This window comes from Rhineura floridana, chromosome 16 (genome assembly GCF_030035675.1).
Source record: "Rhineura floridana isolate rRhiFlo1 chromosome 16, rRhiFlo1.hap2, whole genome shotgun sequence".
NCBI lineage: Eukaryota > Metazoa > Chordata > Lepidosauria > Squamata > Rhineuridae > Rhineura > Rhineura floridana.
This window is the reverse complement of record NC_084495.1, coordinates 28,313,811-28,457,313: the sequence shown is the minus strand read 5'-3', so window position 1 is coordinate 28,457,313 and position 143,503 is coordinate 28,313,811. Positions and strand designations below refer to the sequence as shown.

The 143,503-nt window shown below is 43.5% G+C and overlaps 5 protein-coding genes and 1 non-coding gene across 7 annotated transcripts in view; 3 read left to right on the top strand and 3 right to left on the bottom strand.

The window, feature by feature from the left end:
• The window catches only part of ATP1B4 (ATPase Na+/K+ transporting family member beta 4), a 21,575-nt gene extending 6,235 nt beyond the window's left edge, over window positions 1-15,340 (top strand). The window contains exons 3-9 of the mRNA XM_061598698.1: window positions 1,674-1,839; window positions 5,969-6,097; window positions 7,581-7,688; window positions 8,765-8,961; window positions 9,945-10,001; window positions 10,634-10,726; window positions 14,018-15,340. Coding sequence (XP_061454682.1) covers window positions 1,674-1,839; window positions 5,969-6,097; window positions 7,581-7,688; window positions 8,765-8,961; window positions 9,945-10,001; window positions 10,634-10,726; window positions 14,018-14,179 — 912 coding nt within the window. The 3' untranslated portion in view covers window positions 14,180-15,340. The remainder of the gene's footprint in view (window positions 1-1,673; window positions 1,840-5,968; window positions 6,098-7,580; window positions 7,689-8,764; window positions 8,962-9,944; window positions 10,002-10,633; window positions 10,727-14,017) is intronic.
• Window positions 15,341-20,223: 4,883 nt separating this feature from the next.
• Window positions 20,224-45,875, bottom strand: LAMP2 (lysosomal associated membrane protein 2). 2 transcript variants are annotated; one of them, XM_061599041.1, is made up of 9 exons: window positions 45,578-45,875; window positions 41,178-41,296; window positions 38,795-39,005; window positions 31,894-32,055; window positions 30,638-30,876; window positions 29,839-29,958; window positions 29,002-29,068; window positions 28,179-28,346; window positions 20,224-21,905 (listed from the first exon to the last, which is right to left on the bottom strand). In XM_061599041.1, the coding sequence occupies exons 1-9, from the start codon at window positions 45,666-45,668 to the stop codon at window positions 21,763-21,765; spliced, it is 1,320 nt and encodes a 439-aa protein (XP_061455025.1). In that variant the 5' UTR covers window positions 45,669-45,875; the 3' UTR covers window positions 20,224-21,762. The 2 variants fall into 2 exon arrangements, with proteins under 2 accessions (XP_061455025.1, XP_061455023.1); XM_061599039.1 differs by lacking the exon at window positions 20,224-21,905 and adding an exon at window positions 24,325-26,258 and having other exon boundaries at window positions 45,578-45,755.
• A 7,074-nt stretch (window positions 45,876-52,949) lies between these two features.
• On the bottom strand, window positions 52,950-89,253 carry CUL4B (cullin 4B). Its single transcript, XM_061598985.1, has 21 exons — window positions 88,755-89,253; window positions 87,378-87,902; window positions 84,221-84,336; window positions 77,621-77,724; window positions 76,168-76,237; window positions 75,231-75,304; window positions 73,917-74,079; window positions 73,731-73,820; window positions 73,444-73,526; window positions 72,466-72,533; window positions 70,257-70,375; window positions 69,200-69,392; window positions 67,606-67,710; window positions 66,949-67,059; window positions 65,505-65,590; window positions 64,997-65,104; window positions 64,293-64,406; window positions 63,198-63,303; window positions 62,952-63,124; window positions 61,527-61,679; window positions 52,950-56,399 (listed from the first exon to the last, which is right to left on the bottom strand). Exons 1-21 carry the CDS (start codon window positions 88,825-88,827, stop codon window positions 56,304-56,306), a joined length of 2,730 nt encoding a protein of 909 aa, XP_061454969.1. The 5' UTR covers window positions 88,828-89,253; the 3' UTR covers window positions 52,950-56,303.
• Window positions 89,254-92,607: 3,354 nt separating this feature from the next.
• MCTS1 (MCTS1 re-initiation and release factor) lies at window positions 92,608-99,752 on the top strand. Its single transcript, XM_061598986.1, has 6 exons — window positions 92,608-92,878; window positions 93,386-93,538; window positions 93,931-94,028; window positions 95,619-95,752; window positions 96,950-97,017; window positions 99,523-99,752. The coding sequence occupies exons 1-6, from the start codon at window positions 92,868-92,870 to the stop codon at window positions 99,602-99,604; spliced, it is 546 nt and encodes a 181-aa protein (XP_061454970.1). The 5' UTR covers window positions 92,608-92,867; the 3' UTR covers window positions 99,605-99,752.
• A 2,577-nt stretch (window positions 99,753-102,329) lies between these two features.
• On the bottom strand, window positions 102,330-107,988 carry C1GALT1C1 (C1GALT1 specific chaperone 1). Its single transcript, XM_061598386.1, has 3 exons — window positions 107,843-107,988; window positions 104,809-104,894; window positions 102,330-103,306 (listed from the first exon to the last, which is right to left on the bottom strand). Exon 3 carries the CDS (start codon window positions 103,288-103,290, stop codon window positions 102,340-102,342), a length of 951 nt encoding a protein of 316 aa, XP_061454370.1. The 5' UTR covers window positions 103,291-103,306; window positions 104,809-104,894; window positions 107,843-107,988; the 3' UTR covers window positions 102,330-102,339.
• Window positions 106,844-106,912, top strand: TRNAV-CAC (transfer RNA valine (anticodon CAC)). The gene has a single exon. It is a non-coding gene; the product is annotated as a tRNA-Val (tRNA).
• Window positions 107,989-143,503: the final 35,515 nt, after the last annotated feature.

The window sequence follows — 143,503 nt, the reverse complement described above, 5'->3', positions numbered from 1 at the left end:
CAAGGTTTTGTCAAACTACAACTCCCATCAACCCAGCCAGCTTAGCCAATGGTCAAGGTTGACAGGAGTTGTAGTCCAATGACATTTGGGGACCCAAGGTTGAAGAACAGTGGTCTACAGCTACCAGCAGCAGCTCTCCAGGATTTCACACAGGGGCCTTTCCCAACCCAACCAGGAGATGCCAGGGATCTAGCCTGGGGCCTTCTGAATGCAAGGCATGTTGTTCTGCCTTTGAGCTATGGCCCTTCCTCAAAGAATAGCAATAAGGGTCACAGCCTCCGCATGGCACAAAATGCGATGCTAAGTGTGCACTTAGTGTCACACTTGGAGTTGTCTTGGGGCCTGGAATCCTTCGCCCACCAAGAAATATCATTGCTGAAAGTTCTGGTGAGAGAAGGCAAACCAACAAGCTGTTGTGATTGAAAGCCTGCTCTTCTTTAGGGTGAATGTTTGAAACTTGAATGGTTTTTGTTCCTCAGCTGAGAGATGAGGGAAGTGTCATTGCATGTTGGAAAAAGTGGTTTCTATACCCCCCAGGGTAAGAGCCTGGTGGCCATAGTTTCTGCCCCCTTGAGTGAGAGACAAAGGGGAGTGTTTGGTATGAATGTTGTACTTAGAATATGTGTGTGCATTATTTGACTGTATGTAGATTTTAGTGGTTGTCATAGTGATTCTTATGGTATGTACATGTGAGTATGCTGCTTTTAGGATGCGAGATTGAATTATGTGAGTGCTTGTAGAGTGTGATTGGAAGCAAGTGTGTGTTGGTTTAGAATGTTGATATGGTTAAATACGAATGTGCTGATCTTGTAAGGATGTGTTTGAGTAAACTAAAGGATATCTTTCTTTCAACTGTAGTTAGACGAAATTCTGTTATAAAGGGGGCCAGCTGCTTTAACTGTTTTGCTTTTTATTATACTGTGATTAAGAAATGAGCTGATTTGTTTAATCTATTATGTTTAAAAATAAGCTTGTTTTAACTCGTTTTTTTTCCTTGAAACTTAGGGAATATTCTGTTTAGTCTATTATGTATATTAATTTTTCCTTGTATTTTTTGTACTTAATTTTATATGCAATGCTTATATGATATTGATACCAAAGGGGAAGTTTTCTTCAGTTAATTGTATTTTATTGATTGTTTTTTGTAGCTGCTGTTTTAAGATGTTTTGATTTGTTGTACACCGCTTAGAGTTTTATTTAAACATAAGCGGTATATAAATGGTCTAAATAAGTAAATAAATCCGCATCATACATTTAAAGCTGTCTTATATCACTTCGATAAACATGGAAAATCTTGGGAATTGTAGTTTGTTAAGGGTGCTGAGAACTGTAGCATTGTGAGGTCAGCACCCTTAACAGACTATAGTTCCCAGGTTTAAGCCATGGCTGTCAAAGTGGTATAAGACTGCTTTAAATGTTATGGTGTGGATGTGACCAAGGACAACCAATCGCAAATTTTTCTTTCAGAGAGAGAGAGGAGAGAGAGAGAACAAACAGTGCCTTTTTGTAACATAAGGAGCAATGATGAGAAAATGGAAACATCTCCAGCTAGTAAACTCACAGGCATTTATTTCTGGCCAATGGAATATTCTCCTGGAGGGGAAAGCAAACCAAACAAAAGCAATGTGCGCCCGGGGGGTGTCAGAGTGAGATTTGCTTTGTCATCATTCCAGGAAAATAAGGATGAAGAGAGAGCTCAGCAGCACGAAGGCGACGAGGAGGGAAAGAAAGGGGAAGAAATGGCCAAGAAAACCTGGGGTGATTTAGCCAAGGAGCTGAAAATCTTCCTTTGGAATCCAGAGACAAGGCAGTGCATGGGCAGGACGGCTCAGAGCTGGGGTAAGTCCAAAGGTTCTCCCATCCTTGGGAGGGGTTCATTTGCATTCATCCAAGTCTGGCTACATCTGCACGATACATTTAACCACTGTCACAGCTTCCCCCAAAGAATCCTGGGAACTGTAGTTTGATATTGGTGCTGAGAATAGTTAGAATGCCCCCATTCCTCTTGCGGAACTATAATTCCCAAAGTTCCCTGAGAAGGAGTGAGTCTTAAACCACTCTGGGAACTGTAGCTCTGGGAGGGGAACAGGGGTCCCCTACGCACTCTCAGCAACCTTCACAAACAAGTCCCCAGGATTCTTTGGGGGAAGCTATGACTGTTAAAGTGGTATCATGGTGCTTTAAATGTCTGATCTGGAACAAGCGAATCTGTCAATTTCACTTCCTCTCAGCTTCTCATCCCCCCCATCGCTTCTCTACATTTCCACATCAGTTTGCAAATCATTATTATTTTATTTTCCCCCACATCAGTCTGCAACCTGTTTTTCCTCATGAAAATTCTTCTGTGTTTTAGTGTGAATTTCTCCTAATATACATGGGTTTTTCTGTATGTGATTTTGTCCTAATATACACATTTGGGCAAAGCTGATTTACCCTAATGTAATGTATTTTTGTAAGTGATTTTCACTAATATTCACACACATTACTTGGCTGGAGAACTGCATTGCAAAGTTTGGAGAAAAATGAATTGCGAAGGATGGCTGTCTGTCTTTCCACATTTAAATGTGAACTGAATTGAATTTCGATAAGAGGGTGCCAGGATGGTTATGGCAATTATTATGCCACTCACTGTGCTTAGCGCCTTGTGATTACCAGGGCCCTGGTACCCATTTGGGTGGATTATCAGGTTGCTGGAAATGGGTGATGGAGTTCATCTATATCATATTTATTTCCTGCTGTCCCCCAGCCTTTCCCAACCAGTGTGCCTCCAGATGTTGCTGGACCACAACTCCCATCAGCCTCAGCCAGCATTGCCAATGGTCAGGAAAGATGGGAATTGTGGTCCAACAACATCTGGAGGCACACTGGTTGGGAAAGGATGCTAGTCCAAGCCATTCAAGGTAATTAACTCACCCCACCCCCATCAGATGGTTCACATCCACACCACACATTTAAAGCATTCTTATGCCACTTTAATCATCATGGCTTTCCTGCAAAGAATCCTGGAAACTGTAGTTGGCTAAAGGTTCTGGGAACTGTTGCTCTGTGAGGGGTCTAGCAACTTTTAGTACCCTCAACAAATTAAGGTTCCCAGGATTCTTTGGGGGGGAGCCATGAGAGATGTAAGAGTGCTTTATAAATGTGGTGTGGATTGACCATAGATAGAGCAAGAAATAGAGAATAAGTCAGTGGTCACCTAGTGAGATTAGTGAATGACTAGTGATTTGAACCCAGGACTCCCAGGTTTCATTTTAACACTCTATCCACCATGCTGCACTGGGTTTCAGGCCAAATCCCTGAACGAGGGGAGGTGGTGCATGGTCCAGATCAGAAGGAATGGCAGAATTAGCACCAATGAGCTTGGCCTCATGAACAATGAAAAACATTTGAAATACATGAAATAAAATAATGATAAAAAAAGCCCTCCCCAGTTGCATTGATGCTTTGCTGTGCTCGGAGAGGGGCTTCCACACTCCCTTCCTGGCCCTTCATCAAAGCAACTTACAGGTCCAAATTTAGTTCGCTTCTCCCTCCCTGCCTCCCTGTTTGTTTGCAGACCTAAAAACTCCTCCAAGAACTTGGAGGTGAAAGGGCACATCTGCGTTCTCAAAGATTGTCCTGAAACTGGATATGGGCTCTCCCTGGGAAATAAACACACACAAATTGGGTGGGTTTGGAAAGTTTGCTTTAGTATCATTATTATTTCAAAAGCCCTGGGACTGATTCTCCTGAGACAATCCAGCCATCATCATAGGCCTCTAGTCAGGACAGAGCCCAAAGGGAAATATATTTTCCTGTGCTGCATTAATACGTGGCTTGGGATGGAAGGCAGCCCCTGAGTCTTTTGTGGTGGGCCCCCACATCTCTTACTCCTTCTCCCCTTTTTTCAAAAATTGCTTACATGCTGCAAAGTGCAGTGGCAGTGAGACCCTGGCCACTGCCGTCTTAATATGCCCAGAGATACTCTATACATTTATGCAGATTTGTGTCCTGTGCCCTGAGTCCTTTAAGTTCCTAGGAATGCCCCTGGTGACATCAGGGAAGAGCATTCCATAGTGTGCCCAAAAAGTCTTTTCTTCCAGTTAAGATTTGCTGTGTGAGTGTGCTCTGACTGCTACTTGATTCAAGATGATGGTGATGATGGTGATGATGATGCTGGTAATAGTAATACTAAAGATGACTATTCGGAAAAATTATCCTCTAATTTGCAATCTACATCCATGCAGGGATGGGGGAGAAATTTGATTGGGTTTGCACATATGGACAAACCTACCTAACTGGCATTTTCTGAAACAATATGGGAATCGAAACGCAGCTATCCTTTGGAATTTGCCCTTCTCTGAATTTCCCATTGCAGTTCTCCAGTCAAGCAATGCGTACAAAAGAAAATCATGTACTAGTGAAAATACCATACAAAAATGCATTATTTTAAGGGAAATTGCTTGGGGAAAAAGTGTGTATGAGGAGAAATTGCACTAAAATGCTGATGAATTTTCATCAGGACTTTTTTTTTTTTTAAAAGGAATTCACAAACTGATTTGGAAATGTGGAGAACTGAATTTAAGAGTGGAAAAAATGAGAACCATGAGAGAAACCAAAATTGACAAATCATCCCTAACGGTGAGGAAACATGATTTTATAATTTATTCCATTTTTAGGCTTCCCTTCATCAGGGCAGCATACATGGTTCCCCCCCTCCCATTTTCTTCTCACAACAACCCTATGAGGTAGGTTAGGCCAAGAAGTAGAAACTTAACCAAGGCCACCCAGTGAGCTTCATGGCTGAGTTTGGGATTTGAACCTTGGTCTCCCTGGTCCTAGCCCAACACTCTAACCACACCGCTTCTCGATACAGGACATACAGCACTCTCACTCCCTCAAATATATGATTTTAAAATCTTCTAGGATGTCTGTAATGCTGCTCTTTAATGTGTGATTTACTTGCTTAGTTTTTGTTTTTCTAGATTTGGCATTGCTTTTATTGATTGCGCTTGGTTTAATGTAAGTTAGCTGCACTGGGAGGGAAGCCTTGTTGGCTGAAGCTGAGCCAGGATAAAAATACCTAAAATACAGTGTGATATCCAGTGAAGTCATTCTCAGAATAATCCCATGGAAATAAATGAACAAAAGTCCATTGATTTAAATGGTTCTATCCTGAGTATGACTAACATTGGGCATCACCCAATAAAATTAACACTCTTCCCAATCTCACCATCTGCATCTTAGTGCAGGAGTTAATAGGAATACAGGAAGCTGTCTTATACCACAACGGATCATTGGTTCATCTAGCTCAGTATTACTTACATGGACTGGCAGCAGCTCTCCAGGGTTTCACTCAGAGGTATCTCCCAGGCCTACCTGGAGATGCCGGGGATTGAACCTGGGACCTGCTGCATGCCCAGCAGATGCTCTACTCTTGAGCTACGTCCCCTTTTCAAAATGCCACAGGTGGCAACTAGGGTTGCCAGGTTCAAGACCTGAGACTGATCCTGTATCTTTAGGGGAAGACAAAGTCAGCCAAGTGCAGGTGTTCTTGCAACATTATAATGGGAAAAACCACAAGGTGGAATTCTCCCTTCCTTCTGCACAACTTTTAAAGATACAAAAGACCTCTTGGAGGCTGGGCCTGGTAACCAAGAGATCTTTTGTATCTTTAAAAGTTGTGCAGGTGGAAGGGAGAATTCCACCATGTGGTTTTTCCCATTACAATGTTGCAAGAACACCTGCACTTGGCTGACTTTCTCTTCTCCTAAAGATACAGGATCAGCCTCAGGCCCTGAACCTGGCAGCCCTAGTGGCAACAGTCAAGTCCAGCATCCTTTTCTATGTGCCTGAATATCTCTCCATGGAGCCTCATTACTTTCAGTCTGAAACTTGTGGGAACAACATGGTATTGTTGCTCTTTGGCATAAAACAGCTCTTGCTTTCCCAAGTGATCAATTGCATATCATCTTCTCTTGTCTTGCAGGCCTGATACTATTATTTTACCTCGTTTTGTACATTTTCCTGGCTGGCATGTTTGTATTTTGTATGTATATAATGTTGCTGACCCTGAGCCCCTACACACCGACGTACAGGGACAGAGTGGCTCCACCAGGTAAATATACCTGAGCTCATCTCAATCCAGCTTGATTTGCTTTTAATTAGAGAGGTTCACTCCGAGCAGATGCCTTTTAGGCTCATGGAATTTGTATCAATCCTACATATTATGATGGTGATGATAACACCATCTATATATCCCAGGGTATGATCTAAGGCCCGTGAGGTGAGCACCTTGCTAAAGCTAAGAGGTGTGCATCCGATCAGTGCTTGGATGGAAGCTGCTTTGGATTCTGTTATGGAAGAAAGGTGGGATATCAATACAAGAAATTAAATAAATACATATACCTGTTGCTTTACAAAGAATGAGAGAGACACAGGCAGCATCTAAAGCTACAATAACACCACACACGTAAAGCCTTCTTATACCACTTTAAACAGTCCTGGCTTCCCCCAAAGAATCCTGGGAAGGGTAGTTGGTGAAAGGTGCTGAGAGTTGTGAGGAGAGTCCTGTTCCCCTCACAGAGCTACAGTTCCCAGAGTTCCCTGGGAAAACGGACTGGCAGTTAAACCACTCTGAGAATGGCAGTGCTGTGGGGGAATACGGATCTTCTAACAACTCTCAGCAGCACACTACAGTTCCCAGAATGCTTTGGGGAAAACCATGCTGTTTAAAGTGGAATAATAGTGCTTCAAATATATGGTGTGAATGTGGCTTAGTTCACAACAGAGGGATTTTTCTTTTTTTCTCCCCCTTTCAGGGACCATCGGCCCACAGGAGAAAAAACAAAACACCAATCTCTGTCTTCAAAGGTGAAAGTGCAGATCAGGTCAGCTGTCAGCTAGTCTGATATGCACTTTCAAAGCTCTCCTCTAGTAGGAGGCTGCCTGATGCTGGACTCCCACCACTTTGAAGGTGTTGATCTGGCCGGCTGACAGCTGGCCTGATGTGTGCTTTCGGCTTTGCGAGGGAGGAGGGTTTGGAGAATGCAGACTGGGCCCAGCTCTCAGTGAGCCCAATCTGTGCTTTCAAAAGTAAAAGTCTCTGGCCAGATGATATGAAGCAATGGGTGGAATCAAGCTCCCAGGCCACGGTTAGCCAACGTGGTGCCCTCTGGATGTCGTTGGACTCCCAGCTCCTCATCAGCCCAGCCAGCATGGTCAATGGTCAGGATTGATGGGAACAGGAGTCCAAGAGCATCTGGAGGGCACCATGTTGGTTACCCTTGTCCCAGGCAATAGCTTCCCCTTCTCTGATTTTTTTTAAAAAATAGACCTTTGGCCTTCCAGATATTGCCCAACGATGACTTCCTTCATCCCTGATCATTGGGCATTCTTGCTGAGGCTGATGGGAGTTGCTTCAGCAACATCTGGAGGGCGAAAGGAGAGGAATCACCAGCACTACAGAAAACAGCATCACAGAGGGGGTCATCAAAGGGTAGAGGAAGCCCACAAGGGGGTTCTTGCTGACCCCCCAAAAAACCCCTGGATCCAGCCCCATTCTGGATCTTCATCTCAGTTTTCTGATTTTTCTGTTGCAGGACTTATGATTAGACCATACATTAGACACACTTTCAGCATTGCCTTCAACATCACAGAGCCCAGTTCCTGGATACCTTATGTCGACAACATGAATGAGTTGTTACAAGGTAGCTTTCTTTTCTTAGATCTTACTCCCCATTGAAATCTGCTTTGCACATTAAAAAAATCATCCACACGCCTCCTTCAACTCTCTATATCAGCCTTTCCCAACCAGTGTGCCTCCAGATGTTGTTGGACCACAACTCCCATCAGCCTCAGCCAGCATTGCCAATGGTCAGGAAAGATGGGAATTGTGGTCCAACAACATCTGGAGGCACACTGGTTGGGAAAGGCTGCTCTATATTATTAGCCAGTGTGAAGAAGTCAAACTAGGAGGAAGAGTCAAGCGCTCTAGTTAGAAAGTATATCACCGGAATGGAAATCCTGCATACTCACCATGCATTTCAAGCACATCCCCTCCCACCAAGAATCAACACCATTTTAAAGCCAACAGAATTGCAAGGAGCCATAATAAAACCCAAATCATTAGATGGGAGATACGGTTACAGATCTCCCGAATCATGTCTCCTTTGACCCAAAGAGAGGGATAAGATGGAATGATGTTGGGAAACACACCTTGTAGTTAAGTACTAGCCTAACCACTTGGTAACACGGAACGCCACGTAGGTGACTTTGGGGTGGGCTTTTTTACAAGGCTGGTTTAATTCTTGCTAATATCCTAACGATGCAATAACACAGGGATGAGAAACTTCAGGCTGGAGGAGCCAAATGCGGCCCTCCAAACCTCTGTGTTTGGCTCCTGGGATTCACCCCAGGGCACACCTCTCCCCAGCTCTATGCCATGCCTTTTGCCTGGCTGGAATGTGGCTTTGAACGGCAATAATGGCTCTTCCTTGCCTGGTTGGAGGATGGATACGGGTGTGTGGCAGTGGCTGTGTAGAAAGCCTCTAGCTTTTGTTGGGCTGGGATGTAGCCCATTGTACAATGGTCAGAGTCAACATTCATTGGTCTGTCCATATTTACCTCTGGCCCTGCCTGCCATTAGCATGTGGCCCCTCAAAGACTACCCATAAAGGAATGTGGCACTCAGACTGAAAAAACTTGTCCCCAAGCCCCCAGAAGTAACAGAAAACATTGTGGTGAAAGATGGGTGGAGTGATAACTGTTTCTGTATTCCCTTTAGCTTACAATGACAAAGTTCAAGAATCCAGCAATGTTCCATGCAACGCAGGCCAGTATTATATTCAAGAGGGTGAAGAAAGTGGCATAAAAAAAGCTTGCCAATTCAAGCGATCCACGTTAAAGGCTTGCTCCGGGATAGACGATAAAACATTTGGCTATTCTTCAGGACAACCTTGCATCTTGCTAAAGATGAACCGAGTATATCCCCTTGCCGACTTTTATTACCTTGTTTGCTGGGGCTTCCGTTTTATTGTTATAACAATGAATTAATTTAAATGAATGCTATGTTGTGTGATCTGGGTACAGAGCAGTGGCTAAAGTTGCAATCCTAAACCTCCCTGCTGTGGGACTTCTATTGAAATCCATGGGATTTACTTCCCTGTAAATGTATTCTAGAGGTAGGACATTAGGCTGTAATCAAAACTAGGGTGGGTGGGGGAAATCCCAGGGCTGTGCCCTTTCCAAACATGGTTCTATATCACAATCCATTGTAATTATTTTTTTAAAAAAGAAATTCCTGCTTGAGAATTTTGTCACACATTTTTCATAACAATTTTTTTAAAAACAGACATCAGTTGCTGAAAAAGTTGTTATACTGGTGCTGTTACTTTATTGAATGCACATTAGGATTCTCAGGCTGTAATCCAAAGATTGTGTGTTGTTTTAACAACTCAACAGCTAAAGTCGATAATTGGATTGGTTCACACATAACACACATTGTTAAACTATGGTTTATTATACCATGACTTAGTGTTATCTGCCTAGCAACAAGTATGGCTTGTTTTTTGCCAACACACCATAATTGGAAGCTGTGGTTTGTTGTTGGTTTACAAACCTTGGTTTGTTTTAACTATGGCTTGGTTTTATGATTGAGCCCAGCACCCTTCCTTAACCATGGTTTGACCACCCCACTTGATACTCACCACACTCCAAAGACATGAGGCAAGCACAACTGGAAAACAATCCAAACTCTGGAGAAACAAGCCATGCTTTGTTTGATTATCTGTCAGGCAATTTGTGGCTTGTTGAACAAACCATGGCTTAGTGTTATGTGCAAATCAGATCAATGTACAGGATTCTCCTGTCTTCCCCTGACCTAGAAAAATAGGACTTCTTCTGAATCATAGGATACCTCTCTGTTTTTAAACCACAGGCAATTAAACTACTCTCAATTTTCACAGATTATAGGTTACCGGCCTGGGTATGGGACTCCAGTGACTGTGAGCTGCAAAGTGCAGGTAAATTCCTTTCTGCTTGGTTACATTATGTACTGCAAGGCTGGCATCTGCACCAGATGTCATAGAATACTAGAGTTGGAAGGGTCCTATAAGGCCATCCAGTCCAACCCCCTGTGCAGTGCAGGAATATAACTTAAAGCATGGAATCTACAAGAGCTGCTAGAGCCCTAGCAGGGCCCATCCCTGATGCCTGCCCTGAGTGTCCCTCTAAAAAAAGAATTCTGGCCTGATACTCTGTGTAGCACTGAGTGGCTGGGTCTAGCCCCCAATGTAGCAATCCTCTGGGGCACTGTAGGGAATGTAATTGGTGGCCCCCAAACACAGCTGCTCAGGATGCTGTCAAAGAGGCCCACCAGGGCCCTGTCAAGCATGCAGCTGCCTGTGATGTATTAGGGGCCCCCCAATCCCTCTAAAACAAGTCCCTTGAAAATAAGAGTATGCAAACCTAAGGGCGAGCGGAGAGGAGCTCTCTTGGGGAGGCTGGTGAAGGGTGGCAGGCTGCACGTGATTCACATCACAAGTCTTGAGTATACTTGCTACAGCTGAATTCTTTCAGAGGACAGCACACTGCTAGGAGGTCTGTTGCCTACTATGTATGTCTTGTCAAATGCCCCTATTTGTTTAAATTGCAGAAAGGTGATGCAACAGCTCTCCACACAGTGGATTTCTATCCAACCTCAACATTTGATCCCATGTACTTCCCTTACTATGGAAAGCACACGCACGTAAGTAGAAATGCAGCTCTCGGGTGAATGTCCCTTTGATTCACCTGGCTTGAGCAGTTGGATGGGCAGCCGAGAATAAGAACAGACATTTTTAAACAGAACAGGAGCAAGTGGTTTAAAGTGGGCGGCAATAGCTGTGGGTAACTTTGGAGATGGGAAGAGAATGCCACTGTATTCTCCTCCTTTATTTTCCAATGAAAATATTTCAACATCAGTTTGCAATTTAAAAAGCATTTTAGTGCAAATTTCTCCTGGTTTACACATTTTTGCAAAACATTTTCCCTAATACAGTGCATGTTATTTTCACAAACAGATACATTTTAATGCACACTTTATGCACTTTTGGACATAGCATTGCTTTGCTGGGGATGAGCATTGCAAAATTCAGAGAAGTGCACATTTTGAAGGATGGCCAAGTTGAATTTTTGCATGTTGTTTCAGAAAGTGCGAATTTGGTAGGTGTGCCTTTATACGGGTACTGAATTGAATTTCTCCTCTATCCCAATCTGGAACTGCCTTTGAAAACTGTTTGGAAATTGCAGTTAGTTCAAGACACCGCTGCTAGGCTGTTGACTAGGACTGATGGTGGAAACTGGGATGGAAAGCTTTGTCAATTTTGGTTCTCTCAGTTTGTTTTTCCAGTCTTAAATTTGTTTTTCCACATTTCTGCAGCAATCTGCAAAATCCTCATGAAAATTCTCCAGCATTTTAGTGAGAATTTCTCCTAATTCATTGAGAGCAAATGTACACATTTTTGCAAGCAATTTATCCTAATATAATGCATTTTTGTAATTTCTACCAATATATTCATTTTGTGAGAGAGCCAGTGTGGTGTAGTGGTTAAGGTGCTGGACTACGACCTGGGAGACCAGGGTTCGAATCCCCACACATCCATGAAACTCACTGGGTGACCTTGGGCCAGTCACTGCCTCTCAGCCTCAGAGGAAGGCAATGGTAATCCACCTCTGAATACTGCTTACCATGAAAACCCTATTCATAGGGTCACCATAAGTCGGGACCGACTTGAAGGCAGTCTATTCATTATGTGCCAATGGCACTAGTGGCTCCATGTCAGCGAGACAGTAGAATCCTCTCTGAGTCTTAGTCCAAACTTTCAAGGAGCTGTCCCAGGTGCTGACGCTTATTCCACCAACAGGCTCAGCACCTTGAAAGTTCAGACTAAATTCTGGAGTGTATTCCACTGCCCCACTGACATGCAGCCACCAGCCACCACTGTTTTGTGCGCACTTGCCCCTAATATTTACATTTTTGTAAACATTGTTTGGTTGGAGAATTGCATTGCTAAATTCAGATAAGTGTGAATTTCGAAGGATGGCTGTGTTTTGATTCTCATATTGTTTCAGAAAGTGCGGCTTTGATAAATTCAGCTTTAAATGCAAACTGAATCAAATTTCTCATCCATCCCTAGTAGAAGCAGATCTTGATGGTATTGAAAGAACTTTGCTGATTTCTGGTCTGCTGCTGAGCACAATTCCTGGTGCTAACTTTCACAACTCTGTATCGCAGAGATGGGGAAACTGTTGGCCTTCAGATGCTGTTAAACTTGTTCCCATCAGCCCCAGCCAGCATGGCCAATGATCAGGGATGATGAATTGTAGTCCAGCAATATTTGGAGGGTTGCAGGTTGTCCACCCTTGCCCTATAGCTTAAGACCCAAGTAGCTTAACACAGCAGTGGGCAGAGTGAAGACTGGGATTTACTGGTAGGTCTCTAGAAAATTTGAAGTTGTTTAGGAAGGATTTATTACACCCAAGTGTTTAACAAGGAAAATAGCAAAATGATTCCCCAGCCCCAAATTATATTGTGGAAACGAAGAAAGTTGGCGGGCTGGTGATGGTAATCAGGAGTGGATTTTTTGTTTTGCTGTGTGTGTGTGTGTGTGTGTGTGTGTGTGTAAGGACAGTTTTGATACTCAGCTATGTCCTTGATTCAGATTGTTTTCTTCTAAGCAGTGGCAGCTGCTGGCTGCCTATCAGAGGGGCATTGGTTTTAGTCCAAACAACCAAGGAGCAGTTCAAGGTGTGGAACCTATAATGGAAATAGGCTTTAGCACCTCGGACAGTTCCTTGAAAGTTTGGAATAAAACCCTGAGCAGATTCCACCGCCCCACTGACATGGAACCACCAGCCACCACTGCTTCTAAGTGAATGTCTTTTGCACATGACACGCTTGATGAATCACTGGGTTCTAGTAAAAAAGACAAAGTTGATCCTGCAAATCTGACGTCTGCCCACTCCTGCTTTCAGGAATGCCTGCTTGTGTGCCAACCTACCTAGGTGTGGAGGTCATTTTTGGAGGTTCTCCTCTGCTTGACCCCACTGTCCAAGTAAGGCAGCTGGTGACCAGAGACAGCTTTCTCTGTGCAGACCCTTCATCAGTAGAATCTCCTCTGTAGGCAGGCAAGCCCGGTGCCAACCACATTATCCAGTGCCAGGCAAAGACCTTAAAAAAAAATCTCCCAGGCTTCGAAATGTATTTTTATTCTCTCTTTCAACATGTTGTAATTAATTATTTAGCTTTTACTTATATTCTTTTTGTAAATATCTTGGAAAGTCTGCTGAAAGGTGGCATATAAATCATTCAAGCAAGCAAACATGGGTGGGACTGTAGTTTGTTAAGACTGATGAGCATTATTAGAACACCCCATTCTCCTTTCCAGAGCTATGGTTCCCAGAGTTCCCTGGGGAACAAGAACTGACTGTTAAACCACTCTGGGAATAGGGGTCTCCTAACAGCTCTCAGCACCCTTAACAAACGACAATTCCCAGAATTGTTTGGGGGAATCCATGACTGCTTAAAGTGGTATAGTAGTGATTTAAATGATAGTGTGGATGTGGCCATGCTTACAGTACACAGTGTCCTCTACCACATCCGAGAGAAGCAGGCTAGCTTAGGGGGCGCAGGGCTGGCCACATGACACCCCCAGCTTTGTTCTCCAGCACCTCACTGCTGCTTGCTATCCTCCAGCATGTGTTGCTTAAGCCAGATGCATCACTCTGCCTAATGGTAGGGCCTCCCCTGCCAGCTTTTACAGCAAGGGTAGGGAACCTTTGGTCCTTCCGTCGCTGAACTACAAGCACGTCCAATGGGCAGGAGCGATGATAGCTGTAGTTCAGCAACACTGGGAGGACTCAAGGTTCCCCACACTTGACATGCAGAGTGCTTAAGCTGACTTGCACCCCGTTTTAGAGTTTAGCCCGTTCAGGGCGCTAGTTTGAACCGGCACTGTATGTTCTTATTACTCTTACCTGCTTCTATATATATTTCCAGGTCAACTATACCCAACCGCTGGTGGCTGTACATTTTTTGAATGTGATAAAGAACCAAGCCATACCCATTCAGTGCCAACTGAACGGCAAGGGCATCATCAATGACTACAACAATGACCGGTTTCTGGGGCGAATTGTTTTCATGCTGAACATAGGAGAATAGTCCAGAGAAACATTTGCTATCACTCCTCCTAGGGCACGCAAATCTTTTTCACCATGGGAGGGAGAAAAGGGCCATTCACATCACACACCAGGAAAATTTAAACCTGTTTTGGGGTACTATGTTGGTCAAACAAAAAGAAAGGAAGGTAGCTCAGATAGAAATATAGACATATGTGACTGCATCAGCAAAACGTAAAATGTTTTAAAATGTTCATCCTACAAGCTAACCACCACACAAGTCATGTAAGGTAACTTTCTTCTTCTTTTTTAAGTGTAAACACACAAGGTATTTCTATTAGATTTTTCACTGGCGCATCAACAAGAATGGCATTTGGTAGCAAGCTGGCAGTTTCGGCCACTGAATCCAAGGTCAGGAGGAACCATTTATATTTTTTCTCCACCCACCCCCGGCAGATGGGAACCAGCTGCTCATCAACAAACAGCCCAACGTAATGTGTTGTGTATACACTTGGGAAAAGGATGGCGATGCCATAAAAGCTAGGAAATCTCTCTGCAATGTTATTGTCTTTGAGATTATTTTAAAAGCACCTGACCCAAGACTCGCTGCTCTAAAAAATGTTCCACGCCCACACCTTGTCAGGGCAGGCAGTTCACAGAGACACCACTTCAGAAGTTATGAAGCCCTTGCTAGCCATAAACATCGACATCAATGACATTAACAAGGCCATTGGTTTATCTGTTGAGACCCACCGGCTTTGATCTCGAAGAGTGCAAATATGACATGCTGGTTCCCTATTGCTTTCCAAGCTCCATTTCAAAGTGGTGGCAATGACCTCTAAACAGACCTGGCCCCACCAGTTCCAAGAGATCATTTCCACCTCCAATGTTTCCCTAAAGAGGGAGTGTTCTCTTTTCGGTTACCACCTATGTACACGGTGTGCACAGGGATGTATACATAGAGAGGCATTCTCTCCGTCTGCCCCCACCCTGGTGGCCGTTTTGTAGCCCATGCCAGGATACCTTCTGGAAATGTTGCAATTTTTATTCACGTTGGCAGTGGGCAGCCAGGGCGAGGGCAAGACAGAAGTTTAATCAGTGTAACTGGGAGTTTTGTTATGAATGTATTTTCACTTGACCCCATGCTCTTTGGACAGGGTGGATGATAAATCAAAATGAATTAGTAAAAAATCTTCACAATGTGCACTGAATCTCATTCCTTTCTCTTTCTTGGTGCAGCTTCTCAGGCTGGGAGGCTTGGGGGAAAAGGGCTTGTTGCGGTCAGTGTTGAGGGTTGGTGCCTGACGGAGTAATACGTAACGTTCCTGCGTCCAAGGAGGGTACAGTCTAAAACTGTGAAAAAGGGCATACCAATGGGATAAACCAAGTTGGCAGAGAAGTTGTGCTTACATGCTGCCCTGGACTCCTACTGGGAGGAAGGTCGGGATATAAATTTAATAAATAATAATAATAATTTGAAGGGGACTGTCCACAGTAGGCGCACCAGATAGCATTTTTCTCCACTTCCCATTGGCTTGAGCCACTAAAACCAATGGGCAAGATGTTGGGAGTTGTAGTCCAACACTACCTGGTTGGCCACGGATTCCTCAGCCTCCGCATAGGTAAAACCTGCAGAAATAACCATCTGTGATGGGATCTCTTTAGCCATGCAACAGACTCTATAGGCATACACATTTGATGACGACCCCCATGTTTGATGGGTTTTTCACCATAAAGACACAAACCTTCACAGGCTTACTAATGAGTAGCTCCCGTTGACCTCGAGACTTACCTGCTCAGTGCCGTCTGCTTGAGAGCAAGAGGTGCTGCGATCTTGCATTCATCTTCTACCTGTATTAGGTATGCTGGTAGCAGCAAATATCTTGAACCTACCCAAACCCAAGCTCCTACACTGTAAGTGATAGTGGGGGGGGGAATCCCACCTGTCCAGTGAGATGGACTCCCGCCCCATTTGAACATACACTTCTTCCATGCGAGATTAAAACTCTATGCCGTTTCAGAAGCATTTTGACTTATGGGGTGAAAGGAGGGTGGACAGTGCTTTTGGGTCCTGGCTAAAGTGCTTAATCACAGCTGGGGAACTTGCAGTCCTCTAGACCTCACGACTTCAACTTCTTTCCTATTAGCCACTTGTTGGGAGTCCAACAGCATCTGGATGGCCAAAGTTTCCCTGCCCATGTACTCAATGGCCACAGAAATGAGAGTTACAATTGACCTTTAACTAGAGCTGCAATCCCCCCAGATGTTTTAAACCTTTATGGGGAAGGGCCGTAGCTCAGTGGCAGAGTATCTACCTTGCATGCAGGAGGTCCCAGGTTCAATCCCTGCAATCTCCAGGATGGGCTACTGACCCCAGGCCTAAAATCCTGGAATGCTGCTGCCAGTCAGTGTAGACAATACTGAGCAAGATGGGCCAATGGTCTGGCTTGGTATAGAGGAGGTTTCCTATAACCCTGCAAGGCTCACTCCTGCCCCCTGGAGGTCCCCCCACTTCCCTGAAGCCATGTTATTTGCTCCAATACCATCACAATAGTTAAGAGTCAAGACACATTTAGCCGTTTCAAAGGCAGCCAGACCGTTTTTCCCTGGCTGGGGTTTACAATGTGTTTAACACGCGTTTGCTCACGGCTGAACACATCTCCTTTTCCCGCTGCTGATATCCCTCCCTCCCTCCCTCCCTCCCTATAGCCGAAGCTCTCTGGGTGGTTTACAGTAACTCAAGACCTTTTGGGACCGCCCACAGCAAAGCGTGGGGCCCATCACTGTCTCTGCTCAACCTACAGCAAAAGCGTTTTAATGGGACACACCTCGGAGTGGCAACGATTCACCAACCAGCTTTGAATTCTGTACGAAGCCAATTTCATGCACTGGAGCTGCATTTCCCCACGTTTTCAAGTAAAAAAGGGAGCAGAGTTTGACTAGCGTCATGTGTCTCCAGCTTCAGAAAACAGGACTGGACACGCACTGAAGCCAGCACAACCGCACGTGCATCTCTGCCATAGGAGATGCAAACTGGAAGGAACGGCAAGAGGAGGCTTCTTCCTTCTGAAAACAATCCAGCTTCTCAAGGGTGGCTCGAGTCCCCCCCCCCTCCCCCAAAGAAGCCTGAAGCAAACTGCAGCCTCGGTCAGCGATGACTTCCCCCGCTGGTATGCAGAAATACATCTACCCTCATTCCGTTTTTTTTTTTTTTACTGTAAGAAAACCATGAGCTCAAATGTCTGTTAAGTGTCAGCGGGGGGGGGGGGGGAACAAAACCAAGAAAGAAAGGAAGGAAAAAAGAGCAGCAGAGGCAGCACAGAAACGGGTTATACAGATTTGTAGCCGCTGTGACTTTTCCGTCTTCCGATCATATAAAAGATAAAGATGACGACAGCGACGAGGCCAAGCAGAACACCCACCACGATGGGGATGACAAAGAGGAGGTCAGAACTGTTGCATTCTTCAGCTGCAGGAAGACAGGTTAAGAAGAGGGAGGAGGAGAGCAAGGGAGACAGCAAGTTAGTGAAGAGAGCAAGCACCCCAGGGCAAAGACCGCATTGGAGGCCGCACCTGCGCGATGCACTTAGAACAGTATCACAGTAGGGCAGTGGCAAATTCAGAAGTGCAGGGTCCCTTCATGATAGTCACAGCCACGCCCCCTCCCCTCTTTTTTTGTGGCAGGATTGAGAATGAGGTACTTATTAATTCTTCTCCAAGAACAGACATCCCTAGGAGCTAATCAGCATGAACAAGGAGAGTGTAAGCTACTGAGAAGAGTCTTCTCAGTGGCTGATCACCTCCTTTCACTCCGATTGGCTCCAATCAGCATGAAAGGACAAGGAAGCATGTTAGAAGACTCTCCTTGGTGCCTAAGACACTCCCCTTTCATGCTGATTGGCTTGTAGGATGCTGGAGACATAGGGACCCTGCTCCCAAAGAAGTAATCATCTTGGCTACGAGGCCGCAATTCTAACCTCATTTACCTGGGAGTAAACCCTATTGTTCTGAGTAGACCTATTTGGGATTGCACTGTTAATTATTACACCTGGGAATTAGGATTAAGTTTTAGACTGTATCCTCCTGGGAGGCAGGAGCCTATCTACATATTACTCTGCCAGGCACCAAGCACATTGATGACACTTTAAAAATAGTAATACAAAAATGCAATCCATGTTACATTGTTCTAGAGCTTTATGTACAAATCTGGCATGTGGCTGTTGTTTTTTAAACAGAGGGCATTCACAAACCTTGCAAGGGTAAACAAAAGATCATGTGGTGGTTTCTCAGCTCTCATCAATGGGGCGCCATTAATCTCAGAGCTCCAACAATTGCCCCCATTTTGCTATCCTCTGCGGGCAGCTGTTCAGGAAGAGGCAGAGGGAATAATCTGCCAGCCTAGTTTATGTTAAAACAGTCTTGCAAATAGCTACTCGCCCATGATGAGTCATAGTTTCCTCCTGGTGACAAGGCAGCAAAGTTCAATGGAAAGTCTTTTCAGGTAATTAATGTAGCAGATATAATTAACACAGGAAGATAGCAAGTCAGTTCGGGGCTAGCGACCTTTGCAGGCTTTATTTGCAAGGCTAAACTGTTTTTTAAATATGACATTTTTGTAATTTGTCCAATTCTCAAAACTCCAGCATTAGCCAGGGCTAGAAAAATATTAGTACCTAGAAAGTCTGGGGCTACTGCCCTGAAATTGAGAACTGTTCTCTTGCCCTAGCCAGATACTCTTCTCCTATTGCTACACAAACAAGACAGGGAAAATATGGAAACTTAAATTTCATATGTGTGTAAAACTGCCAGACTCTTGTCTATCATGCTGACAGCAGCTCCAAGGCCAGGAAAAAAAAAAAGCAAGACAGGCTCACTTCTCCATTTGCAAATTTGATGGGAAGGCTAAACTATTATTACTTTAGTTGGGTTTTTTTCTTTTACAGAAAATAACCCAAAGCAACTTACAGAGTGAAATAAACATTAAAGCCAAGTACAAAAACCTAAAAAGCACATTTACAATATAATTAAAAAGGGCTGATCTAACCCACCCCACCCCACCCCACTAAAAATATGAGCACGAGGATCCTACAAGTATATCAAACACCCTCCAGATTAACCTTCATCATGACTGTTTAAAAAAAGAAGTCAGACTTGCTAGACTTGGAGGTATATTTAGACACCCAATGAGATTTCCAGTGGAAGGATTGGGTCACTTTGTACCCAGAGGGAATCACCCAAGTCTGCTTGACACTACCAAAGCACATTGAGCCTAAAAACACTTAGTGGGAGAAGACAGAATTTTTCTGAGCCAGATACGTTGGCTCCTTGTCCATGCCTATTGAGTAAACTGGGATATTTTTGGGACCCCAGTGGGTTTTTTTTCTTCCACAAGAATAGTAAATGGTAACTGGCAGACAGTTTGCACCAATGCCCTACAAGGACAAGGTCTATTTATGTGTAAATTATGCAATGAAACGTGCACCTTGGGGGTCCAAATGGATTCTAGAAGTCAGCATGAAGGTTAAGGGCCCAAAGCTCGGTGCCTATAAACAGATAGTGATGAGCCCAGGTGTGTCTCCCTGGGGAGAGCATTCCACAAGCAGGGAGCTAGCACTGAAAAGGCCCTCTCCTGTTTTACTAATTATTAATTATCTCCTATAATCATCTCAAGACAATGCACAACAGAATGTATGATCATATGTCCTCATCCTCCGCACCTCCCTCAGAGGGGACACACAAAGAAGGGCCTCAGATGAGCCACGCAGAGTCCAGGTTGCTTCATACGAGAAGAGGTTGCCCTCGAGGCATTGAGGTCCTGAGTCACACAAAGCTTTCTGCACTTTGAATCTAACCTGGAAATTAACCGGTAGTCACTGCAGTTGTGCCAGAATTGGTTTTATATGCTCAGACCGTCTTACCCCGGTCAGCAATTTGTCCAGCTGTAGTTTCCGAACAGTCTTCAAAGGCAGCCCCCTGTATAATGCATTGCAGGAGGCTATGGGAGTGCAGACAACAGAATGTCAACAACTCAAACAGGAGAAGCCTCTATGAGCTGAGTCACATAATCACAAGGCATCACCCAGCATCCAAGCTGGTAATAAGGCAAGTCAGTTTATTATCAACATTTTCAACTTCTAGAATATTACAACATCCTCATAAACTTTTTTCTTGTTACAGAAAGTCATACAAAAGTTAGGGATCCAAACATTTTTTCTTCTAATGTACTGTACTGAAACATTGTCTGGTGTGATGGCCCAAAGACCCATTTAACTTGCACCAGGAACAAACAACTTGTGGTCCTCCAGATGTTGTTATACTCCAACCCCCATCAGCCCGAGCCAGCATGGACAACGGTCAGGGATGATGGGAGCCATAGTTCAGCATCACCTGGAGGGGCATAGGCTCCTCATCTCTGCTTTACAGAATTGAGGGTCTCATTCAGTAACAGTATTAGAAAATGATATTTTCATTTTTATTTGAACGCACACACATTCTGCCCTTCTCGCCCCAGAAGGGATCTCAAGGCTGCTATTTTAGTAAACTGTACACAAGGTGCAAAGTCAACTTTATCAAAATACATGTCAATATATTACATATGCAACAACTGTAGACATACATTGTTATACCACAAAATACTGGTGGCTGTTCACAAACATTAGATCAAAGCTACAACCCCTTAATGCCAGCTGGTACAGTGAGAGTTAGGGCCACTTTGGATATTTGTACTATTTTTTTTTTTTAAAAGGCTGAAGTTGAAACTCTGAGTGCTCAACAGGGCAGGAGGAAAGTGCTCCCGACTCCACATTTAAATGACGTCTCCTCCCCCCAACCAATAATACACAGTGTTCACTTCACAAGATCAGGGGGTAAATGATTTTGGGTCCTTTTAATACACAGTACTCAAGAAGCCCCCAAATGAGTCCACAACATTTCACCTATCAGATTCACATCTGGAGTTTCAAACACAATCAAGACCTGCTTGCTTATTTGTGTTTTAAGCTGGTATAGATTTAACTCTGGTTCCCTGCAAACTGTGGTTTGCAGTTCAGAAGCTAGCCATGGGAATAAGTGGACTTTCTGCCTTCTTTCTGTAGATATATTTCCCCCCTCCCTTTCCTAGTTTCAAGTTACAGATGCATCAGCACAAACCAGGTTGTCTTGTCACAGTGGTTCCCATCCTTTTTTGCCAGCGTAAGGTAAATCAAAACCATAGTTAACATTGTGAAGAAAACCGTGGGAGCTAGAAGCATGTGCTTGCAAACTGACAGCCAGCCTTATAAACTATGGTTTGTAGAAGCCGGCATTCATTCTCCATCAGGTCTTAGAGAACAGGACATCTGAGGTGGCTTGTACCATCACGGTATTTTGGCACTGTCAACGACCGCTTTTTGGGGAAAGTTCATGTGGCTTAAAGCTAAGCACAATTCAAAGCAAGCCACTTTGTGCTTATTCTAATGAGCAGCCAATTCAACATGCAGTGACCTTGTCTCTTGGAACCATCACAAGTAGTTCTTTAAACAATTTCTTTTTAAAAAAATGTGTGAGACAACAGACAACTCTTCTGATGCAAATCACTCTTCAGGGGGTTGAAAGTGGAAGGCGCTCAGCCCAATCTGCACCCCGCTTTTAGAGCTGCTCATAGCCAGCATTACGACGAGCTTGGCGGCCAACAAATAAAGCCATAAGAACCAGAGCAACTAATCCTGCCAGAGCTGCTCCCACCATAATGGGCACAAAGAAGTTGTCCACATCTTGGCTGCAATCTTCAGCTGGATGGAGAAAGGGTAACAGGAATGTTAAGCAGGTGAGCTACCCTGTTTGGATGATAAAATAATATTGCATCCTTCCAATGTGTGGCCCATATACCTAGGGGCCTTCCGTGCAGCCGTGTGGGTACCCAAGCCGCCCTCCCCGTTGCCACTCCTCCAATTGCGTTATCACCAGCCTGCCCAATAGTCTTTTGGTGGGCTGGAGGAAGGGGCACACAACTGTGATGGGGCAAAGGAAGAGACTGCGATGGGGAGGAAGGATGGTGTGCTGGGATAGAATTCAACTTGTTAACACTATAAAAACACCATGCAAGAAATCTCTCCATGAATCATGATTAAGCTTCTTACTTTAGCTTCTAGTTAGCTTTGCTGCTAATCCTCTCCACTCCTTTCAAGTGCCTCCCTCCGTCCCCGCTCACATCCAGTCCAACCTGTTCACCTTCTGGGCTGGGGATGCCAGATTCTATGAATGAGAGCAGCTCCCACCCTTCTTCACAGGCACACTGCAGACGACCTGAATGAAACTCATGGACCACCGTTTGGAAGCCCCGGCCATGGGGCATTCCAGCAGTACTAGTACATTCCCTTTCCTTCAGCACCTCCATTTACTAGCCCGCAGCGGCTGAGCTCTGACTCCTACTGGTGCATTGGCAAATTGCTCCAAATAAATTATCTGCTGACAGGGCAACAGACTGTCACCTATCACTTAAGACTTCCCTTTAGTCCACTGCATTTGTAAGACATTAAGGGGAACATGTCCAGCACAGTCTGTTACGTGGCAGAACAGAACAAGCTGTCGTAAACCGAGTCAGACCCTTGGTCTATCTAGCTCAGTACTGTCTGCATTGATTGGGAGTGGCTGCCCAGGGTTCCAAACAGGGGACATTCCTATCTCTAAGCAGAGATGCCAGGGGCTGAACCCGAGACCTTTTGCATGCAAAGCATGTGCTTGGCCACTGAACTATGCTCTTCCACCAAAGTATAGAACACAGCCTGGCCTAGAGATAGGCCCCCTATTTGTTGTAAGTTGGGGGGGGGAGAAAATCAATTCTGTTCATATTTAAAGGCAAACTTACCAAATTTATGTTTTCCAAAACAATATGCAAATCAACACTCAGCTATCCTTCGAAATTTGCATTTATCTGAATTCTGCAATGCAGTTTTCCAGCCAAGTCCCATGTACAAAAATGTATATGGTACAGTGTACATATGAATGTATATACTCGTGAAAACGATGTACAAAAATGCAGGCAGATTCGCCCAGCCCTACTCTCAAGTGACGCATTTCACTGTTACAAAACATTGGAAAGAGGGTAGGCATACTGCTAGGCAAAACGCAATAACCTGGACTTAGCAGCTTCTATCCTGCCCTATATTAAACAACTTGTTTTATAGTACAGGAGCTGACCAGCTCCCCTTTTTGGAGCAGGGAGAGTGCATAGCTTACATATTTAAGAAAAACCAAGTTCCACGGCTAGTATTTTTAAACCTGTACAAGCAATAATGAAGGACTGCAAAAGCCACCTGCGAAGTGCCTTGCTGGATTAGATCAAGGTCTAGCTAGCCATAATTTACAATCATTCCAGCTCTGTTGGTCCCTAGGCTACCTTTCAGCCACCTCTGCTTTAGGGCCAAAGTAGATTTGATGCCAACCGTGGGGCTTGCAATCATATCAGTTAAAAATATTAAGGAAGGATTTGCCAGGACCATGGAACATGGGAGGTTTAACCTTTTCCTCCCTTACAATGGTTCCAACACCCCCATCCTGTTATTTGTAACAGATATATTAGCTCTGGTAGGGAATCCTGCATTGGTGCCAATAGAGTTTTCTCTGCCAGGACCAAGAACAACTTTTGAGAGTTTTAAAGTTTGTCAGGACTGTAGCAGGGAGGAAAAGGGTTAAACTCCCCGCCCCATGTTCTGTGATACCGATATCCTTGCCCCCATCCTTAAGGCCAGCTCTTGCTATTTTTAATTGCAAGTGATGAGTTTATCATGTCTGGTTTAGCTCTTAGAGCAGTAGTTTTCAAACTGCGTTCCAGGAAACTGGAGAGAGGAGTGACCAACACAGGAACCAGCCAGGGGACGAAACGTTCCTGAGTTACCCTTTGCCCACCTCTAAAGATCATTCCCTGCCCTGCCATCCAGAAATACAGGTTGTATTATAGGGTGCACCCAAAGAGTGTACTAATCTGTGTGCATGCTACAAGCTGCCCCCCTGACACTACAACAAGTAGGTTTTCTGTGACAGATGCATAATAGTTCATTCAGCACTAAGTCAGTGCAAAGAAGGTTCCCTGGAAAGCGAATGTTTGAAAACCACTGCTTTGGAGTAATGCAGCATCTACTGTCCAAGGGCATAAATAGCGGCAGAAGAGTCTCCACGGAAAAGCTTTTCAATGAAGCAGAGTGACCAAGCTTCCTTAGGAATAGAAAAGTCTTTATTCAGGCATTTTGTGCACAGACAATCACACCCTTACATAGAAATACAATGATAGAAAAAGATAGCACGGCTTCCACAGGTTAAAGCAGACATTAAAGTTCAAGTGTTTCAACACAAGCCAGTTACTCTGAAGCTAAACAGATTTTAAATTGAAAAGATCATGTGCTTCTCAGAAACCTTTCCATACCTTCAAAATGAAGGTGTACACTTTGCCTTGGTCTTCAAAGAACACATTTTGCCATCATTTTTGAGCAGCTATAGCTGGCCTAAATATCTACCATGGCTCATGCGCAAAGACAGTTGCTGTGACAATTGCAGTTAAGCCAACACATGTTAACACAAACACACATGCATGATCATCAAATCAACAGGCCAAGGAAAAGAGAGCCTACAAGGGTGATTTAACAAGCCAATTTAGGTTTTGAGCAGGAAACACAAGTAAATGCAATAGCAAGCTCCATGCTGCAATTTAAGAATAAGGAAAACAAAATAAGCTACAAAGGCACAGTGAATTAATCCTTGTTGAAGTGGAAGTCTAACCTAGGCTAGAGGATTCAAGCCTTAGAAGAAATGGTTCACTTTTGTAAGCTATTCCACACATTTGGAGCGCCAGCCATTGCAGGGTTGCATACTGCAGAGCATACTTCCGTGCTCTTTCATGCAAGTGGATCCCTTACTGGAATACAATGGAAACTGAGCAGTAGTACTTGTACTGTACAGTTCTTTGCAGTCAACATGTACAGCAGGGAATTTATCCTTGGTCACGTTTTCTGTCCTTGCTACCTGAAGCATATTGCTATGTGCATCTCACCTCAAGCGTATGGTGAACCAACAATCCTATTTTTAAAATGCGTGGCTGTATATCCAAGTATGGAAGTCAATTGTTCGCCAACAGACATTCTTTAAACCCATTTTTCATTTTAACACACGAATCAGGATAAACAGATTTTAACAGCTTCAAACCAAATCAATGGCTGTAACAGAACCAAAAGCCTTTAATAGCAAGCCCAGCCGTTTGGTGTACAAGTTAAGGGCACTTGAACAGTGAGTGGGGTTTTTTTTGCGAGAGAAATCAAGATGAACAGTTCCTGCGGAAGGCAAGATGGCAAAACTACACTCCCAGATGAGGATGGTTTTCCATCTGATCAGGCAGAATCAGACAGTATTTAGGATTCACAGCTATCAGAAGCTACTGTTGCAATGGTACCAGTCAATAAAAGCTTTAACACCCTTGCTTATGTATTATTTGGGCTTGCTAGGCCTGAGATGGCTATGAAGAGATGTCTATTGTTGAATGCTATGAGCTGGAAGATTGCTGGTTAAGCCCTGTGCGGCTCCCCTGGCAGATGTTCTAGGATTCCAGGCTACAGTTGCTAAGGCAGCCAGGTTACACTTCCAGGGTAGGATGTACAAGGCAGCAAGTACAGACCCCAGATTTCCCATATTGCTCTGTCAAAGTAAGTGTCATTCCCTTTTGGACTATTGTCTGTCTACAGGTACATTTCCAACACAAAGTCCACATACAAAAACATATTTGCAAGGTAAACTTTTCGCAGCTTGCGTTTGCCACGCCCATTGGTCAGTCCCAATACATTTTATGATGTATTTGTGCAGAAGAGGAACATTCTTGGTCATGTTTTTATTTTGGGGTCATCTCCACGGTTTTAAGGAGGAGAGAAATCGTGGATTTTTTTGCTGCCTGGTTTCCATTCGGGAGCTTCCCTTTTTTAAAAACCACAACCAAAGCCGAAAACAAGTCGCAACAAAACTTTACAAGGTTTGATATCCAGCATGGCTTTTTCTTCTGCCAATTACATAAGCAATCACTATAATTACAATCAAGCCTGCCAGAGCAGCACCAACTACAACTGGGATTAGAATGGTGTCATCGTCCAGCAAGCACTCTTGCGCTGTAAAGGTAGTGACAAAAGAAAAATATATATGATGTTTGCCATGAGCAACGCTACAGGCTTTATGCAAGCATTACAGCCCTAAATGCCAGAATCTGGTCTTTGATTTGACAAATAGCTGACATTTCACAACTCCCTGTAGATGAGAAAAATGGCTGATCTATTACACAACTAAAATAATTAAAAGCTTCGGATATATGCCTGCAGTTCCTAACCTTACAAGAAAATAAACCAAACATTTGTCATAAGAACAAAAGAGCCTGCTGGATTAGGCCAATGGTCCATCTAATCCAACGTCCTCACAGTGGCCAACAAGATGCCTATAGGAAGCCCACAAGCAGGATCCGAGCGCTATAGCACACTCCATTCCTGTGGTTTCCAGCAACTGGTATTTGGAAGCATACTGCCTCCAACTGGGGAGGTAAAACATAGCCATCAAGTTTAGTGACAGCCTTACCCTCCATGGATTTGTCTAATCTCTCTTTTAAAGTAATCTATTGCCATGTTAGATGATTGATGCAAGTGCCAAAAGTTTAAATGGGGTGGCGAACCTTTTGCAGCCCGAAGGTCACATGCCATGGTGGGTGGAGCTAGAACCAAAAGCGGGTGGAACAATATAATACTTACCTTTGTAACCCAGATCACGTTCCAGCTATGCAGAGGTTTCTGCACCCCCACCTTCCTCCTCCAGCCAGGCAAGCAAGTGGCATTATCCCGGTTCAAGGATGCATTCCAGTCAGGCAAAAGCACTCAAAGAGGGGGTAGCCTTGGGAAAGTTCTGGGGGGCCACATTTGCCCCCAGGGCAAAAGGTTCCCCACCCGTAGTTTAGATCAAGGGTCCACATCAGATATGAGGACACCGGTTCATCTACTTAAACTAAAACCTTCTGGCTACAGCATGAATTTTGAGGGGTACAGAAAATGAACCGAGTTTGCAGTTAATTCTTGGAGACCTCACTGGTAGCATGTCAAGAAGATCTTAGGCAAGTCCAACACTGCGGCTCAAAAAGCTTTCATTCCGTAACTAGCTTGCAGAAAGCTTTGAGTTCAGTAATCAGTATGTCAGCTTCAAAAATAAACAGAGCAGAAGCCTCTTTTGGAGTCACCTGCTAGCATTTACAGCAGAACATGAAGCTATTGAAGGAGCTTTGTTCTTCATAATCCATTTTCCCCCCTTCAGGAAGGTTGTTTTTCAAAACGCATTCAGCCTATCCTTAAACCACACTAACAGTATGCAAACATGAGCCCAGCTTACATTAACCCTGGAAAGTACCTGCTGAAATAAAAGGGGGATGCCATTTAATTGCAAGGCTCAGTTTTGCCAGGAATGCCCACAACAGGAACGCTGCAAATGGAAGAGGGCCTTACCCTGCTCTCATAGATCCCAGGTACAACAGCAGCAACTCAGGCTGCAATCCAATACATGTCTACTCGGAAACAAGCTCCATTATCTTCAATGGGACTTAATCCCAGGTAAAGGTGTATTGGATTGCAGCCTTAGTCAAGATTCACTGGCACAGACTACTTGCTCCTATTCCTGGTACTTAGGACAGCTTCTGCAACTCCAGTAATTTTTAGCTCAGTTAAAAGTTCACCCACTGTACAGCATCCAATTAGCACCAGAGATCCAAATGAGATATTGATATTCTTCATTGTTTTAATGTTTTCTACATTTAATTGTATTACCTATATTTTAAGTCACTTTGTGAGTTTAGCATAAAGCGATATACACATTTAATAAAATCCAAATCAAACTTTGCCCTCTTGTTGGGCTTACCAAATCAGTTTTGATCGGGCAAAACAATGAATTCTCAATGTGGTTTTATACCCGTTTAAAACCTTTGATTAATTTAAAGGCTCCTGAAGTCTGCTTTTTTGGGGGGAGAGGGTGTGTGTGAAAGGAAGGGGTTTCATTCTTACCTGTGGAGTACTGGCCTTCTTTTACAGCAAATGGCTGGATCTTTAAGTCGAAGACGTTTACTTTATAGGAAGGAGCCACTACGAGAGTTTCCTCTTTTCGGCACATGTACGAATTGCCCAGGGAGGTGTCCCAATAACTGAGATTGTCATTTCCAGAAAACTGTGTACCTGTAGAGGAACAAAGAAGCTTCACGCAAAGCCTTGCAGGGGAGAGTTCATAAGCACCAGTTTCTAAAAGCATGACCAGAAGCCAATTCTGCTTTATTAATGAGGAAGGCTCATCTTCAAGCAACTGCTATGAAATGTGTGCAAAAGAAGGCAATCCAAGGTGAATTTATAAGAGGCCAATTATCAGTTTACAATCCAGTGGTGAGGGTGAAATGCCACCCTCAAATTTGCCACTCCATTTGTGGGCGACAAAACAAAGGGCCCTTTTTTTTTCCTGTGGGTGCCTTTATTAAGTGACCCATTTCAGAGGACACTTACCTCACTCTACTTTTTTGCTGCTGCTTTGTCAGAGAGAGAATCTCATAGTGGCTGGATGTCACAAGGAGATCTCTTATTGACGCTGCCACCATAGGTGGTTGGGAAGGTAACTGCCCTCCAAAATGGTTCATTGCGTTTTACAATCCCCTGAAGTCTTACCTTCCAATTTCAGGCATCTGGACCTTTGATTCAGAGAAGTGTGGCCTGAATGTTTAGATTGGCTGGATGTACCCTGCCAGGTTGGTACAACCAGTGTGAACTTGGCATGCTAAACGTTGTGCTTAAATATACAGGGACCAAAGAAAATGATCTTGGTTGCTTACAGCTAGAATCTTACCATTTGTAGAATCAAACACAGTGATGTTCATCTCTTTCAGGTAAAACCTTTCAGAGCTTGTATTCCTCTGTTTTAAGAAAGCAATTCATCAAGTTATACATGCAACTGAAATAGCTTTGCAAAAGCTTTCAAGTTAAGTCTTAAACACCATTTCAGAGCTCTGGATGCCCAAGACTCATCAGTAAGCCACCACTAGCGTTTGTGAATGTAGGATCTGGCACGAGAACTACAATAATTGCTTCTTCTCCCATTAGTCATCTTGACAAAAGGCGTTCTTCGTCTGTTTGTCATCAAGCTGCTGAACCTGTTCTTAAAAAGCTAAGAGCTGAGGGCAGAAAAGAAAAACTTAAGTGCAACGTGAAGAAGGGCTGTAGCTCAGTGGTGGAACATCTGCTTGGCATGCAGAAGGTCCCAGGTTCAACCCCTGTCATCTCTAGGTAGGGCTGGGAGAGACTCCCATCTGAAATCCTGGGGAGCAGCTGCCAGTCAGTGTAGACAATACTGGGCTAGATGGACCACTGGCTTGACTCAGTATAAGGCAGATTCCTACGTCTACTGTTCCCAACAGTACCGCTTTGACTATGTCAGCAAGAGGCAGAAGCATTAAAAAAATGAAGTTTGACTTGAGATTATGTTCCCATACCTTTACAAGCAGCGGAGACCATACTCCTCCTACCACCACCACCCATACAACTGCACAGTGCTGTCGCAGGAACAACTAAGTGCATTGCAGCAGTAAAAGGGTGATGCAACTTTCATGGAGAAAAGTCGCAAGAACCTGTGATAAAGTTGAAACCCTCCGACACATACATGCACACAGAACAGGGGGCTACTTACGACAGCAAAGAGGAAGTCTATCTCGCAGTTGGTATCTTTCAGATTGAGGACAGCAGTTGTACTGCCACAGTGACCAGATGCAGTAGTCGTGTTGGGATCAATATTCATGAGCAGAGAATACTGGAAATTAAGCAGCAAGAATTAGAGATCATGCAGTTTTTTTAAACCCAGTGCTCACACCACTCCTTTTGCAAGTTTTACCATGCCCAAACCAAGCTCCAAGGATTTCTTCATAAACACTGAATAATTCACTCAGCTGCAGAACTAGCTTGACTAACTTAAGCAGATCAGTATCGCCAGATACCATTGGCGTAAAAAGGGACAGCCTTTTCCTCCCTCTTACAGTTCCAAGGAGCGTTAACTGATCTAAACAGGTACCTTAACAATATCAACATTGCAGCCTTAGAAGCTTGGGGTCCCTCTGCAGGTGAACTATGCACTTACAACTTGCACATGGACAACAGAATGCCATCTTCAAAGATTTTGGGGGCCTGATTTCAAGGCAGTTTTACCTGCCAAGCTCTCATGGCAAACTCCACTCTATTCCTTTTACCAACCACATATAAAACTATAAAAGCCAGCAGTAAAAGTGCTTGGGATGGAGAGGACACCACCTTTCAATTTATGCAATGTAAGTTAAGAAGTCGTTGCACCTTACATGGTTTTAATCTGGCTTTTTGCTTTTCTCTCTGCTCCTAACGTCTTTTTAAAAAATTAGCCATTTATGTTTAATTGTGTTAACTGCTCTGAAACCAGAGCTTAGATGTCTAATAGATAAAACAAAGACTTGCATATAAACCTTTCCTGTGATGTTCAGTTGCAGGCCCATGCTTGCCAGAAGACAGTCTGTGGTACCATTTTTAACAGAATAAATTCCTGTGGCAGGTTTCTCCCCTGGCTCAGGGGTGGGAAGCGGTGGGAAGGTTCTTATGGCATTAGACTCTGTGGTGGAGTTGGTGGAATCGGCATCGGTTGTGATGGCGGCAGTTACAGGAGCAGCCGGCACACTGGGTGCCATGTCTTTATCACACTGAGTCACTGCAGAAGAGAAACACATACACTAGCAGCACACAACTAAGTTCAAACACACATTACATCAGGTGGTTCTGAAACTGTGGTGCGCGGACCAGCAGTGGTCTGCAAGCTTCATTCAGATGGTCCATGGCATATTGGCACAAAATACTCATATTAATCTTTAATTGCAATTTTATTGCTCCTTTTATTTCTTAGATTGTATTCCAGTTTAAAAGTACACAGAAAGCAAGTTATAATACAATACACGAAATAAAAGAAGCAATAAAAATGACATTAAAAATCATACGGCATCTAGCATTTGCCGCTCTGGGCTCCTTCTGGGAGGAAGGGTGGGATATAAATTTAATAATAATAACAGCAGCACAGTGCATTACTATTGCTACAACCAGCAGAAAACTTATTAAGTGGTCTACCAAGTCCACCAGCAATTTTCACGTGATCCGTGGGTTAAAAAAAAAGGCTGGGAACTGCTCCGTTATACATTATTCTGCCAGACATTCATATTCTTCACCTATTTCCTCCATGAAGACTATAGTTTATGAAGACTATAGCCTGCAAGACTATAGCTTATGCACTGAACAGGAAACAACTGGTAAGGGCCAGCTACTAATTTTTTAGCAAGAGAAGTGCAGCTTTCACAGTGTCAAAGATTAACAATCCTATAACCATAGCAGTAAGAAAATTCATTCTGGAAGAAGAAAAAAAAAAGACTGTGTTCCTAAAAGCAAAACTCAATGCATCTTAGTGGTTTCCAAGTCAGATCTTTAAACTCGGATATGGCAGCTAAAGCTATCAAGTGCATATGATGCCCACATAAACTAGCAGAGGTAATTCAAAGCTTTGTAAAACTGCCAGAGTAGGAGCCTTTCAAACACAGTTGGACTACAACTCCCATTATTGCACCCCTTGGCCATACTGACTGGGGCTGATGGGAGTTGTGGTACAACATCTGGACAGCCATATGTTCCCCACTCCTGTGGTAAAGGGAGAAAAGTTTGCACAAGCCTATGAGATACTAACTCATGTTACTTAAGGAGCCCTCGTTAAGAAAAGCCTGCAGAGTAACATTCCAGAGGTCTTGTGTAACATTGTCGGCTTCAACAGAGTCCACGTTATGACAAATGAAAACTGTATCTAGTTCAATTGGACGCGACGGATAGTTCGCAAAGGTGGTAATTTGTCCTGTAAAGAAAAGAACAGATGCTTTTAAAACTGCCAACTGATGCTTATGAACATTAAAGCCAAGCAAGTTATCTTTGAGCATCTCAGGTCCAAAGCAGTAATTCTCATAGCCTCCTCCCCTTGCAGTATTTGGTAATTTTTTTTCAATGGTGACTGCCAAGGACCACCTCCTGTTAGGATTAATTTTAAACAAAAACTGGATATAAAGCAGGAGAAGGAATAGGATTCTTTACTGTTCTATGCAGAGAATGACATTTGTGCAGGGTATTTCATGCAAAATAAAGAGATTGCCATTTTCAGGTTCTTGCAAAGAGCACCACTAATTCCAGGGTAGTAGCCATGCTATAATTCTTACAGCAAAAAGCTCTGTGGTTAAATTAAAGATTAATATGGCATAAGCTGTGGTAGGCTACAGCCTAGCTGACAACAATCATGGTTTGAACTATAAAAAATGTGATTTATAGTGTACCAGACCCCAAACTGTCACCAAAAGGTATGCAGAAGGTTGACCATAATCCTCACATAGGCTATGACTGGCCCCACCACCATATTAAAACATTAAACTGATCAAGCTCTAGCCCAATCTATATTTTATTTTCTCCATTTGCAGCCTCTGCTGGGTCCCAAGATTGAATTAAGTGGCAGGAGGGTTGTTCCTAGAGAGCTAAAATCCCAAGCCATCTTTGCTAGGCCAGTCTAATTATACTTCTCTTTGAAGGATGATAGAATTGTAGAGTTGGAAGGTGCTTGTAAGGCCATCTAGTCCAACCCCTGCTCAAGGCAGGAATCCAAATTAAAGCACACCCAATAGGTAGCTGTCCAGGTGTCTCTTGAAGGCCTCCAGTGTTGGAGAACCCACCACCTCCCTAGGTCATTGGTTCCATTGTTGTACGGCTCAGTTAAGATCAGTTAATTTTTATTTTATTTTATTTATTTTATTCAATTTTTATACCGCCCACAGCCCGAAGGCTCTCTGGGCGGTGCACAACAGTAAGTAAAATACAATAAAATCACATAATAGACAATAAAAGGTATACATATGAAACAGTTAAACAATCTGGTACATGTTAAAAGCTAATAAAATATATTAAAATGCCTGGGAAAATAAAAAGGTTTTGACCTGGCGCTGAAAAGATAGATGTGTAGGCGCCAGGCGTATCTCATCGGGGAGACTGTTCCATAATTCGGGGGCCACCACTGAAAAGGCCCTGGATCTTGTTACAACCCTCCGAGCCTCTCTATGGGTCGGAACTCGGAGGAGGGCCTTTGATGTTGAACGTAGTGAGCGGGTAGGTTCGTATCGGGAGAGGCGTTCCGCCAGGTATTGTGGTCCCGCGCCGTGTAAGGCTTTATAAGTCAAAACTAGCACTTTGAATCTGGCCCGGAAACAAACAGGTAGCCAGTGCAAACGAGCCAGAACAGGTGTTATATGTGCGGACCGCCTTGTCCTCGTCAACAGTCTGGCTGCTGCGTTTTGCACTAGCTGTAGTTTCTGAACTGTCTTCAAAGGCAGCCCCACGTAGAGCGCATTACAGTAGTCCAATCTAGAGGTTACCAGAGCATGCACAACTGAGGCGAGGTCGTCGCTGTCCAGGTAGGGGCGTAGCTGGGCTACCATCCGAAGGTGGTAGAACGCATTCCGTGCCACCGAGGCTACCTGAGCCTCGAGGGACAGGAATAGATCGAAAAGAACCCCCAGACTACAAACCTGTTCCTTCAGGGGGAGTGTAACCCCATCCAGAACAGGTTGAACATCCACCACCTGGGCCGAGAAGGCACTCACCAACAGCGTCTCAGTCTTGTCAGGATTGAGCCTAAGTTTGTTAGCTCTCATCCAGTCCATTATCGCGGCCAGGCAATGGTTCAGCACATTAACAGCCTCACCTGAAGAAGATGAAAAGGAGAAATAGAGTTGCGTGTCATCAGCATACTGGTGACAATGCACTCCAAAACTCCTGATGACCGCGCCCAGTGGCTTCATGTAGATGTTAAAAAGCATAGGGGACAGAACCGATCCCTGCGGGACTCCACAATGGAGAGTCCAGGGTATCGAGCAGTGCTCCCCAAGCCCTACCTTCTGGAGACGATCCACCAAGTCAGAGCGGAGCCACTGCCAAGCAGTACCTCCAACTCCCAGCTCCATGAGTCTCCCCAGAAGGATACCATGGTCGATGGTATCAAAAGCAGCTGAGAGATCAAGGAGAATCAGCAGAGTTACACTCCCCCTGTCCCTCTCCCGACATAGGTCATCATATAGGGCGACCAAGGCTGTTTCAGTTCCGAAACCGGGCCTAAAACCGGATTGAAATGGATCAAATTAAGAGTATTAGGAGCAAAAACTATATAAAAAGGATTAGCCAGTTAGACACCTAATGCCTTTCAGACACCCTCTCTTTGAAGCAGAGATTCTAGTCTGAATGGGTCCACGAGCAGGGCTGTGGAGTCGGTATGCCAAACCTTCGACTCTGACTCCTTCATAAATGGCAAATGTATATTATTATTATCATCATCATTATCATCAATAATAATAATAATAATAATAATAATAATATTTTATTTTTGAGTCGCCTATCTGTCCGGGTCAACGGACACTCTAGGCGACGTACAATAATATAAACACAAAATAGACACAATATACATATCAAAACAAAGCATAATTAATCTAAAATCAACCTTCAATTAATACAGCATAAAACTAATCCACCCCAATCCTGTAGGCCTGCCTGAAAAGCCAGGTCTTTAGTGCTTGGCGAAAACCTATCAGGGAGGGAGCATGTCGAAGATCAAAAGGAAGGGAATTCCAGAGGGTGGGGGCCACAATCGAAAATGCCCTCTCTCTGGTCCGCACCAGCCTAGCTGTTTTAACCGGTGGAACCGAGAGAAGGTCTTGTGAGGCTGATCTCGTCAGGCGGCATACTTGGTGATTCTGGAGGCGCTCCTTCAGATAAACTGAGCCGAAACCGTATAGGGTTTCAAAGGTCAACACCAACACCTTGAATTGGGCCCGGTAGACAACTGGTAGCCAGTGAAGATCTATTAACACTGGAGTGATATGATCACAGTGACGGCTATGCTTAATCAAGCACGCCGCCGCATTCTGTACCAGCTGTAACTTCCGGACCATTTTCAAGGGTAACCCCACGTAGAGCGCATTGCAGTAGTCTAAGCGGGAGGAGACCAGGGCATGTATCACTCGTGGGAGCAGATGAACAGGAAGGTATGGTCGCAGTCTCTGTATCAGATGTAACTGATACCAAGCTGCCCGGCTCACTGCCAAAACCTGAGCCTCCATGGACAGCTGGGAGTCAAGAATGACCCTGAGGCTGCGGACCTGGTCCTTCAGGGGTAAACTCACCCCATTAAGCACCAGGTCTGTAATTCCCAACCTTCTTTTGTCTCCCACGAGCAGCACCTCGGTCTTGTCGGGGTTTAGCTTCAGCCTATTCTCTCCCATCCATCCACTTATGGATTCCAGGCACTTGGACATGGTATTCACAGCCAACTCTGGTGAGGACTTGAATGAGAGATAGAGCTGAGTGTCATCCGCATATTGGTGACACTGCAGCCCAAAACTCCTGATGATGGCCCCCAGCGGTTTCACATAGATGTAGAACAGCATGGGGGAGAGGATAGAACCCTGTGGCACTCCACAATTAAGAGGCCAAGGGTCTGAAACCTCATCCCCCAACACCACCCGTTGGTGTCTGTCTGATAGGAACGGAACCACTGTAAAACAGTGCCCCCTATTCCCAATCCCTCTAGACGATTTAAAAGGATACCATGGTCAACGATATCGAAAGCCGCTGAGAGATCCAGGAGGACGAGGAAGGTATATTCTCCCCTATCCAACGCCCTCCTCATATCATCCACCAGAGTGACCAAGGCTGCTTCAGTTCCATGACCTGTCCTGAAGCCCGATTGGAATGGATCTAAATAATCCGCTTCATCCAAGTGTGTCTGTAATTGTTTAGCCACCACTCTCTCAATTACCTTGCCCAAGAATTGTAAATTAGAGACTGGGCAAAAGTTATTCAAGTCTTGGGGAGGGTTTTTTTTAAGATGGGCTTTATCACCGCCTCCTTGAGGGCTGATGGCATTGCACCCTCTTTCAAGGATGCATTTACCACTGCCTTGATCCCTTCGCTCAGTCTCTCTTTGCAACTCATAATGAGCCACGAAGGGCAAGGATCAACCAGACAAGTGGTTGGCTTCACAGTACTGAGCACCTTGTCCACTTCCTCAGCGGGAAGAGGCTGAAACCAATCCCACTGGACCGGAATGCAACTGGCCGACTCTAGCCCACTTCCTGTATCCACGGCAAGCGGAATCATGCTCTTCAGGCGCTCGATTTTATCGGCAAAGTGTTTAGCAAAAGTATCACAGGAGATTTTTGAATGCTCCATGGGTTCCTGAGCAACTGGACCGACCAGGCTTCAGTAAAATGGTAGCACAAGGCATTTCATCACCACCACGTGAATCAGGCTAGATTGACAGAACATAGTATATTTATTTGATTAAAATTTCTGAACAAGAAAACTTTCCTAAATTCCTATGAAAGTTTTTATTTTGAAGCTGGAGTCGGAACACTTCTACTGACTCCGACTCTATCCAAAACTGCTTCTGACTCTGACTCCACGACTCTGATTCCACAGCCCTGTCCACGAGTGAATCTTATTTTTTCCAGTTGGAGGGGGCATCAAGGCAAAAGAAGACCATCTTAGCTGGACCTTCAAAAAGGCTGCAATTCTGTAGGAGTGCAGCAAAAGCTGCTGTGGTCATGAGAACTGAGTGCCACTTTGGAGACCCTATTTTTTTTAAAGCAACATTCCTGGCTTCCCCAGAGGCTTTTGAAGGACCATCTTGACTGGGGGGGGGGGGGAAGAGAAGGAAGCGGCAGTTGTAGCTTGTTCTAAACCAGGAATGGGAAACCTTTTACAGCCTCATTCCCTTCGAGCAACATCCTGGGGAGGGGAGCTAAAGGCAGAAGCAGGCAGAGCAACAAATGTGAGTTTTGCCTTTGTGCACGAGGCTAGTTTTATCACACTTGCACAGCCCTCTCTAGCCTCCAACCAGGCGTGCAAGTGTCCTTATCAGAGTTCAAGGATGCATTCCAACCAGGGATAAGCACTCGAGGTGGGTGCAAAGCAAGAGCTGGTGAGGGGTGTGGCTCCGGAGGGGGTGTGACCTGGGGAAGAGTCCTGAAGGCCAAAGAGAGAGGCTCCTGGACTCGAGGTTCACCATCCCTGTTCTGAACAAAGAGTTCTTTTCTCTTCATTCCCTTCACCATCCTGTGAACCACTTTCCGAGTTCCGTCTGAAAAGCACTACATGAAAATGGAAATGGACTGCCTTCAAGTTGATCCCGACTTATGGCTACCCTATGAATAGGGTTTTCATGGTAAGCGGTATTCAGAGGGGGTTTCCCATTGCCTCCCTCTGAGGCTAGCCCTCCCCAGCTGGCGAGGGCCTGCTCAGCTTGCCACAGCTGCACAAGCCAGCCCCTTCCTTGTCCGCAACTGCCAGCTGGGGGGCAACTGGGCTCCTTGGGACTATGCCGGTTGCCCACAGCTGCACAGGTGGCAGGACATGTAACCCGAGCTACTCACTGTGGGGTGATCTTTAGCTGACCCTTGACACCCAGGAGACACAAGCGGGGATTTGAACTCACAGACTCTGGACTCCCAGCCAGGCTCTCCTCCCCACTGTATAAATCCTTTAAATTAAAAGTGAGATTCTAATCCTCAATTGCTTGAAAGGTAGGCCAGAAGTGTATGGGAAATCCTGCTGATGTCTCTGATGCTACAGGCATAACTTAGGATTCAGTACAAAGGATGGCGCTTCAGTATTAATTCTCAAGGAGAATTAGTATACCAATCAAGTTCACTGGGCAACCAAAAGCAAAAGCAAATGAGGAACACCCAAACACCACAAGAGCGTACCTACACAGAAGCCAGAACGCTAATTCAAACAACTGGCCTCATAAGCTAGCCCGAGTCTGGATGCTTTTGCAGGAAATCAAGCCATATTGAACATAACAGACTTACCAATACCTGGCAGCAGCTATTTAATTTTGTCCATTTGACCAAGGCTGTGGAGTCGGAGTCATGGAGTTGGAGTCAGAAGCAATTTTGGGTGGAGTCGACAGAAATGTACTGACTCCGGCTTCAAAATAAAAACTTTCATAGGAATTTAGGAAAGTTTTCTTGTTCAGAAATTTTAATCAAATAAATATATGTTATGCTCTATCAATCTAGCCTGATGATTCACGTGGTGGTGATGAAATGCCTTGTGCTACCATTTTACTACAGTAAATTTATTACTGGTTAATATACATTTGCCATTATGAAGGAGTCTGAGTCGGACAGTTGAAAAACAGAGGAGTCTGAGTCGGAGTCAAAAGTTTGGTGTACCGACTCCACAACCCTGCAGTTGACTAAAGGTAGCTTCGGACTCTAAACTTCTCTTCAGAAACTTTTCCCTTGGAATTTCATCTAGCCTACAGTAAAATGTGTAGCGTATGGTAGCTTCAACCATGTAACTTCCACAAATATAAATAAGAAAAAGTTATGCAATCTTGAAAAAATTGCACAAGGAATAAATCGGGGGGGGGGTGTTGGTGTAAGCTTCGATTATTCAGCTTTAGAATTTTACAGGAGTTTTTTTTTTTTTTTTAAACGGAGAGGTGCGTACTATAAAAGCTACCATGGCTATTGCAGAGAAACTTGGAATGTCACGTTTACCTTTCCTTTTAGCATCTGGGAATAGCACCGTATCATTGGTATTGTAGGTGAAGGAGATGCTTCCTTGATAGGTGTTTTCTGTTTTAGTGAAGCTGATACTCCACAAATGACCTTCTCCAAACTCTATTGCTAGCACGGGACCAGATGCTTCATTGCCACAACTGCTTCCATCATAGCTTACGGAATCAGGAAGCATTAAAGCTGTGCTTTTCTGTAAGATTTTCGGAGAAGGCAGCAGTCACTGACCAGTATTCCTAAAGCTGTAGCAGCAAGACAATACTCTCTATTTTTCTGGCAACCACCATCAATATATTATGCTGTGGTTTTGGAAGAGAATTCAAGTTCTCATACGGACAGTCATTTAAACCCATTTTGTTAGATTCAGTACATTCATTTACATTTGACCCATTGATACTGTACTGGTTTTAAGGCTATTTCAGAAGGAATCAATTTACCAGGATATATCCAGTATGATGGAGAGCCTCTGGCCAGTGAGCCTAGTCTGGCCCACCAGCCCTTTCCATTTGGCCTGTGAGACAGTTCTGGGGAAACCACACCCACCTGCCAATCACCTGACTCTAGGCATGGAACAATTAAAGGAATTGCTTGTCTCCTATCTAAGCACCACAGCGCTAGTATCAGAGATAAGCCCTCTGCCTGCTTTTTAAAACATTTCTTATTGAGATTTGCAAATATTATTCAGCAAAGGATTACACAGCAAAGAATGTAATCTAAACAAAAGCCCAAATCGCAACCAAAAACTTCAACTTATTACGTGTCCCACACATTAAGACAGACCACAGAAAAGAGACAAAGAAAGTAAGGTTTAAGCAGCCGTAAATGCTTTGGTAACAAATCATACCAAAAGGATTTGTGAGCCTCGAGTAGCTTCATTGCTCCTTCTCGCCCAGCAGTGGATACCAGGAGTTTAGCAATGTGTCTTTAGATTTTGCCCCTCGTCACATCCTATTGGCTTTTGTTAATTTCTTAACCAGGGCTCCCACACTTTCAACCACCAGCCTTTGCTGGCTCTAAAAGGCAGCATTTCTCCCCATCTCAGCACTGTAGTGGGTGGAATTGCTGATTTTTACTCTTAAGGAGAAGGCAGAGGGCTTGTCTCTGTGATGCTTAGCACTAGAAGGGGGAGATAAAACCCCTCTGCCTCCTCTTTAGGAACCTTTTCTAAAGAGCAGGCAGAGGGATCTTTCCAGCCACCCCCAACCCCAGTGTTGGATTGGGGAAGGATGGAAATACTTAGTGTGTGTTTGCACGCATGATTCCGCCTGTCTGAGAGCGTGTATGAGTGTGACTGCTCTTATGTATGTGTGTGGGGAGAAAGAGGGCTGTGAGCCTGGTGCACTTGTGCTTGACAAGAGAGGGTCCCACCCACTACTTGAATAGAACCTTGGAAGGTTGGCCAAGATCCAAACCAGCCCTCAGATGGCATCAAACACCACACCAGGGGTGGGGAAACCTAAGACTGCTAAGCCGAGACTGAGGGGAACCAGTCCCCAATCTGTGAGCAGTTATGAAGCTCACTAGATGACTTTGGGTCAGTCAGTATCTCTGCCTAACCCAGCCTTTCCCAACTAGTGGGCCACTAGATGTTGTTGGACCACAATTTCCATCTTTCCTGACCATTGGCAATGCTGGCTGAGGCTGATGGGAGTTGTAGTCCAACATCTGGTGGCCCACCAGTTGGGAAAGGCTGGCCTAACCTATCTCACAGGGTTACTGTGCGCATGAAAGCTCAGCAACCGTGATGAAGACCCCTGTAAGCCACTTTCTTCGCAGAAAAGAGTGGGATATAAATGTAGCAAGTAAGGTTTCAATACTAGCAGCAGGCAAGTAGGTGTCCATGCCTGCTGAAATAGCACACTAAGAACTAAAGCAGGAGCAGGAAACGTTTTTCAGCCCAAGGGCCACATTGCCTTTTGGGCAACCTTTCAAGGGCCATATGCCAGTGGCGGGATAGGGGGGCAGCAACAATAGTGGGTGCAGCAATAAATGTACATTTTACCTTTGTACAGTAGGGTAGTTTCTACTGACACTCTCACCCCGATCTCTAGCCTCCATCCAGACAAGGAAGAGGTATAATCAGAGTTCAATGCCACATTATGGCCATGCCAAACACTCAGGGAGCAAAGCAGATCAGTGAGGGGTGAGGCCAAGGGAGATACAGAGACATGGAGGCTGCATTCGGCCCCCAGGCCCAAGGTTCCTCACCCTTGAATTAAGGTATGATGTTAATGCATTTTAGCTTTAAGATACCCAGCTAGGAAATATTCATGGCACATACGTGATCTTGGAATGTATGTTTTCACACATATACTAGATTCTGAAAGCTTGAAGATCAGAAAAGGGTACCAGGTGTAATACTTACATATTCATTAAGTTCAGATTCATATATTATTGAGAGGTTCATCATCCATTTTGCATACAGGCATGTCACGTTGGAGTCATCTCTCACCTCTACATCCACAGCATAGGCCTGGAAAACAGCTAGAGTATTGTTTGCTCATTAGACAACGAGTTACAACCATCTCTGGACAGTCACACTCCGCATTCAGACTGCTTGACAGTCCAGTGCTTTATTCTTGCTTCCCAGGAATCCCTTTCCTTTCCAGGGAAGTGTTTTGCTTTCCCGTCTCAGTTACCTCAATAAACTTTTAAGATTCAGCACAGTGCTGTATAACAAGTCGCATGCTTGGAGTTCTGGTAAATATGTTTTGCAGACCGCTATCTTTTTTGCAAGCTGCACTGTACAAAAGATAGCGTACAAAGCAGAGCAGCCCAGGAGGCTCACTGTAAGACAGGTTGCCATTTTTACACATGAAAAGGCAGAATTTATAGTTTAGAGCAATGGTTTTCAAACTTTTGCTTCAGGGAACTTTTTCAAGCGTGGCTCATCTGCCAAGATAGTATTCTATGACAGTTGTGTCAGCAGGGTATGTTAAGACTTAAAGAGAACTCTGGGGCACAGACTCCATCAGAAGCTGAGGAAACGTAAATCAGTATTATGCCATGTTACTGACCAATGTGCGCTGAGGGATAGCTGCTTGCCTGAGGCCCTCTACCAGATGTGTTCAAGCCGACGCCTGAACAAGGGACTAAACAGCACGTTAAAGAACGCTTGATAGTATTTTTATTCATCATTTTTTTTAAAAGTAACTAAAGTTGAAGAAGAGTGCTTTTTCTGCAACCTTTCCAACCCAGTGCCCTCCAACTCCCATCAGTGCCAGCCAGCAAGGCCAAGGATCAGGAATTATGGGAGTTGTAGTCCAAAACATCTGGAAGTCACCAGGTTGAGAAGACTGATGTAAAAGCCTCTTTTATAGCAGTTTGGTCACAAGCATGTTCTCTCTTCTCCCTGCCATCAACACACAGAAAGCTGCCTTACACCAAGTCAGACCATTGCACCATCTAGCTCAGTATTGTCCACACTGACTGGCAGCGGCTCTCCAGGGTTGCAGGCAAGAGACTCTCCCAGCCCTATCTGGAAATGCCAAGAACTGAGCCTGGGACATTCGGCATGCGAAGGTGATGCTCTGCCACTGAACTACGGCCCTTCCCCAAAGAAATACCTGTGCAATATCCTCTTTTATTCTTCCCCTGGCTACACGTTTAGCAATTCCAAGTGCTATTTTTAACACCAACTCCTTCTGTAGCTGGAAGAACAGGTCAGACCTTTTCACTTTAGGGTTGGAGAATTACATCCCACAATCTTTGAAAGAAGGTAATAGCAAGATATGTTTCAGCGGTTCTTCAGAAGAAAGGCCACTTGCCCTTGATACAAGTGAACAGTGCAGTTTCTCTAAGGATACGACTTCAACTTCCTGGTTGGAGTCGACAAAGTAAACCAGATTTCACTTTTGTTTCAGAGAAAACCAGCACACTGTGAGTCACACGCTTACCGGCATCGAAAGGGTGTGTTCAGTTACAGACCTTTATAACAAGTAGGCCTTATGTCTTGCCTAACACTTCTTGGGATCCTGGGATCTGTCAGGGACTTTGGTTTATCAATGCATGAAACCCACTGGAGAAACCCAAGCTTCTTGCAAAGCCACTTTATCTCAGTCAGTCAACATTTCTGTTGATATCTTGATGATGTTTCAATAGCCCTCTAATAAAATATGACTGCAGTATCCATGGCATGCTTTATTTATGTTTATTTATTTATTATTTGATTTATATCTATGTTCAAGTCATATGTATGTTATAGGAAAAGCTCCATCTTAAACTGGGACATGGAGCTACCTGAACCCAAGTTAAAATGCTGATCTATCCGGCACTGGACTTGCCTTCTCCAGCAACAGATCTCCAAGGTCTTTTTTAAGGGCCTTTAAACTAGAGATGCAAGGAATCTTTCTACATGCAATGCAGATGCTCAACTACTATATTATTAGTATTTATTTATTTGATTTGTAACCTGCCCTTCCTCCCACAGGAGCCCAGGGTGGCAGACACAGCAGTGATAAAATATTTTAAAATACATTCTAGAAACGGTTAAAAACATTATCTCAGTGATCTCAGGGTTGCCAGGGGCAGCATCTTTCAGCCATCAAAGCCTGAGTAAACAGGAATGTTTTTTGGATTTATCCTGAAAGTCAATAAAGAGGCAGATGTATCTCACTAAAGAGGGCATCCACAAATGGGGAACCACCCCAAAAAGTCCCTGTCACAGGTCAACACCAACTGGGCAGCACCACTAACAAGACTTCACCTACAGATTGTAGAGTCTGAGAAAAGCACTCTTTCAGGTACTTGGGTCCCAAGCAGTTTATGACCCCCTACATGCTCCTCTGTGGATGGGAGTGTTCCATATCCAAGTGTGTACAGAACAGCTGTACATGTAACCAAACCTATACTCTCATTAAGGCAGTAAGTGCAATGACTCCATTTTTCGCACATGTCTATCACAAGGAAGCTCGAGAGGTACATTCACCTCGCCAATCTCAAAATCTTCATTGCGGCAATCATGCTTTTAACCTGCCAAGCTGTGGATACTCCAGCCATAGTTCACAGCAGGAGTAATATTTAATTAGAAAAATGCTCTATAAAGACATCTACTGCGGCTCAAGGGGGCATCCAGCCACATTTACTTGTTCTAAATTATTAACTACAGAGTTAGGAAATGGATCTCAGTTCAAATTACTGTGCTTGAATTTTAAATTACACTGCACAATTTTTAAAAGGTTTTTTGAAAACACATTTGTTCGTTCCTGCCCCCAGAAACGTCCCCCTCCCATATGCAGCTACCAATTTAGTTAGTGCATTTTCTTCATCTAAATTCCTCCCCTACCCAATCCAAACCCACAGAAGGCAGCAAGACAGAAAGCAAACAGGTGTTCTGCATACAGAGTGATCATCAAGGAAGTCATCAATCTATACAAGTTCTGAATTAGTGGTGGCCTACTACTTAAAACAGGGCTCCTCCCAGTAATGCCAGATTAAAACCCAGCTTTAATTCTTATTTAAAACATTTTGAGTTTCCCATCTTTCTTAAAAACAGTTAATGCTGCAGGGTTCTGTTGTGGAAACATGTTTACTCAAAAGCAAGTTCCAAATTCAGTGAGGCTTACTTCCTAGCGCCAAGTATGCTTCGGAGTACAGCTGTAACATTTCAAAGCTAGCTTTATTGCCTTTTCATTGTCTGCACACTACCTTGGATATCTGCAGAAAAGCTGTTTATGTTCCGTTTATCTTAAGTGTTCTATGTTTCAGTAGTAGTAAAATTAAGATTTTTTTTAATTAACTGGAGTTACTTTAGGAGCCTCACTTAGTTGAGAAGTAGCTTAGAAATGTTTAAGTGCAAACAACATTTGAATACTTCAGACTACCCCCAAGATGGCTCCTTGCCCCACTTTTACTTCTCATGTATTCCTCTGCCCCATGCAAGGGTCCCTCCTCCCAGTCCCCAAGACACCCCCAACTTTTTGAATTGAAATTCAAGGCACAATTCACTCTTGATCCTGAAGCTCACTTTTGGCATGAAGGAGCAGAAGTTACCCAATCCCCTGTATTTATCACTGCACTAAGCAAGCCTCCCACAGACAAAAGGCAAGCCATGACTTATACAGAGTGTGCAACAGGCCATTCTGTTGCACATCCAGAGTAAGCCAAACAATTCAATCCCCACCCAACATAGAGATAGGAATCCACAACTGAGTATTGACTCACTCAACTGCCCTCAGGACAGGCACACACCAACTGCCAGCAGAACCAGAATGCCAGGATGATAGCATGCAGGCACACAACACAGGCAATCCCCTTCCAGCACAGGCAATTTCAGTGTCCACCTCAGCATAAGCGGCAACTCGAGGTACCCAATCTCACAGGATGCAAAGCCCGGGCAGAATTACCCATCCCCAACAGAGAGCAATTGGTAAATAAACCCAGATCACCCATTCATACAGAGATGCAGCAGGCAGCTTCCCTTGAAGAAAGCCTATCCTCATTGACCACATAGTCAGGAGATGAAGGCTCGTGGCACACTAGACACAAGGAAGGGGGAATAAGCACCACATTAGACGTCCATCCACAGGAAGGAGGAGAGCAGCTCACCAACTCATGCAGAGACCCAACAGGCAACCTCCCAGCTTCAGGCTCAAGCGTTCTTTAAAGACCTCTACTCAGGCAACTCATGAATTGGGTGCTACTCCAACGGAAAGGGTGTAATAACACCTCCCCTCCCACCCAACTTTTTTTTTTGATGGGGTATCCAAATTCACCACCCCCACATCCGATTTAACACCCCCCCTTTGCTCCAGACTCGCCGCTTACCGGAGCCTTCGAGCAAGAGAAGTACGAAAAGGAAGAGGCCGCAGCAGAGAGGACCCAAGAGGCGACCGGCAACAGAGCACCGTATCTCCATGGCTGGCGGCAGCAGCGAGGCGTCTTTCTGAACCACAGAACGAAGCAGCAGGAAGGCAGGCAGGTGCAAGCAGCAGTAGTGGCGGCGCCGAAGCCAGTCATATGAGGAGAGGGTAGAGGGAGGGGACTGGGAGGAGCCTCCAGGCGCCAGCCAATCGCCGCAGTCTTTGTGGTTCACAGGCGGGGCCGCTTCTCTGGCAACGGGTGAGGGAGGGTTGCCGTCTTGATCGTGACACTGTTATTGTTGTTTCAGCTCGTCCGTCCCCTCTCCGTCTCACCCCCACCCCACGGATGTCGTTTTTAGGGACTCTTTGTCGCTTTTTAAAAAGGGGGATAGTAATAGACAGAGACGTCGTCATCATCGTTATCTATAACTTTTAGCTGTTATATCTTATCTGTATTTTACATTGCAAGCGCCTCAGGGCGGGGACCTTTCTTCTTACATAATGTGCAGCTCCCCGCACGGATGGTGCTCCATGTCTAGGTATACTTTATCCATACACCTACATGCTGTCACGTGTGGACTGAATGGAGACAAAGGTGTTCTTTTTAAGTCGCACTATGGGTTGTAGTCAACTAAGTCCTACTCAGAGTGGACCCATTTAAATTAATAGACCTAAGTTAGTCATGTCTGTTAACTTTCGTAGATCTACTCTGAGAACTAGCATTGAATACCATCCTATATGTGCTCATTGGCTTACCAACGCCAGGATGTCTGTTATCCACAACTGTTTTATGAATTTCCAGAGGGGTGCCTGGGTTTAGAGACTCTCACAGCAGAAAAAACGACGAGTCTGGTCTGGAGCTATTTTCAAAACTAACACATTTATTATGGCTTAAGTTTTCCTTGAGTTCAGGTGTGTAGTTGTGTGGAGTCTCGAGGGGTCATAGACCCCTTACTGTTTTCAGAGCAGAGTCCCAGTAGGGTCCCTACATCTCCAACGTCTTGCAAGCCATCAGCATGAAAGGGGAGTATGTTAGCCCCTGAGAAGAACCTTCTGACATGCTTCCTCGTCCTGTCCTGAACGAAAGGAGATGGGTCAGCCACTCTTCTCAGTAGCTAACACTCTGCTTTTACACTGATTAGCTCCTAGGAACGCCTGCTGTTGGGGGAGAAGGCACGCGTGGGAAGGACTGAGGAGTGTGGATGTGACTATGGAGAGCAAGCAAGCGAGTGAGGGATCATGACCTGACTGTCAGGAAGGGACCCTGAGCTTCTGAATTTGCCACTACATTGTTGTTTGAGTATATTCATAGCTTCTCAGCAGAGCTTGGAAAAGTTACTTTTTTGAACTACAACTCTCATCAGCCCCAGCCAGCATGGCCACTGGATTGGGCTGATGGGAGTTGTAGTTCAAAAAAAGTAACTTTTCCAAGCTCTGCTTCTCAGGAACATGGGAGAATGAATGATAGGGTTAACCGTCTGGATACATATATAATGTGTGGAAGATGAAGGACTATAGTTCGGTGGTAGAGCACCTCCTCTGGTCTGCGTGCAGAAGGTCCCAAGTTCAGTCGCTAGGAGCCAATCAGCATGAAAGGATAGTTAGCTACTGAGAAGAGTCTTCTCAGTGGCTGACTCACCTCCTTTCACTCTGATAGGCTGGCATCAGCATGAAAGGACAAGGAAATATATTAGTAGCTCAACAAATTCCCCTTTCATGCTGATTGGCTCGTAGGATACTGGAGACATTGCTCCCAAAAAGGTGAGGGGGTCTAAGACCCCTTGAGACCTCAGATGACTACGCCCCTGGATACAAACCCTTGCAAATCCGTCCGCCTAAAACAGCGTGAACATAGCAATGCTTGTTTCGTTGACAGGGCTGTTGTGGTTTGAAACGCGGAAAGCTGATGGAGGCGGCGGGGAAGGTCAACCAAACAATTTCATCGAGCGGCGGCCAAGCGAAAATGCTGAGTTAAGGCTCTCCCTATCACGTCACGTGAAGCCTTGTAATAATTGCAAATAAAGGGTCTGATGTTTGTTGTGTAGGGATAACAGGTCGGGTATGAGCAATAGCCACAAGCGATATTTCAACAGCAGTCAGAGATATTTTCAACTCATTTCAACTTTGTGTGTGTTTGTGTGTGTAACGTAACGTTTCTTTTCTGTATATTTATTTATTTATTTATTGCACTTTTAGACCGCCCTATAGCAACAGGCTTTCTTGAAATGTAAAGTTTGGCAGCGTTGCTGAAGGGGGGCGTGCACTTTTCGCCCGCTTTCCGGCAAATAAAAGGAGGTCGAGTAATCGGGTATTCGTCCACAGAAGTTTCTCTGAAACGCGATGACTCAATCAGCAGACAATGGCCCTTTATTTTTTTTTACTGTTTAAACACACTCGTAATACTGTAAAATGTGAAAGCACTTTTAAAGCACCTTTTTAAAAAAAAACATTTTAAGCGTCCGGTCTGGCATTTTATTTAGATGCCTAGGAATCCAGGCTGAGGCTGTGAAATGCATTGCTTGCTTTATGGAATGGCGTGAACATGAAGTACTAAAGTAAAAAAGAAAAGAAAGACACGTAAAGTAGCAATTATACAATGCTCCAAAGTGTTCAAAATCCTTCATATATATATATTCTCCTTATCTGTACTATAACGCTGTATGGAATCACGACCCCCATTTTACAGATGGAAGACTGAGGTAGAACAAGAGGGAGATTTCCAATTTTTGATCCTCCCCCCTTCAAAAGAACTATCCTACCTTTCGGGTGATTATACCTGTGTAACAAAGAAAGAAAATAAGTCCAATCATATGCACGTTCGCCTAAGGACTTAGGAGTAAGTCCAACTGAATTCAATAAGGCTTCCACCCAAGCAAGCATACTAAGGCAGCAATCCTAAGCACACGTTCCATTGAACTTGGCTTATTTTTGAGCAATTGGGGTCACCAACACATTACAGAAGTATAAACTAGGAATTATCCCTGTTGGGTGTGGTTGGTGGCATCTTGGGCTAATAAATTAATAATAAAAGTGTCCAACTGTACTGCTGCTGAAATTCCTAACACTGGCTGCTGTACAATGAATCAGCTTAGTAGCTGCAGTGTGAAATGTTTTGGTGCAGCCTTGTCAGTAATAGCTGGCCACAGTCACAAGCCTCTGATTTTCTCCCCTTCACCACTGGTATTCAGCGCCGAACTATTCTTTGTGTGTGTGAGGCTGCCAGCATAGAGTGAGTCAGTGAGTAGTAGGGAAGGGAGGGGACACTTGCTGGCCTGTACCCTTTTCTGAAGCTTTTTAGAAAAGTTGCTGACATCTTTTCAAGCTCTTTGGGAAACATCTCTAATAATTCCAAAATGGAAACTGTTATGCAATGCAACATTTTCATTTTTCCAAGTTTTACGCCCATTCAGATTGCGCTAGGGCTGCAGCTAATGGCTTTTAGAGCCACAGAGCTTATTTATTTACAACATTTTTAACCTGCATTTCTGTATCAAGAGCACTCCTATAGCTTTTTTTTTACAGTACAGTTCAAAACAGAAAACAAATACCACAGTTGGCAGCAGGAAAACCTATTTCAAAAGCCAGCGCTTAAAAATCATTGCTGGAAGGAGGAGATCTTTGCTGCCTGCCAGGAAAACAGAAATGTTCTGTTGGCTTGGTGCCACAAGATAAAGACCCTGCTCCTCACGGCCATCTGCTGTTCTTCTGATTGTACGACGTGGATCTATAGATAATCTTAAGAGCCAGACAGGTTCATAATGTACTCATAGTTCCATGATGGAGAACCTCAGGCCCAGGAGCCACAAGTGGCCCTCCAGGCCTCCCTATTTGACCCCTGGGACTCTTCCCAAGCCATACCTCTCACTGGCCCTATTTTAAACCTGCCTCGAGTGTTTTTGACTGGCTGGAAATCCTCTTACTTGCCTGGATGGAGAACTGAGGTGTGTGTGTAAAAGTATCCTATTGTACTAAGGTAAAGCGCACATTTGTTGTTTTGCACACTTTTGCCTCTGGCCCCGCCCACCACTGGCACGTGGCCCCCGGAAGGTTGCCCAGAAGGGAATGTGGCCTTCAAATCTGAAAAAGGTTTGCCACCCATGTCAGATGATTGTGGACAACATTGCTCTGGATGGGCAGTCACCCCAGTGCAGCGTGAGGATATTCCTGGATCCAGCACTTCTCCCGGATGTTCTGGTGGGGCGGTGGCAACAAATGCCGTATCAACTTCATCTGCTAAACCAGCTTTACCTTTGGCTGGAGGTGTCAGATCTGGTTTCAACATGATTTTTGCCCTTATTGTCTCCAGGCTGGACTACTACAAGGCAATGTGTAAGGCTGCCCTTGAAGACTGTTTGAAAAATTAAATTGGTCCAGAAGGTGGCCACTAGGTACTGTACTGTGGATGAGAGATCAGACTATATTACTCCACTTTTCTTTTTCTTTTACTGACAGCATTAGTTAACTATTTGAGATGTTAATGTCGGTGCGTGCGTATAGATATCATACAAGTAAGAAATTCTGGTGTCGAAAAGATCCAGTGAATAAGCCAGGCCAGGCAAGTTTCTTGTAAGAGTATTTACTGACAAAATACAAAACACAGTTCTCTCACTCCAAACGACTTTCCCCCACACCAGAGCTTCTGCGAGAGCAGCTTCTTATCTTCCAGGTTGCCCTTGCCAACCACCTGCTGGCCTTGAGGAACCTGGCAACCCCTCTTGCTCTGTTTAACCCGTTTATTGCAGGTTTCATTCTCCTCCGAACAAACCTCTGTCTGTGAGTCACATAGATCGCCCTACTGGCCAACAGTTAATGCTCTACATGGGGCTGGGACCAGGAAAGATATGGAATCGCCTCATCTGGTATGAACCTGATCAAGAACAATGTTCCATTCATAAGCTTCTCATCTGTGGCATCCAGCACAGCCTCTCCAGGGAGGTGGCCCCAGCCCTTTCCCCACACTGCAGCCCAGCATCATCTTATTTCAGCACATTTTTAATTAAATATTGGCTTTCCTATTGCACTTTGGGGCAATTTACTAGAATTGTTTTGTTAGTTGTGATTGAGTGGCTCTTTTTTATCCATTGTGAACTTGATTGTAGTAAATGTCCCAAGAGTGGCCCAGGGAATGGTCTGAAGGCACATGAGGCCACCACCTTGCTGAAGCTGAGCAGGTCAGCATCTGCTCAGTGCCTGGATGGGAGACCGCCCAAGAACCACATATATGTTGCCTTGGGTTTCTTGTTGAAAGAATGGTGGGATCTAAACGTAATAAATAAGAGTGAACTTTTAGAATGTAGGTAGCTGCCTAAATCAAGCAGTGCTCTTCAAGGTTTCCAGCATGGATCTTTCCTAGCCCTCCCGGAGATTTAACCTGGGACCTTCTGCATGCAAGCAGTGTATTCTGTCCCTGAGCCGTTGCCCTCCCCCTGGCAAGACCAAGACTTGCTCTCCTGCAAATGGGAAAATGGCAAGATACGCCTTTGTAAGACTGGGACAGCTATTAGCAGCAAAACAGGACTCGACCACCTGTGGGGAGGCAATGGCTAGCTGCCTGCCTGCAGTAACTTTATTCCTTTTAGAACGCGGGATTCATGGTTATAGTAAAACTCATCAGAAGTTAACGAAGCGTCATTCAGAACCGGCACCGACAAGTTGCCTTGATCCTCTTAGGAAGCAAGGCCAGCCTTTCAGGACGATTACCAAACTGCTGGGCTTTGCTCAGCTCTGTGACCTCAGTACTCAAAGCCAGAGTCTGTCACAAAGGGTTGCTGCTATTGGGTTGTGCTCATTTCCTCTTCGCACAACTCTTAAAAGGAGTAGGGGGGCGCAACCATCCTCTGGTTTATGTTCTTATGCATTAAGAGAGCTTTAAACAGAACAAAGAAAGCACCAAGTCTTCTCTATAACTTAGGGGGTGTGGATCCCTTTTCAGCCTGACGGCCACATGCCAGTAGTGGGCAAAAACAGGCAGAGCAATAAGTGTAACTTTTACCTTCATACGGTGGGCTAATTTCTGCACACACCTCTCTGTATTCTCCATCCAGAGAAGCAAGAGTTGAAGGACACGTTCCAGCCAAAACACTCAAGAATGTGCAGCAAGGCTGATGAGGGGCCTGGCCTGGCAAGAGTTCCAAGGGCCAGGGTCACATTTGGCCTCCGGGCCTGAAATTCCTCACTCCTGCTGTAACTTAACAGATACTCTTGCTAGGCCAGTAGCCGCCAGCCTATAAGGTAGGCTGATTTTAGGCAGGTGGGAGACAATGGGTCTAGGTTTCTCTTAGCAAATGCACTTGGCAGAGTCAGCTCTGGGGCTTTTGAGATGTCACGTTCAAGTTGGATCTGCAATTTGTGCTGAAGGGCACCATGGGTGCAAACGATGCTGGGACAAGCAGCTATGGCATTTGCTTTGCCCACATTGATTTCTTTATGCAACTGATGTTCCCAGAGATATGGGAGCCAGTCCTAGGAAAAGCAACTCCAGTGGTGGCCTGACAGACACGGAGTCAACCCCATGCCTCTTCTGACCTTTTAGAATTACAGATAAGGGCAAGAAACACTAGCTTAAAAGGCTATTTTATTGGGTCTTCAACCTTGAGAGGAAGTCAACTTTATCTAAAACCAATCAACTTTGCCAGATGATTACCCACACTATCATTTTACAGCCTGAGTTGTTCAGAAGCCTCTTTTGTTTTCAAAGCAATCTACTGAAGAACCACCTAACGGCAGGCAGGCTTGAAGACAGCATTAGAGTGATAAGCACAGCTGGGTACACTGCTTCTCCCAGTCACAGAATCACAGTAGCATATACTTTCTGGCATGTGCCTCTTTGCGTCCAGCAGCCAAGAAAGAAGGGCAACTTTACAAGGCTATATACATTCTAGGAGATAGGCTTCATTCATATGTAACAAGCCATAGTTTGGAATTACTGCAAATATGGACCTTGAGTGTTCCCTTCCAATTCCTGTTGCAGCAAAACACAATCTGACATTATTTCCAAACTGGTAAACTATGATTGACCCTTCCCCTCCAAACCTAGTTGTGATTTGCGATTCCGCTTTGGTGGGAAGCAGAAAACATAGTTTGGTAACTTGGATAGAACAGCAAACTATGGTTTGCTATGAAGGAGAAAGAGGAGGAAGGACGGCAGGAGGATATACAGGAAGTTGAAGCTTACACTTAATGCCAGACTTATTTAGTGTTATCTTTGGACTGATTCAGATGCAACTTTTTTGGCTAGGAGAACTTTACCGATTTAAATAAGGTTGAGAGAAAATGACACATTTAACACACCCAAATGTACATGGAACACGTTTCACATCACATGACAAAATGAAGAGTTTAGCAACACAAAACTGTTTATTATTTATTAAATGACACAAAATACCTAGATAACAGACTCACTCTTTTTAAAGACATGTATTTACATTATTTACCAAAGAAGAGACTCTCTGTACCCATCCACTGACTTCTTACGAAATATTTGAATTTTTTTCACTTTGTTTGCATTGAAGAATACAATGCTAACATGCCCCACTGCAGACCTATGTAAGTAGAACATTTCTATGCAGTGAACAAGCACATATTCTAAACAGTCTAATGAAGAGGCTTCTTAGAAAGGAACAGGGTTATTTCCCCTTCCCAATCTTGTCTGCCCCCTCCCTCCTCCAAACTCCAAAGGTACTCTTCTGAAGAATGTCTTTATACAAAAAGTATATTACATTTTTGAATGCTGCTGTACTCTTAGAACTTTAAACTTTTTTTTAAAAAAAAGAGGAGATGCTCTTCCTACTATATGAAATCACTAAAAATCAAAGTGATATTTTCAAGTGCACAAAACCAAAAACATTTTGTTTTAAAGAGAAAGCATTAGGACAGATGGTAGGCTTTGAAAAAGTTAAGAGACCAGGACTCACATACACACACACAAACGCGCAAACACATAAAATGAGCATCTGAAAGATCAGAAAGGTAAAAACCACAGCTAAAGTAAACTTAACAATTTTCTATTTTTTTTAAAGTAACTATATGTACTTTGGCACCTTCGTGTAAGGTAGAGAACAGAACAATCTTTACAACACATTTGCCATTAGTTTTGAAACAAAATCATCAGTTTCTTTAATTTATTTAAATCAGTCAAGGAAAAAAAATCAATTTTGTTGGGTATAAAGTTTTTAAAAAGTTCCCCAAACTAAAATATTTATCAGAATAAATTTCAATTTCTTATAAACAAGGTTGCTATAAACTGCATGCAACAGAGGAAAAGATTTAAAAATGTATGGCCAGACAAGCTGTGTGGGTCACAGTCTAAGCCCACTGCAAGAATTTTTTTTATATATCTATTTTAAATATTGTTATGGCTCAATAAAGCAGGCACACGATTCCAGCAAAAAAAAAAATGTTGCTGGACAATATGGCTGAAAAGTAGTTTTTGCCATAGCTCAACACCAATCACAGGAAGAAAGGGAAGGTGATTGAGTAATGCTCACAGGGGAAATAAGAGAAACGAGGGCATAGCTGTTTGTTTTCTTCAGAGCGAACACGAGCAGACTCCGTTGATGTTCTCATTTGTTCATGTTATTGTGCACTGCTTCTGTAAAATGTTTTTGCAAAAATGTGACAACTGAATGGAACAATCCCAATTGTTGGCACATTTCAAAATATGAGATGCCCATGGATTTAATTATAGGTTCACAAGACATCTTATCCCAAATACTGTGGTGGCTTGCTCTAGCTGAAACTCACTTTTAAAAGGTTAATAATTCTTCCCTTCCCTCAAAAGCATATAAATCACGATCCTCATTTCAGTGCACCAGACACAAAAAATTGCAGAACAGCTTTCATTTTCATCCCTCCCTCATTTTGAACCTCCCCCCAAGCTTCTTTTCCATACTCAGTATCTGTTTTCTTTAAATAATGTTTATTCACAAGAACAATTTTTAGAACCATCACATTCTTTTTTTTGGGGGGGGGGGTGAGTCTGCAACTAGTATAGAATCTTTTAAAACACCTTGTATCATAAATTCTTAGTTACTGTCTCCCCCCAAATTCCCAAACCTTTACTTGATCTAGCAGTATTATTCACTGTTATGTACATGGCAGGCTTTTGTACTTAAAATGAGTCTATTTTGCTGGAAATATTGCTCCTCTGTTCTTAGATGGGCAGGTCAGGATGGAGATGCAGGACTAAATATTTCCATGGGTGGGGAGAAAGACGAGAAGTCTGAAGGTGAGCCGTCAAAGGATTTTTCTGGCTTGGGCTTGTTGTGGGGAAGCTTTGGAAGGTCAGCTCTGATGAGCAATAATTGTTATCGGTATTACTTCATGCCCTGATAGAATTGCTCAGCTTTTGTTAAACAGGAGCTCCAACAGCAGCCCGAAGAGAACGGATGAGAACAAATACAATTTTTAACGCAACTTTCAGAAAAGTCGATTCTCGGACACAACACACATATAATGTGACACAAGATACAGGGCTTAGGCTAATGTTGCTTAGTCTATGAGTGCAAAAAGGAAAAAGTCAGAAGGCTGCACTGTGTTGCAAGTAGCATTTCATTTTGCCTTTCACAACTTCCTGGCATCTTCCCTAGGTATGCAATGCTTGGAGAGGACCAGCTTTTTAGATTCTTTGCAGCTATACCAAGGGTAAGGAGAGCCTGGGAAGCCTGGCAAGATCGGCTGAAGGCACAGCTCTTAATGCAATAGCCATTTGATGTATAAAAAGCTATCCAGATCCCTGGCCCAAGATGAAGAAGATTCTGAAAAGTATAAAACCCCTAATTTTAGTTCTTATAGTGTTTATGCAAAAACAAGGATAGGGCGGGGAAGAAGCCCAAAACAACAACTGTGGTATCATTCACTTCTATGTTTATGCAGTGTTCCTTCTCTGTAACAATTATAAAAAAAGGGGAGTTCACCTCCCCCCCCATGGCAACTTTTACATCAAGAATGGGTTTTATTTTTTCAGAGTACTTACATTGGAAGGCAAAGGTAATATCAGCAGTCTAAACCCCTAAGCTTTCACAGTAGCCTTTGCAGCACAATTCTAAGCAATTCAGGTTGCCACAGCAATGAATGGTATATACTATCTCAGCCTTAGAAGTCCATTCACAGGAGTGTAATTTTATTTCCAATTTGCAGAAAATCTTGGGTGACTGCGAAGTTGACTTTTGTTATTCTGAGGGATAGCCAAATCCATACAGACTTTGCTGTTTCTTAAACACATCCAATCATTTTATACAGCAATTAAGAGATTTGCATGCAGTTTATGCAATTTAAAAGGCTATTTTTTAAAAAGAAAAACATTCTATTTTACCCTTTCATTGTTTCAAGGTGGAAAAAGGTACAATAGCTGTATATGAAAGAAGGGCGTCCCTTTATACCTAGAGCCCAATGGAATCACAAAGACCAGATACTTCCTTACAGTTTTCTGCACACCATACCAAATATCATGCAAAGAGTTCAACAGCATTCTTCTTAAAATGTAAATACTACTCTTTAAATGGGCATGTTAAATCCACTGAAAAAATCCACTCTACTATGTCCCCCCCCACATTACATTGCTTTCATTCAGTCATTGGTAGTAGAAAAAGTTGATTTAATGGGATCAACAGGCTTGTTTATCCACCAGCAACCAAGTAGAACATCAAGTGTGCAGAAAAGGAAAAAAAAACTGAAGAAGGCCCATTGTGTGTTTACGCAATGTAGTTGTATTGGTTGGGGTTCTCCTTATCTCTTTCCATGTAGTCTCTGTCAATTAACGATTCTATTCTCTTCTTAAGGTCAGCCGGCTGTAAAGCAATTCAGAAAGTCAGCAACAATTTTTGAATCACCCCCCCCCCAAATATATATATCATTCAGTTTTATGTGATATCAGCGTATGGGTTCAACCCAATTCCTTCACGTGCATGCAAAGGTTTTCAAACAGAAACAGGTTAAGATCGACATAATCCCATTCTATTATATGCACTTGACTACGGGTGCAATCCAGCTGCTGTTTACCCCGGGCTGAAAGGAGTTGGATATGGCAGACCCCCAACTTACGATATCCAAGTCCCATTTGGCTCCCTTCTGTGGCCCTCCATCCTGGCAGCTGGCATGCTAAGAAAAGGGGTGGTTGAAGAAAACATGCATTTTGTTTACTTCTGCTGTGACCTGCTGGCACAGCTGGCATCTACACCTCCAAGAGGCCTCTGAGCAGCAGCTGGATGTGGCAGCTCCTCCTGCCACCTCCACCTCCACCGGCCTCCTGTAAGTCGGATTACTCTGTAAGGTTGCAATCCAATACATGTCAAGTAAGTCCCACTGGGTTTAGTGGGACTTACTCCTAAGTAAGTGTGTATTGGACTGCAGCCTTAGCCTACAAGCTATTCCCATGCAGAAGGGCAACTTCTGACAACACAAAGCACACAGGTACATGTTTTGAGTGCTGAAAGTTTACAGCCGTCCTAATTTATCCTTTACTGGAATTCTTTTTCACTGGTTCACTAAATCTTTTGAAGTTTTGCTACACTGGACATGCTCAAAAAACAAAACTATTTTTCACTTGAAAGGACTGTAACAAGCAGTTACACGAGCTCCACGAGCTACAGGGAGCCCCAGCTGACAAAGCGTCAAGGCGAGTTAAGCAGCAGAGCGAGTTAGGCAGCAGGGCGAGGAGGCCAGGGCCCCCCACTCTGCCCATCTGTTCCCTAACCTCAACTAAACCGCAGTCTCCAACCCATTGATGTAATAAACCTTAAACAAAACTATGCAGGTAAGAAGACAGCAGGGGTGTGGGGGCTTTCCAGTGTTTTGCACAGCCTGCAGCATGTACGACTATCTGCCTGTTGGACAGAAGTCGTGGGTGTGCTCTCGGTGCAATGAGCTCCTGGCTCTCCGGGAATGACTTCATTTCCTTGAGGCCAAGGTGGCGGACCTGGAAAAGCGGAGAGAGGCAGAGAGGTGTGTGGAGGAGGCCTTCAGGGACGTTATAGCTGTGTCCCACTCCAACGATGATAGCTCTCCTGCTATCATGGAGAACGATGGTCTCAGGGAAGGAGAGCATCCAGCTAAGAGGGAAACGATCCCTTAGAAGGGACCCATTCCTTGGGGGATGAGCAGCTATCCGCTCGTGCTGAGGATATATCTCCAGGGGGTGGAGGGATCCTTGTAGTGGGTGATTCGATCATTAGGAACATAGACAGTGGGGTGTGTGATGGGCGTGTAGACCGCAAGGTGTTTTGCCTGCCTGGTGAGAAGGTTGCAGATATCGCCCGTCGTTTAGATAGTTTGGTAGACAGTGCTGGGAAGGAGTCAGTGGTCGTGGTGCACGTTGGCACCAACGACATGGGGAAATGCAGCCGTGAGGTCCTGGAAGCAAAATTTAGGTTGCTAGGTAGGATGCTGAAAGCCAGGAACTCCAAGGTGGCTTTCTCTGAAATGCTACCAGTTCCACGCGCAGGACCGGCCAGACAGGCCCAGCTTCGCAGTCTCAATGCATGGATGAGACGATGGTGTCGGGTGGAAGGGTTTGGATTTGTTAGGCACTGGGGAACATTTTGGGACAAGCTGGGCCTGTACAAAAGGGATGGGCTCCACTTGAACCAGAATGGAACCAGACTGCTGGCACTTAAAATTAAAAAGGTAGCAGAGCAGCTTTTAAACTGACTGAGGGGGGAAACCCGACAGGAGCTGAGGAAGGTCCGGTTCGGAATAAACCTCCCCCCTGGGATAAAAACCAAAGAAATGATGAAATTTTAAAAGGGGTAGGCCTAGAAGTAGGCATTGTGAGAGCAGGGGCACAGGATATAAATTCAGAAGAGCAAAATTACCACAGGCCAAACCACAAGTGCCAAAGACACTTGAACAGAGACGCTGCTTACAAGTGCCTGTACGCTAATGCTAGGAGCCTCTGAACCAAGATGGGAGAACTGGAGTGCTTGGTCTTAGAGGACAGCATTGATATAGTGAGCATAACGGAGACCTGGTGGAATGGAGAAAACCAGTGGGATACGGTTATCCCTGGATATAAACTATATCGGAAGGACAGGGAAGGACGTATTGGTGGCGGAGTCGCTCTATACGTGAAAGAAGGCATTGAATCCAGCAAGCTCGAAACCCCAAAAGAGGCAGACTCCTCCACAGAATCGTTGTGGGTGGTGATACCGTGCCCCAGGAGGGACTTAATACTGGGAACGATCTATCGTCCCCCTGATCAAAATGCTCAGGGAGACCTTGAGATGAGATATGAAATTGAGGAAGCATCCAAACTAGGAAATGTGGTAGTAATGGGTGACTTCAACTACCCGGACATAGACTGGCTGCATATGTGTTCCAGTCATGACAAAGAAGCAAAGTTTCTAGATATTCTAAATGACTATTCCCTAGACCAGTTGGTCATGGAACCGACCACAGGGATGGCAACCCTGGACTTAATCCTCAGTGGGGACCGGGACCTGGTGCAAGATGTAAGTGTTGTTGAACCGATTGGGAGCAGTGACCACAGTGCTATTAAATTAAACATAAATGTAAATGGCCAATTGCCAAGAAAATCCAACACGGTCACATTTGACTTCAAAAGAGGAAACTTCACAAAAATGAGGGGATTGGTAAAAAGAAAGCTGAAAAACAAAGTCCAGAGGGTCACATCACTCGAAAATGCTTGGAAGTTGTTTAAAAACACTATATTAGAAGCTCAACTGGAGTGCATACCACAGATCAGAAAAGGTACCGCCAGGGCCAAGAAGATGCCAGCATGGTTAACGAGCAAAGTCAAGGAAGCTCTTAGAGGCAAAAAGTCTTCCTTCAGAAAATGGAAGTCTTGTCCAAATGAAGAAAATAAAAAAGAACACAAACTCTAGCAAAAGAAATGCAAGAAGACAATAAGGGATGCTAAAAAAGAATTTGAGGAGAAGAACATAAAAACCAACAACAAAAAAATCTATAAATACATTCAAAGCAGGAGACCATCTAGGGAGGCGATTGGACCCTTGGATGATACGGGAGTCAAAGGTGTACTAAAGAACGATAAGGAGATTGCAGAGAAGCTAAATGAATTCTTTGCATCTGTCTTCACAGTGGAAGATATAGGGCAGATCCCTGAACCTGAACTAACATTTGCAGGAAGGGATTCTGAGGAACGGAGACAAATAGTGGTAACGAGAGAGGAGGTTCTAGGCTTAATGGACAATATCAAAACTGACAAATCACCGGGCCCGGATGGCATCCACCCGAGAGTTCTCAAAGAACTCAAATGTGAAATTGCTGATCTGCTAACTAAAATATGTAACTTGTCCCTCGGGTCCTCCTCCGTGCCTGAGGACTGGAAAATGGCAAATGTAACGCCAATATTCAAAAAGGGATCCAGAGGGGATCCCGGAAATTACAGGCCAGTTAGCTTAACTTCTGTCCCTGGAAAACTGGTAGAAAGTATTATTAAAGCTAGATTAACTAAGCACATAGAAGAACAAGCCTTGCTGAAGCAGAGCCAGCATGGCTTCTGCAAGGGAAAGTCCTGTCTCAGTAACCTATTAGAATTCTTTGAGAGTGTCAACAAGCATATAGATAGAGGTGATCCAGTGGACATAGTGTACTTAGACTTTCAAAAAGCGTTTGACAAGGTACCTCACCAAAGGCTTCTGAGGGAGCTTAGCAGTCATGGAATAAGAGGAGAGGTCCTCTTGTGGATAAGAAATTGGTTAAGAAGCAGAAAGCAGAGAGTAGGAATCAACGGACAGTTCTCCCAATGGAGGGCTGTAGAAAGTGGAGTCCCTCAAGGATCGGTATTGGGACCTGTACTTTTCAACTTGTTCATTAATGACCTAGAATTAGGAGTGAGCAGTGAAGTGGCCAAGTTTGCTGACGACACTAAATTGTTCAGGGTTGTTAAAACAAAAAGGGATTGCGAAGAGCTCCAAAAAGACCTCTCCAAACTGAGTGAATGGGTGGAAAAATGGCAAATGCAATTCAATATAAACAAGTGTAAAATTATGCATATTGGAGCAAAAAATCTTAATTTCACATATACGCTCATGGGGTCTGAACTGACGGTGACCGACCAGGAGAGAGACCTCGGGGTTGTAGTGGACAGCACGATGAAAATGTCGACCCAGTGTGCGGCAGCTGTGAAAAAGGCAAATTCCATGCTAGCAATAATTAGGAAAGGTATTGAAAATAAAACAGCCGATATCATCATGCCGTTGTATAAATCTATGGTGCGGCTGCATTTGGAATACTGTGTACAGTTCTGGTCGCCTCATCTCAAAAAGGATATTATAGAGTTGGAAAAGGTTCAGAAGAGGGCAACCAGAATGATCAAGGGGATGGAGCGACTCCCTTACGAGGAAAGGTTGCAGCATTTGGGGCTTTTTAGTTTAGAGAAAAGGCGGGTCAGAGGAGACATGATAGAAGCGTATAAAATTATGCATGGCATTGGGAAAGTGGATAGAGAAAAGTTCTTCTCCCTCTCTCATAATACTAGAACTCGTGGACATTCAAAGAAGCTGAAAGTTGGAAGATTCAGGACAGACAAAAGGAAGTACTTCTTTACTCAGCGCATAGTTAAACTATGGAATTTGCTCCCACAAGATGTGGTAATGGCCACCAGCTTGGATGGCTTTAAAAGAAGATTAGACAAATTCATGGAGGACAGGGCTATCAATGGCTACTAGCCATGATGGCTGTGCTCTGCCACCCTAGTCAGAGGCAGCATGCTTCTGAAAACCAGTTGCCGGAAGCCTCAGGAGGGGAGAGTGTTCTTGCACTCGGGTCCTACTTGCGGGCTTCCCCCAGGCACCTGGTTGGCCACTGTGAGAACAGGATGCTGGACTAGATGGGCCACTGGCCTGATCCAGCAGGCTCTTCTTATGTTCTTAAAGCAGAGTATTTGTAAGAGGAATTTACTGCCAATAGGTAAAGAAAGGACACCCATACTCAACCTTTACTGGGAATTTCAGCTGGTTGTATACTTCAGACACAAGCAGATTGTGGCTCAGAGTCTTGCGCATTTTCATAATTCTCACAATTGCGGCATCAATTTGATACTGGCGATCCTGAAAGACCCTCTCCGTAGTGCTTGCTTGCTCTTCTACCTGCAGGTTTGGGAAAGAAAGGATATCAGAAATGGAAAAAGCCTACCTTTCTCTTCTCTAAAGTTAATCAGTAGATAATTTGGGTTGAGGCAGATTAAATGGTATCAGGGTTCACTGGGTACTAAACCTGGTAAGGAAGCCCATACCTCCTAAAACCAGGTATGAGACTCTGTGCTTGCCCTCACTGTGTTGTGTGTGGGAAAGCACTCTGTGCAGAGTTGGAGGCAGTTATGCTGCTTAGGCTCAAAGCCCTGTATCCTGAGACACCTGTTTTCAGAGAAGCCGTTTGTTCATCAAAGTCACTTGGAGAGAACTGTCTTTGGGTGCCCACACCTACTGAGGTCAGTCAGACAGGGAAAGCCCCTTTCCTTTGCAAAAGGAAAACATCGTAAAGAGTTTTTGGGGTTTCCCCCACCTTTTCATTCTGTAGCAGACATGTTAGTCTTCCACCCAAATTTAAACCAAAGCTGTCCCTGGCCACATCCGCACTAGACATTTATTCCACTTTATAAACAGTGTGCTGAGAGTTGTTAGGAGATGCCCTATTCTCCTCACAGAGCAACAATCACCAGAAGAGGGGCTGACTGTTAAACCACTCTGGCCACTGGAACTCTGTCAAAGGAACAGGAATCTCCTAGCAACTCTCAGCACCCTTCACAAACTACACTTCCCAGGATTCTTTGGGGGAAGCCATGACTGTTTCAAGTGGAATAAATGTCTGGCATGGGTGTGGGCCCCTGATGAGCCAAGCCAAACAGTTGTTAAGTCTGGCTTTTAGAACATTGACAATTGATTCTTACTGAATTTGCCTGCGCTATCATGGACTCCAATGTTAAATTTCTTAAATAAACTAAAAATCAGCCATGCATTTTTGTTAACTTTTAACTTTGCAGAAGATGGCCAGAGTATGGGGTAAGGTCAGTAATAGGATTACAGGTACTCTGTGAATATGGCTGATTTTTAATTAATTTCAACAAATTAGCACAGGGGTCTGGATTTCCCCCCCCTCATTTTACACTTTGAATTCCTGATTCTCTCTGAGTGTTTTGTGCATTTCCATGAAAATTCAGAAACGCTTGCTTAATAACCCTCTGAGTTCAGGACTATACGTTTTGAAAGATTTTGTTCTGAAATGAGCTTATGGGAAGCAGCGGAATGGCATGGGGGTATTTTCAATATAGCACGACGGAATGTGAAAAATCCATGCTGGCTATAGTAAACAGCCACTCTCGTGGCTGTATAATAATCTGAGGTGGGGAAAAAACCAGATACCGTTTCTTTCATCTGGATCTGATTGATTTTTATCCTGAATAGCTTATGTCTGAAGTCATCATTGCAAGTAAATTTGTCTCCATCTTCCACATCTTTGCCTTTGGGACTTTTTGTTAGCACTCTGGCCTTGCCACAGGCTAATGACTGGAGTGTTCGTCGTAGCTCTCCATCCTCTACAATAGAAAGAGACAGTTTAGTATTTCAGTTGCTAGAACTTGGAAGCCACAAGGAAAATTCAATACTGACCTATTCCAGTAGCTTGTTTTATCTCCTCTAAACTGAATTCTTCACCTTCGTTAAACATAAGCAGCACTAAAGTCTGGAACAAAGAGACTTGCAGCTCTTTTTTGCCCTGTCAACAAAAGCAATGATAAAAACATTTCCACATTTTTCTTTGAAGATATAATTTATTTTGTTTAATGACAGTTCTATGTCCATGCACAGGGAAACCACACAGCTTACAGAAATAACACCCATGAAAAAGAAAATTTTATACACACACACACGAATGAGCTGTGTTGTCCATATAATGCAGTACTTATGCCCTATGAAGACATAATGCTTAATCATAATTTGCTTCCTTAATTACAGCTAAGTGTTATACTTAAAACACTTACACCACCATTTAGGACAGGCCATGAATCTGGTTCTGAAAGTACAGTGGGTCCACATTAACCATGGTTAAGCATTACATCTGGACTGAGCAAACCTCGTCAGGACAGTATCCTTGATTCTCCCTACAGCCCCTCTGGGGGTAGAACTCAGATCAGCAAGGTAAACCTTAGTACATCTTGGATATTAAACCAGGATTAAGGTAACCTTGGTTAAATAAATACAACTCCACACCAAGGGTTAGAGCTATGCTTTATGCTTTCATTTGCATATTATACTTCTGGACCCACATAATCTTCAGAGTCTCAGGGATCCTACGAAAACATCCCTGTTCAATCATATGGCAAAGCAGCTTTTACAAATCCATGCTAACCAAGCAAAAAGAAATCCTTTTTTGCAAATCTATTTACATAAGTCGATACAAATGGCCCTATTTTACATCTGAAATTGGATGATTTTGGTAGATCACAGAAAGCCTTGTTCTTGTGGTTATTTACAAAAGGATGCATGTATCATCCAAATGATAGCACAGGATGTTGCTGAAAGAACTGATGAAGAAACAAAAGTAAATGAAATAAAGCAAGAACAGTTCAAGAAAGCTGAACAGAACCGTGAGACTATTTTCAAATGGGAATGACCACTTAAAAAGTCCAATTACATTCCAAGTCCAAAAAATGGCTTCAACAATTAAGTAAGTGTTAAACAGGAATATGGGAAAGCAAACATTACCTCTTTAAATTCTGCTTTGAGTACACAGTGCCCCAATGTTGATTGCCACTGAAGTTTTCTGCCGCTGTGTTTTCCTAGGTAAAATGTCTTGAATATCTCCTGCAGTTTGACCATCTAAGAAGAAATATGAACTTTACTTTGAAGATGAAATATAACCGATTAGTACTTTCTTATCGACATTTCTTCCTTTTTCTAGAGTTTAACTGCTTGTTAAATATTGTATTTGTACCATGAAACCTAATTATCCTACTCATTTTAATACCAGTATTTTACAACACAGATTTAAGATACTTAAGATTTATTTTGTCATCTTGAATTAAGGACGACTAGTTTTAAATGAGTGAATCTTCATTATGCCACAGCTTCCAGAGTATGACTATTTAAGTCACCCCCTAGCCCAAATTGTTATTTTTAAAATACTTTTTAAAGATAAAAAGTAGAAGAAGCTTCAATTCTTCTCTGAAAGTTTTGCATCTTTGTTTTTGTGACCACACAGGGAAAGGCTCACAAATTACTTACTTAAGTCATTCCCTCCCACCGCCACTCCTATCTAACCAAAAGACTGATGCTATCTCAGAGGTTTCATGGCAACTTACCCAAGTTTTCCAATTATTAGGTAAATGTTTCAATTTTAATCAGCAGTTTAACATAAGTTTAAAGTTAACAAAGTTCTATCATTTCAGAAGTGTTGTCAGCCATCTTACCTCTGATGGTAGGTGGACCTCCATAGGCACATAGGTTGGCCAATAGCCCATAGTCAAGATATTCACGGTGAGTTCAATGTTACCAGGTACATTCTGATTTTGCATATACTACAGCAGAATCAAACAGAGAGAATGACCATACAGAACTACAAACAAGTTAAAGGCATTATGAACTATCCCCCACCCCACACTAAATCCATATTTGAATCCTGTCCTTCCTCTACAAAGCTTAGGGTGGCACAAATTAAATTCACCCCCTTTTTATACTCACAACAATCCTGAGATTAGCTGGGAGATGGAAACCGGACTTAGGTCACTTTGTGAGTTTCTTGAATGTGGGGAAATTCAAACCCAGCCAAATTTCCTTATCCACTGCTACACCATACTAGCTCCACCAAAAAACAAAACCCCCATAAAAGAGTCTTACAAATTTGGAATACAAAATGTGTTGATGGAGTTAACATGAGGGGCAGCTAACCCTGCTGTGTAGAAAAGAGAATACCCGTACCTGCTTAAACTGTATCATGATGTCTTTTGAAAGCTCCATGTCTTTAAACATTCCTTCGAGTTTGCTGGTGAAAGCAGCTCCACATTCTATATAAGGATAGTTGTATTGAAATTGCAGTTAGGTTTATTTTGTTATCAACAGAAGATTTAAAAGTGTATCATTAAGAAATGGTAGAGATTTTCTCTTCCAGAACAAAGTGAAGATTAAGCCTGCACTGCAATCCTTCTCAAAGGATTATCAGCCAATATTGCAAACTGGCTCTAGTGGCATGCCCTCGCTGTCTTGCCCTGGTAAGCAGCAGTGATGCTAGAGACTGGTTCTGTGGCAGTGCGCCCCACCAAGCCAGCTGCTCCTGATTCTGACTGAAGTATTCTGATTGAACTTCTGATTGAAGTTAAAAAGTACACTGAGCCAAACTGCTCAAATTGGGACGTATTTGGTTAAATTCCAGAAAAGTAGCTATATTCAAGCATTGCAATCACGAATGATAAAAAATGGCCTGCAGTGCATTAAAAAAGTCACTCATTAATTTTGTTAGGTCTAGAAGCCGTAGCTTACTTTAGATGAAGTAAATGCAGATACAAATAAGCTACTTCATCCATCAATTAAGCAGGTTGTAGCTTATGAAAGCTATTATCTTTTTCTGTCAATGTAGCCTAAGAAATCCAGACGGGCCAAGCACAGGACCACGGGATCCTGAAAGACTCAGGCTGAGGAAGTAAACCTCTGAACAGTGGAAAGACTACCAGCCTAAGCGTGGGATTCTAAGCATACTTGCTCAGAAAAAAGTCTTAACAGAAAATTAGTGGAACTTGTTTGCAATAATGGGCTTAGAATCATAGTATTAAATTTGATACTGGTATTTGCTAGTCTCTGATCTTATGATACACACAAACTTCCCAGCAAAAAGATTCCCATTCAGAGGAAAGCAGGGTCTGCTCCCTGCTTGAAACAGGGATGTGCTCATGAAGCTGCACCCAACACAGCATGGTACGAAGAAGCCATTGTGCACATGGGAGCTCCATGTGAACCTCAGAGCCCCTGCATGTATAAGGAACCTCTGCATTGACTATTTTACCAAACACAAAGTCCTCGCACAGTAAAGCCATCATTCATAAGCAAACCTTTGGCTAAAGGTTCAGATGTAATTTCATGATTTGCTTCCCTCTGCAGTGAACTACGACAACGAATTTTATTATATGGTCATAGACCCGGTAAACTGCAAATAACTACTTATTAATGTAAATAGCAGTCCTTTTACAGGGGACATTTTGAATGTCTTTCAGGGCATTTTTTCTACATAGGGATAATCTCTGTGCAGGAAAATGTGGGCACATCGCAATGGGTAAAGAATATTCAAGTGATTTATCCTACAAAAAATACGCTGAGGAGCTGCTATGACTAAACACAAACATATAGAGGATAAAAAACCAAAACACCTTACCATGTTTGAGTTTGGAAAGCATAGATTTTTCAGCATCTACTGATGCACTTTTGCCTACTAATAGCCGCTTTGCTAGATCTTTTTTGTAAAAGGCCTCAAAAACATCCTTTCCTGCAGAAGACAAGTTTATATAAAGGCTCTGTTTGAAGTATGCATTGCAACTGTCTCTCTCAATGTTATGGATCAGCAAACTGTGGCTTCTGGATTCCACTTTTACATCTTAAGGGGAACCATTGGATACTTTCCTTCTGAAAACAAACTCAGGTGCAGTGGGTTTCCAGTAGTTTATTTTGAGAGGGCAGGGTCAGGTGGAATGAAGGACTTGATCAAATAATTTCCCCCTCAAAGTGGCTCTATAATCAAAATAGTTGCTGTCCAGGGGTATTCACCATGCATTTAACCCCCTCCCTTTAACAAGTCAAAGAATTTAGATTCACAAAAAAACTGATCATGTGTATAGAGTGTGGTTTGTTATGTGATGTTGGGTATTCAACAAGGACTTAACTGCGATTCTTCCGGATCTAAACCAAAACTAAAGCTATTGTAACTAAGAAACTGGGAGAACAGCAATTAAACTTTGGATTCGCTAAGCCTTATTGAACCTATTTTTGCTGATACGTGCAGATACCTAATGCAAAAAGATAGTCCAGCTCTTACCATAGATGAACCTAAATATAATCATAATTTTATCCAACATCTTTTCAAGCTCTTCATCAGTAGCCTCTTTGTTGCCTGCACGAAGCTTGGAATCCACATACTTAGCTGGAGAAAAAAACCAAAACCAAAAGGAGAGTGATAGGGTTTGAATATGTACTCCTAAACTAAGTCTTAGACTTACTCTAGACTAGGTTAGTGCTCTGCAAGCTCTATTGGCCCATTGAGAGTTTTAAGAGACAAGAAGTGCCTGTAGGCGACAGACTTGTCTTCTGCAAACTCTCACATCACTGTGGAAAGCAAACTGGAACTTAATACTCAGAGCATTCAAATGCATAGAGGCACTATTTTCTCCAGTCTACCATCTTGCTCACTAAGTATAGCCAGCTCTTAAATATCGGGTCTGACTGAGGTTGGCCCCAATTCCATCTCAAATTCAGCCAAAGGGCTGCAAAGCTCCATCAGAGGAACTAGACTGAATAGAAGCAAACTGGAAACACTACCTTGGACATGGGATCAGTTGTTCTAAGAAAAGTAACTAACCACATACTCTGTGATAACATCTTTTGTAGAGGCATTGTGAAATACATTTTATTTCAACCTCATTGTCTTTCAAAACTACATCTTGGCTTTTAACCTCCTTCCGCAATTCGTCCATCTATCCCACTGTTGTCTACTTCTGACTAGCAGCCTATAACAGTACCAGCAGCTATCCAGAGTCTTATACAATGGACTTTCACAGCACTTGCTGCTTTATCTTTTTTTTAAAAAAACTGGAGATGCCAGGGATTGAACCCGAGACCGTTTGCACGCAAAGCATGTATTCTACCATTGAGGTACTGGCCGCTCTTGACATCCCTTTTCGAAACTACTGGCCTAATAATGAGCTGGGACAATGGACTGGATGAGGACCAATAACCGGAAACTCGATTGAGACAAGGCAGAGATGCTATTTGTGGGTGGTTCCCTTGCCTAGATAAATGGTGTTCAACCAGTTCTGGGTGGGTTGCCCTCCCCCTGACGGATCAGGTTTGTATCTTAAAGCTTTTCCTGTGTCCATTATTGTCATTTGAGACACAAGTGGCCCCTGTGGCATGGATTGCCTTCTGCCAGTTTTGGCTGGTGGACAACTATGTCCCTATCTGGACAGGATTATCTGGTTTCAGTAGTCCATAATTTGGTAACTTCTGGTTAAATTTCTGCAGTGTGTTATACACAGTACTGCCTTTAAACTGCAAACTGGTGCAGAATTAAGTGGCCAGATTGTTAATGGGGACCAGAGGGTCCAAACATATTACATCAGTTCTGGGCTGGCTGCACGGGCTAGCAACATGTTTCTAAGCCCAAGTCAAAGTCCATGCCAGCTATGATTATATGAATGTTTCTGGGGTGGCAAAGTTGCTCTGGCTCTTAAGAATTGTATATGACAAATTGCTGATTGCTGGTTTGATTTCATATATTTTATCTTATTCTATTTTACACTTTTTGTAAAATATTGTTTATTTATTTATTATTTGATTTATATCCCGCCCTTCCTCCCAGCAGGACTCCTATTCGTAGGAGTTTAAAATTGAAATCATAATCATAATACATGTACCTATGAGCTCAGCAGGTTTATTTGGTCTTTTGTTGATAAAGGTTTCAAAGGCTTCTTTCATGGCATTGACAAACTTCTCATTCTTCAAAAAGCAAATGTCAATTATATGATCAACTTTATCCTTAAAGTCTAATAGTTCTTGGACCATGGTTTTGTCTTTTTCTGGATTGATTACAATGGTGCTTCCAAATGCCTGCAAAGAAAAATGTTTTTTATAAACATAATCCTGCTGGCTGCCACAGATAGCTTAATCAAGCAAGACCAAGTTAGTAAGCTGACAAACACTGTATGTTTTAGACATAAAGCAGCATGAATCATCTACTTCAATGGCTATTTCACTTATATCCTGCCCTTCATCCAAGGAACTCAGGGTGATGTACATGTCTCTCTCCCCCCCCCACCATCTGCGCCTCTCCCTTTTTATTATCACCACAGCTCAATGACAGTGTGTATGACTAGTGCAAATTCAGCCATTGAGCTTCATGGCTGAGTGGAGATTTGAATTTGTTCATTAGTTAATGCATTTATGCACCACCTTTCTGTTAAAGCACCCAAGGTGGTTATCCCCCCACCTTCAATTCCCTGTCAAACACCACCACCACTGTGGCTCTTTGCACCAAAAGCTATGATTCCGGTACAAAGGCAAAAACAGACCATCAGTAACCTAGAGTATTAAGATTCAGAAACATTTTAAAACCGGAGATAAAACCAATGGAGTGCTATAAACACGGGGAACAGTATTATTTTGGGGTAGAAAATATGAAAGCATTTCCTTAACCTACAACCTAAGCAATCAAAATGTTATATCAAGGAAGACAACTCAATTGATCCAATAGAGATAGCAGCTCACCACTGTAGTTTCAATATGATGGTGCAAACTTTGCACAGGCTGTATTTTAGAAGACTATGATAACTCCTGAACCCTATGATTTGCATATATGGGCATATTTTGCTTTGGCTTATAAACCAACAACCTTACAGGCATCTTTCCCCACTTCAATACATTTAAGACTTATTTCTCCAAGCTTATGCCTGGAAATTAGCCACACATTGGTACCTTTATATATTCAATCCACTGCTGCAAGAGAGCTTGCACTCCATTTTTCACCCTACTGAACAACTGATATAATAGAGACAAGTCCTGAATTCTGTTTTCATCCAAGAGGTGATTTAAACCTGCAAGATAAAAGGTGCATTATCAGTTACTCCAAATGAATGTGCTTCAAACTTCAGCTTAAACCCTAAAACAAACTATTCCTTCCTATTACCATTTTGGCTATAATAAGTTTATCAGAGCAAAGCAAGAACAAAACTGGCAAGCATATATTGGTTCTGCAACTATTGCTGTTTTTATTTTTTTGACAGAGGCTGAGGAAGCCATTACAGAATATTAAAGGAACTACATGCATAAAAGGGGAAAAAATTGGATGGGAGGGCAACAGACGAATTGGGGGAGCACATTGGCCCAATTTGAATGTAATGCTCAAGCACAGTTTAGGGTTTTTGGAATGAACCTGCTCGAGCCTTGAGAGCTCCCCTGCTTTCCTTTTCTCCTTTGGACATGGCTGCAAGGAGACTGGCAGCATCTGCTCCCTGTTTAAAATTTACTGTTATTTTTGAATTGAGCCAAACTGCCAGTGGTTTAAACTATGGTTTACTGAAACAAGCTAAGATCAAACCATAGTTTAAACCAGGCTGGGCAAGGTTTTGTTTGTAGAGGGTCACATTCCTTGAGGGGTAATCTGTTGAGGCTGCATGCTGGCAGTGGGTGGAACCAAAGTCAGTGGTAGGTGAGGTCACTGATTTTTCCTCCTAGCTCAGCAGCTTGTTTGAGGAGGGAAGGCGGACAGCTTGCTCTTCCCAGAAGTCTGAAGTGACACCTTGCAGCAGGCTTTTGAAAGTAGGTGGAGGGCTGCAGGTTGCCCACCCCAGTTTAAATTAAGTACAGTTTAGCCTTGTTCAGGCAACAATAAACTGTAGTTAGCTTAAATCGGGAAGTAGATGCTTGCAATCTCCTCAAAACCACACCAGAAGAGGAAAGGAGAGGGGGACAGTGTTGGAGCCTAAGGCCTGAGTAGACTGATGCTCATAATACCAAATTCCCACAACAATGAACAAGGCCACCACATCTGCAAACTACTAAAAGTTCTACTTGCCTCTGGACCAAGTTATATGTAAATTCCTAAAATGTTATGGAAAAAAAAGTTATGGAATGAATACAAACTCTAATGCATACCAACAGCACTTCTTCGGCTCCTGGATAGCACCTGTAACCCTAAGAGTCACAGTGTGTTTTTTTTTAAATAAAAGTTCAGATTTCTAACGGAAGCTTCAGTTTTAGAGACTCTTTCCCATCAATCTGAAGTGCAGCTGTCCTTATACCTATTCCTGGGGCTCCTGCCCCATGATTTCTACTGAACATTAAAAACTTGTGTCATTAAAATGGGATAAATTGATAAAGGAGGGAGGGAGAATACTCCCTGAGCTCATTGGAGGAAGGATGGGACAAAAGCAGAATACATAAATAAAAACTTCCATTCTGCAGTTAGAGGGAGTAACTTCAACGCTTTCATACCCTTTGATATTATATGAAAAGTGATTTTAAAAACACCCCCTTTTTCGCCCAGCAGCTTTGGTACAATGTTGGCAGAGTTCCTGCTCAACAGTCTCATTGGTAGTGCTTCTGTCGGTAATCTCACGCACCCAACTCCCATCAAAATGTGGTTAGAGGGTTTCTGGCAATCCTGTATTAACAGCCCTTTAGAAAAGGCAGCTTTTACTCAGACTCCTCGTCTTTATGGAGTGCAAAGTGATTTATTACCCAGTTTGAAAGGCAGGAAAGCAAGACATCACCTACTTGCAGAATATAGCAGTTTATCTGCTCCACCCCCCTCCCACCCAAAAGTTGACAACCAAACTGCCTTGAAACAGTACATCTGCCTCTTGCTATCCAGGATCGACAAGTGTTATCAGATAACCTCCACCCATATTTACCCCCCCCTTTTTTTGTTGTTCTTAAGTGTAATTATGTTTTCATTCTGAAATACATCTGAATGAAAGTGCTCCTGTGGGTCCTTACCTCTGATGAGGAGAACAAGACTTGCAGGTCCCCTCCCTGAATACCGTTCAGGGCTATTTCATGAACTGGTTAGACAAAGGGGACTAAAGAAGCAGCACCTGAATGGGTCATTTCCGTTCAGCACAGGGAACTGAAAGCCCCGAAGAAGCAGTAAACAGAAAGATTTCTATAAAGAAAGATAGGTTACCTTTCTGTAGAATGGCTGTTAAATGTTCACCTAGCAGCTGTTTTTCTACAGTAGCAATTAGAGGTTTCCTATAGGAAAAAGTGTTTAGAATTACATTCCTTTTGATTACCCTTTAACAATTTTCAATCCAACTGGAACACCAGGAATAGCTAGGCTTCAGACAGAAACATCCCCAGCTACTTGTATATATTTTAAAAAACTGTTCTTTTGGTCTGCCTTCTTTAAAAAGGCAGAATAATAATCTAGTTCAGGGGTGGCCAATGTGATGCTCTCCAGATGCTGTGGTCTACAACTCCCATCATCCTTGACCACTGGCCAAGCTGGCTAGGGCTGGTAGGAGTTAGGAGTTCAGCAACATCCAGTGAGTGCCACTTTGGCTCCCTCCAATCTATAGCAAGCAGCTACTGAACAGGCAGAACAGCTTTCTTCAGGCTCAGAAAATGACAGTTTAGCTCCTCCTTATGGTAAGGGAAATCAACCGCTTATAGGCACACCTTCAAGAAAGAAGCTATAGAAATGGCCCCTTAATTAGAACCACTAATGTACATGATGCTTTGAAGACAAAACAGAATAGGCAACCCCCTGTCAGAAGAATGCATAATTTTGCTACCCTGGGCTCCTTTGAGAGCAAGGGCAGGTTAGAAACTTAATAAAATAATGAATAAAGTTCCCACGTGGGAGACAGCAAGAGCAAAGCCTGATAACATTAAAGGATGATAGCCATAGGCTGTTTTTTGAACATTTGGCATCATCTGATTTATTTTCAGACCATGTGCAAGTTTTGCAAGGTTTGAAGCGATAGAATGGACAGTTGTCTTTTCTTTTGAAACTATATTATATATGTAAAGACAACTGGGGCAACTGCAGCCTTGTTTTACATTTTTTTTTCTGTCTAGGAAATGATCCTGTATTCTAGAAAAAAGCAGCCGTGGATCTAAGAGGTTTAACACACCAGGCTGAGGGAGACCACACACTTACTGAGTGCTTTGATCCAAGTAAGTGATAATTCTGTCAGCTTCTTCCTCCAAGCGTTTGTTGACATGATGCAGGTATTCTGGAACCTGTCAGATTGGATACATTATGGAGAAAAGCCAAATAAGACACATAAGATGGATCCTTTCTTGAAAAAAAGTCAGATATTATATTCGGTTATATTGTTGCCGAATACTTCTTTGTAAGCCGCAGTCAGCATGGCTAATTACAGCATGGGAGCTACCATTCTCCCCTCTCAGCCAGAGTGGTGCCCATGAGCAATAATAAAATACCTCTCTTTCTTGCATAAGTCTCTGTCCTTCTGCTGCATATAGACGATTCGTTTCTTCTAAGAATCTATGCTCAAAAGAATCCTGATAAATCTGGGGAAAGCAGAAATAGGTCATTTCCTTTGGATGCTCTCGTTGCTTACTCTGACATTTTATATACATTAAACATGATGGGTAGCCCTCACTCACCTGCAAATCTGAAAGCATGCTTAGAAGGCTGCGAAGCAGGCTCCTATCAATAGCCTCGCCATTTCTCTCTCGCTCAATCAAGAGAAGAATGCCATCAATGGTTTTGTTCTGGACTTTCTGATCACTAATTATATGAGTCCTAAACAATTCTAGCCCCATATCCCTGAAAACAAAGAAATCATCATAAGGAAATAGTCCATCAGCCACAGAGATAGTGCATTGCTCTTACACTGGATACATTTATTTTGTCCAAGTGATTAACTATAGACAAAATAATCTTCAAACCTGATCTGGTATTATTTTCTGAATACTGTACAAGAGAGTGAGTCCCCAGCTCTTTGGTGAACCCATACGTCAATCTAGTAAGCCCGATTCTCATATTGGGTTCTAAAATTAGTGTCTGATCAGGCCTCAAGTCATCATCAATTATACAAACTTCAAGAGATCTACACAGATGCCCATAGCAAGCTCTTACATGGAAACTGGAGGGTGCTGTTTTACTTTCACATTTTTCTGAGAACCTACAAATTTGTGTAAATGCAGTTAAGGGGCAACTATATTTATTCAAATGAATTATATGCACCAACTCATTGAACTGAAATTTGGGTAAATTCCTAAATATCGGGAGCTCTTCGAAAGCTAAATTGAGAATGGGCTTAGAAACATTTAAAAAACAGGCAGCTGGCTCAGAGAAAAAACAACAGTAGTGATTCCAGGACTAAACACTACTATTAGTAACCTAAAGTTTATTACAAGCAATGTTGGAACAAAACAAGTGCTTCCCAAGCGGTATGATAAACTGAGGTCCTGCCCAATGGGTAAAACTGCACTGGTTTGTTTCTTCCCTGTGCTAGCAGGGAGATATGAAGTAGGCCAAAATGGCTCATGCCCATTAAAGCAACAGTGTATGGCTTACTGTGGGGTATGCATATGGCTTCTGAAAACAGAGACCATTTTGCCAAGCTGGCTCTTGATGACTTGGTCATTCCCAACATGTAGCGCTGCTGCCACTTGTTCCCAATCAACACATACACTGCCTTCCTTCACTGCCATGGAGACCCTTGCTACTTTCCAAACCTGAGCTCCTTGGTTTAGCTTAATGTTAGCCTTACACTGCCATGTACCCACCCCTTATGAAAACTGGGGGGCAGGGGAAAATAGCAAAGAAAACACATTCACCAGCCATGTTACAGTGCTTCTCTGTTCACTCTCAACTTTCCATCGCTCAAGGATGGAAGGGAAGAACAACCAAGAATCTACATTTTAACAGAGCATTTGGTAGTCTAAAATCAACACTCCTCTTGTCATCCTCACCAAATTGATGGCAGCATTGAATTCTGAAGAACATAGGTTCGATCCAGGAACAAAAAGATACTTCTAATCATTATCTGTAAGGCGGGGAAAAAAAAAACACAAGCCAAAAACATTGACAGATTATAAATGCTATGTATGTATCTACCTCAAGATCATTGTTATGCCCCAACCCCAAGCATGCTTACTGGAGAGGAAAGACCACTTGCTTCCAAATAAGCTTGCTTATCGATTGCAACTTTAGAAATATGAACATACTTTAGAAATATGAACATACTACTACTTTTCTCTCGCTTCATATTCTTTAATCTTAACTGCTCCATCAATGTACACATTTCCACAACCAGGGCAGGTTGAGAGGCACTCAATAGCTGCCTCCCTTCCCATTACCTGGCAAAATTTCATTCCTTCCAGAGCCTGAAGAGTGCATCCATTTTAATCCATTTCTCCATATAATACCTTAATGAAATACTTTTTCAGGCTAAGCCTATGGCACTGCCGTTTTTGCTGAGATCCATCCCAAGGAGGGTTATCTTTGAAGGACTGAAATACGCTCCATAACTTTTAGAGGAGGTGTGTTCTTTGATGGTATAGCAGACTTTGTATTCCAAGTGACTCAAATGGTCTCGTGGAGTTGCACACTGAATACCAAGTTGTCAGAACACAAAAGTAATACACACACGGTTCTAAATACAAATTGCTAGCAGTTTTCTGATATTGGTATCAAACAAAAAGTTATATATGCATAAATATCTGTGAGCAGAGTGTGTTTTGCAAGTTACCTTGCCACTCTGCAGCCATCTGTGACCCCTGGAAAGCTGCTCCAGATGGTCCGTGGTCCTCCCAAGAGCCAGTTTCAGGCAGCTGCAGATGTGGAGTGGGGAACTATATTTGGAGCCAAGCTCACATACATATCATTGGAAAGGAAAATAAGCCTTACCATTTGTCTGCAGTGGTCTTGCCAACATTTGTCTATTTTCTTGAGAAAAAGAACACTGTCCAATGAATCCATGAGGAAGGAGTTAAGAAGATTCAACACAATACTGGATTAATTACCAATGCCCGATGATACTGGTCTTCTGCAACATTGCTGGAACATTAGTTTTGAAAGAAACAAACTGCCAACCCCTGTTTTAACGTGTTTTAGTTTATGATGTTGCTAGTTATTTATTTATATCCCGCCCTTCCTCCCAGCAGGAGCCCAGGGACTTTAAAATACATTAAAAGAAAACTTTAAAAACATTCTTTAAAACATCTTAAAAAACATTGTTTTTTACAAATGGTTTAAAAACACATTAAAAAGCAATTCCAAAAAGCTATGCAAGAGATGTTCACCTAAAATCAGCTAAAAACACAATAGGCCAGAATAGTTACCCCATAATTCAAATCTAAAGGGGCACCATGTCGATTAATTACTTGCAATGGCACAATTTCACTGGAATAAATAGAAGTGCACCCATGAAAGAAGTTAGCTCATCTTCCAAGTTAGGTATCCTAATTTGATGTTCATACTAATAATTTATTCAAAACATTGCGATCTAGCCATATCATAAGCATACACACAGCCTCATGGATATGAGCATCATATCTCTACTATTGTTTCAAAAGCCCTTGCCCTAGACCCAAAACTGATCCTTCAAGTCTTAAAAACTTGGAGGATGTAAAGATCTGCCTTAAAGTGTGATAGGAGAGATGCTCAGAGGGAAGGATAGAATAACGCTGATGCGTGTATCTCTCTGGAATGCAGCCATTATAAAAATGAAGGCCACAATTCAAACAGAGGTTCTTTAGGAACTGCAAAGCTGAGGCTTCCTGAGGCTTTTAGATAAACATTATTTCTACATTGTAAACCCCTCCCCCCAAGTTTTTAAATGCAGACGTCCACATAGTAAAATTAACAGCCCACACCCCCCAAGTATGGAGTGACAGACATGTTTCTCTGAATTGGGATATATATTAGTTGGAAAGCTATTATAAGAACACACTGTATACAAGGCTGCAGAGTTGCTTGTTACCAAAAGTAGATCTCTCTCCTGCTGAAACATTTAAACAAACAAGCTGAACATCAATCTCTTCAATCTTTCTTTGCACAACTGTGTAATGCATAGTAGTGGATGTCACTGCCAGCAACCCAAATTATTAGATTAACCAATTCTCCCCATTCTGTTTTATTCTGACCAACAGAATACTTGCAACATCTTCCAAACAGGTGTACACCCAGCGAACCTAATGCTAGCCCTTTTCAAGGGCCCAGAAGTTCATCACAGAGTCATGGCATGAGCAGAGTAAGAATCCGCAAATAATTACTTTGAGAGGTTCTTAACCCATGAGATACTTATATTATAGTTTACAGGACTCAGTAATATTAATGATGTACTACTCAAAAAGGATATTCTCTAAACTGATGAATCTGTGCTTTGATATGGTCTTCACAAATCTGTCTTAACTGCTTGTACAAATTTGCAGAAATCTTATATGAGCAGAGATTTTCAACAGCCTAAAAAGAAAAGAAAAGGATGGTTGGATGAAAAAATCTTGACAAACATTTGCAGGACTCCAACTACAACAGGCAACTTTTTATTTACTTGCTAGCTCACTGAAGGACACAAGTCCAAATGATTTCTTTCAAGTGGGTTTGAAAAAAACAAGCCTACCTGTGGTGGGGGCATCACCAGACAATTACAAATCAAAGTCAGCAAACTAGGCTTTACGACATCACCACTAAACATTACATAGATCCAACATGAACTACACATAATAACCAAGAAGTGTAATAGATTCTGAGTGGCACAATTGTTTGTAGTTGATGGGATATATACTTGAGGTATTACTCTAGAGAAGCACAATCACAAATAACACAATTAAAAAAATTATCAGAATATAAATTGTTATTGGCAATTATCCTGAAGTTTCTGAGTATGTTGTGTGTGATCCAGATAACCCTATGCATAAATGGAAGGCACTGCCACTGGCATAAATGGAGGAGCAAGCTCAGTGGTGGCTGGTGCTCACTGGGACTGGTGGGGTGGAAGACTGGGAGCCCAACAGTAAGTGCAGCCAGAGTCAATGACAGGGAGAGCCAAGTAATTCTAGTTTTGTTCGCAGACCTCTCTGTTGAGTTCTACAGGGGCAACACTGAAACTAAGGAGGAGGAAGCTGATAGGCAGTGCAACCCCCTAGATTGGTTGTCTAAAATATAATTTATGATGAGATACCTTTCTCCAAGAAGTTAAAACAGACTCAGCTAGGACAGATAGTATTTCCATTAATACTACCATACCTTTGGAAATAATACAACCATACTGGTCACAAACTTTGGGTAGTAGGAGGTAAAAAAGAGAATGGAAACAGGGAGGCTGGAAAGATGCCAGATGCACAATCCTCCTTTCAGCAACACTTTTTTTAAACATGGCTCAGTTAGAAAATCCATCATGCACAGCAGCCTTCAACTAGCTGACCTACTCCCTGGGGCAGATCGCTAGTGGGAGATGGGAACACCAGGAAGGTCCTTGGGCTTCCCTCATTGAGAGGCGAGGCAGGTGCAAGAAGGCTGTCTTTTCCTTCCCTTTCTATACAGTTCAGGAACAGAGGAGAGAGCGAGTAGGAATACTTGCTACATCATGCACTGGAGAGTTGCAAATAAGATAACAGTGGGTAGGCATTGGTTGGAAGTACAGCAATGAGTACTGACTTCCCTAGAGCACAAAGGGCCCTGTCATTTCCTATCAAAACCAATACGGTTCCAAACCGGCTTTAGATGACAGGCACTCATGTTGCCCCTCAGAACACTGCCTGAATGCTATACAGATTGATCACTTTGAAAGTGTGTGTATTTGCTCTCTAGCACTGCACTGGTCTCAAATCATTTGCAGGCTTTGGATACTGTCTACTAAGCTCTCCATTTGCCCAAGCACTATTCAAGTAAAATGGGACCCCAAAGATCTTCCTCTAAATTTTGCTGTTGGTTCAGAGAAAAATACCAGGAGCTAAAATGCACTGTAGTTGCCTTCCTACTCCCCTGGGCACCATGCCTTAGAGCTGACTGTGAGCTCATTTAATATCCCTAAGGTAATGTCAAGAACAAGAAAATGGAAGAAAAGAAATCAATGGAATGCCAAACTAGTAAATGAGCAACATTTCTGAGAAAGATTTCTGCCACTTTAAGGACTGGTATCCAAAATAAGATCTGTTGGAAAAGATTCAGTAGCCTTAATTTTGCTTAGCAAGGATTTGCTTGAGATTACAGTTCTAGCAAAAAAAGCATTTATATGCTGTTCTGAAACCAAGGCTGCAATTCTAACAGCATTGACCTGAATGGGATTTATTTCTGAGTAAACATGCTTATGCTTCCATGTAACAAATGTGGTGTCACGGTTAGAGAGGTAGACTGGAACCTGGGAGACCAGGCTTCAAATCCCCACTCAGCCATGAAGCTCACTGGGTGACCTTGGGCTAGTCATTGCCTCTCAGCCTAATCTATCTCACAGGGTTGTTGTGAGGATAAAATGGACAGGGGAAAACCACGTACAACACTTTGAGCTCCTTGGAGGAAAGGTGGCATATAAATGTAATAAACAACAACAACAGAAAATATTCCCCAAGTATTAATGTTGGAACATGTTGCGATTTATTGTTTTACTGGGTGTTGATACTGTGAAGCGTGTATTTGTTGTATCTTATTTTTGGTGCTATATTTTTAAAAATCTACACACCCTGCTCTGGGATTGTTTGCAGCAATGAAGAGCAGTTAATAAATATTTCAAATAAATAAATAAAAGTATGAACTAAGAGTTGGTGTATGAGCTGCGAAGTCTATGGTTCAAATTTGATTTCAGCCACTACCTGCTATATGGAGATAGTTCTTCCCGACTGACCACATGGAGCACCTCTGAGCACTTGAATTGAACTGTCTAAATGCCACGAGGAGCCTTGTGGCACTTTAAAGTAGGTATGGGGAAAATGCGACTTCCTGATGTTTTTGGACTCCAGCCCCATCAAGTCCACCCAGCATGACTAACAGTCAGGGACAGGCAAGGAGGTCCAGTAATACCCGGAGGGTGACAGGTTCCCCACTCATGCTTTAAAGCTAACAAAAGTCTTTAAGCAAGGAGTGATAAGACTCTGGTTTTGTTGCAGCAGACTAACACAGCTACTCCTGTGAAAACTGTACAAAAATGCTAAGTACCATCTTTAACTGAAACAACTGTGTTTGCTCATATTAATCCTATTGCCCCCTCCCTAGTGTTAAAGGTCAGCAAGTGCAAGCACTTCAGGGCAGGATTTATTCTTTGTTTATGTTACTAGTTCAGTTCTTCTGTAAAAGCACAAGGTCCACTGATGGAGATGTCTAAATACATGCTTAAACTAAATTGAGACAAAGCTTGAAATAACCCTATACAACTAGCTTGGAGACGGAGTGCCCAACTTATTCATGAATCCTAAACTCAGTTTGGACTTACCTCAAAGCTCTACCAAGGGGGCTTGAAGAAACGGGAGACTCAAAATGTCTGCTATTGCCTCATAAGGATTTTTACCAGATTAGAAAGTAGCACGATAAGAAGCTTATTGCTGATCAAAACAAGGCATGTAGGAATCCTTGCAAGGTGTGTGGGAGAAAAAGACCTGTTGTGGTGCACAAACAGGAATATTTGGATTGGATCCATTTACCAGGCAGCTTCTCTTAAGCAGAGCTGTTTTAATTTAGTATTCACATCACCAGCAATTTGTATGACTATTTTTAACCCAATGTGTTAAAAATAGATCCAAACAAATAGCGACAATTGAAAATACTGCTCCTTTGCTTTCAAAATACTAGTGCTGGTACGGCGATCGCTTCCAACACATACTAGATAGGGGTCCCCTAAGGCCTTGACCTTAAGAGGCTGGTCGATTTCCTCAGAAAAATATACTAGCTTACCCCGAGACTGCTGGAAGGACTGATTGAAATTTTTTTTTTGCAGCTTATCCCAAATACATGCTAAATGACATCTGGGTAAGCAGAATGCCAACCAAATTATTTGATAATTAAACCACAATAATTGCTGTGTGCAAGCAAGCACAATGCACTAACCCATTAATAGCATAACTAAACACCCCACCTCAATGGGAGGTGAGGGAAGCATGAGGAAGAGCTACAAGACCTTTTGTGTGGTATGTCCCCCCTTCAATTTCTAGTGTTTTTTATCCCTGAAGGGACTCTGAGAAAGAAAGAGACAAAGATTAGGAAGATTCTTCCTTGAGCCACCAAAGCTTGGATCAACGCAATTTTCTGCCTATTTGAATTCAAAAGCTGAAAGTGTCTTACAGGGCATCCAGTTCAAGTATCTGCTCAATACAGAAAACCCAGAGCTGGAGCACCCAACAGGTGTAACTTAAGGCAACTAAATCTATTTCTGCCTTCTGGGGCAGCAGAGAAATCTACAAGGCGATTATAAAAAGAGCTCTTAGAAGGAAACAGCTGCCTTGATCAAGGCCACACCAACTCCAATTATGCAACTGTAAAATTTGGACTTTATTCCATGTGGAAGTTTTAAGTATCAGGACATATATGCGTCCATCTATTAGATTCTTATCACAAGGGGTAGGACTTGTCATTATTATGTCACTAGGTGGGCATTTGGGGTCTTTTGTATTATACATGATTTTAATTGTTTTGTTCGATTGTATTTTATCTTGTAAGCCACTTTGAGACCGTCTTAAGTAAAAAGTGACTAACAAATGTAATAATTATTATAAGAGTTGATTTTATATAAAAGAAATTGGGGACATTTTGATCTAAATGGTCATACAACAAAAAGCAACCTAACAAGATTCTTTTCACTTCCATTTTAAAAAGACAACACCAAACAGCTAAAAAAAGAGTTACTTTTGTTAACCTTTTATGTTTCCTATTCTAGGCACAATGCATTTCATTTCTCAATAGCGATAATTTAAGAAACAGTACAAAGAAGCCCCACAATTAATTAGATAACAAGCCCACTTAAAGAGAGATATCCAAAGAGTAGTTTCAAAGATTCAAAATTCCTCAGCTATATATGAACCAGAGGTGCTGTGGAATACACCACATTTAGAAGACCTTTGAAAGATAGTTCATTAGCACACTGGATGGGAACTGCATGCAGACCAAGAATCTGTCTTTTCACAAGAGTCAAAACTGAAAGGAAACATTATCTTTCTAAAATAATGGAAATGCAAAGTAATTATATAGAATCATACATAATCAGATAATAAAGTCTTAAACAAAGGCAAAGTGCGCCTGTGAAGTATTGTGGTTTTACAGAAAACTTTCATGAATCATGCATAACTCTACACTTAACAGGCAGGACTAAAGTGAAAAAGTCTACAGTAATATCTCAGTTAAGGAACTCTCCAGGAACTAAGCTTCATTTAACTAAGGTTTTTTTGAAGGTGAAACTGACTAGCTTTGCTTTGCTATGGATAAATGTTCAGGCCTGTGCCTGTGCTTTAAGGTGAAACTTACCAGCCTCTGTCTGCTATGGATAAACTTTTCCATATTTTTCCTACCTCTGGTGCCAAAGTTTCTGTTAAAGAAGTAATGTTCAGGAACACATCTGCTTTGTTAAGTGAGGTATTACTGCACATGCGCTCAAAGTAATATAATCCAACAGGAAAGGAGGGCTGATAAAGGATACAGTAATGGTATAAAATATTCACAAAATATACTAACGCTTATTTTATAAATAAATAATGCTCTGTTAGGATGAGGGATACCTGTCACTTTTAACGCCAACAAAGAATCGAAATTCTTACACCAAGCATTCATAACGATTAAAAAATAATTATTTTTTTTCTAAAAAGTCACTACTGAGGTTATGAATTAGGATCTGAAATCCGAAATCAGATCATTTACATGAAATATTGCCCTTTGATTTCTTAAGCATACTTCCTGGCAAGATGAGCAACATCCCAGGCACCCAAGTATTTGAGGCTAAGAGTTTGAAATATTTCCAGCATGGCTTCCTGTTTTTCTACAAGTAGGTAAATATCACCATAAAAAAACATGGCAAGCAACTTAAGTTCCCTGTTGTTAGCAACACTGTAATTTGGATCCTGCTCTTGGCAACGTTCTCTCCTAACTTTTTCAATTACTGATGCATACCCTTTAACTTTATCTGTTTGAGGAACTAGCAATGGTCCCAATATGTATTTCCATTAGTGTTAAATGTATTTGAGTGTTGCACAACTGTGGATCATCTGGTGCCTTTGCAAATGCCCAAAAATATGTTTTATGGTATTTTATGTTCTATTGTATCTGTATATATTGCTGTATACCATCTTGATATTTTTATATTAGTTGGTGATTTAGAAAACAGAAAAATCTTCCAGTTAAAATTGACCTTTTACTCAGGGAACTCCTGTAAAGGAGCCTCCCCTTCCCCCTCTACTGGGATGATTCAGCTTCACAACAGGTCTGTGCCAGCACACTAGGATCTTGAAGCAAATTGGAATGGAAGTGGCTGTTCCACTGATCAGAAGAGACTTTGCTTCCCTAAGAAGCATCTTGGCATATGCACCCAGAGACTCTTGGGTCAGAGCAGCACTGTACCCTTGGAGGTGTGCTTTGAAGAGCAGCCTGCCCCTCTATGAACTGTGGGACACTTAACAAAACAATGAAGACTGGCCAGAATTTTAAAGAAACACAAGTTCCAGAGTGAAATTTCCATGTGTGGCCCATAGTGAGCGTACCAAAAATCAGCTGTTCAGTTGAATATCTGAATATTTTTACTGGGTTAATGGCAAAAGGAAATCTGGCTTGATGTGCTCAAAATAAACTTGAGGGAGCCTTTGTTGGTCTCTGAAAGGCCATCTATCCAACCTGAGGATGTACTCAACTGAGTGAGTGATTATGGGACCACAACCACACTCCAAATCAAGATCTGTCTAAACCCTTAGAAAGTGGGCAAAAACCTCAGAACTGCTTGCAGTCATGCAGGGCTTTACCTATGGTTATGAAGACAAGTTTTGACACTTACCTGATAGAGCTCTTCTAAGTTGTACTTAATTGAAGTACTGTTTTGAATAGCTTCTACTGCTTCTTTCAGTTTCTGCCAGGTTTCATCTGTGTAATTTTCAGGCAGTTTAGGTTTATCTGGAAAATATAAAAAACAGACTATTTTGAAGCCTGTATATAATTTAAGAACATAAGAACAGCCTTACTTAGATCAGACTAAAGGCCCATTTAGTGAGCTTTCAGCTTTTAAGAATTACCTGTGTCAAAACCCTTAACCTAGGAAGGATTTGTATTTCTGCCTACATGCAAATAAGAAAAGTCTCCAGGAGAGATTTGGCGTCCCATTTTGTGCCTCATGAGTAGATAACTCAGTGTTGCAACTTATTTTCCACAGTAGAGACTTGCAGGTAAACAAATTATGACCAAACATTACCTCTTAATGACACAGATCTTTGCTAAATTGGGAACCAATCAGTTGAATTGGGGAGAACTAAAGAGCCATAGAACCAACTGAATTGTAAAACATGAGGCTTTATTTGACAGCTTTACTAACTACATGGTTGACCTGTAGAACACCAGGCTACCTTTGGCTGCCAGTTTTTCTTTCCGATTGAGACCAGGAAAGCATTTATGCTTCAAAAATAGACTAAGACTGCATCCAATACACTCTCACCTGGGAGTAAGTCCCATTGAACCCAATGGAGCTTACCTCTTAGTAGACATGTATTGGATGGCAGTGTATGCAAAGTTGCCTTTGATGATTTTTCAGAAGCTTCAGCTGATAGAATGCAGTAGTTTGGCTCTTGGCATTAATGCATCACCAGGAGCACATTATACGAGTACCCCAATATGCACATTTTCAGGGCATGATTCAAGTTGTTGGTTTTTAATCTTCAAAGTCCTAAACATCATGTGCTACCTACAAGGGAGATTTAATTACTCCTTGTGTTTTGCCACAATCTCATAGATTAATTAAAAATGTCTTTTTAACTATATTGTTTGCGAAAACCAAGCAATACAGAGAGGTGTTCTTATTGATTGCTACTCAGCATCATTGCAATATAAGATCAAAGTGACTGGCAGCCAGGGATAAGCAACACTGACTTTAGCAACAGATTTTAAGGACTGTATCATTTTCTAATTTTTGTTATACTGTAGGTGCTAAAAACAGAGTTAAAAGTTTAGATATGCTAGCACCACCAGCCAACATATATTGTGTAAATGATGCACAATGGGCACTATTGTATGTTCTCCATGTGACACAAACATCAGCTTTGTAGTATAGCTTATATCATAGTAAATTGATTCCAAATAAACCCAATAAGTATTCTCATCTTCAGACATTTCTACATTCTTCAATTGTGGTTAACAGTAGTGAACAGAGGAGGGAAGTGAAGAGAAGACACAGGATAGTGATGTAAATTCACAATACATGCATGGTACCATTAATATGAGGCATTTACCCAAATGCAGCTAAAAAAAAATCAAACAGCAGCTCAGTAAGACTTGTATATTGGCCAGATTCACATTTACCAGACAGAAACGAAGAAATAAGTGGAAAGTATCTAGGTAAGGCAAACATTTAAGGACAGAAGCTTGACATGTGTTTTCAGGGTAGATAAACAGGAATCTGCCTATGGTTGTTAGGTCAAAATAACAAATACAAGGATCTCCCTTTTCTAAAGTGACAGACCTTATTTAGAAGTAGGAAACAACAAATATATTGTAATAAGCTCCTTTAAATAAATCATAGTTAACTAATGTACTCAGGAAGCAAAAGTGCGTATTAGACACATATTTAAAAACAGAAGGGATTTTTCCAAACAGTACACATCAAAGCTCTTCACCGTCAGAGAAATACACAAGTCTACCTTACAAGTGTGAGTGTGTATTACTCTTGGTATGTACATAACTCATTTATTTTTCCTCTTACTCACACAGGTACCAGAATTCAACACAGAATAAATAGCAGTTCATGACCTTTTATTAGCAGAGACCCCATTCAGAAGCTCAAACTATCTAAGAAGCTCTGCTTCCCCAATCTAACACCCATACTACACCCTGCTGTAAAATTCTGAGGGTTTAAGTCAAGATCTGCTTTGGTCCCCTCTCATTCTCTGCCTGTCCTCATCTGTATAATAAAGCTATGTGCACCGATTACAAGATTTTATGTCTTTTACTCAGGACTGAGCCCAACATTAAAGAGAACATTTTTCAATCTGTCACATCTTGTCACTTTAGAAGCCCCTGACGGATTCTCAAATTATGGGGCAGAAATATTTTGGGGAGCACAAAATTCCATAAAAGAAGAGAATCCTCTCCTTTCCTTCCCTCCCAGCCAAAATGAACACCTCTGGCAAAGAACTATACTTGATTCACATTGCATTTGTAAAGATGGCTGTATCCATACAATTTTATCCCAAACTGATTGAGGAAGAAGGAAACTCAGGAAGAACTGCTACCGCATTCCAATGAAAAGCGTCTGTGTAGAGTTTTAGGAGAGGGTCAAATATATTCTGTCCTGTTCTGTACCAGTAAAGGACTAGTACTTCAAAACAAAGATCCTCCATACAGGAGGAAACGGCACACAACTTTGCATGCAAATCTCCAGACAATCGCTTATGGAATATAGCTATAAAGTTTCACAAAAAGTTTGAGAAATACAAGATATGCATAAGCCATCTAGGTAGCTTTTTCCTAGTTACAATTTACATCTATATCTATTTGAAAAGTAGTATTTTCTCAACATTCTCTCTTTTTGTCACTTTTAAAAACTTCAGGTTCCGTTGCACTCTAGACCTGTAGCAAGAAATAGAATCTGGAGTAGGGATGTTTAGTGAAGGTGTAGGAGTAGATTGAGGAGGGCTGGCTCAGTTCTCAATGCCCCCCCACTGACATCTGTCAGACATAGCAGTGAAGGAAAATATCCCTGTCCCTCCCTTTAATCAACAGTTACACAAAGCATGTCCCTTTCTTGCCTAGATGACTGAACAGCTGCTACACTTGGGGATGAAGTTGCAACAGAAACCTCACAAGTAAACCGGTGTCCTCTAAGGGATTCCATGGCAGAGTGTGTGGGTGGTGAATGTGGCCTCCTCATCCAAGATTCCTGCAATATATAGGCCATTTCTGTGCAAGCAGATACACATTTCAGACAAGGAATAACTTCGTTGTGTTACCTTTAAAGTTCTTGATCACTAACTTCTTTGCTGACCCAGGTTTACTGTTGGCAAAACTGGAGACAGTGGAGGAGGCAGCTTTGGTCAGTCCATTTGCGTGGTGTCCCACAGCTACTGAGGAGATTAAGAGGCTTTTGTTTTTGAGCTGCTGCTGAGAAGAGGCAGCAGGTGATGATGAAGAAGAAGAGGAAGACTCTTCAGCCATCTTCACATCAAGTCCAATAAAATCTAAGGAGTCCTCAAAACGCAACTTCTTCTGCAGGTGATGGTTGGAAGAGGCAGCCCCTGAGGAGGAACAGGAGGCGGTGGTGGCAGCAACAGAGGATGATGTGGAGGAATTGTTTCTGGAAAGAAGGGAGGAGCACGACGAGATGGATTCAACTTCTTCCCTCTCAGCACTGTTGCTATTACTATTCAGCTTTCTCTTCTTGGAGGATGATGAAGAGGAGGAGCTGCTGCTACCATCAGTGGCAGGTCTGACCTCCTGAGCTGCTGCTGCTGCTGGGGGGTTGGGGGAAGAGAAACCTGTGGGAAACATGAACACCACAGAGGTGAACAGACTGAAGGGCATCAAATCCTTCTGGTGTGATGGACACACAGAAAGGAACACAGAGCTGGTCACGGAAGATCTCTGCTCATTGTCCAAGTCCAAAGAAAGAAGAGATGCCTCCTTGTCGGGTGGGTCCCCTCCCCTTTCTTCCCTCTTTCTTCCCTCTCAGGAGAGAAGCCCTTATTTGCCTTCCCTTCACCCCTCTAGTTTGTTTGGTGTTCTCTCTCTCAAAAGAGATTTCTGGCTCTCCCAAAGGGGCGGGCGGGCGGGCGGCTCTCCCCAGCCACCCTACCCCGTCTCTCGCAAGCCTCTCTCAGCAGCTCTGCCCCTTTCTCAGCTCCCAAAGGCAGGCAGGCAGGCAGGCAGGGTCCTCCAGGGTCTCTGCCTTGTTCCTTTGGCCCGAGGCCACCTCTCTCCTGAGGGGGGTTGGAGAGGGGAGTCAAGCTCCCTTTCCCCCCCTCTTTTCTTTCTCCCTCTGTCACTTCCCCTCCGCCTCTTTTGCGACCGGGAGAGGGGAAGGAAGGAGGCCGGGCTAGGATCGCTGCTTGTTATTGTCAATACTACAGCACAGAGACAGGGAGCCTAAAAATGGCGGCACATCCGGCCGTGAGGCATGCTGGGAGGCCGCCCCGCCCGGAAGCATTGTTGGGTGGCTCGGGAAAGGCTTCGGTTTCTTCGTCACCAGCAGCCTCACTTGGGGCGAGGGAAAGGCGGAGAAGTGCGGTGGGGCTATCCGGCTTCCCGCACTCTTTCTCTCGGTCGCTCGCTCGAACCAGCCCCCCCCTCGACTACCTGGCGCCCGCTTTTCCTACTGCCCTCTGACCTACCGGAAGTGATCATATTGCCGGGTGGCTGCTGGCGGTGGCGGTGATGCTGCGAGTCCCTCGCGCGCCCAGCCATGGGGTGGGGGGAGCAGGATGGGAAGGAGAGAAGGGTCGGGATCGTTGGGAAGGCCTCGCACTCCAGCCGCTCGGAGCGTTTCTTTATGGAAAGAGGTGGGGCCGCCGCCTTCGTGGCGCTGCGGCTCGTCCGCGAAGTGCCGGCAGGAGGTGTCCTGAGCCTCGGCGCTTGCCGTAGTAGCGAGCCTGGTCGTGCTGCTGGCGGTCTTTCGTTCGTTTCGTCCCCGCCGCTCCCGCTGGGGGCTTGATCCCCATCGAATTTAGCCCTGTGGGCTTCCCTAGCTCGGCATTCTCACGCGTGAAGACAAACGGCGTGGAGGCGGGATGGGCTCCTCCTTGAATGCTACTTCTTTTCCTTCCTGCTCCTCTCTTTCTCTGCTCATTTCAGGGGCAGGGTGAAGAGGCGTGTCCCCCCCCTTAATTTCCTGGGCAGGAATGGTTTGAGGGAAAACTGGGAGGGGATGGTCTTGGTTCCCGCCCCTCGCCTCCATGCTTTCGTTTTTGCAGTTCAGGAGGCGCGAGTACAGACCCGGTCTTAATGCAGTTGTGTGGGCGCTCCGAAACCTGTTTGAAACCCAGGCACGGTTCAGGGCTAAACTTAGAGGTGAGGTTAAGTGCGTGTTCGCCTTTCACCTGCATGTTTTTTTTAAAATGCATACAGCATCACCAGCAAGCAGGAGTGCGAAGTTGACCGGTGTGGGTGATTTCCTCCTCCTTGCCTTGCTGCGATCCCCGGAGTTACGAGCCTCCAGCTGCATTAGTAAAACATCAGGCATGTTAAAACCAAACATACATTTAATGTCATGTTTAGTCTGTGGAGGAGTCAAAAAATACTTTTAAAGTGGAATTGTACTTGTGCGTTGTTATGTGCCTTCAAGTCGATTTCGACTTACAGTGACCCGTATGAATCGGCGACCTCCAATAGCATCTGTTATAAGCCACCCTGTTCAGATCTTGTAAGTTCAGGTCTGTGGCTTCCTTTATGGAATCAATCCATCTCTTGTTTGGCCTTCCTCCTCTTCTACTCCCTTCTGTTGTTCCCAGCATTATTGTCTTTTCTAGTGAATCATGTCTTCCCATTATGTCTCCAAAGTATGATAACCTCAGTTTCATCATTTTAGCTTCTAGTGATAGTTCTGGTTTAATTTGTTCTAACACTCAATTATTTGTCTTTTTCACGGTCCATGGTATGCACAAAGCTCTCCTCCAAAACCACATTTCAAATGAGTTGATTTTTCTCTTATCCACTTTTTTCACTGTCCAGCTTTCACATCCATACATAGAGATTGGGAATACCATTGTCTGAATGATCCTGACTTTAGTGTTCAGTGATACATCTTTGCATTTGAGGACCTCTTCTAGTTGTCTCATAGCTGCCCTCCCCAGTCCTAGCCGCCTTCTAATTTCTTGACTATTGTCTCCATTTTGGTTAATGACTGTGCCAAGGTATTGATAATTCTTGACAAGTTCAGTGTCCTCATTGTCAACTTTAAAGTTACATAAATCTTGTTGTCATTACTTTAGTCTTCTTGATGTTCAGCTGTAGTTCTGCTCTTGTGCTTTCCTCTTTAACTTTCATCAGCATTCATTTTGAATCATGATTGGTTTCTGCTAGTAGTGTATCTTAAATTATTGATATTTCTCCCTCCAGTTTTCACACCTCCTTCATCTTGGTTCAATCCTGCTTTCCATATGATACGTTCTGCATATAGATTAAACAAACGGGGTGATAAAATACACCCCTGGGCTGTCTCACACCCTTTCCGATGGGGAACCAGGCTGTTTCTCCATATTGTACTTGTGCTTATTTACACAGAAATAAATTTAATGAATAAAACAATCTGTGATACACTTTGTTTACTATGGATGGCTACATACACTAGGTATGGAAACCTGGCTATTGGGTTCTGTAGATGGCAACAAACGTAAGAATCTTTGAATTCTATATAATAAAGTCATTCAACAATGTGGACCTTCATGTACCAAAATAGCACTGTCCACACACATGGGGGGGGAGGAGAGGTATCAGTAGGCTTAGGAGAATCTTAAGTTTTACAGAAATACAAAAAAAGTTTTGTTTTGTTTTTAAAAATCACCTAAGGGGGAACCCTAAAACAGCCAAATGAGAACAGAGCATGGTGAGTGATGTGGTGGAATGCTGATTGCCTTGGGGGTGGGGGGAGGAAATGGAAATCCTTGAAAAAGCTATGGCTAAATGGGTGGAACCCTGACCCACAGCATTCCACACTGCAGCATTTTGGCATATGTCCCACTTGTTTGGGACTTCAAAAGCATGCCATTGTCCTCTTCATGAGTACACCGGAAGCTACCTTCTACTGAGTCAAACCATTGGCCCATCTAGCTCAGTATTACCTACACCAGAGATGGGGAACCTGTGGTCCTCCAGATGGTTTTGGACTGCAAGTCCCATCAGTCCCAGTGGTCAAGAATGATGGGAGGTGTAGTTCAGCAACACAATTCTACATTGCATGTGGTGCTTCCAAGCTGTACATGGCCCCAAAGGTGTAGTTTGACCATCTTCAATATACAGGTAATTCAGTAATAATCAGACTGAATTAAATACTCCTGCTTGAAGAAGAATTCTTGCAGCTCAGCTCAGTGTCAAAAAATATAACCATTTCAGCCAGTGTAGTTTGTAGATGAAGAATTCTTCAGAGTGCATGTTAAAATAGTGAGAAATGGAGTCTGGCAGAATCTCCAAGAAAAAGGGGAGGAGAGCTGTCTTGGTTTGCAACAACCTGCAACCATTTTGGGAAAAGGCAGCTATGCTCAAGTGGCACGAGGCATGAAACTCAAGCAATATTAGAATATGGCATCACTGTGGATAGACATAGTGCCTTTTTCTACCTGTATTTCTTTTTAAAAACCCTTCAATTATATTATTGTGAACTGAGATGCCAAAGCACAGTTGAAAGGGTACTCTTACTTTGTAAATGTGGGAGGATGGACCTGCGAGACCTAGGTTTTGTCTGAAGAGATAGTAGATCTGATTTCAAAGTACTGAGAAGACAACAGATCCATAAGAGGCTCAAAAGGTATGTTTGCCAAGGCAGCTTTTTAAAAATGCAAGGCAATTTCAAACATTTGTCATACTTTCAAGAACACCCGTGTGCTAGAAGTGTCTGAAGTGAGAAAACAGCCATTACATTCTATGAGGTTGTGGAACAGTCTTTTTAAAAATAAGGTTTCTGAACCTTTGGCATTTTGATGCCTGTTTGTTCACACAGAATTAGAAATGTTTGGGTTTAGTGAACATATGCAGTGTTTGGCTTGTTGGGAAGTCGTTTTGGGATACCATCACTGCATACTCATCTGTTGCTTAAGCCATATACGCTTCACTTCTGCAAAGGTGTCACTAAGGTGAGAAGAGTGTGGATGGAAGTGTGTTAGTTGGCCACACTGAAGCAATCACATGATTGGGCTCCTACTGGGATGAAGGGTGGGATATAATCTAATAAATAAAATGATGAGCATTTAAAAATATACATACATATTTGGTTATGTTTGGGACAACTCATTTTAATGTACGTCGCATAGAGTGGCTAATTGCCAGATAGGCAACAAACAAATTAAATATATTATTATTATTATTAATCGTCTGGATTCAGACTGAAGCCCAATGTAAGCAGATGACTAGTCTCCATAACAACGGCGACGCCGAGCCTAACGGAAAAGAAAGCCGGCCTCAGATTGAGAGAAGCCTTGACGTTACCTGCGCACGGCCTGCTGGGAATTGTAGTCTTGGCGCAACGTTCCCCTTTTTTGCTTTCTGGTGTTGCGATCGCGCGGAAAAGGTGCGGCGGTAGCAGGGTGTCGCGACGCTAAGGGTCGTAAAGCGATACGGATTTTCTTTCCGACTGGTGCTAAACAACGAGGAAGGACCTGAGAGGCCTCGTGTTTGTGTCTGCGGGGAGGGTGAGAGTGTGAGGAGGGATTACTCGGGAGCTAGTGTGGGTGTCAATCCCCACCCTCCCAGGCCCTCACTCCAAGTCGTCTCGCAGGGACACAGCGTCCCCCAGGATGTTCAAGAAGTGAGTAAGAGGGGCAGGAAAGAACTCGGGGCAGGCGGAATTCAGACCTCTGGAGGCCTCTTAGCCTGGGGTGTGCTGGCTGTAATGTTGCGGCGCTTACAGTGCAATCCTTTATATGTTTTCTTAGAAGTAAGGCCCACTCTGTTTCAGTGGCGCTTATTCTCAAGAAAATTAGGGCTTCAGCCCTAATTTTTCCTGTTCTATGTGGGTGATATCTAAGCAATTCATACCCCGAGTAGACCCGCTGAAATCAATGGACTTAAGGCTGAAGTCCAATACACGCTTCCCTGAGAGTAAGTCCCATTGAACCCAATGGAACTTACTTCTGAATAGACATGTATTGGATTGCAGCCTAAGTTTGCTTTAAAACCTCTGTGTTCAATGGGTTTACTTTGAGTATGACTAACAGTGGATATCCCCCTGGGGTTTTTTTGAGGGGGGAAGACAGCTGGGAGCAATACTCGCATGAGCTGGAAAGCTGTCTCTGAAATTCTGTTTGCTTGGCAGATTTGATGAAAAGGAGAATGTATCCAACTGCATCCAGCTAAAAACATCTGTTATTAAAGGCATTAAGAACCAGCTGATAGATCAGTTTCCTGGTATTGAACCATGGCTAAACCAAATTATGCCAAAGAAAGACCCCGTTAAGATAGTACGTTGGTAAGTGTTTCTTTTCGTGCTGTTTTACAAGTTGCTTTCATATTTTTGTACTGTGGACTTCTCTCTGTCAGTAATATGTTGGTAGATTATCAAAATTTTTATTTTGCTTAGTCAAAAAGTGCCTTCTGAACATTCTTAATAAGGTTGTGAAGCCCCGGAATGTAATATCAGGCTCCATGTTTACTGGGAATCATAATCTTGGAATATTCTGTCTTGATTTTTATCTAGATGGGTGGATGTAAATGTTAATAGATAAAAACGTTTTGGTTTTGTGGAATGCATAAAATACTGTAGATATATAAAAAAACAAAATATTCATTTTAGAGCTGGAACATCTTTGCTCTCCTATTTCAAAAAAACGTGAAAGTTCTCACTGACTTTGTATTTTCTAGTCATGAACATATAGAAATCCTCACAGTAAATGGAGAATTGCTGTTCTTCAGGCAAAGGGAAGGGCCTTTTTATCCCACGCTGAGATTACTTCATAAATGTAAGTGTGTTGGAGAAGATAGATTTGGGTGTGTAGTGGAGAGAACTTCAAGGGAGTTATTGTAGCTATTAAAACATGGATTTTTCCTGTATCCTAATATATGTAAGCAGACGGTTTCAGTATCTTTGAGAGAGGTGAAAAAGCCTCCTAGCTCACTACTCTGTGTCTTAAATTGTACATTCTCCAGTATTTTCAGATGCTGTTTTGTTTACTGTGGCTATTTTCATTTAGCACTATTACCTCTTTCTCTTTTAAAGGAAACATTGTGTTCTTCTGGTTATGTCCTTTATTTTGATTTTGTTTAGCGTATCATAGATGCATGTTCATTTCATTCCATATTTATGCTACTTGGCTTTTACTTGCTTCCCAACATGTACCTTGCTGTCTGTGAGGCTTGTTTTCTGGTTCATTTCTTCTCTCCCTCCAGATAGCAAAAATATTTTCTTCTGGAAGAGCTGGAGCCTTCTCTTGGTGCTTTTGGCTTACGGCTGTTTGCTTCTCTTCCCATTCCCCAACCCTTCTTTTATCTGTATGAACCTTATTTCTTATATTTGGTACACGAAGAACTCACAAAGTGCCTGGAATCTTTTGAGTACCTGTTACGACTTAATATTGTTGTAGCTTCTCAGCAATGTTATGCTTCCACTTAACTCGGGAGAATAGAAAGTCAGCTACTATTATTAGGCTGTGTACACACCATAAAGACCCCCCTCCAAAAGAAGCCTGGGAACTGTAGTTTACCCTTCACCAAGCTACAAGTCCTAGCATCCTTAACAGAGTACAGTTCCCAAGATTCTTTTGGGAACCTATGTGCTTTAAATGCATGGTGTGTATGCAGCCTTAGACAGAGTGTAAAGGAACATGGAGCTGAACAAAGAAAAAAATACTATTCCCTTACAGGTTTTGCTCTATGAGGGCCTGCACTGCTTGCAATCAGGCTATCTCAAGGCCCACTTGCTTCTATACAGACTGTACATTGAGCTCATCTGGAAAGGTCCATCTGGTTGCCTCTGCCTGGTGAGGTTAGGTGGGTGGCAACTGGGAATCAGGCCTTCTTTTCTTTTTTTCTTTTCTTTTTAGCATCCTGCTTCAGAATACTCTCCCTGGGAGTATTTGTCCATGCTTTTTAGATTGTACTCTTCCCTTTCTGCTGATGGCTTTTTTATGGCTGCTTTTTTGCAGTTTTGTAGCTTACTTTGTAACTTGTTTGTATGATTTTTATTCTGTAAGCTTTTTTGAAAATATCTAATTGGAAAGCAGGGTAGAAATATTTTGGGTAAATAGATTTAAATTTCATCAGGGTGGATTAAGATTATAAGTAGATAAAACCAATGAAATGTACTGTCACTTGGTGAGATAACAAACTATGCAGGGAAGTGGTGGGATATTGAATTTTGAGGGCCTGTAAAGTTCCAAGATAATTGTGTTGGGGACCTCATTTTTCTTTTCATTCTTCTTCATGTATCTATAAAGTAACACACTTGTTTAAATTAAGCTAAATGACTAATGTATTTAAATGTTCAGATATACTACTAAGTCCGGTCAGTGTTCTAACTCTTCCCCATCCCCCCCATCCCCCCCGCTTCCTAGATCCATTCATTCTACCACATCAACAAGTCGATAAAGGAGCCATTAAATTTGTACTTAGCGGAGCAAATATAATGTGTCCTGGTCTGACATCTCCAGGAGCTAAACTTTATCCTGCTGCTGCTGATACGATCGTGGTATCCTTGGATAGTTGCTGTGTGTTGCTTACTGTTTCTTTTTCACTGCAGCATGTGACAGGGCTTGCTTTTCTGATGATAAGGGAGATTTGTATTTAGCCAGTGCTTAATTTCTGAATTGGCTTGGTTCATTAATCTGATGGGTTATAGAACTGATGATAAAGAACCATCTTGTAATATAGGGTGCTGCTTAAAGATAGTGCTCGTGTGTTCCTTTACATTAGCGCAGTCTCTAGTCCTATTTCTCATTTTTTTTCTGGGAAGGGATCATTAGGCAGATCCTATTTTGTGGCTATTGGATACCTTTCTAATGTCAGTGTGGGGACTGTGCTTGGCCATTAGCTGGTTGCTGTAGGTCAGGGGTTGCCAACCTTTTGAGGCCCGTGGACGCATTTGCAAACCAGATGAATTGTCATGAGCACCAGACACACACTGCAGCCAAGCACACACCGTAACCTATTCTATTGGCTACAATGGAAGGCTTCTTTCAAGCCTAATTTCAACAGGGAGAGGGAACCCTGTGAGCACCAGGGTAGGCCTGGGTGTGTGTGCATGGGCACCAATGAGTGCCATGTTGGTGACCCCTCTTGTAGATCATCATCAATGTGAACTTAAGACTTTCTGTGGTATGTTTTGCCTTCCGTATTAGAATTCTGGTTTGTAAAATTTGCAATAAATGTTTAGATTGTATAGTTCAGTGTGGTGGTCTTTCCTTAAGGATAACTGCTGACGCTTTCAACTTGGGGGACAGCGAACCATTGGATAACAATTGTACAGGGTCCATGGACTGGATTGGGTGATCTCCTTCCTCTACCTTTCCCCTATACTCCTTCCTGTGTGTGTGTGTTTCTTTTTCTTTTTAGTTTGTACCTGGCAAGGCCTGTCCCTTTCTTTTTTAAGCTGGTTAGGGAGACAATAATTCTCTGAAACGTGCAATAAAAATAAATAAACTGGGTGGACCTAATTGGTCCTTTGAATGGGAGACCACTGAGATTTTAGAGACTGAGTCATGTATTTCTCAATGCCTCCATAAATATTCTGTGAGCTTAAATGCCCCATAGGACAGACTAGTTGCTTCAGCATGCTATTCTTGTGGCTATTCTGAAATTGTATTTCACTTCTTGGACTTTCTGTTGTTGATCTTGTCTTTTTTTAAAAAACTACATATGAGATGCTTTCCTTAGCTGACGGTTATAGGCAATAATGGCAGAAGGAAAACAACATGCACTGTGTGTTGGAGTCATGAAGATGTCGGCAGATGATATGTGAGTCTTAATTCTATAAGAAAAATAATGTATCTTGTTACTATCGTTGACTGTTTTTAGAGTGGGATTGCTCAGGCCAATATGAAGCACTGTAGATTCATTCTGATTTGGACCCAGTAGTCCATGCTGTCCTGGGCTCCTGGGAGAAGGGTGGGATAGAAATTTAATTAATTAATGATGATGATGATAATAAAAAATAATGCAGACACCACCCATCTGACTGCCCAGTAATGGAAATCCCACCTTGCCCTCATAAATTATCTTGCATACTTCCCCCAGCATCTTCTGGTTACAGCTAGGCCTAAGACTGCCCTGTGTGGTATTTTTTTCCCTTTCTGCCAAGCCTCCCAAGGTGGTTTATAGTTTTCAAATACTTAAACAAAGGGTCCAACATATAGAAGAACAAAGTTCTCTCAGGCTTTTGATGATCCACCGAGGGGCTGATCCTTCCTTGTTTCTACCTTCACACAAGTCTTTCTTATATAGCCTTGTCAGACTTGAATGGTGTTGGCCCTCAAAAGTTACTAATCTGCTGGTGGGCTGGTACAGGAGAGACTGAGAGGTCTGGCAGGCCCACTCCATTTCTACACTGGGCACAGAAAAGAGGACGTATCTCCTCTGGCAGCCTGTTTGGGTTTTGTGCTGGGTGCAGAGGAAGGATGGAACATGCTCTCCCACCTCTGCCAGCCCACTCGCTTGTCTGCATGCAATTCTTTGTCATGTATGAGTACCAGGCAAATGCTTAAATGAAAGGTTGTATTGTCCTATTGTCCATTGAATGAAAAGTCTCTTCCCATTGTCTCCAGAGTTTCAATTTAAATTTAGTGTTCTGTTCCCAACAGTATCTGAAATTAGCGTTCATTAGTATCGCATCTGTTCTTTACATTGCCAAATCTCACCCGATGGGAATTTTTCTTGCTTAAAATCCAACCCATTGTTAACATATTGTTCAGTTTTAGCATGGGCACCCTAGTCTAACAACAATTACGGGCTTCCTTAGGATAAAAGGGCCCATTATCTTGTTACATCTCCAACCAGAGGTTCCTAGTAAGTATAATTCAAGTGCATATGGGACAGATGACTACTGTAAATGTGTTTCAGCTTCAGGTTGAAAGTATTTGTGGTATTTTTTTTTAATAAGGAGGCATTCAGGTTTTTCTCCTTGTAGAGAACCATTTGGAAAGCCCATAAATTGTTCACTTTTTAGAGGTTGTAACTGTACTCCTACTTTCCCCCTCCTCCGTTTTTTAAAAAAGTGACTGCTGAATAGTGGAATGAAACTCTTAGCTTTCAAGGATGCTTTTGACCTATACCTACATGATGCATTTATTCAAAAACTAAGATCCTGACATAGAATGTGGGCTTAGCTGTGAGTTTTGAAATCTCCTGTAAAAATCAAATGATACTCTACATGTCCTCAGGCAGGATTGTAAAGTATACTCCCCAATCACATTCTATTGCACTCTTACCACCAGCCCTTTTAACAAATATGATGGATAAATCTGCCATGGACTGGTTATGGAATCTTTTGTTATCAGATGATACTGTTTGTAATTTAGTGTACTTATATTCCATCTTTCTTCCAAGGACCTCAGGGGTGGTGTCCATGGTTCTCTTCCCTGCCCCCTCCAATTTTATCCTCTCAACAACCATATATGAAGTAGGCTGAGAGATGACAATGTCACTTTATGGCTGATGGGGATCTGAAGCTGGGCCTCCCAGGACCTAATCCGATAATCTAACCAGCACACCAGGCTGGGTGTCTCGAGATCAGAAACTAGAGGCCTTTGGGCCATGTGGTCTGCAGAGCGAGTGGTTGTCCAGGTTGACAGATGCTCCACAAATTTTCCAGTTGGTTTGTTAATGAGAGGTGGCAGCACTCCATATTATTTAAGAGAGCACAGCTTCTGAGGAGGGGCCGTCACTTAGTGATTAAGCACCCGCTTCTTATGCAGAAGGGCCCAGGTTCAGTTTTTGGAATCTAGTTAAAAGGATGTCAAACAGGAATACTGGGAAAAACTCATTATCTCAGAGCCTCAGCATGTTGCTGGGTAGATCCAACCAAGTTGTACTCAGAGCAGACCCACTGAAATCAGTGGACTTGTTAGCCATGTTCATTAATTTCAGTGGGTCTGTTCTTACTATGACTCAGCTGGCTACGATGAAGTGTTGATAAGGCTGGGCTAGATGGATCAAACAGACCAATGTCATATGATGCACCTTGTTCACAAGTGATAGTTTGATCTACGATGATCTGAACTAGCCCCCCTCTTTCCCGCTCCTCAGCTATCCCTGTAAATCGTTATTTGAAAATGAAAAAAAGCAATCACTTTCTAAATAATAAAGTGAGATTTCAACCCAAGTTAAATGGCAAAGAAAGAATCTCTTACTTAATTTAACAAGTTGATTTGGAGGCTAGTCCAGCTGGGCTGCATTCTAAACACCTCACCTGGAGATCTGGAAATCAGTTTGCTGTTCTCTTCCCCCCCCCTCTTCCCTTTGCAGAGAGAAAGTCAACAAAGGGATTGGCATTGAAAATATCCACTATTTAAATGATGGCCTCTGGCATATGAAGACGTATAAGTGAAGTGGCAGGAAGTGTGTGAATCTCCAAGGGAATGCACTTCCTGTCAACTTGGACTACTTTGCAATTCTTCTGTTTTTAAATATGTGACTGAATGTACAAATTAAACTTTGTTCTGTGGCTATACTAAATAAATCAAGTGTATGCTGAAGTCCTGTTAGCTGAAATGTTTCTTTTTACATCTATGGTTTTCTTTACATCTACTGTTTGACGTTTTAAAAGTGTTAAAACACACACAACTCATCTAGAAAAAGGGTGAGATGGCTTTATAGATCATGCACGGAGAACAGAATGAAATGTGTACCGCACAGGTGAAGTTGTGCAGAGAAAGGGTTTTCTCTGCAGGCATAGACTACACATAATCCATTAGGAAGAACCCCTGTAATGTGTGATCTTGCCCGCTCCTCTCCGGAGATCTGCGATCATAGCAACACATCATATATTTGCTTGCAAGTCAAAAAGTCATTGTTCATAAAAATATTCATGGCTCACAGTGAGGGCCGAACTACAACCGTTTTGTATTTGTGCTTATTAGTTAACCTTCTAAGTGCAGTGAGCCATTTGTTCATATGCCTGCATTCTAAAGCGTCAACTGGCCTAGAAGGGATGTAATAGGAGTCTGCTGAACATGCAACTCATCCTTTACGTTGTTTCAAAGCAGGGCTGTGGAGTCGGAGTCGTGAGCAATTTTGGGTGGAGTCGGAGTTGGTAGAAAGGTTCCGACTCCTTCATAAATGGCAAATGTGTATTAACTAGTAATAACAAATTTACTGTAGTAAAATGGTAGCACAAGGCATTTCATCACCACCACGTGAATCCAGAGCTTGGAAAAGTTACTTTTTTAAACTACAACTCCCATCAGCCCCAGGGATTGGGCTCGTGGGAGTTGTAGTTCAAAAAAGTAACTTTTCCAAGCTCTGGATTCACGTGGTGGTGATGAAATGCCTTGTGCTACCATTTTACTACAGTAAATTTGTTATTACTAGTTAATATACATTTGCCATTTATGAAGGAGTCGGAGTGTAGAAAAATAGAGGAGTCGGAGTCAAAGGTCTGGCGTACTGACTCCACAGCCCTGTTTCGAAGAGTGTATAGAAACTAGCCTACCATACAAATTTACATTTGTTGCTCTACCCACTTTTGCCCACAACTAGCACATGGCCCTCGCAAGGTTGCCCAGAAGGAAGTGTGACCCTCTGGCTGGAAATAGTTCCGCATGCCTGACCCAAGCTCACCCATGTTTGCATAAGTTTAAAAAGCTCTTTACTCTTGATGTGCATGGCATCATGGACGTGCTGTTTGAACAGTGTTTACTGCAGTGTACATATAGGCGTGAGGAGGACCTTTGGTTCTCTGGGACTACAGCAGGGAGCAGCAGCCAATCACATACCTTTGTGACCTGGATCCAAAGGACGGCAAGACTAGTTACATGCATCCAAGCAGCAGAAGTCCAAAACTTCATACACAGTAAGGTCACCGTGTTTGCCTGGAGGGTTGAAACCTTTGGCTTCTGTGTGGCTGAAATGTAACCTACTGTAGAAAGGTAAGAGCCGCTTTTGTTGCCCCACAGGCAAGCTCGCTTGGAAACCGAGGAAGTATTTAGAAGTCGGGGGATTGAATCCCACGCACCGCAAGCAGAACTCCGCTCATGCAACAGGATTTTCCATTCCTCTCCTCCCCCCACGTACCCCCAAACCATGCTCTGGATGGCCCCCTAATCCTCCAGAGCCAATTCTGGGGGCAGCAGAGGAAAGTTCCATAGGTCTGTTACTCAAAGGAAAAAGTAGAAAACTATAGGCCATGCACCAGTCCTTCCTTGGAAACCCCTAAAGCTGCATTGGCAAAACTTTTATCAGCCCAAGAGGTGCATTCCTTTGTGAGCATCCTTCCAGGGGCCAGAGGCAAAAGCGGACAGAGCTAGAGACAGCTATACCATAGGCTACATTCCAGCCACACAGAAGCCAGAGGTTTCAACCCCGTGCACCTTTAGCCAGGCATCAACACACTTCGAGGACGCATTCCAGCCAGGCAAATGCACTCAGGGAGCGCACAAAGTGGATCAAAGAATCCCCAGGGCTGAATTTGGCTCCCATACTTGAAGTTCCCCCAGTTCTAACCACAGTCTCCATCAGCGTACCTGCAATGTCACATACAGTATGAAGGGGCTCTGGCAATAAGGACTGACCCATGGATTGGTAATACTAGCTTCTGTGTGCTTCACGAAGTGCTCTACTTGCCACATGTTTACATAAGTGACAAGAACAGGGATTTTTTTAAAAAAACAAACAGGTTAAGCTCTCCCCCCCTCCCGCAACTCAGAAGGAAATAAAAGGAAGACTATTATAAAAGCACAGCTGCATTTTCCATCTCCTTTGAACATCTTAGAAAAAGCTGCAGCCATGAAAGGATGGACATACACACGTATTAAAACCCCCTAAACTGCAAAAATAGATTTAATTTACAGTAGATTAAGGATAATTTTCATTTTAAATATTTACATACCCGCTACACATTTTTGTTGACAATGAAACCTTTGACAATTTTTCAAATGTCTATAAAAGTGTTGGTCTTTTTTAAAAAAGGGCCCCCCTTTCCCCACTTGTAAAGATTACAAAACCTGGTTGTGTGCAAAAAAAAAGTTACACCAATACCTTCAAATACAAAATTTGGACCACCTTCTGTACATTTAAGACTACACATTCTACACCCCTCACATACATCTCCTGTGGACCAAGTGTTCAGTCATTATCTGAGCCTGGGGGAGGCAGGAAAACTAAAGCGTCGTTAAAACTGTGTCCATATGCTCTGAGCCTGTAAACACCGTACATCATTACATGCATATGATTTGGAGCCAATCCGCTAAAGGTGATAGCCATGTCTGAGCAGCAGCCTTCCACCACCTCCTCTGGGTGACTCGACATGGCCTCTTTAACAAGAGAGCCAACTGACTTGGTGTTGAAGATGTCCTTCTTTTCAGAATCTTCCGCATTCTCGGCGTGCACCCCAGTGTACTTCAAGCAGACGGCTAGCTGCTTATCGACAGAGAGTTTCCAAATCATGCTCCCCTGTTCGGGACACTTGTCTGGATCCTCAAAAACTTTGTAAAGCCTCCTTAGCGACTCGATGCTCAAGACGATGCCTCCATCCCCATTCACATACTGAAGGTCTCCAGATGTTTCCGTATGGCCTGTATAGAACGGCTGGGACGAGTCTTGTTTCAGCAAGAAATATTTTAGGTTTTCGATGATAGCAAATGTGCTGGGGTGGGCCAGGAAGAACCAGTTGTAGTCATCTTTGTAGTTTTCGTAGGCAAGTTTATATGCTTTTCTCATCATTGTCCACATGTCGTCAGTGTCAAGCACAATGGAGTCAAAGACTTTGACTTTCTCGGAACTGTAAAATTCTGCCTTGTCGCAGTGCTTGCTCCATGTATCTTTGACTGCTGCCCAGTGTCCAAGGTCCTTAGGTTTGACAAGGATGATACAATAGACGCGAATACTCTGGCTCAGTTCCAGGCGTTCGTCCTCGGAGAGATTTAAAATGTCCTCCTTTCTGGGGGCCTGAAGGTGGCGGTGCTTGTGAGATTTAGTGCTGTGGCCCATCTTAATATGTCCTAGAAGAGTAACCAAGATGCAGAAAATCCCTCCAAGCATCATGCCCTTCACAAATGAGCCGCTTTCGGAAATCATGATTCCTAGGAGAGATCTGTCAATGAGACATTATTGGGTGGGTGGATGGTGGAAGAGACACGCTATGCATTATGTTAAATATAAAACAAATACCTTATCTGCATTTGCAACAGACTTTTTTTAGTATGGCAGTACCTACGCTTTGGAACTCCCTGCCTGCTGACATCAGGCAGGTGCCTTTGCTCAACTCTTTACGGAGCCTATTTAAAACATATTTGTTTAGACAAGCCTATCCAGGCATTACATGTGTTTTAATTTATTTTTAGCTTAAAATGGAAATGGACTGCGATCAAGTCGAAAATAGGGTTTTCATGGTAAGCAGTATTCAGAAGGGGTTTACCATTGCCTCTCTCTGAGGCTGAGAGGCAGTGACTGGCCCAAGGCCACCCAGTGAGCTTCATGGCTGTGCGGGGATTTGAACCCTGGTCTCCAGGTCGTAGTCCAACACCTTAACTACTATGCCACACTGGCTCTCATTTTTAGCTTACTGTCCTTTTAATTAGTTTCTGAAAGGTTTTAACTACCTGTTTTTAACTGTCTTTCATTGATAATTCTAATGTTTTGTTTTATTTTTTGCAAGCCACTTTGAGGTTTTCTTAACAATCAAGTGGTATATAAATCTTGTTAAATAACTAACTGGAAAAAGTGCTGATTAGCCATGATATTGGTAATAGTTTAACAGCTACTTAAGACGGCAATTCTCTGTTTACTAAGAAGTAAGTTCCACTGAGTTCATTGGGGATTACTCTAGTAACCAGGTACACTATTGCAGCCTGATAACTTTCCCCCCTTATTTATACCCCTGAAATGTTCATTAATTACATTTATATCCCCTCTTCCCCTCTGGGGAGACCAGGTCACCGTACATATATGTGGTGCATGGGGTGCAGTACATAACTGGCTCTGTCTCCTGAGCCATTATTTAGAATTAAGTTCTGCCCCATCCTGGTTAGGCGTCCCCAAAGTCCTAGTAGATCCTGAAAACCTGAAATCTGCCAACAGATATTCTAAGGTACACAAATGGAGAAGGTGGCGTAGAACACACCCAACATTATCTCACAGCTGAACAGCAAGGGAAGATTGATTGCAACAGGCAAGGTATCACTCAGGGAAGCTCATCTTCCATTATAGGTGGTCTCAGTGAAGAACCCCGATAAGCTTCTAAGGCACTGTTCTTCAACCTTGGGTCCCAGATGTTGTTAGACTACAACTCCCATCATTGTTTGCCATTGGCTAACCTGGATGGATTTGATGGGAGTTGTTGTTCAACAACATCTGGGGACCCAAGGTTGAAGAATAATGTTCTAAGGAACCACTGCCCTACCAAATTCTACAAACTAATCCAAAGCTAGTGGTGGTGGTGGTGGGAAGAGGACTTGTATCAAGCAAGAAGTATGGGGTGAGAGCCAGTGTTAGTCATACTCAACAGTGGAACTAGTCTGTTGATTTCAACAGGTCTACCCTGACTGTGATTTAGTTGGAAATCACCCATGGTTCAGTCAGCTTCTTTCCACCAACCTGAATGATCTTTGTTCTGATGTCACACAGTGCTCTCTCTGGTCGGTGATGTGGGTTTTCCGGAGAGGAGGGAAAAATCAACAGCACTAAAAAAAGAAAGGATATCATGTTGATTTTATGTGCTGTATAAATACTGAAAATTTACAACCCAATAGCCAAGGACCAATATTTTATGAGGGGAAAATGCCAAACTGGAGTTAGAGCAGTTTAAATATTATATTCAAAAATAATGTCAAAGTTTTACATGAATATTTTCCTACTGGAATACTTGTAAATGTTTTTAAGGAAATGATTGCTCTTTGGCATACATTTCTCTCGCATTGTGCAGGAGTAGATGGAAGAAAGATAAAGGGACTGAAAAGTGTTAGCAGATAAACGGTGCGATTCAATCCTCTGGATACACTGCTGCAGAGGCTTTGGGAAGTGACAGAAGCCATACTATTCCAGTGGATCTGGACCTACGCTGCTGGTATGACGTATTCACTGGTGGAACATCCTTGACATGCTGGCAGAAAATTCGTGGAGTAGTTAAAAAATGGGCCAGGGACATGGATATTGTTTCCACATGCCAAATCCTGGCCCAACAGAACAGGGAACAGAAGAGACATTATTTTCTTTGGCAAACCTACATTGACAGAACTTTGCAATATTATATAACCACAACAGTGGCTGTATACTATAGCCAGCATGGATTTTTCACATTCTGCCATGTTAAACTGAAAACACTCCTCCATGCCATTCTCATGCTTCGCATAAGCTCATTTCAAAACAAAACCTTATAAACCTTATAGTCCTGAACTCATAACTTCATGGCTATGTGGGGATTCGAACCCTGGTCTCCCAGGTCGTAGTCCAACACCTTAATCACTATACCACACTATTAACAGGCAAAAAAACCCCTTGCGGTTTAAGAACATATCTATATTCAAATTCTTCAAAGTTACACAGGAAATGAGAGCCAGTGTGGTATAGTGGTTAGAATGTTGGACTACGACCTGGGAGACCAGATGTTTTGGAGTGCAGCTGCATTTGTCTCTGACAGTTGGCTGTGCTGGCTGACTGCACCTGCGCCAGGCACGCCTGGGTTCTTGGGCACCAGCCTGCCCCAGGCCCTGGCGCATGCACTCATGCCCCACCTACCTACCTTGCACTCCCCTTCCGCGATCCGCCTACATGTGCACATCCCTGCCATCAACCAAGATGGCAGCAGAGGCATCAGCCCCTTAGGGAACCTGGGCCACCATCTTGGTCAATGACAGCCCTGTGTGCGCAGTGCGTGCAGCGGCAAACAGGAGAGGTACGTGGAGTGAGGGAACACTCGGAAGCTCCCTCCCTGCGATCTGTGGCAGCGATCCTGCCATGGATTGCAGAAGGGGAGCGCTACCCTATTGAGGGGCCCCTCAGGGGGCCCTGTAGCCCCAGGGGCTGTCGGCCAGGACCTGACCTGGCTGCCCTTTGGTGCTGGCCCTGCTGGCTAGGGCTACAGTCCAACAACATCTGGAAAGCACCAGGCTGGGGATGGCTGCTTTAGAGGCTGATTTGGGCTTATGTTTGCATAGGCCAAGCCCCCTTGTTGTCAGTGTCCCAAAGCAGACTTGGAAAGAGTTTCAAAAGCAAGTATATGTGCATATCCTTTTTATGGCCCCATGATAAAAACAAGGCTACATAAATAAAGAAAATTTGTCCCTTCCTTGCTTCTTTGCCATGGTTTGGGCAGGTTGGATCCTTCACTCCTGTGTCCAGATCTGCTTCTGGTGCATAATCTCAAACAATAAACTTGATCCCCCCCCCCCCCCAATCTGTATTGTGAGCTGCAAGCTGGAGGAAGGCTGCTATCAGATCTGCACCCAGGGAGTGGTATGCCACTGAATACCAGTCCTTGGGGGGCAAATGCATAGGAAATCTATTCCCTCCATGTACTGTTTGTTGGCTGGCAGCTGTTGGAAACAGGATGCTGGGCTAGATAGAGTTTTGGCCTGATAATCCAGCAGGGCTCCACTTTGGTTTTTAAGATGTGTGTGTAGTCCTGGGAAGGGCTGTAGCTCAGCGGTAGAGCATCTGCCTCACATGCAGAAGGTCCCTGGTTCGATCCCCGGCATCTCCACATAGGGCTGAAAGAGACCCCTGCCTGAAACCCTGCAGAGCTGCTGCCAGACAGTGTAGACGATACTGAATTAGATGGGCCACTGGTGTGCCTCAGTATAAGGCAGCTTCCTGTGTCCAGCTCACTGAACAGCAATTCCAATTAATAAAGCATCCAAGGGAGGCACTGAAATGAGGGGAAGCCAGTGTGCTATATATAGTAGATGGAGTGCCAAGCCTAGGAAGGCAGTGGGGGGCATCTGGGTTCAAGTCTTTTCTGTGGTGGTGCCCTGACTTTGGAATACCCTCCCTAGGGCAGTTCAAGCTGCGCCATCAACTACAATCTTTTTGTCACCTGGTCAAGAGATTTTTGTTTGCTCCCAATTTAAAATGCGTGTTGATGCTTTGTAGTTTTATAATTTGTAGTCTCTCAGTTTTATTGCTGTGTGTAGGATGCCATGTTGTGTTGTTGTTATTATTAAATTATTGTGCACCACCATCATTTTTTATTATATTATTATTATTGCACACCACCACCACCACCACACTGCTGTACACCAACCTGGAATCTGTCAGGATGCAAAGTAATTTAGAAATTTAAAAATAAAATCACCCATTCATTCAGGAAAGTCACTGGTCTCTCTCCGCCTAACCTACCTCACAGGGTTGTTGTGGAGATAAAACGGAGAGGGGAGGGAAGAAAGACCTCTGTATATTACCTTGACCTCCTAGAAGGAAAGCTCCCAGTTCTGCCACAAGATGCACTGGATGACCCTAGGCCAGTCAACCACCTCCCTCAACCTAACCTACCTCGCAGGGCTGTTGTGGGTGATAAAATGGAGAGGAGAGGGGGTGGGAAGGGTGAGATACAAATGAAATAAATGCGTGAAAAGGATCATGCCACGGGGAAAGGGAGTCCCACCTGGCTGGGTCCCGCCCTCCTAGAACTCACCTGGGTGGGTGACAACAGCAGGGGAACCAGGCCAAAAGAAACCGCCCGCCCCTCTCTAGAAAGAGAAACCGGATCCGCTTCCTCTTTCTCTCTATGGTGCAGCTCACAGGACCTTTGGTCACGCCCCCTTAGCGGACGCATTTCTTGCCGGGGAGGGTAGGAGAGGGGTTGACGTCAGTCACCTCCTAGAGATAGAAAGAAAAGGACACGTTGTGAACACTCATCACTTCCGGTATTCATTTGGCTGCTGTGATTTGAGCTAGGTGCCGAGGGTCTAATTTCATCACGTTGACGGTTTTATACCAACTGCCAGACGAGGAGACATTTTATTCTATCTTTGTTTTCTTCCAAGGAACTCATCCCTGTATACAACAGGGATGGGGGGGAATCCTGCGGTCTTCCAGACCTTGCTGGACTCTAAATTCCCATCTTCTCCGGCCATTGGCTGTGCTGGCTGGAGCTGTCCAACAACATTTGGGTGGGCCACAGGTTTTCCAGCCCTGTATACATAGTCTCCCCCTTTTCCTGGCCTTCGTGTTGTCTTCATAGCGACCCTGAGAGGTAGCTTGACTCCGCTCACGGAGGGATGATTTGAACCTAGGTCCAAATCTAACAAACAATCAGCTGCATCACAGGAGATGTTATTAAAATACAAAATGGGGAGCAGTATTATCTCACTGATCTCTATGGGACCCTATTTCTTTGCATTGCTTGCCCCGCACGTTCCATTGGAAATGGGAAGTGTTATTCAGTTGCATTCCCCTCTTGGGGAATAACGCCGCGAGTCACTCTTCCCGCTCATTAGATAGTTTGCGCATGCGCCATTTTTGGCTTTGCAGCTTCTGGCACCTCTCTCCCCTGTTGCCATGGAAATGCTTCAGCCGCAATAAGGCTGATGTCTTTAAACAGACTCGACAAAAGGGAGGGGAAATTAGTTTATTGCCTATTGCTTTCTAATCAAATTCTCCCACATAGGGCTGCATAACCCTGAGCATGTGCATTGTTCTTGCCACCAAGTAGAAATTCACCTAGGTCTGAGCATGTGCAGATTTCCTTCTAAGTAGAAATTCAACCACTCTTATCTGTGAGCATATGTGGAGTTCCTCCCCACCTAGGTTTGAGTATCTCTGAGCATGCACAGAGTTCCTTTGCACCAAGCAGAATTAATCTTTTTAATTTTTTAAGAAAGGATAAAGAGGTGATGAAGCTGTGCAGAGGACGTTATCTTTGAAAAGGGGCTGCTGCTTTGCCTGTCCAGAGAATGATTGGGTATGCTGTGGAACTGTTGCCCCTGGACCTCACTCTCTCTGCTAGCCTTCTTGCAGTGGGTTGCAGTCAATTCATCTGTCAGATGCTGCTCTGCCAGGCCTGCAGCCTGGCTGAAACGTCAGGCAGTGGCTACATTAATGCACCACCTTACACATACAGTCTCACCCAGGCGTCTCTAGTTGTTGCCCTGTACATTAGAGGTTGCAAGTAAATGCTAGTCTATTGATGGGCCATTGGCCAATTCCAGTTGGATCATCTAGTGCAATTATTTGCTTATAAAAATATTTATTAACTGTCTGTTCATATAAAATATATCAAGGTGGTGTACAGCAATGTGCACAAATACAATAGAGTATAAAATACCACAAAACAATATAAAATAATTTTTAAAAAGTGACTAACTCATCTTAAAGAAAAAATTAACAGCTGAGTAGGCCTGTTGGTATAAAACGGTCTTCAGGAGAGCCAGTGTGGTGTAGTGGTTGGAGTATTGGACTGAGACCTGGGAGACCAGGGTTAAAATCCTAGCTCGGCCATGAAGCTCACTGGCTGACCTTGGGCCAGTCGTGGTCTCTCAACTTACCTCACAGGGTTGTTGTGAGGATAAAATTGGAAGGGGGAGAACCCAGTTTGTATGCCACCTTGAGATATAAATGTAATAATTAATAAATAAGAGACACCTGGAAGTTAGTAGTGAGGATGCCTGCTGAATCTCTGCTGGAAGAATATCCCACAGCTGGTGACATTAAATGCCTGATTTTTTAGTTGACTTCAGTCTGGCATCTGAAATAAGGGGGCGGGGGAGACAACCATGATATTGCCATGTCAGTGGGGCAGTGGAATCAGCTCTGGTTTTTAGTCTAAAGCACCTTGGACAGCTCCTTGGAAAGTTCAAACTAACACCTGGAGCGGATCCCACTACTGCACTGACATGGAGCCACCAGCCGTCACTGCAACCAACAGTGCTCCTCGGGATGATTTCAGTGATTCAGCTGGGATGTAAGAGCTCGAGCAGTCCTCAAGGTATCTTGGACCCAAGTTGTTCCACACTGTATATATTGATACATGAACTAGTGTTGGGCTGGTGACCAGTAGGCATTACTGTCTCTAGTAGTTTTCCATGAAGCCTGCAAGTGTGAAGACGTAACTGTGGTTAAGGGGGAGTTATGGGTATGTCCAGTCTGGGAACGGACAGTGAAGGTCGTTGCTATGGTAGCCATCTGATAACAGCTGGGAAAGTTGTAACAGAGTCTATGTGAGTTGTTGCTCTTCTGAATTATGCCTCTGAGCTGAGAGGCTGTCTTTTGTGTTCATCTATGGAGAGAGATGTACCAGAAGGGGGGGTGACTGAAGAATCTCTACATGTATTTACTCTTAAGCCTCTGGCCTTAATGTCTTAATAAAGACTCTTAACATGCTTTGAAGAGTTTTCTTGCTCAACTTAACTCCAACGTAATGTATGCTGTTCCACACAACAACGCACACAAGCCAACAGTGGTAGCAGAGGATGGTTACGCTCCACAGCGCATTACACTGGAGTAAGTTGCTGGTCTGAAAGGCAGACGGAGTTCCAGGGAGGGCAGCGTGATTGAACCAGACGGAGGTGAGCAACATGGCTGTAAACCTGTCTGGGGGAGGCTTGCCGATGGAACGACTTAATGAGAAGAATTTTGCCAGCTGGAAGCCGAGGATGAGGGCTTTGCTGATAACAGAGGATTTATGGGACGTGATTGAAGAAAAAACCCCGGCGGTACTGACCGCGGCCTGGAAGCGTCGAGACCAGAGGGCGCAGGCGTTTATAATCTTGGCTCTATCGGATTCTCAACTGATGTGTGTGAGAGATGAGCCGTCGGCTAAAAAGATGTGGGACGTGTTGCAGGAATTGTCCCAGGAATGGCAGCGGAGGCAGGAGGCGCTGAGAGCCCAGCCGGTGGGAGCTGTCAGAAGCAAGGAGGAGAAATATGCCGAACCGGAGCAGGCTGCTGAAAGCAGACAGGAAAACAAGCGGGAGCAGCAGAGGCTGAAGGCTTGTTTTGTGTGCGGAGATCGTAGACATCTCCAGCGGGATTGCCCAGTCAAGCGAAACTCCAGGGACGGAGGCTTGAAGCAAGGCAGTGTGAACTTTGTTTGTAAACAGAAGTCTAAAGACTTGGAACAAATTAACTTTATTGTCTACAGCGGAGCAAGCCATATATTAATTAAAGACAGGAGCCTGTTTTACACATCTACAGATGAGCAGGACTTTGTTTTACTAGCTGATGGATCACGGAAATCTGTGCAAGCTAAAGGTCTGATTAAATTTGACAAGCTTGGAATTATGACACACTGTTTGTTTGTTCCGGATTTGGCTCATAATATTTTATCAGTGGGCAAACTGGTGAGTTGTCAATTTTCAGTCTGGTTTGATAAAGGAAAATGTTGGGTGCAAAGAGGAGAAAATGTTGTCTGTCAGGGTTTCATGACACAAGGGCAGTTTAAAATGACTGTGGGTGTGAAGTGTGCTGATGCCTTGAGTTTAATGGGGCGGAAAGGGAATGACCGCCAGAGCTGTAAGAAGACAGCTGTTAAAAGCACACAGCCACAGTATTCATGTAATGCAGTCAGGCTGATGCCTGAAAGAGTGCATCGCAGCCGAGTTTACAAGCCACAGGGTAAGAGACGTGGCAAACGTGCACCTAGAGCACAATAGAATGCATATTTCAAAGTTTGGTGTCCAGAAACACAGCAGTTAATTCTGAGCAGAAGCATTAAAGTTGCAGAAATACCTTGGGATCAAAGGGAGCAACTGAGCAGGCAGGTGGACACAAAGAATTTGGGGCCTGTCACACACTATTTAGGCACGGATATTGTGCGTGCAGAAGACGGAAGCATAACATTGAGTCAGGAAAGTAAAATAAATCAGATCATAGAAGAATGCAACATGACAGAATGCAATGTTGTGAAGACTCCAATGGTTGTGGCTTTCCAACAGAATGTGCAGGAGACGCCTTGTACAGATCCTGAGAAGTACAGGCCCATAATAGGGAAATTGCAATATTTGGTGAAGGTGTCTCGCCCAGACATATGTAACGCAGTCGGTATTTTAAGCCGGAAGGTAGAGCATCCTTCAGAGGCTGACTGGCAAGGGATTAAAAGGATAGTGCGTTATCTGAAAGGCACGAAGACAAAGGGTCTGGTTTTGTCAGGAGCAAAGACAGGAGGTCTTGAATGTTTTGTGGATGCAGATCATGCAGGGAAGCTGAGCAGTCGTAAGTCAACCTCTGGCATAGTTGTGATGTGGCACGGGTCATGCATTGACTGGAGTAGCAAGAAACAAAATGTGGTTGCAACATCAAGTGCAGAAGCCGAGTATGTGGCCCTGTCACAGGCCTGTAATGAGCTACAGTGGTTCGCAATGCTCATGCAGGAGATAGGCATTGATATGCAATTTCCGATTACTGTATATGAAGACAATCAGACCTGCATTAAGATAGCCACATCAGAAGCTCATACCAAGAGAACAAAACATATTAGTGTCAGATACTTTCACGTAAGGGATTGTATGCAGCAGGGGTTTGTTAACCTAAAATTTTGTGACACTAACAACATGGTGGCCGACATAATGACCAAGCCTTTGTGTGAGGAGAAATTTGGCAAACTGGTAACAAGGCTTGGAATGAACCAAAGTGTGAGTGAATAAAGTTTCTGAAATGTACTGCTATGTACTGAGATATACTTTTGAACTGTACTGAACTGAAAATGCAATGTACTGAAATGTATTGCAAGAGGTATTGTAGAAATGTATGATTGTATGACTATGTATTATGGAGATGTATTTCATGTGTATTGTGCAGTCTTAATGGAAAAAAGGGAGGCTGTTGGGCTGGTGACCAGTAGGCATTACTGTCTCTAGTAGTTTTCCATGAAGCCTGCAAGTGTGAAGACGTAACTGTGGTTAAGGGGGAGTTATGGCTATGTCCAGTCTGGGAACGGACAGTGAAGGTCGTTGCTATGGTAGCCATCTGATAACAGCTGGGAAAGTTGTAACAGAGTCTATGTGAGTTGTTGCTCTTCTGAATTATGCCTCTGAGCTGAGAGGCTGTCTTTTGTGTTCATCTATGGAGAGAGATGTACCAGAAGGGGGGGTGACTGAAGAATCTCTACATGTATTTACTCTTAAGCCTCTGGCCTTAATGTCTTAATAAAGACTCTTAACATGCTTTGAAGAGTTTTCTTGCTCAACTTAACTCCAACGTAATGTATGCTGTTTCACACAACAACGCACACAAGCCAACAACTAGAACCTGGCCTGGTAACATATAAGTGTGGTGGCTATATGGAACCTCTGCCTTCAAATACAATATGCCACTGGATGCCAGTTGCTTGGGAACAAGTAGGCCCTGCTTGTGGGCTTCCTGAAGGCAACTGGTTTGCCTCTGTAGCAAGAAGGATGCAGGACTAGAAGTGTCTGATGCAGAAGACCTCTTCTAATATTCTGATGATGTCTGGGATTCTTGCAAAGAAGACTGGATTAGATGGGCCTCGTTTTGATCCAGACTAGGGTTGCCAGGTTCAGGGCCTGAGGCTGATCCTGTATCTTTAGGAGAAGAGAAAGTCAGCCAAGTGCAGGTGTTCTTGCAACATTGTAATGGGAAAAACCACATGGTGGAATTCTCCCTTACCCCTGCACAACTTTTAAAGATACAGAAGACCTCTTGGTTGCCAGACCTGGCCTCCAAGAGGTCTTCTGTATCTTTAAAAGTTGTGCAGGGAGGAGAATTCCACCTTGTGGTTTTTCCCATTACAGAGCTGCAAGAACACCTGCACTTGGCTGACTTTCTCTTCTCCTAAAGATACAGGATCAGTCTCAGGCCCTGAACCTGGCAACCCTAATCCAGACAGGCACCTTTGTAAGGAAGGAAGAAAGCAGACTCAGGATCACTGAATCCAGATTAACTATGCCTTATGGCGATTGTTAAGCAATTCTGATTATGTACTCTGGCTTTATTTGTTCAAAACACATTGGTGGAGTAATGAACGAAGTAAACCCCACAAGACTAAGGTCACCCCTACGCAGACAGCTCCTCTCCAAAGGTTCTCTAGAATTTGACAAAAGTGAGAATAAAGATTAAAGACAAATAAGAAAGGAAAGGTTGCCATCTTGTGGTGAAAAAGGAAAGATCCTAGCATTTTCTGAACCAAATCTGTCTTTTAATATAAGGTGATGATGACAGTGATTTCATAAAGCACCTCAACAGGTGGACACAATACAGTAATTCTGTTAAAAGGAGCAATTCCTGTCTGCAGGTTTATGGTCTGAAACAAGGGTGGAGAAAGGTAGATCAGGATCTACGGGTAAATCTCTGGATGATACGTAGAAGATTGGCAAGGGATTTGGAAGCTTAATTGTTTAACAATGAAATGAAAAATGGAAATGGAGTGCCGTCAAGTCAATTCTGACTTATGGTGACCCTATGAATAGGGTTTACATGGTAAATGGTATTCAGAGGGGGTTTACCATTCCTCTGAGGCTGAGAGGCAGTGACTGGGCCAAGGTCACCCAGTGTGTTTCATGGCTGTGTGGGGATTCGTAGTCCAACACCTTAACCACTACACCACACTGGCTCTCAGCAGCAACCACAAAATGATCCCCCCCGTCAGTTATACTGCTGAAATGCAGAAAGCTTGGGGGTTACTAGAAATGGATATTTGTGTGGAAGAACTGTGAGCTCCATTCAGTTCTGGTACTCAAAATAATTTATTGGACTCAAGAGTTCTCTGATTTTAAGTCTGTTTCATTCCCACCAGACTCCAACTAGTGGATCTTGGGGTTCTAGAAAAAAAAACACAAAGTAGGCCACACAAGTCTGTCTACCTCTGGTGTAAAAAGTCTGATCAGAACTGTATGGCCTCATCTGCACTATACATTTATAGCACTTTTATAGCACTTTAAGCAGTCCTTTTATGGAGCTATCCAAGGTGCTTTCAGAAACTTGGACAGCTCCTTGAAAGTTCTGACTAAACCCTGAAGCAGATTCACTGCCCCACTGACATCGGAGCCACCAGTCCCCACTGCCTAGCCCTAGGATAACATAGCATCCAGCCAGGGGAGGGGGGAGGGGGTAAAGCCTACGTTCTTTTCAAGGCAGCACCAGTAGTGTCAACACATCTGTGCTTGACCAAGTGTGCTTAACAGGCTAGGGCCATTATCTTAACAAAGAGACTGGTTTGAACACTTCAGTAGTTCCTTCTACTACAGACTCCCAGGTTAGGAACACAGGAAGCTGCCTTATACTGAGTCAGACCACTGGTCCCTCTAGCTCAGTATTGTCTACCCTGACTGGTAGCAGCTCCCCAGGATTTCAGGGAGGGGTCTCTCCCAGCCCTACCTGGAGATGCTGGTGATTGAACCTGGGACCTTCTACATGCAAGGCAGATGCTCAACCATGGAGCTATAGTCTCTCCCCAAATTAGAGGGATGAACTTGGAGACACTGACTCAGGCCACTGGTCCATCTAGCTCAGTATTGTCTATGCTGACTGGCAGCAGCTGTCCAGGATTTCAGGCAGGAGTCTCTCTCAGCCTTACCTGGAGATGCCAGGGATTGAACCTGGGACCTTCTGCATGCAAGGCAGATGCTCTACTGTTGAGCTACAGCCCTTCCCCTAATCTTTTTGTATCTTACAGATACAAAACCACAGTCTTGAAGGGAACAAAGAAATATCATTCAGAGGAACCCCCACCACTACTATAACAATATTGAATGTCACTTGGACCCCCCTGACACACCCCACTACACGGATGGGGATGGGGAGGGAATAGGATGATCTGCTTGAGCTTCTTACAGCTTGTGATATCTTGAAAGAGAGCATCCTTGTCTGGCAGGCAGTCTGGAACCCTGAACAGGATCACTCCTGCTAAGAGTTGAGGGAACAGGTTTCCTTTGATTATTCATATTTCACATTCCAGCTGCTGGCATCCAAGTAATATCTTTGAGTGCACATGACTGGGATAATTGCGTTACCACACGATTTCTAGAGCAAGACACAGATGGTGGTTATCAAATCCCACCATCTAGAGGTCAGTCCGGTGTGTGTTATATATCTTCTGTTTTGCATCATCAAGCTCATATTTCAAGTCCTACTTCAGCTGTTGTTGATCACGTAACAGGGTGCCAGGAATGGTTTTCAGTGAGTTGCAACTTACCGCTTCAGCAAATTGTTTTCCTGCTGCAGTTTCAGGCAGCTTCTCTCCATGTCCTTGACAGAATGACGAATGCAGCTACAGATTTCAAGTGTCACTCCAATACATTTTTAGCCTCTCCCTCCCCCTTTTCCTAGGAAGAAGATTAGCAAGGAAAATCTTTTAGCTTGGGGTGGCTATTTCAGGCCTATAACTGGACCAATGCTATTGCGTGATAGAGGAACAAGCTAGGCAAAAAAATACAGAGTGAGAGTCAGAGATGGATGAATTGGTCATAGAATCATAGAATCATAGAGTTGGAAGGGGCCTTGTAGGCTATCGAGTCCAACCCCCTGCTCACAGAAGGAAATCCACAGCTAGAGCATCTCCCGCAGATAGAGCATCTCCCGCAGATCAATTCTGATTTCTCTTATTTTCCCAACTTCAATTGGGAAACTGAATATTTTCCAACATTTCTGCATAATTTTGCATTTTTTAAAAAAAAAATCAGCATAATTTTTAAATACATTTTCACATGTCTCCTAACGCACACATTCTTATATACATATTTTAAAATACATTTTCACGTCTCCTAAATTTTTTTTTTAAATCCTTTATTTGCTTTAGCCACAAGCTATTGCATGTCTCCTAATATACACAACGTGAGATGTGATTTTGTCTAATGTACACAGTTTTGGAAACAATTTTGTCTAATATATTGCGTTTTTGTATGCTGCTTTTACGAATACATTTTTGTGCACCCTTTTCCTAATATAGATTTTTGTACACATTATCTGGTTGGAGAACTGCATCACAAAATTTGAGAGAGTGCAGATTTCCAAGAATATCTGCATTTTGCTTCACGGATTGTTTTGGGAAGTGCAAGTTTGGTAGATTTGCATTAATGTGAAGTGAATGAATTCCCCCCTATCGCAAGTCAGAGGGTCATGTTGTTTCATATTGCTACCAATATCATAGGTGGATTACTGCTACTGAAATATTAAAATGTATAACTTCTTTCACCCAAGAACACACAGTGACTGGTAAGATTTTATGCAGAGAAATGGCTTAGGATTTTGGCTCCTTTAGGATGCAATCCTATGCACACTGACAGATGAGTAATTCCTATTGAATCCTGTGGGACGTAGGCTGCATATACACCATGCATTGAAAGCACATGAATCCCTCTCCTACAATCCTGGGAACTGTAGTTTGTTAAGGGCACTGAGAACTGTAGCTCTGTAAGGGATAGACTACAGTACCCAGGATTCTTTGTGAGAAGTCATGTGCTTTCAATGTGCTTAAATGTATGGAGTGTACGCAGCCTTACTTTTGAATAGACATGCATAGGATTGCACTGCTAAGCCTTTCCCAGACAATACAGTAATACCTCAGTTAACAAAGTACATGCGTTCCTGGACATTACTTCTTTGATAGAAACTTTGGTACCAGAGGTAGGAATAACATGGAAAGAATAGGAATAGGTTCCTGCACCACAAACAAGAAGAGCAATTCAACATATTTCAGCAAACTTTTAATTCAAAACTAATAATAAGCGTGTCTGAAATGAAACAACCAGGTCATGTAAGCCTTGCACGCAGGCTTCTTCGAAGATGCATCCAGGGTTGCCTGCCTTGCCTTTTTTCTTTTATCATGTAGCACCTTGCTATAGCAGTCTAAAGTTTTGAGCAAGTTCTCCTCTCCGTACACTTGAGCAGGCAGGCAAGGGGCAGCCACTGCCACCACCCTGTGCTTGCTGTCTCTCCCTCTCTGTGCCAACCTCCCCTACACTCGAGCAAATGCATCTGCAGTAAACAGTGCTTCCAGGGCACCCAAAGCACTGTTTTATTGGGGAGGCGCCTGTGCCACCTGGCAAGGAGTGCCATTCCAGCTGCGCGTGACAGAGCTACCTGCAGCAGCCACAATCCAGGAGTCAAGGAGCCACATTCTAACTATGTCAGAGTGTGCGCCCTCCCACACCCTCCGCACCCAAAAAAGACTGTGAAAAGGAGCTTCTTTCCTGGAGGATTTGTTAACTGTGGTATTATTGTATAGCCAATGAAAAACACAGGAAGTGACACAATCAAATAGCTAGAGCGGGGTGGTGAACCACTGCCCTGTGGGACTAATCTGGCCTGCCTGGCCTTATTTATGGCCCAGCAGCCCTCGACCCAATTTATTGGCAGTGGTGCTGAAAGGTGAGCACCTCTTCTCTCTTTCGCTGCCACTGAGAGCAGATCAGGGCACTTGGGAAACAAGAAGGAAACATTTTGCTCTGATGTCTTCCGAGCGCTTGGCCATTGCTAATTCCAGTTACTAGGGAGTAAAGCAGGGGGGGATTAGGGGCCAAATGCGGCCCTCATGACTCTCTCTTGGCTACTTCCCCTCTCCCCTGGCCACACCCTTGACCATCCCTGCTTCATGCCCTCCTTGAGTGTTTTTGCCTGGCTGGAATGTGCCCTTGCGCTCTGACAATGCTTTTTACTGGCCTGGATGGGAGAGATGTGGGGGATGTGTGTAAAAAGCTCTGATTTTGGCATGGCTGGAATGTACCCTGCTGTACAACAGTATTGCCCTGGCCACATTTGACTCTGGCCCCACTGACCACTGGCATGTGGTCCCCAGAAAGCTGCTCATGAGAGAATGCAGCCCCCTGGCTGAGAAAGGTTCCCCATGACTGCGATAAAGCAAGTCTCTCTGTCTTTATATAGTTTTCACAGGACTCTGTGATAGAAGAGGTAAACAAAAATAGCCACTCCTTCTATTTGCCGAATGTTATATAATTTTTCTGTTTTTGGAGTACCCAGAACACAGTGTGTGAATCAGCCCAAGGGCACAAAACACAACCCTAAAGAAAATCCACAGATCTCACCTGCTCAGAAATTTATTCTCAAGACCATGTCCCCCCACTGCTATTTACTATATATTTTGGAAAGTTGTCTGTTCGCTATGCCTTCGTATACCTCTTACAATATAAACAAATTTTGCATCAAAATTTGAGGATCAGGTTTTCAACTATGTTTGGATACAACTGACTGCCATTTTGAATCAAGATGGCGGACTGAACCTTTCAAAACTGCACTGATTTTGATCACGGATTTAAAAACTGCACTGATAATTTTTTTTGTTTCTGAGAATTCCTGAGCAACACCAGGCACAATGCTGCTAGTGTTGATATACTTTAACCATTGCTATTTATGTGCCTAATTTCACATGGCCCTTGGTCTGATTTTATGTTCCTGGCAAGGAGGGGAAAACTGGGAGGGGAGAAAGGGGATGGCAGAAAGAGAGGAAGAGAGAAAAGGGGAAGGCAAAACCAAAGAGAGAAAAAACCCCACTGCCCCATTGTAGTACTGCCCCCTGCGTTAGGCTCTGTCCCCCTGCTTCAGACTCTGGCCCTGCCCACAACTGCATCAGTCCCAAGGCTGCCTACAAGTTTTACTTACTAGAGAGTAATGCAGGGGTGAGGAATCTTTAGCCTTGCCCACAACTGGCTTTAGTCCTGCCCACCACTGGCTCTGCCCCTGCCCACCACTGGCAAGTGGCCCCCCAGTGGATTGTGTCTGAGTGAATGCAGCTCCTCGACAGAAAAAAGGTTCCCCCGCTTCACATGGACTTAAATACAAACTGCTGAGCACCTTGGCAGCTCAATGAAAGGTCAGACTAAAACCCAAAGCAGAGGCACTGCCCCACTGACATTGGAGCTACCGGCCTCCATTGGTCACCGCCACCCACTCCCAGAGATGAGCTATAATCATGATATACTTGTCAGAAATTTTATTTCAGTTAGCACAAAACTGTAACCACTGGCACATCTACTGTCTTTTACAGTGACTGCATTCTAATGAACAGAATGACTGTCCTGTCCCTGGAAAAAAGGACTCATTTGTCTCCCTGTTACCGGAGACTGCTGTCTGTTGATGGAGAGTTAGAGATCCAGGTTGCAGTTATTCAAGGTTGCTAACTAAATGTAGAAGCAGAAGTGACAGCTATTATTTGATCTTTAATAGGATTTATGCAGACCGTGGTGGGCATTGTCTGCATTGTGGTCCTTAAAAATAACACCAGCATAATTAACTAGCTGAAGGCCCTAAATGCAACAGATTATGTCCACCTTCCCTGTAAATTACTTTCTATATATCTTGAATTCTGCACTATAAATCCTAAATTCTGCAAGCAGATTACATGAATGACATACACTCTGTGTATATAAATAAATTTTGGATGCCTACAGTTGGCTTATGCAACCAAACCCTGATGTAAAGAGACAATGATAATTTCCACAGGAAAATCTTGACTAGGGATGGATGGATCTGTCAATTTCAATTCTCTCAGTGTCTCATTTTTCCAGTCCTAAATTCAGTTCTCCACATTGCTGCAGCAATTTGCAATTTTTTTTAAATTAAAATTCTCAAGCATTTGAGTGCAAATTTCTCCTAATAAACACATTTGTGTATGCAGTTTTGACTAATGTGTACATTTTTGCAAGCAATTTCTCAAAATATAATGCATTTTTGTATATTATTTTCCCTCACATATTCATTTTTATGCACACTTTCCCTTAATACATGTATTTTTGTAAACATTGTTGGAGAACTGCATTGCAAAATTTGGATAGCGTAAATTTAGAAGGATGGCTGTGCTTCGATTCTCATATTGTTTCAGACTTTCAATGTGAACTGAATCAAATTTCTCCCCCACTCCTAATCTTGACAAGTGAATCAAAGCCACTCACTTTGAATTCCCAAATCATTCACTTATGAAAATCAAAGGAGCACTGAGAAGCATAGGCTGGGATGAGAGGTAGTTTGGAAAATCTGTATGTGACTGGAGTGTCTGGGGAAATGATTTACTTTATTTACAACATTTGTATATTGACCAATAACTTGGTGTTCTCTGGGTCAGGGCTGGCCCTACCATTAGGCAGAGTGAGGTGGCCACCTTAGGTGGCAGGTGCTGGTGTGTGTGTGTGTGGGGCAGGCAGTGGAGGCTGATCCATTAGGGTGAACAGAGAACTGCCCTTCCAATCACAGTTTGCCCTCAGCCAGCCCCCACCTTCCTGCCTACTGACTTGCTACCAGTCTGGATCTGCCTATCATTGTCTCTGGCTCCACCTACGGTTAGACCTCCCTGCCTTACGCCCCACCAATCCCAATGTGCACCCGTCACCACTGAACCTAAGTATGCTTTACTTGGAAGGAACTACCATTACGTTCAATGAATCTTCCTTCCTACTGTGTTTAGAATTGCTGCATTAAAGTTTTGAAGAGAATCTTTGAGTTGTGAACCAGCAGCGTTCCAGAACTGTCACCTTTCCCGTTCTAAGAATATCACAGACATGTTTATATCTTTTTGATTTGGGGACAAAACTAGAATTAATTGGCTCTGCCTGTCATTGGCTCTTGCTCCTTCTGTAGTTGGGCTGCCTGCCTTTTGCCCTGCCTTCTGTTTCTGCTGATGCTCTAATGTAGCAATGAGCTCTTGACAGGCCTGTCATGGAATGATAGAGTTGGGAGGGACTTTAAAGGTCAACTAGTCTCCCTGACATAGAGGCAGGCCTCTATAGAATCCCTGGCAGATAGCTGCCCAGCCTCCCATTAAATGCCTCCAGTGAAAAAGAGACTGAAAGAACTGGGCTTGTTTAGCCTTGAGAAGAGAAGACTGAGGGAAGATATGATAGCACACTTCAAGTACTTGAAAGGTTGTCACACAGAGGACGGCCGGGATCTCTTCTCGATTGTCCCAGAGTGCAGGACATGGAATAATGGGCTCAAGTTGCAGGAAGCCAGATTTTGACTGAACATCAGGAAAAACTTTCTAACAGAGTGGCACAACAATGGAACCAATTACCTAGGGAGGCAGTGGGCTCCTCCATACTGGAGGCATTCAAGAGGCAGCTGGACAGCCACCTGTTGGGTATGCTGCATTGAGTTAGGGGGTTGGACTCGAAGGCCTTATAGGCCCCTTCCAAATCTGCTATTCTATGATTCTATGAACCCACCACCTCCTAAGACAGCCTGTTCCTCTGTCAAATGGCTCTTTCTCTTCAGAGGTTGCTCCTAATGTTTAACCGAATTCTGCTCCATTCCAGCCTACTGGTTCAACTCCTGCCCTCTGAGGTGTTGGAGAATGTGAGAGCAGCCCAGCTTGTTCTGAAAGGGTGAAGAGGTAGATGGAGGTGAGGACCTCCAGGTGCTTAGGCTATGTCTATCCTTACCTCTGCTGACTCACCTTTCCTGTCTGTTAGATGATACCCTAAGGTTGCTGACCACGACACCTGTCCCTTCTCTCACTCTTCTCTTTGATCTCTTGGGAGAAAGGAGACATTTCCCCCCTCTCTCCTCCAGCTTGAGGGCATGCACTGGGATTAATGCCATGGACCTTCAACTTAGACAGAGATAGATGGTTAGAATCTCTTTCCTATCCAAGTATGTATTTCTTTAAATAAAGTAGCTTTCTTATTTTGAAGCCAAAAGTGTCTGTGTGAGTAATTTCCAGACAAAGTGGTCTGCTTAACTAAGATTCACACACGATGCTTGTTCAGTGATCGCTGTTTACCTGCACTCTGTAACATGGGGCAACAGAGGACACGTCTGCTTCATCTTCTGTATGACAACCCTTCAGATATTTGAAGACAGTTATCATCTCTCCACTTAATCTGCTCTTCTCCAGGCTAAATGCAAGAACCTGAGAAGCGCTTGGCTGCTGGATCAGGCCAAAGGCCCATCCAGTCCTGTATCCTGTTCTCACAGTGGCCAACCAGATGCCTAAGGATGTCTGCAAGCAGGACCTGAACGCAAGAGCACTCTCCCTCTGGCTGCTGGTCTTCAGAGGTACTCTGCCTCTGACAGTGGAGGTAGAACATAGACATCATAACTAATAGCACAGGGATGGAAAGTTCTGTCAATTTCAGTTCTCTCAGTTTCTCATTTTTCCAACCTTAAATTCAGTTCTCCACATTTCTGTACCAGTTTGCGTTTTGTTTTGTTTTTAAAAAAATCCTCATGAAAATTCTCCAGCATTTTAGTGCAAATTTCTCCTAATGAACACATTTTTGCAAGCAATTTCTCATCATATAATGTATTTTTGTATGTTACCTTCACTCATATGTTCATTTTTACACACACTTTCCCTTAATGAATTTAATTTTTGCAAACGTTGTTTGGCTGGTAAACTACATTGCAAAATTCAAATAAGTGTGAATTGCGAAGGATGGCTGTGTTTTGGTTCTCATGTTAATATGTTTTTTAATAATGTTTTTAACCCATTTTTTAAGAGTTTTTAAAATGCTTTTAACACTCTTTTGTCTTAATGTATTTTGAGATTTGTTTTTATGATGTTTTAAAGTGTAGTGCCTTGTTTGCCCCCCTGGGCTCCTGCTGGGAGGAAGGGCGGGATACAAATTAATCAATTAAATAACAACAACAACAAAAACAACAATGTTTTGAAAAGTGAGGATTTGAAAGATTCAGCTTCCAATGTGAACTGAACCGAATTTCTCCCCAATCCCTACTAATAGCCATTGATAGCTTGATCCTTCATGAATTTGTCTGTTCCTCTTGTAAAGCCACCCAGCATGCCCATCTCCTTCAATAGATGCTCAGAGGACTTGGTTTCCAGACCCCACACCATACTGCTTGTTCTCCTCCAGACTCACAAAGCTGTATCCCTCCCGCTTCCTGTGCCATCCCCAGTAAGCAACTGCTTCTTTGTAGTAAAAATGCACACAGAATAAATGTTTTGCAATGTAAATGTTTTATTCATGTAAGGAAACAGCCTTCCAGACACGTATGGAGAGATAGCAATGGATAATAGCCACTGGAAACGTTCTCCCAGATTTGTAGCATCTGAGCATTGCCACTATAACTCAGTCTTTCCATTCTGCAGGTTGTTCAGATGTTTCTGCAGATGCACACTGTGAAACGCATCAGGTGAGAAGGGCAGTAGCGTCAACTGCCAAGGTAGATAAGGCGTTGAAACCCATAAGCAGTAATGCATGCTCCTCGTGGAGTCATGATGACAAGCTGTAACTTGGACGAAGCAGGGACATAAAAAATAAATAAATGATTGGTACGATGTGAGCTAAATTCATAGATAGCATGACCAGATGCAAATGATGCTGGGGCTCATGTATCTGGATACTTGCCTGATGGGGAGTTGATGAATACTTATCAAGGAGGGTTTGGAAAGCTGCCTGGCTTGTAGCAGACTTGAACAGATGTGGAGCCTACCCAGCACACTTTAGGGAAGACCAAAGAAACTTGGGTCTGGGAGGTGCAAAATTTTACTTTTGGCTTTAGCAGGCCCGAGATGACAAAAATACAGCCGTGCTTTGTTCAAGATGAATGTTGGCATTAAAATACAAAGCTTGTCTATTCGCTATACAATCAAAATTAGATTGCTATTTTCAGTCTTTGCTTTGCTGCAAAATTTGTCTTGAGAGAGCAGGTCTTAGGTTGCAAGCACACTATGCATTTACGTTTATAGTCTGATTTGGGGATGGGGGAGAAATTCAGTTTGGCTTGCATTTAAAGCTGAATTAATCAAATTTGTGCTTTCTAAAACAATATGAGAACGGAAACACAGCCATCCCTCAAAATTTGCACTTATCTGAATTCTGTGATGCAGTTCTCCAACCAATGTTTACAAAAATGCATACATTAGAGCAAAATGAGAACACATATATATGAGTGAAAATTAACATACAAAAATGCATTATATTAGGAGAAATTGCTTGCAAAAATGTGTACATTAGTCAAACTGCATGAAAAACATGTTTATTAGAGAAATTTGCATAAAAATGCAGACTTTTTAAATTGGGATGTAATTTCCCCCCAAATTGTTGGAGAAATGAATTTAAGATTTGAAAAATGAGACACTGAGAGAACTGAAACTGACAGGTCTTTCCATCCTTAGTCTGATCCCACACATGCTTACACAGAAAATAAGGTTGCTTCCAGACAACCTGTTTGTTGAGCATTCTTCCTAGTTTATTTGCAGGGAGGTTATGCAATGCATCAAGCAATTGTTATGTTATTGTTTTTTAAGTGCATTTGTTGCACTTGGGTGACAGAAGGCTTTAATCCACTTTAATTGCACAAAACTAAATTTCCAGTATGGGTGTGATTCCTTCCTGAAAAAGATTTATTTATTTATTTATTATGTATTTAATTTGTATCCCACCATCTCTCCCAGTAGGAACCCAGGGTGGCAAAATACTGATCATAATCTATGTCTCTGTGGGTATACTTTTGCATACCTTTACTTGTTCACTTTCGTCACCTGTGAATAAGCATCATTGAACACAGGTAACTTCCAGACAGCTGCTACTTTTCGGGTGGGATTCAAGCACATACTATTGCAGCAAGTTGAGCTTGCACAATTAAAGTGGATTTGATGCTTTTGCAGCACCACAATTTTTTTAAAGGACTGTTTGCGGTAAGAAAAGCGGGGAATGCACTGGAAAGTATGAGATGAATGAATGATTAAGATGAATGAATCATTCAAACATGACGCCGTATAACCACTGCACAGCAAATCAAGATGAATTCAGAATGAATGCTCTTTGTCGTATAGCCTCTCTGCAAACAAATCATGAAAAAATGCACAATAAAGACCAGACATAGTCTAAGCTCCACATAAGCTTTGTTCAAGCAAATCAGGATGAGTGCTTAATGAGCAGCTCATCTGGAGGAGCTTTTTGTCTGGATCTCTCCCCCACGGCTACAAGACAGTGTTTTTAACACCTTTACGCCTTCCTTTGCAGTTTTCAACTCCAACTGGCCTTCCTTCCTGAAACGCCTTCTGGTGAAAGGGAGAGCTGCTGACCACCATGATTCTGTCCTTGTGCAATGGCTTTGTAAAAGACCTTTGCCAACAGTAATCAACATTTTAAAAAAATATGCTGAAGATTTCTAAACTGGTTTCATTTTATGTTTTGCTGGGAAACCATTTTGTTATTTCACAAGTGCACACATGGGATGATGAGGCCTGCCAGCGCTTGCAGTAATAAATCACCGGAAGACAAAACCCTCTGTTGCAGCTGCAACGTAGCTGATTAGACTCCCATTCAAGGAGGACTTAGACAATGTCTTTTCTTTCTTAGCCACCTGAGCTGTGTCCCTCCCTCTCCCTCTTGTGAAACAAGAGGAAAAAGACACTCAGAAAGCAATTCTGCAATTTCTTTCTTGGAATTAGAATCTGCAAATGTATATAGGTCAGGATGAAAAGTCCCACAGTGACTGGTTCTATGTGCCCTAGGGAATTTTGTAAAACTGTAAACTTGTCAAGGAAGCGAGCAAAAGTTACATGAGGCTCTGAGAAAAAGACTCAAATATAGTTCTGCAACGATGTAGCTGGTAGGTAAAGTATTAACACACGCTTTCATCGATTAAAAAGGTGCTCTTGAGAAATCATGCAGCAGATTAAACCTTTTTGCTGTTAGCACAGAGGTAGCCAGTGTGGCACCCTCCAGATGTTGCTGGACTACAACTCCTATCATCCCTGACCATTGGCTATGCTGACTGGGGTAGGTGGGAGTTGTAGTTCAACAATATATGGACTATATTGGCTGCCTCTGATGAAGACACTTCCAGAGCCGTCTGCGATCAGCATAAGAACATAGGAAGCTGCCTTAAAAACCATTGGTCTATCTAGCTTGGTATTGTCTACACTGACTGGCAGCAGCTCCCCAGGGTTTCAGACAGGGAGTCTCTCCCAACCCTACCTAGAGATGCCGGGGATTGAACCCAGGACCTACCGCATGTCAGGCAGATTGCTCTACCACTGAGTGACAGCCCTGTCCCAATCAAGAAGAGGCGTCTCTCTCCTTCTCTCCCACCAGAAGGATTCTAAGACGGGCCTCCGCAACTTATAGGTACGCAATTTCCAATGAAATAAAACCTTCCTTCCTTTCCTCACCCGTCATCAAACCAGTGGTCGTGGGGTAAGGTCCATGGTCAGACATAAAACCAAACTCACAATACCAGTAAAAACGTTAAAACAATATAACAGCAATCGGTATTAAAACTACTGCTCCATACTACAAAAATCGCTGGCCTGATACATGAAGAACCCACATGACTTCGAAGGCTGGTGGAAGAGGCGAGGTTGTAGCTGGTGCTGAAAACCAGCTGAAAACGGAAAGGGCTGTAGCTCAGTGGGAGAGCATCTGCGGAAGGTCCCGGGTTCAATCGTCGGCATCTCCAGGTAGGGCTGGGAGAGACTCCTGCCTGAAACCCTGGACAGCCACTGCCAGTCAGTGTAGACAATATTGAGCTAGATGGACCAATGGTCTGACTCAGTATAAAGCCACTTCCTATGTGAGTGCCAGTCAGATTTCAAGAGGGAGAGCCCTCCGATTGCCCTCTTCAATGCAATAGCTCCTCAGGCATTTGAAGAGCGTTAGCGTGCATCCTCTCGTTTTTCTCTGGGTGAAGCATCCCCAACCCCTTCAACCTTTCCTCATGGGACTTCTTTTGCTGAGCATCCTTGATGCCGTTCTCCACACCTGTTCCAGTTGGATGACTCCCGCCTGCTCATCTCAATCTTGTCGTGTGCACCCCATTCTCTGAGTGATGAGGCTTCCGGGTTTCCAGTGCTTACTCTGGGGTTTGGTCCATTTTGAAGGAGGCCACTGGAAACGGAAGGCATTTTGTAATATTGGCATTTACAGGCTGAGCATGGATGGAGGTTTCTCAGGGAAAGGGAACTTGTGGCCTCCAGAGGTTGCTAGAGTACAACTCCCATCATCCCTGGCCATTGGACATGCTGGCCGGGTCTGATGGAGTCCAACAACACCTGGAGGGTGACAGCTTCCCCATCTTGGACTTAGCCCTTTCCAGTAAACACTGCATCATATCAGATTTCTAGGGCCACAGGTAGCGCCCCTAAGACCCAAACTCAGAGACTGCTTGCATTGCACTCTCCTTTACACAGGCATCAGATTAGCACACTCCACAACCAGGAGGAGGGAGGAGGAAGGTAGGCCCAGGTTCACAAACATTTCTCTCCTTCCAGAAATGTTCAGTGATAGATCCCGCCCCCCCTGCATTTATATCACCTTTCTTCCATCATGGATCTCAATATGGTGTGCATGGGGTTTCCAGGCACTGACAACACCCAGGCCTGCTTAGCTTCAGCAAGGTGATGTGTGGCCTGATGTGCCTTCATCCTATACCATAGGATCATACTTTAGAACAAAGAAAGGGTACTTGGCCACTTGGCCAGGGTCATCAAGGTAACAGAATCATAGAACAGTAGAGTTGGAAAGAGCCTATAAGGCCATCGAGTCCAACCCCCTGCTCAGTGCAGAAACTCAAGTGAAAGCATACCCAACAGGTGGCTGTCCAGCTGCCTCTTGAACCTCTCCAATGTTGGAGAGCCCACCACCTCCCTAGGCGATTGGTTCCATTGTCGTACTGCTCTGACAGTTATGAAATTTTTCCTGATGTTCACCCAAAATCTGGCTTCTTGTAACCTGAGCCCATTATTCCGTGTCCTGCACTCTGGAACAAACTTTTCTGGTTTGACGTTCTCCACTCTTACAATCAAGATGAATCGCAGGGCTGGATGGGGACTTGAGGTCATCCAGCTCAACTCCCAGGCCCAGTGCAACAGGCTTCCCCAACCCGGTTCCATTCAGATACTGAACTGCAAATCCCTGACCACTGGCCAAGCTGGCAAGTTCTGATGGGAGTTGTAGTCCATAATATCTGAAGGACACCAAGTTGTGGAAGGCAACATTACAGTATATAGATGGCTGAACACAGTACATTTCTTGTTCAGTAACGCTCCTCGCTCCTTTCTGTCTAGTTCCATTCAAATGTTGCTTTTGTAAGCATTTTTTGTGGGAGGGAGGGGTAGCTGGGATCCACAGCTTTTCCTGCGAAACATATAATCCGAAGCTTAATTAAGAGAACAGAAAGCAATTTTTAGCGACAACTCCACCTTTCTGCTGTGAACAGTCATTTTGTGTTTCTCAGAAGTACATATTGCATTGATTATCTCTCTCCACTGTTACTTCTGCTGTTCTGTTTCAGATATCTGGCCTCTGATTGCAAATGGTGTACATTTTCAATGAAACAGAGAGGTGCTGTGTAAATAACAATTTGCACATGTGTAAACCCTTGTAGGATATATTGATGCAGCAAAGGAATAAGGAAGTGGTTTTCTTCACAACCCCTTTGATGTGTGAGCCAAGTTGGTGCCATGACTATCTGTTTCAGCGCCATTTAAGGATTCTCAGCTCTGGAGGCGATGGAGGGGAAGATGAGATGCGGTTACATGAAGACAGGCGGGGGAAACCTTTCACAGCCTGAGGGCCACATTCCCTTCTGGGCAACCATTTGAGGGCCACGTGGCAATGGTGGGCAGAGCAACAAATGTAAATTGTATCTTTGTACGGGAGGCTAATTTCTATACACTCTCGAAACCCCCTCTCTATCCACCACCCAGGAAAGCAAGAGGCATTCTCAGAGTCTAGGGATGGAAGGCTCTGTCAGTTTCACTTCTCTTGGCTTTTCCAATTCTGAGTTCAGTTCTCCACATTTCTGCAGAAATCTGCTTTTGTTGGTTTGTTTAAAAAAATCCTTATGAAAATTCATCAGCATTTTAGTGAGAATTTGTCCTAATAAACACATTTTTGTATGGAGTTTTCACTAGTGTACACATTTTTGCAAGCATTTTCTCCTAACATAATTATGTTTTTAATGTTATTTCCCCTAAATATTCATGTTTATGCACACGCTCCCCTAATATATGCATTTTTGTAAACATTGGTTGGTTGGAGAATTGCATCACAACATTTGAATAAGTGTGAATTTTGAAAGATAGCTGTGTTTCAGCTCTCCTTTTGTTTCAGGAAGTGCAAATTTGATAGATTCGCCTTTAAATGTGAACCGAGTCGAATACATCCTTATCAGAGTCCAAGGACACATTCCACTTTTTAGTGTACAGTACATATGCCCTTTCTGAAAATGGTAATGAACTGTGTTAATTATGCTCTTCGGTAGTGTGAAAAAGACATTTGTTTTTGCTTCTCTGAACCTGCTGTCAGTCAGTTTTGTCGGGTGGCCTAAGTTCTTTTTTTTTTTGTTCTTTTAATTTAATTTCTATACCGCCCAAAGCCAAAAGGCTCTCTGGGCGGTGTACATAAGAGTAAAACAGCAACATAAAATACAAAAACATAGAAATAAATAGCAAACTCAACAGAACAAATAAATAAATAGCCATTTACTTTGCCCTTGGTTGTTAGGTGAAGTTACATATCAGAGCACAAATGCATTATGCATGAGCCTAACAAGATGTGTTTTTTTTTTTAAATTGAGATCTGCTCACTTTGAAAACAGTAAGGAAGAGAGACTTGGTCTTCAACAGATGAGCCAAGAGATGAACTAAGTTGGAGAAAGCCGTAGTGGACAGGTTTCCCAGATCTCTGATTTTGTCCCATATACTGAACTGGAATGTCATCTGGAATCGTCTTTCATATTCACAAAACTTGGCAGACAAATATGCATAGAAGGGGTTATAAGTCTTCTCTTGCAGGCAACAGTCTATGAGGACATGGACAATCTCTCTCTCCTGCTGATCTTTAAGTCTAAGCTTTAAAAGTTTTTCAAAGGCATCCAAAAAGTCTTCACTAGACATCAAGATACAAAATATATTCCTCCTAATGTCTGTGTTCAGACCTCGCAATCTTTCGCCCTTCTCACGAACACCCGAGACACGTGAAGGCGCAGGGGGCGTGGATAGAGAGTGTGAGCGAGCACAGGGTCAAAATACGGGGAGGAGGAAATGGAAATCCTCAGGCGGGGACGCGCCGTCGCCTAGTTATCTATCGGGGGCAGTAAGGCGACTCCCTCCCACAAGCTCGCCTCAGGGGTTTGCCAATCAAGCCCCAGGAAAGGTTTGGGTTAATTAGGGGCGCAGGTACGAACTTGGGGGGCCCTCATTTGGGGGTAAGGGCCACTAGGCTCCCCCCTCGGGAAGGAAGGAAGGAAAGCAGGCAGTACCTTCGGCTCCGGGCGCCCCCCGCTCCTGCACCGGAGGAGACCCCCCGGCCGCCGCCGCCTCCTTGTTGCCTTCGTCGTCGCTGCCGTACCAGAGCCAGGCGATGAAGGTGGCTACCAACGCCACCAGCAAGCCCAGCCACAGCCCCACCAGAGGCTCTCCGTCGTCGCTGTTGCGCAGCGGGTGAGGAACGGGGCGAAGAGGAGGCGGCGGCGGGACGGCCTGGGCGCTGTCGACCTCCTCGCCCGGGGCCATGGCCGAGCAGCGCCGCCCGCGCTCTGGGGAAAGAGCCCGGCCCGGATACGTGAGGCGAGGCACGAAGCCCAAGCGAGGGCGGACTAGCTGGCTAAGTGAAGTAGCAGCAGCTGTACACGCAGCATAGTTAGAAGGGCATTAAATGTGAAACCTTCCTGCAGATGCAGGTAAGGAATGTGGAAGATGGACGAGAGAAGCAGAAAGCATGGTTCAAGATGGGATGGAAGGGGAACCTGAAGCCATGGAGATGTTGTTGGATTCCAGCTCTCATCATCCCTGATCATGGGCCATTCTGACTGAGGCTGGTAAGAACTGGAGTCTAACATTTGGAAGACCACATGTTTTCCATTCCTGGCAGCGGTGGCTGATGCCCATTGCAGCTGGTGGGGCGGAAGGCAGGGAGCCCAACAGTAGCGGGAGACAGAACCAATGACAGGCACCACCAATTCATTCTAGCTTTGTCCCCATCTCCTCCTTCTCAAGTTCTACAGAGCAACACTGGGACTGGTTGTAAGTAGGAAGCCAGGCAGGTGAGCTTGGAGGAATCCAGATTGAGGTTGGCGGGCAGTGCCCCATTTGCCTAATAAACCAGCCTCCATGGATTTCAGGCCTAGGGCCCCCCTTATCCTTTAATCCAGCTTTGTTGGAAGGTCTTCAAGGTGGAACAGAGAAACAAAGGCTGCTGTAAAGCTTCACTTAGGAAGAAGCACACCTCCCCTCTTAAACAATTAGGATTTTTCCTTCCACGCCATGCCATTTTATTCTCTCTCGTCCAATAAAATGTAAAACAAGCCGGGCTAATTTGCAATTTCCCCCCAACTGTTCCTAGTTACCGTGTGCTGCTGTTTTCATTGGGAAGTATTAATGGGGCCGTTATCTTCCAATAATGTTGCTTAATGCATGTTGTCTATCCGCCTCATTCCCATGTAATGAAAAGCTTGTGTTTGACAAACAGCTAAAGATATGTTTGCCTTTTGATTAAGAACACCTGAAGAAATGTCTATAGCTTGTAGGCTGGGAACACACAAGCCGCAAAGAGGCTCATAAAGAGAAAATGGCATTTGTTGAAGGAGGCTTGAGAAAGGGCAGCATTGCGGCATTTCCCAGGGATCTTCAATCACAAGTGAGCTGGAGTGCTTTGCTGTCTGCAAGAGCAGCCCTGGTTGTTTCGGAGCACGCACATATTAGGGGAAGGGCCACAGCTCAGTGGCAGGGCATCTGCCTCGCATGCAGAAGGTCCCAGGTTCAATACCCTGCATCTCTAGGTAGGGCTGGGAGAGATGCCCTGTCAGCAGGACTGGCACCAGCCTGCAGGGGCCCTTGGCTGCGGCACTACTGTTGCCACCAGGGGCTTAAATAGGCTCAGCTACATCACCGTTTAGTGTGCTCTGGGCGCACCCCTTCCATCACCCAAGATGGCAGGGGGGCATGTTGACGCGACCACCGCCATCTTGAGTGATGGCAAGCATGCGTGCAGAGCATGCTGATGTGGCTCTGCGGTGCCACAGGAAGTTGCGCAGCCAGCCCCCATTGGTGGCATGGTGTGTGTGCCAGGGAGGGTGGCTGCTGCTCCACGATCAGTGTCAGCATCAGGTCATGGGGCACATGATCTGCAGCCTCATGCTAATGCGGATTGTGGAGCAGGAGTTGCTGCACAGCTCCAGCAGCAGGGCCCCCTCTGAGCACCAGGGGGCCTTGACCAGTGCCAAACCTGGCTGCCCGCTGGCGCCAGGCCTGCCAGTCAGTGTAGACAATACTGAGCTTGATGGACCAGTGGTCTGACTCAGTGTAGGGTGGATTCCTGTGTTCCTATGAGGAAAGGTGATGTGGGGAAGGGCCATAATAGATCGGTGGCAGAGCACATGCTTTGTATGCAGAAGGTCCTAGGTTTGATCCCTGGCTTCTCCAGGTAGGGCAGAGGAAGAATCCTGCCAGAAAGCCTGCAGAGTGCTGCTGGTCAGTGTAAACTAGGGATAGCCAGTGTGGTGCCCTCCAGATGTTGTTGGACTACAACTCCCATCTTCCCTGACCATTGGCCATGCTCGCAGAGACTGATGGGAGTTGTAGCTCAACAACTTCTGAAGGGCACCATGCTGGCTGCCTCTGATGTAGACAATACTGAGCTTGATGGATCAATTGGGCCTTTTTGTGTGACTATGTAATGGAGGAACTGGGCAGTTGTAGGCCCAGTTGAGACTAACACTGGTTCTGTGCACCTTGGAATAGGAATGGAGGAATAAGTCTGTTTCCAATCTGTGTCAGTTTTACATGGATTACTTTATAAGTCCATTCTATCCTGCTTCCACATCCATCTACTATAAAACCAAGCATTGCATTATATTTTAACACCATCTGCCCTGAAAGTTGCATTTTTGTATGCATTTTACCCTAAAATATGCATGTTTGTATGCATTTTAATGAAACATATGTATTTAAAAATGCAAATTTATTTGATATGAGTGTCACCACCAATGTTAGGCCACCGACAGACTACTCCCAGGGGAATGTGGTCCTCAATAGAAAAAAGGTTGCCCACCGCCACTATAAAAGAACATATGAATTAGCTCTGAATGAGATTGGGATTGAAATGCCCATCTTGTTTACTGGAGACGGAATCAACTTTTTCATTTTAAACCAGGATAGTTATTTTAAGCACCACTCATGTGTTTGTTAACCACTGAGGTCCAAATCTTGGGCCAATTTATCATGCACGATGCAGTGGTTGCCAACCTTTTTTGGGCCAGTGGGCATATTTGGAATTTTGGGAAAGTGCTGTGGCCACCACACCAGTTGCAAAATGGCTGTTGTGAAGGTCGGACATAACACAAAATACTGCTGTGGGGGGAGGCCTGGCATAAAACAAAATGGCGGTCACATCTAAGAGCAGCAAAAGAGACAGGATCACAAGAAGGTCTATTCAGGCCCCCTAATCAGCTCCCCATCAATGGAAAAAAGACGTCTATATCAGCCACCACTGCTCTCGCTTACAAAGAGAAGCTCTTTGTATCTCTCCTCTGTTCAGAATGGAAGGAAGGGCGGGTGAATCATTCCTGGCATCCAGTGCAATTAGAGCATGTCTGTGGGGGCGTATTCAATATAGGAGAGGCTGAGCCAGTGCAGACAGGAACTGAGTGGAAATAGCAAACAGTATCTCCTACACTGTGGATTATTGCAGGAATATATATAGAAACCATTCATGCGCATCATAGGCGGTACTGGTGGGAGCACTGGTGCCCACGGGCACGCTGTTAGTGACCCCAGTAAAGAATGAATTAAAATGGACATATCTGTGCAAGTCACAGGGCTGCCTGATGGTGGTCGACAAAAATGGATCAGCGGTTTCCCCACCCGCCTCCTTTTCCCATTAGAACACAATTCCCTGCTGGCGTTAGTGAAAATTGCTTCTGTGACAGAAGAGCAAAGAACATGTTGGCTGTTTTGAGAGCCTCTTCCCTGACAGAATCTGTTTAAATGAGAACTGATGTAATGTGAAGGTCAGACTTAAAGACTCCGACAGGGTGCAGCAGGTTCAAATCAACTTTGATTAAGCCATCATTGTAGATTTAAAGCTGAAGGCACACCGGTGACAAAGTCACACGGGAGGTAGAACAGGACTGGAAGTTGAGGCCCGGAGAGGGAGAGGAATGTTGGGGGTGGAAAATCTTGGCCTAGCAAAGGGTGGCCTGTGTCCTACTATACAGAGAATGGTTTTCTGTTGGAAGGGCTGTCTGGTCCAAGTAGTGTCTTAAGTTGCGTACCACCCTGATATTTTCTGTCAATGGGCAGTACCTAAGTGCTTTTATAAAATAAAAATAAACTTATCAGGGTTTGGGCATTCTAGTGTGGTTCTTACAGGGCCAGTGCCGGGAGTTGGCATAGTTGGGAACCTGCCCAGGCCCTCTACTGGGGGCCCATTGCTGATCCTCCTGGATCTCCTCCTCTTGTTGCTGCCCACTCCAGGTCTGCAAGCAGTGAGAAAAGCAAGTAGAAGCAGGAACACCCTTCACTCTCCTTCTAGGCCAGCAGTAGCCAAAGCGGTGGCCTCCAGAAGTTGTGGACTCTGACTCCCGTAACCCTTAAGTATTGGCCATACTGACTGGGGCTGATGGGAATTGTAGTCCAAAACATCTGGAGGCACCATGTTGGCCATCTCTATTCTCTGCAGGGGTTTCAAATGGGCCCAGAGGGAGAGGACATGAAGGTGGCAAGGAGGTGGGCAGACTGAGATCACCTTGACAGAGCCTTCTCCCCCCTCACAAAAACTTGGAGCTGGCAGTTTCTCCAGTTCCCTTCTTATGTTCTGCATTTGTTGCAGAGCTGGGCTCACATAGACTTGCACTTCTCCCCAGCGTTACTCCTCACCCACCTTAAACTTGTTGGGTCATGAGCAGCTGGGTGGTCTTCTGAAGAGAACAAGTGAAGGCTGAAGCCTGAGAAGGTAGCAAGGTGAGGTGGTGAATGGTAGCAACTATATCAATTTTTTTTAAAAAAATGTCATCATCCCCCACATCACCATTGTGGCTACTATTGGAAGCCATCTTGATTTTTGGGGCAACAGAGTAACCACCACCAATAGGTACAGACCTGCTGGAAGTGGGGCAAGAGCAACTCCTGTTTGGGTTCTTTTGTTTGTATTCCAGAAGGAAGATAGAGTTTAATTAATCAGAATTGTAGTGTTTAGTCTAATTATTGATTGTGGCCCTCATTGTTTTATATTGTATTTTATTGTATTGATGTACGTCGCCTAGAGTGTCTGTTAATTCGGCCAGATAGGCAACTCATAAATAAAAATTTATTTATTTATTTATTTATTTATTTATTTAGGGTCCTGTAGCTGGCTAGGCTTGCCTACCTTTACCTGTGCTTTTCTCTACCTAACTTCCTTCCGTTGTAAACTGCTATGCTCAGGGAAGCTTATCTGACTCTCCTTCCTTTGTCTTCTTTTTCAACTGTCGAGGAGAGAGGAGACATCTTTGTCTTTGCTCTCTCTCCTGAGCCATGAGGGCAAGACCCAAGTCTGGGCATTATGCCTCCAACTTAGTTAGTAGGTATACCTTTCCTATCTACTATGTATTTCTATAAGTAAAGTAGCCTTTCTTATTTTACCAAGTCTTAGGTCTCAGTGATCAAAATGCAGGGTAAAAGCCTGCTTCTAAGGTAAACACACACACTGGCACATGCAGCTCAGACTGCTGACGATCTCTGCATATGCAATTTATCATAACAAGACCCATAGTCTGCTGACTTTCCTGCTTCTGTTAGAGTGGCATGCACTGCTGAGCATCCCACTCCAGGGCAAACAAAAATGGTGGCAGCTGGCAATGGTTTCCTGTGACTTCACTCTTCAGTCGCGAATAGAGTGGGTTCCAGGCTGGTTCATGAGCCTGAGTAGGTACCCAACTATTCCAGCTGCTAATATTGGGTCTGGTTGCAGTTGGCAGCTTTACAGGACTGGGTGGGATCTTGTATGCCCCTTGTGTCAACTGATGCCTGCTGAACTGGTAGCTGTAACGCCACCCTCTGGCCAACCCTATCAGTGGCACTGAAGTGCAGTGCAGAGGATGCCGACACCTTCCTCCTCTGGCAAGGTTTCTTGGTGGCACAACAAGACATATGGGTTTTGCTGGTAAGCATCTCTGCTTTGAGTATTGTCTTACAAATGATGCCAATGTAGATGATATATACTAATATATACCCAGTCAGTCACTGCGCTCTGCAGCTGAGGGCCTCCTGCAGATACCATCTTATCAGCAGGTCCATTCTGCACAACAGAGGAAACGGACCTTTAGTTTTGTGGCACCTACCCTTTGGAATTTCCTCCCCTTAAATATTAGACAGGCACCATCTCTGTTATCTTTTCTGTGCCAACTTAAGACCTTCGTCTTTCAACAAGCATTTTAAGTAGAGGCTTTATCCCAGTCTGTGTCTGTGTTGGAATTGCTTTTTTAGATGTTTTTAAAGCTTTTTCTTTCTTTCTTTCTTTCTTTCTTTTTTAAAAAAAGACGTTTAAAATGTTTTAAAAGATGCTTTGTTTTAATATGTTTTTAAATATGTTTTGTTTTAACATGTTTTAAAGTCTTTTGTTTCTAAGATGTTTTAGAGTGTTTTTAGTGCTTTTGTTTGCCACCTTGGGCTCCTTCTGGGAGGAAGGGTGGAATATAAACAAACAAACAAACAAGCAAATATTTTCCCGCTGGTAACACTAGTGTCATGGAAAGCACTCCCTGCTGAAATGTGAGGCCCCCATCTATATTGCTTTTCAAGATGCACCTGTTTAAACAGGCGTTTCCTGGATCTCTTGACTCAAGTTTCCTGTTTTAATTGCTGTGTGGGTTTAGTGGCATTTTTATTGTGTATTTTAATTATGCATATTTATATTTTAATGTTTTTGTGCAGAGATGTGAACCTAATTCCCTCCCCCCCCCAATTTTTTTCCAGGTCCTCACATCTCAATTTGTGTGGCTGATTTTTATATTTTGTAAACAGACAAGCTTATTTTAACGTTAAGCGGTATATAAATTAATAAATATTATTGATGATGATGATGACAAACTTGTTCTCCAAGCATGAATCCGCTCATATCTAAAATGGCTTACATAAGAGAGGCTTGGGTCTTAAAGGTTTGCAGAAAAAAGACCTTGTTTTTTGGAAAAAATATGTGAGAGGGAACTGCTCAATGAAGACTGAGCAATGTCAGCGGCCATGGAATGCTAACTGTTGGGGAGAGGGGGCAGTGGCAAGGCATGGAATGGAGCATTCTGGAAAAGTGTATGGCTAGCTGGCTAGAACCTTAAACAGGACCACTTTGCACTGCAATATTTTGTTGCAGCAGGTCCCACTTCTCTTTCGGTTACCTTTCCATCACATGGGGGTTGCAACGCCACCCATGCCACTGCTTCCTGCTTGGATAGCACTTACACTTGAAGGAGCTAAAGGTCTACCGTTGCCGACTGCACAGTCATCAGTGTGCAGCAATTTATCTTCACTGGGAGCAGTGTTGCAAAGAAAAGAAAAGAAAAAAAGACAAGATCACAAATTGGTCTGCCCATCCCTGGGTACTCTCCCCCTCCCCACACCTCCTTATATGAAATTTGCAGTACCAAGGAACTGAAAGGTGGGGCCTCGCTCTGAGAGGTTAATTATCCACATTGACCTTCAAAAGGGATTTTGGGACGTTTATAGTTTATTATGAAAAGGAAATTTAGGGGGATCCCCCCCCAGCAAAAGGCTTTGTACCTCATTTTGCAAAAGGTCATCGCAGCTGAGTGCATGAGAGCTGTTTGGGGAAAGGCCGCTGTCTGGTTTAGAAGCCAGTCATTGAAATCCTGATGGCAGGGTGAAATATAGCCAGCAGTGCTCGGAGAATGGGTGGTTTTTTTTTTTAATCTCTGTGCTTTTTAGAAACTGCTTTCCTTGCAAATAGTGCACAAACTTTTTTTTGGATCTTACCACAGAAGGGATTTAATTTACGTTGTGTCAGAAGGTTTATGTGTCAAAGAGGAAATCAGTGCATTGAGGGTGCTAGGTGGAGGGAAGGTTATTTATCACATCTTCTAATCTGTATTCCCCAGATGTGGGGAAAAGCAGTCTTTGAAAGTAACTGTATGGTTGCTTTCAAGTGACCTGCAGCCTTGACAGAGTTATGTTGATCTAGAAAGCAACAGCCAGCAGGGCTGACTCCAGAGGCCCTTGGAAAAAACGCTGTCGGTGGACTACCACCTGGAGGGGACAGACCTCATCCATCTCTTGCTTTCCCTCTTTCTCTGGGTCCAATCTGCCCAACTGCCTCTTCAGAGGGAGAATGCAAAGCTAGTGGGCTATGCCACTCTGCAGTGGTGGCCTGGTGCCTATTGGAACTGGGAAGGTGCAAGGCAGGAGGCCAACACTAGGTGGCACCAGAGCCAATATTAGAGAGAGCCAATAATTCTAATTTTGTCCCCCTCCTCCCTCTTCAATTTTACAAGGGCAACATTGAGACAAAAGAGGAAGCTGAAAGGCAGTGCCATCTCCTGGACTGGCTTTAAGTAAGAAATCAGGCAGGTAGGGGCTGGCTGAGTGCAGACCGAGGTTAGTGGGGCAGTGCCCCATTCACTACCTTAAAGGGCCAGCCCCCACTGCTGCTCTGTGCCCTCACTCTGGTTAATGCTTGAAGTGAGCAGGTTCCCTTCCTTCACCAAGAATGACCCATCATCAGCTGATATGCCACCAATTTTTTTTTTTTTTGCTCAAGAGTGGGGATAGAACGACCTACCAAGTTTCTCATTTTCCCAGTTTTAAATTCTGTTCTTCACATTTCTGCAGCAATGTGCAAATTTCTTTTTTAAAAAAATCCTCATGAGAATTCTTCAGTGTTTTAGGGTGAATTTCTTCTAATAAGCAGTCTGTCTATAGGCAGTCTTGACTAATGTATACATTTTTGGGAAGCAATTCATTATCATATAATGCATTTTTGTATGTTATTTTCACGAATATATTCATTTTTATGCACACTTTCCCTTAAAATATGCATTTTTGTAAACATTATTTGGTAGGAGAACTGCATTGCAGCATTCAGATACATGTGAATTTCAAAGGATAGCTGCATTTCCGTTCTCGTATTGTTTCAGAAAGTGTAAATTTGATAATTTGCCTTTAATTGCAAACTGAATTGATTCCTCCCCCATCCCTACGAAAGAGATTTGTTTTTTACGCAAACCCAACAACCCCACCAAACCCCATTAAGCCAAACAATGAACACACATAATGATGGTAGAGAGAATTACAAAAGGAACAGGAAGAGCAAATGAAGTTTGACCTGTGATCTTTCAAGTCCTTCATAAGACCAAATCATCACAGAAGAGCACTTTGAGTTCTTCGAATCAATCCGGACCAGCAAAAGAAGTTGATGGATGAGTACGTGTATCTCTGTTTGTAAACATTAGAAGAGGCCACCACTTCTTCACAAATGTGTCTGATTTAATCAGATCCCTGCACAACCTGTTTTGCTGTGTCAATTTTTTTCTTACCCAAATGTATTTTTTAATCTTTGTGTGATATTCCTACCAAGCAGGAGCACTGGGTTGTATATAGAGAAGTTCTACTCAGAGCTGACTCACTGAATGGACCTAAATTAGCCACGTCCATTCATTTTAAGGGGTCTACTCTGAGGAAAACTAGCACTGGATACAAACCGTTGCTTGGGGGTTTGGACAGAGTGCCAGTACGCTAGGTCATTGGGGCTGGGATTCAGATGTCCTGCCAGTTTCCCTCTCCTTTTGTTAAAACTTTGCTTTGCAGAGCAGCTGGGCACACTGCAAAGTGCAGCACTGGTGAGACCATCATCCACATGCCTTCTTAACATGCCCAGAGGCCTCTATACATAAGAATTAGCACAAGGGTTGCCAACGTCACACCCATGGGTGCCAGTGTGCCAATAAAAGATTAAAATACATGTGTGTTTTGTGATATGTCACACTCCTGCAGCATCCTTTTTGTGACATGCCACATGGCCATGGCAACCATTTTGTGACTGGCACCCATGACACTTTCTCAAAATTCCAAATGTCCCCTGCTTCTGGTAGATGTCTGCAGAGGCATCCAGACCAAGCCCTCTGATCCTGAATGGAGTGCATGGGGCAACAGATGTGGGAGAAGGTGGTCTTTTAGGGACCTTGGTCCCAAGACTTTGGAGACTTTATGAAAAGGGTAGAGAACTAGTGTCCCTTCACGTGGTGTTGCATTACATCATGGATCAGAACCTTTGGCTCTCCAGATGTCACTGAACTACAACTCCCATCACCTCTGGCCATTGGCCATGTTTGTTGGGGCTGATGGGAGTTGTAGTTCAGCACATCTGGAGAGCCAAAGGTTCCGACACCTGATGTAAGCGAACACCACATGAAGGGGCACCAGTTCCCTACCCTTTTTATAAAGGTCCCCCACACCTGGATATCGGCCGTGTTGGCTGGGTCTGATGGCGAGCTGAAGTGTCCAACAACACCTGGAGGATCACAGATTTCCCTGTGTTAAAACCAGCGGCTTGAACTGGTCCCAGAAACAAACAGGTAGGGCTGCCCACCTGGCTCAGAAGCACATGGCTTTACAAACAGAGATTCCTTTCATTCTGTTACAGTTAGGCTTTAAAAATGCAGACTGAAATTGGAATGAAAGAACGATTGCTTTGAGTTTCTCAAGGAATAAGCTATGTAAAATATTGTCCTTGAGGCAGAAAATTTGCCTCGATTGTATAATGAAGCAGTCAGCCTTCAGCTGGCAGCTTTATATCATAATTGTGCCCCATTTCCCTTCTTCTTGCCCTTGGTTTCATTTGACAGCCATGTTCTTCCAAGCCAAACTGTATCTTAAACATGTGTTTATAGGGCGATCAGGTTTGGACTCCTCAGAATAAAAAAGTGTTATGAACATGTCGCTGAACAACTGCTGGCAAAAAGCAACAGCAACACAATTAAGAAAAAACGTTTTGAGAGAATATTTATTCTGCTTGCATTTGTTGTGCAATGTTTCCCCAATGCTGCTACGTTCTTGCTGTCCAGAGGAGCTGAAGCGCAACAAAGGCAGGACAAAAATACAGCAAAACATTTGCAGCATATAAAAAAGTGTCAGGATTTCAGCAGGTTTGCAGGGAATATGCACTGATTGGAAGAAAAGGAGTGTGACTGCCTCAGACCCTTTGCAGGCACAAACAGTATTGAAAGCAGGATTGTGTGTGACTGCCCCAATAGAATGATTCACTAGAAAAGACAATCATGCTGGGAAAAACAGAAGGGAGTAGAAAAAGAGGAAGGCCAAACAAGAGATGGATTGATTCCATAAAGGAAGCCACAGACCTGAACCTACAAGATCTGAACAGGGTGGCTCATGACAGATGCTACTGTTCCTAGATGCGCGCCATCAGCGGTGCTGAGACTTGAGTGCGGGTTCCTGTCCATGGAATGCCAGGCTTGGTTGGCATCTGTCAACTATTGGATCAAAATTTCCACTGATAATAAGTCAGGACTAATATCCCTATTTTGGAATGATAATTGGCCCTCTAAATGGAATTCTAATTTGGAAATGCAACTTCAACAAATGGGCCTCCCCAAGGAGTTTCTAGTGTCTCAAACGCCAAATGACACATTAGCAATAATACGTTCACGAATCAAAGATATTGACTACCAAATTACTATGTCTAAGGCATCTAAAATATGTTCCCCAATGTATTTGAACATAAATCTTCCCCCTGAAAGGGTCAGCATGTACTTAGATCTACTTACAATTCCAAAGTTTCGTTTAATGTTCTCCAAAGCGAGATTTAATTCTTTACATTCGGCGGTTATGGAAGGGAGATTTAAAGAGATCCCATACGAACAGCGTATATGCCCATGTGGTGCTGACATTGAAACCCTTCCCCATAGTATTCTCTTTTGCTCTTTGTACACTCAGATTCGTGCTAAATATTTGGATGTGATTCTGACAAAAAATCATCATAAGTCTCCTGGAGCAGCTATAGTTTACCTACTATCTGGGTCAGATAAACAAATTACATTACAGGTTGCTAAGTTTATATACGTAGCTCAGCAGATTCGTATTACTCTCTCATCAGTATAATGTAGATATGTATACAAGGTTTAATACTGTTCTACCCTCCTACTTCTAATGTAGCATGTATGCTCACCTATTTTTTTCTTTGTTTGGGTCTAAGACTGTAAATAAAGGTTGTTGTTGTTGTTGACAGATGCTACTGGAGGTCGCTGATTCATAGGGTCACCATAAGTCAAAATTGACTTGAAGGCACATAACAACAACAACAACCGGAAAACCATCAGGCTCCACAAGTTATGCAGTTGAGTTTCCCGCATTTGGGAAAATCGCAGGGGTCAGCACACCTGGAGTGCAATGGATGAGCCTCACCCTGGGAAAACCACCTTATGATCCATGCTCTGCTGTAGCAGAATTCTTATGAAAAATAGAAGGAAAATACAGGGAACC

Bases quoted from the DNA above. Each gene is read 5' to 3' on its own strand.
- LAMP2 (XM_061599041.1), bottom strand. From the start codon at position 45,668: ATGGAGATACGGTGCTCTGTTGCCGGTCGCCTCTTGGGTCCTCTCTGC. The intron at 32,056-38,794 runs GTAAACGTGACA...TTTTCTTTACAG, and splicing joins CCCAGATGCTAAAAGGAAAG to GACAAATTACCACCTTTGCG. The intron at 29,069-29,838 runs GTAAGTAGCCCC...TTCTTAAAACAG, and splicing joins TAGACTTCCTCTTTGCTGTC to AGGAATACAAGCTCTGAAAG.
- CUL4B (XM_061598985.1), bottom strand. From the start codon at position 88,827: ATGGCTGGGCGCGCGAGGGACTCGCAGCATCACCGCCACCGCCAGCAG. The intron at 84,337-87,377 runs GTAACACAACGA...TATATTTTCCAG, and splicing joins AGTGATCAAGAACTTTAAAG to ATAAACCTAAACTGCCTGAA. The intron at 74,080-75,230 runs GTGAGGATGACA...CTTTGTTTTCAG, and splicing joins TCAATGCTGCCATCAATTTG to GGATATGGGGCTAGAATTGT.
- MCTS1 (XM_061598986.1), top strand. The intron at 94,029-95,618 runs GTAAGTGTGTTG...CCCGCTTCCTAG, and splicing joins GCTGAGATTACTTCATAAAT to ATCCATTCATTCTACCACAT. The intron at 95,753-96,949 runs GTATCCTTGGAT...TGACGGTTATAG, and splicing joins CTGCTGCTGATACGATCGTG to GCAATAATGGCAGAAGGAAA.
- C1GALT1C1 (XM_061598386.1), bottom strand. From the start codon at position 103,290: ATGATTTCCGAAAGCGGCTCATTTGTGAAGGGCATGATGCTTGGAGGG.